Below are 104,206 nucleotides of genomic sequence, written 5' to 3'. Positions count from 1 at the left end.
TTTGGGTTGATTTTATTGAAAATACATATTCATTCTATTGAAATGCACTTTTATGAAAAATAACGGATCAAATTCCAAAAATATCCACAAATTAGAACAGGGAAAAATGGCGCCCAAAGACCTCTGGACTATCGAGCTATACTTGCATCCCAGTAAAAGGATGCTTTTAACTTATAGCGATGGTTTCAATTGCCCAAATTTGCCCTATGCTGAGAAAGCTTCAATTGAAGCTTCAATACCAGAATTAGTACAGGCATTGGACAATTCAATAGACGTTTCGTTTGAGTGCTTTGTATTCTACACGTAAATTAGTGAGGATTACAATAACGTAAAGCATATTTATTTGCGAAAAATACGACTTGTAATTTCAAGAGTGTTTGTTTCTCAAAAGCAGTCCAGGGACACTATCAATGGCCACTGGCTTTTCGATGAATATGACTTATTCTGGTAGTTTGAACCGTTCCTTTGTCATGATATTGTTTTGTGTAGCATCCATAAACCCATATCTCCAGAACGAGAATTCCGAATGAAACAATTCTAAAGTGATAAGAATGGCTGGACATTCATTTTATTCATTTCAGCTAGAAAACTAATTAGACACTATTTAATTTATTCTATTAATTCAATTACTTTTTAATATCGCTGATTTTTTTTTCATTTCAATCATTTTTTTGTTTAATTTTTTTTGCTGAAATGATAAAATATATAGAAAGAAAATCCATTTTTTTATCCATTTTATCTTTTTCTTCATTTTGTTTATTTTATTTATTCTATGCATTTTATTGATTTTATTATCGATCTACATACTGTATTATTTATGAGCAACCACGTTTTTAAATAGCTATATCTTTGGGGTTAGACAAGATTTCCTCACGAAAAAATTAAACTAATAATTGTGACTATCACCGTTTAAGCGCTAGCAGTTATAATAAATATCCGTAGAACTTAAGTTATTTCAATTGTTCTGATTGGATTTCACTGGAGCAGTGCTGCCAGAGAAAAATTATATTTTGATATATCTTCGTTGTCTCCAAATATTGCTGGGAACCGATAAATTTTATCAATGTAGACCGCTTTCGGCTATCTTTTCCACCCAATCGAACTGTTGAAAACTTTGCAGGAGATGTTGAGCAGCTTCTCACACTTCTAGATAAGCATCTATCTTGATCAAAACAGGTGATTGATCAAAACGTGTTTCTTTACTCTAACATTTTTAAGAATAACGGTTTTGGAACCTAGAAAAATATTAGGTTTGAATGGGTTAATTTTCTCCATATTATCCATATAATTTATCTTATTAATTCAATTTCTTTTTTTGGATTTATTCATATTATTTATTTCATTTCTTTAATCGTTTTATTAAATTGTAAATTTTTCCAAGTTCATATATTTTATACAGTTTCTTCATTTTATTAATTCGGTTTAGTCAGTTCTTTGTATTATTGGATGGCAGTTTGTTAGCTTGAAACTATTTAATTTACTCTTTTAATTTCATAACTTTTTTTTAATATTGGCTAATTTTCATTTGAGCTAATTTAATTTATTTTATTAATTTGATTTATAAAAATCATTCTATCCATTTTTTCCTTTTTTTATTTTTTTGCTTTAAAATTATCATAAATTTATTTGTTTTATTTTTCTTTAATTTATTCAGTTTATTCAAAGTGTTATTCGTCATGGACTCGAAACTGTGCTTATCCCACATCTAGTTGCTTGCCAACTTTACGTGTATTCCGCAAACTAATCAATAATACAACAGTGATATGTGTAAGAAATGTCTCATAACACTGATAGGTGGATTAAATCGGTTTTTTCTTTCATCTCATTCCATTTCACACATGATTAAAAATCATTGAAACATTTTTGAAGTCGTAAATTGAAAATCCAAACTTCAAAAATAAGGTTCCATTTTTGGCACGGTTCCGGTTTTGGCAACTGAAAAAAATGAAATTGTTGCCAAAAACGGAATCCTACTCTATTCACAAAATTTGACAAAATTTTTGAATGAAAATATTGAACAAATTCTTCATCGACTCCTACACTGAAAAGAAATCGATTTTACAAATTTAAAGTCGATTTACAAAAGAACCCCATCTTTGATTTGGATGAAATTTTGTTCCAAGATAGGTAATTATGTTCCCTGCTTACCGTCAAAAATTCAAGCTGAAACATTTTTTTAATGACATAAATTCATTTTAATGGAATGCTTTATTAATAAAAATATACTTAGTTGCTAAATTAGACAATATCTTCTCACAAACCGAGTTTTATGGGATTCTGAGATGATTATGACTTTCATTGGTTTGGTTTTCAATAAAAATACACTGAAAAAAAATCAGTTTGAACAAGGAAAAGTGTTTTTCAAATAACTTTTTTTCTTTGAAAGTGCCTAACTTGAATTTTTGGTAGGTAGGGAACATAATTCCCTATCTTGGAACAAAATTTCATCCAAATCAAAGTTGTGTTTTTGTAAATAGACTTTAAGGTTGCACAGAGAATGGGCAAAAATCGAAAACGAAAAAAGCAGTTTTTTTCAACACCGTTTGTTAGATCTTCATAAAAATCAATTAGCTTATGTAGTATGTTGTTACAGTACTGCTGATTAATTTTTACGAAGATCTAACACACGGTGTGGAAAAAAACTGCTTTTTCGCTTTCGAGTTTCGCCCCTTCTCTGTTCAACCTTAAATTTTTAAATTCGATCTTTTTCAGTGTTAGGAGTCGATGAAGAATTTTTTCCATATTTTTATTAAAAAATTTGGCTAATTATGTGAAAATCACTCCTACAACATTTTTTTGTAGGATTAGTCATTTTTAGACTATTGCCATTTGAAATAAAATTTGTAAAAAAAGTTTGAACGTTTACAAAAGACAGTTTAGATATTTTTTTGAAAAACAAAGTATGCAAAGTGGCTTTTTGTGACAATGCTCATGTACAGAAAGTTCCATTAAGATTTGAGAGGGTGCTACCAACATTTGTTCCAGTTGGCGTAAAATTCGTCAATAAGTAATTTGACAAATTCAAATATTTTTTATGGGAGTACTACGAATGGCCGAAGCAGGAACGAAATCACTAAAGGTCAAAGCACAAGATCAAATCGCATCAATAACACCACATGGTGTTACTGATGAGCTGGTGCATATCATAACATGAATTCATTGCTGAAAACTGCTTTAATTACTTTTTGATTTAATTAGATTAAATGCAAAAGAACAGATCATGTTAAAAAGAAGGAAAATACCCTAAAAGATAGTACAATAATGATTATGACAGAATTTCTAAAAATCTGTTCAACGTTGATTGACCACTTTTCGTTAAAATATGCATTATCCACATTGCATATTTTCTGATCAGGTCTTTTCGGGTTTCGGGCATTTTGTGAACGATGCTAGGCCATTAGTCAAAGCGTCATCCGGCCGAAGAACATAAGGCCGAATAGTCATTAGGACGAGGCACACTAGGTCGAATGCACCAATCAGGGTGAGAAATAAAGTCTATGGAACTGAAAACAATAATTTAACGAATGATCAGTTTTCAATGAAGGACAATTTGATAGGAATCTTTGAATTTTATTGGAACTTTTGAAAGTAATGTTTAGCATATTTAGTGAGCCTTTCGTGACAAAGGGCGCAGTAAATGACGAGATCTACAAATCTGAGTGCCTCGAGAAGCGCCTTTTGCCGTTCTTGCAGCAGCACGACGAAGCTCCGCTATTTTGGCCAGACTGCCAATCATGCCACTATTCTAAAAGTGTCCTGGAGTGGTATGAGGCCAATTCTGTCCATTTTGTTCCAAAGGACATGAATCCGCCGAACTGTCCGGAGCTGCGCCCGGTGGAGCAGTACTGAGCAATGATGAAGCGGGAACTTCGAAAGAGCAAGAAGATAGTCAAAGACGAGAAGGACGTGTTAAGGAAATGGAAAAAAAATGAGAAACTGGTACCGGATGACACTGTAAAGACTTTGATGGAGGGCATCAAGCGAAAATGCGTTCAATTTTACACTCAAGGCTCCATCGATTAACTTTTCTTTTGATTTTTGAAGTAAATATATGTATAAAACTACCCTAATATTTTGGTTTGATTTTAAACATTATAAGAAAATTGGCATGACATTTTCGGTGTCGCAATAATTTCGTGTTCACCCTTTAGTTCCAAGAGAAATTCGTTTTGTCGACAATCTCGAAATATCGACAAAACGAATTCACGAAAAGATATAAATAAATTTATATAAATATATGTGTTTGCTTTAAGTTATTTATTATGTGAGTGTTTAATGAAGCATCTTGATTATAGAATTGCCGCTATTCGTTTATATACGACTTTGTGCTATCAAGCCCCTCGACCTATACGTGTTTAAATTTCCGCAATTTAAATCGAAATCATTTCAGACTTTAATATATGTCCTGTTGCTTTATAATGTATTAATAATCATGAGTTTTTGTTTTAAATATTAAAAATGAAAAAATACGACCCTGTTCATGTCCCCATCTAAAATTGGAAATGAGGGTTATAGGACTATAGGACTGACCCTTCATATAATTTTTCTAAGAATAGGGGAGTCAATTAGAGTTATTTTTATGAGGAGTAATACAGTTTGGCATTAAGATTATTGAAGTAATCAATTATGTTAAACGACGAGGAACAATTTTACAACCATCTTTAAACTAGGAATACCGTTCTAAATGAATAGGGTGTGATTGAATTTCAAGGGGGCAAATTAGAAATATTTTTTTTTGAGTACTAGTGCAATCGGACATTTTTTAACGAGATTATTGAATTTAACAATCAACACTAAATAAACATAGGAGAAGCAAATATGCTTCGAGAAGACATTCATGGAGTGGGGAGGGCGGGGTGTATCAATTGCTACATTTGGGTATCAGAGATAGAGGAAAGAGGCCGGACAATGATTATAGGGAGAAAAATTATTAATTTTCAGTTTAAGGCGAACGGCTTCGATTACAGAGTCGGGCGGCCTTCATCAGAGACTATCATGACACCGAGTGTTCCTCCTCGAACCGGCATGGATTTCTCCAGACGACTTCGTTGTACGGCTCATCTGCGGATCGGCAACACACCGAGTTGCGCTTGTGATATTGTTTGTTAGCTCTTTCGACAGATATGTGTCGGGTCACCTTAAAGTAGCATCGCATCATCGGTTGTGTACAGTTCAGAGGGTAGAGGAACCTTCTGAAATTTTATTGTTGTATGATAAGAGCGCAAGTGGGAACTCCTCTATCGAGAAAGGTGTTTCGTTCGTAGTATCGTAATGATACGCAGCGCGGTAGATCTTCTGTGCCGGGCGGAATCCGCACAAAACTTCTTGGTGAAATCGAATATCCTACGGTTTGAAGATTCCTCGCTCTCGTTAGTAATGTTTCGATTTCGCATACATCAGGCGGTGCCCCAAAGAGTGCCTATCGATGTTTCTCTCGTTAGTCCGTCAACGAAGCGGCGCCAAAAGCTAGGTTTCTTGGCATTCAGAAAACTTTTAATTCACGTTTCTCACGTCGCGTACTGTCGATAGCTAGTGGGTAACCCGTCGTCCAGGAAGGTCTTAGACGCGGCGACGTTTACCGCGTACATGTCTGCACACTCTTTGTCCTACCATGGGATGGCAGACCATCCACGAGAGTCTGGTACACGTTTAGTCTGAGCTTGATTGCTGTGCCGAGAATCATGCCAGCCAAGAACCCGTACTCTTCCTCTGGAGGAAGTGTTGCCGGATATGACGGACCCAATCAATATTTCGTGTGAGGTCATACAAAACATTGATTATACTCGGTGACCCTGAACCGTTAGCTACAGTAATTACGATTGGCTGAAGGTCGCTGCCGTGTAGATCAGGGATAATCTTCCACATGCCATCTAACCACAGTGATGTCGAGCAGAGGGACAAGTCTAAAGCGCTCCGGTAGGCTGGGTGGTGGGGGAAGCAGGGATCCGTACTTTTTCACCGGTGCACAGTGATCTAGAGTGCAAATTTAGCAGGAGTTTTCAGATTTTACTAAAACTAAACAAATTAGCCTCATTTAGTCTTTGGAGAAGTTTTCGTAGTTTGTGAGGCCCTTATCTTTGTTTAAAACTAACTTTTAAATCATTCTAGCTACAGCCAAACGACCTTCAGCAAAGTTGTAGAACGACAAATTTTGGAAGTTTGCTAAAAACATGTAAGCTCTATCTGTCATATTTTTCATTTTACAGCAATTCCAAAATCGAAGGTTTGGGTGTTTCTTAGAAAAACTGTTTTATTTAAATAACTTTTACGGTATTGATTTAAAACTGAAGCAATGTTCAGACAACTATAAGATCGTTTTATGGCGAACAATTTGTTTCATTGCACCACATATCCAACTATTTTCGCTAAAAAGTTATGAGTACTTTTTCACCAAAAATCGGTTTTTTTGGAATAAGAATATCACTCATTGGGGCAAACAAAAGATAATTCGTTTTCAACTATAAAGGTCATGATTAGAGTTATAATTGAACGAAAAATGGCGAATGCGATATTTTTTTAAATTTTATAAAATTCATTTAAAAATCTATTTTTGACATATTAAGTGTTTATATCTTTTAATTAATAGAAGCTAGAATTTTGATGTGTTAGAAGAAAATATTCGCCTTCAAAAACTCTGAAAAACATCCGAAGGAAAGTTAAGTTGAAAAAAAAGAAAACTGGAAAAGTTATATTAAAAATTTTGTTTTTCATGAATTGACTCGTAATATGATTACACCCAGGTTTTTTACGCGGTTTTTTGCGCGGTTTTTTACGCGGATTTTCCAATTAACGCGGTTTTTGCAAAAATATTCTAAGTACTTTTGAATGAAAAAGACTTAGACCTTTTTCTGAAAAAATTTTCCAAGTCCTTTTAAATGCGATGAACTTAGAAGAACTTTGGCAGTTTTTATTTTAAGTCCTTTTGAATTCAAAAGAAGATTGTCGGAAAGATGGAAGAGACGGGTCTGGAAGGTTCCTTATGGCCCGCACCCCAACAATATGGGTATTTTCGGAATGGTCTTGAAGAGTAGGTGCCAGAAATTTATTTTTGATGCCATTTTGAAATCATAGATGGTGACTTCCGGTTTAGTGAAATTCGCTATAACCCATTCAATATGGGTGTTTTCGGAATGGACTTGAATAGTAGGTACTAGAAATTGATTTTTGACGCCATTTTGAAATAAAAAATGGCGACTTCTGGTTTAGCGAAATTCGCTATAACCCAATTAATATGAGTATATTCGGAATGGTATTGACAAGTAGGTGCTAGAAATTGATGTTTGACGCCATTTTGAAATCCAAGATGGCGACATCCGGTTTAGCGGAAATTCCCTACAACCCATGCAATATGGCTATTGTCGGAATGGTCTTGAAGAGTAGGTACCAGAAATTCATGTTTGGCGCCATTTTTAAATCCAAGGTGGCGACTTCCGGTTTAGCGAAATTCGCTATAACCCAATCAATATGGGTATTTTCGGAATGGTCTTGACGAGTAGTAGACAAAGATCGATGTTTGACGCCATTTTGAATTCCAAGATGGCGACTTCCGGGTTAGCCACATTCACTATAACTCAGTCAATATGAATGATCTTAACGAGTAGGTTCCAAAAATTGATTTTTGACGCCATTTTTAAATCCAAGATGGCGATTTCCGATTACGCCAAATTCGCTATAACCCAATCAATATTGGTATTTTTGAAAGTTGAAGTTGTAGTACAAATAGTTTTAATTAAACAGTTGAATTTACTTAAATTTAAGCAATATGTTTAATTTGAATAAATTCAAACCCCCAACTCACACCACATACGTCTCTTTCTTCTTTCTCTCTTCCATTCTCACCGCATTTTCCTGGATCAACACATAAAAATATTTTGCATTTTGCTGGTTTATGATTAGATCTTATATTTGAGGGTGATTTAGATGATTGCCCAAATTTTTCATGCGAGAATTTCGGTAAACCGGAAGTCACCATCTAGAATTTTAAAATGACGGAAAACATCGACGTTTGTCTGCTACTCGTCAAAACCATTCCGAAAATACTCATGTTGATTGAGTTGTAGAGAATTTCGCGAAACCGGAAGCCGCTATTTGGGATTTGAAAATGACGCCAAAAATCAATTTCCATGGAAAACTTTGCGGGGACGGTGCAGATTATTTTCACCTACACTTCAAGATCATTCCGAAAATATCCATATTGATTGGGTTACAGCAAATTTCGCTAAACCGGAAGTCGCCATTTTGGATTGCAAAATGGCGTCAAAATTCAATTTCTGGCACCTACTCTTCAAAACCATTCCAAAAATATTCATATTGATTGAGTTATAGCGATTTCGCAAAACTGGAAGTCGCCATCTTTGATTTCATAATGGCGTCAAAGATCAATTTCTGGCACCTACTTCTCAAGACCATTCCGAAAATACCCATATTGATTGAGGGGCGATATGCGCAAAAAATTTGAAAATTTATCGTGAGATGGCTGAATAATATACGTTTAAAATTGGACCACTTTTCGTTACATACCATTTTTGTAGAATTTGCAACGTGCACCCCTATATCGAAAACAAAGACGTAGTCCTACGTCAAAAAAAATTATGGTGTTTCTTAAAAAATGGTTTTCCTTAAATAACTTTTGTAGTTTTGTTTTTCCACTAAGATCACTTTAGAAAGACTTTCAGATATTTTGAAGAGGAACAACTTGTATCAATATACCGAACATATAGCTTCTTTCGTTAGAAAGTTATATGCACTTTTTACTAAAAATAAACTATTTTGGAGTAAATAAAAATATAAAAAAGCTCTGACATAAAAATATCTTATATTCCATTTTTTTGTGATCTATACTACAAAGCATGCTATTTCATACGACAGTAACGGTATTTATTTATTTATTTAAGTGCCCTAATCGAAGATAATGCTTTTTGAAAAAGTTATATTTTTTATGTAAAAGTCTCCATAACTTTGAAACGAAAACAGATTAATGGTTGGTGTTTTAAAGCAAATTTTGCGCCCCAAAATAATCTTCAAGTTGTCCAAAGAGTGCTTTAGTGAAAAATAAAAAATACAAAACTTATAGAAATAAAACCGTTTTTATAAGGACCACCCTGGAGTTTACATTTAGATTTCTCGTGTAATGAAAAGTATTAACGCTCGAGCTTAAATGTCTTCAGTAAATTTGTCTAAAATGTGATACTCTACAACTTCATCGATGTCAGCCAAGGTCTATTTCGAACAGTTAAAAAGTTCAATTTTGAATCTTTTAAAACTAGAACCAGTTTACCTTCTCTTTAAACATAAAGAAAGGACTTACAAAGTACAACAACTTTGTCAATTATATAGTAAAGCTAAGTCATTTAGTTTTAGTAAAATGTTAAAATCCCTGCCAAATCCACGCTTTGGACCATTGTGTGGTGTTCGAAATGGGCATACTGAAGTTGTCACAAAGTTCGTGGAGTGCGGTAGATCGATTGTCATCAGGAAGGCAAGCCCATGCTATGCTGTGGATGTTAAAATCACCAAAAACTAGCTTCGGTGCGGGAGGACTTCTGCAATATCGTAAAGCCTCGGAAAGATCCCAAAGAGAATCTCTTATTGTTTCTTACAACCTAAACAAAATTTTCTCCAGAAATGTTTCTTCTTTTTTCTTGCACATTAGAAGTTGTGCTCTCCCCGGGGGTCATCAGAGTCGCATTGGTCACTAAACGAGTTGGTATAGATATTCGCAAAGGCAGGTGTCGTAGCTATTTTTAGCATTTCTGCAAAACGGGCCTGAAGGGAACGCTTAAGTTTCTCGTCGCGCTGTTTGTACGCGGGAGATCATGATCCCCACAGTAAGGAGTCTTTCCATCCATCCCTTCCACAGGAGTCATCCACATGATTTCCACTTCGTTTCCCACAACGAGCCTTATTGCTGTAATGGGAATTGTTTGCAACTGGTACAGTGCATAGATAGGTAGGTAGAGCAGACCCGGGGAAGGCCACTCGATAAAAGTCTGAGTTGGCATATGTCCACTTACCGTAAGATGCGACTGATGTTGAATGCAATCATTTGCAGTCCATTATCTTCACTGGCTGATGCATGGTGTTTTAAAAATAGCCAACCAAGTGTTTCAGCGGACCCGCACCATTCAAACTCGAATCGTAGACGACCCCATCTATTTCAACCTGGTCAACTGGTACATATACTCTATATACTGTTTCAAACTATTACCCATCACCCGAAGCTTATCACGATGTATTTTCAATATTTCTTTAACGGGCGAATATCGTTCTGTGAGAACCCGAGAAATCCGCAATAAATTCAAACACTTTTTGGCTTTGAAACAGAAGAAGACCACATAAGGCCCGGTAGAGGAACATGGATATAATTTGAGCCTGCTCGTCGAATTTATTGAGATAACAATACATTAGTATAGTTTTGGCGCATTATTCATTGCAACCAACGCTTCGGAATAAAGTGCTTTTAACAGAGTCGACCAACGTACGGCGCCATTGAGCAAGCAACTTTCTGGTTTGGAGCTACCATAGCAAAATTTTAGTGATCATTTCTATTTTCAGCTGGGAACTATCGACTCAACTTTAAGGAGGAAAAAAAATTCAGTTTTCATGGCGCAATAAAAATAACTTAATAACTTAAAATTTCTTCGTGATAATTATTTGAAATCTGAACCGCGGTAACGAAAGGATAAAATTAAAAAGCTGAGCTGCAGTTTTCATTCCGAATGTAATCTTAATGATGTAAGCTGTTCTTTCCAAAACCAGAATGTGATGTGAAGCTCATCCAGGAATTTTAATAATCCTGTCAAAAATGTGCTCTGCCCTATGTCTTTGACATGTGATCCCGGAACGACGGTACGCTTAGTCAGATCGCGCAAACAACGCTGTAAACACCCGAGCTGTGGCTTCTTCCTTCAAATAAAAATGTCTCAATTCATGTGAATATTCTACTAATGATGATCATGCTAACAACGAGGTGGTTCCCAGCACCAACATCTTCTCTGCGAGCTACATACTAAATTACATCACCGACCGCAGTGTAGATGGTGAACTCCGGCACTCGTATTTTTTGCTGACACCCGTTTACAAACACGGCCACACTGAGTGGCAAACAATTTTCCTATTCTTTGTTCGCAGCCCGCGCGAATCTTGTGAAGGTTTCTTTGACCCGAAACCGCCCTTTGCCCCCTACCCGTTAAGGTTTATCCCGCAGCTTTTCTCGGCACCACCGCGGCGCCGCCCGTCGTCGGCCGACATCGTCGTTCCTTCACTCGAATGCCATAAAAATTAATAAAAAAGACAGCCCTGCTTTTGTTCCTTTACGATTCTGTCCCACCCGGCGCGTCTCGTTTTGCCAACCTGTGAGGTTCAGGGGTCGCGGAAAGTTTGCTCGCATTTTCCTTTGAGCTTTTTTTTCTTCTGTTTGTTCGTTACCGCATATTATCTTCGGAAGCGGTCCTTCCCCGCTGAGGAAGGAAATGAAGATGCGACACGTTTTGGGGGCTTGTAAAAGTGGGAATGATAAAAAGTCTGAATTGTTTTATAGCTTGTTTTATGTCGTGTAGTTTTCAAACTCTCTTATCCCGAACCGACATGTGGGCTGATTGGAATGCAATTCGCATAATGCGATGTAATTGCTCTAGACATTTTGCCACGGAACGAATTTGCAATTAGGTGGAGCGGCGAAAGTTGTTTGAAGTATTTTTTATTTAAATTTCCGTGGCCCCGCTTCCAGTTTGTCTTGTTTGTCACCACAGAAGCTACCTGTAACCTGCAGCGCAATTCGAAGAACTCAACGGATTTATTTTTCACCCAGGAAACCATTCCGACGAAAGGCATGTACTGGGAACTGACTGAAGGGTACCACTTCAATTAGCCTGTCGTTGTGAAACAAAAACACCGAAGACGAAAGAATAATTCAACCGAACGCCGTTGGAGGGGTTACAGCCTAATAAGAGGAAAAATACAACTCCCTTCTCGATGGTTCCACAGAATTAAAGAGGCGAGGCATTCGCCAGAATCGAGCTGTTGTTTTTTCTGCAATCCATCTGAACTCATGCCATTTGAGAGCAGTAGTGGCGTGAAGGTAGATCGCAATAAAAACCGGAACGAGAGTCAAGAAAAAATCAAAAGAAAAAGGAAAATTCCAGGCCGGAAAATTAACTCCACACCTCAATTCCCGTGGGGATCGGGGGAAAAAAGCTAGGAGCGCTTACCACGGCTGGCTTCATTTTGCAGGAAAACAATGAACATTCAGAGCACGGGAATCTTTTGAATAGGGGAAGCGTTGCCAGAATGTTGATTATTTTCGTAGATTAGAAAAGTAGTTATGGAGCCTGAGTCCTGAAAGTTTAATTTTGCAATAATGTTAGAATCTAATGTAAGTTTAGTTTTTTTTGCTTTGGATTCTTTTAATCAGTAACTAGAACAAACTTGGGGCCAGTTAGATAAGTCCAAACTAACTCCCAATTGGTGCCAGTTAGAAACTAAATCCAAAAAATTGTCTTGTGTGAAGGTTTACACAACTTCGGAGTTATGTCTCAAGGTAACAAGCGCAAAAGTTCTGATCCGCTGATTAGGAAGTGGAATCCCGAAATATTGGTTTGTGGTTTGAGAACCAAATGGAATTTTTTTCGGATTGACCCATATTTTGTGCAAGAGCGCACAATGCCTAACTTAATGGTTTCGGTTTTTAACCTTTCGGATTCTCTTCGTCATTAGGTTCAATTCAATATTTTGATCCTTTTGGATGGATCTTGCGCCAAAAGACAAGATTTTGGATGCCGCTTCCTTATCAGCAAATCAGAACTTCCGTGATTGCTATCCGAGCTATCATTAGGTAGTTGCATTCACACAAGACGTGAAACTTTTTGGATGGCGTGTCTATCTGGCGCCAATTTAGTGTTAGGTATGAGTTATAATCTAACTGGCCCTTATTTTAGTTCTAGTTACTGATGAAGGGAATCAGATATACTTACAACTAAACTTTCTACTAAACTAAATGCGCATCATTTGATTCAATCCAATAAACAAATCCCTTTGTAGAATGCAGGAATGTGAGACTGGTAAAACTTAGCTTAGCTTAGATCAGCCCATGAGTTTCCCGTGATCAAAGCCTGTTGAAATTGCATATTGAACCCATTGTATGATACTTGGGAGTAGTTCATCATACTCAACGTGCAACCTAGAGAGACTAAGATTATAGTATGATCAATAACGTAGATGGTCACGCTCATGCAGGTCAATTTTGGGATGGGAAGGAATGTTAGTTCAACACTTGTGATTATTATGACCGAGGAATTCTCTGCACCATCCACAAGTGTCACAAGACAGGATTGGTGTTAGTAGGTAGGGAGATGAATCAGGATATATCTTGGTAGATATTGCGATTTAGCGAAGTACTCACGCACTTTGTTTTTTCATTTTTGATCAAAGTTTTCATGTGTGCGATCTCCAGTAGAAATATGAATTCATTCAAATAGGCATTTTAAAAATAATTCTTCCGTGGGGCGTAATGAAAGGGTGATCTTAGCAATATGTACGAAGTCGCTCGCGATCAATTTCCGAGAATTCAAAACGAACAATTTGAACTCCGAACAGCCGTCCATCGGAAGTAATGCTTCTTATTAACACTTCAATAATCATTTTCAAAGTTTGCAGTACACAGAAAGCGTTCAAATGTATAAAAGATATCCCAAATGAATGTGAAAAAAATCACTGAATGTTAATGACAAGTTGGCATCTCCACTCTCCCTATCAGACACGTTCCCGTAATTGGGTTAAATAATAATTGCAAACGACATGTTTATTATGCGTAACAAATATAATTAACACTACGACAGGGGATCCCTCGGACGTAGAGTACTGCACCGGATGATTTTGACGAAAGGACCAGGCGTGCGATTTTACGAAGTTTTAGCTTCCGATGGCCCTACATTTTCTGACAAAGTGAAGTTCTGGAATGTTGAGTTTTTTATCACTGTTTAGGAAAGCAAAAGTATCATTAAACTAGTGTCAGGCCTTAATGAGACCTCAAGAAGTCACTTTTTGAGGTATTCGTAAATGTAGATTTGTCGGTAGACGGTTCCAGATTTAAAAAAAAACCTAGTTTAACACATCTACAGATCGCTTGAAACATAAAAAACTTTATGTGCAATTCGACAGCTCCATCTTAGGTCAATTCAATAAATTTCCTACATGAAAGTTTGATTTTTTTAACGGTCTTTAAATCAAAGCTTTGGAAGTTAAACCTTGGCGTGGAAGAGCCGGTATTAATATATACTGTTACTTAGTGTATACTTAGTGTAGAATTAGATTTCGTCCTTTACGGCTATTATACAACCGCCAGAAGAAACTGAAAGCGTTGGTACACAATCGAGAGTATCAAGATCGAATCAGAAAAGGTGACTATATGTTAGTAATCCACTAAATACAGAATGGATAAAGGTTATGATGTAAAACCTTACGGTTCGTCCAGGTTAAGTCTTCGGTACGGAGCAATACCTCGACCTAGGAACTCCTAGCATGTTGTTAGTCGCCTCTTACGACATGGGAGCAGTTCCCAGAGGTTCTATTCTTGGCAGAAATAGTGCAAAAAGATTTCAGCCCACCGGACACCACACGGCTTGAATTTGAGACTGGTAAAACTGCCAATAAAGTAGGAATGAAAAAAATTAAGTATTGTAATTGTTTTCTTTCAACTTCTGCCCAAGTTAGAGCTACAAGCGAGCAATGTAAGTGATAACTAATCTAGTATGTATTGTTTTAAGAACAAAGACACTAATGCCTTTATTCTTGGGGCGAGTAATCGTGATCAGAATTCTAAAAATGCAAAAAAAGTTTAGGCTTATGGATGTTGCTTATATTCAGTTTTATCGCCTACGCCTTTCTGTACTCATGTAATTCAACATGTTAGTCCAAGCAAAACACTTCGTTTTTATGAACCACGTGATTGTAATTGAAAGCGCTAGAACTAAGATTCTCGTGTATATAAGATGACAAAATTATTTTCGATTTTAATTATTTATAATAATTGATTCAACATACGTAAACATTGCCTCATATACAATAGACCTCTCCACATTTTGACAAAGTTTGAAAATGTACATAGGTCACCTCTAATTCTTGTTCTAGGAGTAAAATTGGAAACTTTAGCCAAAAATGGCTTAATTCGGACATGATTAGGAGGTGTCTCCAATAAAAAATCATGTTTTTGCTATGTTGGTTAAAAAGACCTACATGCCAACAAATCATCAAAAGTTGTTCTTCAGACATATCCTAACATGTTTTAACAGGTCAACATACTTTTAATAGTAATAGAAGAATCGATTACTGGAATTTTATATAGAAAAGCATGTCAAAACCAAGGCAAAATACTTTGAGTTTTCTAATGAGATCCCTAATAGCTGATTTGCGAGCAAATTTGACAAGTAATAGAAGGGTGTCGATTTCTGGAAAATACAACTGGAAAATCAGCGAATTTCAGGGAATTGTATTTGACCTGAATTAACCTGGAAGTTTGAGGGAATTCGCATTCAAAACAAAGAAATTTAGACCCGATTTTATTTAAATACGACTGAAAAATATTTTCTCAACTATTCCGTTGAACGTCCATGCTCCCTTCAACACGTATTATACTAGGAGGGATTACAATAGTCGATCTAGCTAACAATTACAACATCTCTCAATAACTGGCTTCCCATTCGTTTTCAAGCTCTCGATCGAGACACAAGTGATTTTTTTCTAGTCCGTGCTGTGTATAGCGGCAAAGAATAGTACTAATCCGCGTTCAAGGTTATCTTGCCAGTTCGGTTCGGTTCTCAGTCTTTTATTCGCGTGTGAGGATTAAACAATAGCCAGCTGTATAAGCTGGATCGGTTCGTCGTTGGACACCAGTTTAAAGCTTTTTGTTTTTGTCTTTCGAAACACATTTATTGCTTTCTTCCGTCTGCGCGGGCACTGACCCCGTGCGTTGACATTTTCTATGGTTCCCTCTCCGGATGGTCAAATGGAAGTTGAATCGGATTCAACTCCTAAGGCTCCCTCCCCGGCCCAAATGCTACCCAGAACTCTCAACAGGTCCATTTGTGGTCTTTTTTCGGCCCAAGACTAAATAGCTGAATCTTCTTCAGATTTCTGAAAATTTGACAGAACGGTTCATGGCTGTAACCGAAATTTCAAAGGTCCGCTTGGACAAGATAAGGGTGTTGCTAGCCAACTCAAAGCAGGCAAACGATATTGCTTGCTGTGAGCACTTTACGCGGGATTATGATGTGTATATTCCAGCTGTAAAGGTATAGTTTGAAGGCATCGTCACCGATGAGAGTTTGACGTGCGAGGATCTGCTGCAGTACGGGTTAGGTCGTTTTAGAGACCGCTTACTTCAGCCAGTGAAAATACTAGAGTGCATGTGTTTGCACTCAGTAGTTGTTGCGGGGGATGGTTCAAAAACGTACCCCCAATGAAACTCTTATCGGGTGACCTTCGCTGCTATCGCTTTGCCGAACTACATGTTTATACCGCGGGTCATTAATTGCACAAGGTGCAAACGATTGGGTCACACAGCCACCCATTGTAGCAATTAGGCCCGCTGTGGAAAATGCGGGGAGAATCCTCTAGATGATTCGTGCAGTAAGAAAGCCGAAAAGTGTCCTTACTGTGCAGAGAGTCTGCATGATATCTCGGCATGTCCCGCGTACAAATTACGCGGGGATAAACTGAAACGTTCCCTTGCGAGACGATCCAAACGTTCTTTTGCAGAAATGTTAAAGAAAGTCACGCCACCATCCTCAACGAACCGCTATGCTCTCTTGCCTCCTGACGAGGGCGAGGCTGATGACCCACAAGAGGGAACATCTACTAGGGTGCCTAGAAGATATAGGTTCCTCTTCTAAAGTTCCTTGTAAAGGCCAGAAGGTATCTCCTGACGGGGCTCCGAAAGTGACATCTATTGGAAGCAGTGTTTCAAATAAACCACATATTTCACACCAAGGAGCCTGTTTCCAAAGGAGCGGTGGAAACCAATCATTGTTATGCACGTTTCTGGGAGTGAGTAAAAAAATCTAAGCAATCCAAATGGGTTTTGACTCTTAGGTTTTCACTCCTGATTTTGGCTCCTCCTGTCCACTCCGGTTTGTGATTCTTGTTCTGTCGCCGCTTATAGACCTAATTTAACAACAAGTCTTTTTAGTATATTTTTTGCCATTTATTAGAATACAACGTCGATTAAATGACCACCCCCATTTTATTCACAAAAAGCAGTTCTTTTGCGGGCATTTTGCATGACATTGGACAGCATGTCGGGCTTAGTCGCAGCAATTTCAGCTCATATATTACCTTTGAGTTCGCCGAGATACTTAGGTTTGCTGGAATACACTTTACTTTTCAAGTAATTCCACAGAAAAAAAAAGTCTTGCACCGTTAAATCCGGAGTACGAGGAGGCCATTCCAAATCACCAATTGAGACAAGGCGTCCTGGAAATTTGCTCTGCAAGAACTTGATTGCGGTGTGGCAAGATGCCCCGTCTTGTTGAAAATAGAAGTATTTCAGAACTTTTCTCTGCATTTGCGGACAGACAAAGTGCGCCAAAATCCAACGGTGGCGTGCGTTGTTGATGGTCTTTGAAAAAATAAGGACCGATGATTGTTTTGGAGCACACTCCGGCCCAAACAGTTACTTTCTGGTCGTGCAGTGGTGTTTGATGTATAACGTGTGGGTTCTGTGTCCTCCAGATTCGACAATTTTGTTTATTTATTTCGCCGGAAAGGGTGAAGTGAGCCTGCCATATTTTTTGCGATAAGCACGCATAGTTTTCACTATTGAACGATGGTTTTCAAATTAAAGCGCTACGATTTCAGTGCATTCCTTCGGTAGCTAAAATGGCACTAAATGATGTTTCAGAATTGTGTTTATCTGTCAAAATCGGCTGGAAAATGGCGGAGTTGTTCAATGTTGAGATAGGATATATCCAGATGGCGCACCCTGTATATATTGAAGCAAGTCATTTGTTTTCAATTTTATTTTCTTGAACAAATATATCATTATAACAATAATCACGGACATACATATCTCCAATCCGGTGTAAAAATGTTTCTGCTGAAGTGATGAAATCCAATAGTTCAAATGCATAGCGGAAGGTTACAAAACAGGTGTACTATTTATTACTGCAATGGACTAAGCCTAGCCTAGTACGCTAACAATTGAATGCTGACCTTCAAGGTCTATCGAAAAGAAGCTTTCGCCATGAGCTGTACCAATGATCTGTTTTGCTTTTGTGATTGATGAAATTGAAATTGAAAATTTAAATTGAGCTCAGGATTTTAAACTGTATGCTGCAATTATAATCTAGTAACCTGTTTTCACTCCTTGGCGGTTTTCACTCCTCAGGAGCCAAAAAAACCATGAGTGATAAAATCATGGATTTTAATGATTTGTCAAACTATGGTTTTTTCAATGTATGCTGATTGGAGTGATTTTTGAAACACTGATTGGAAGTTTTGAAACCAAACCGAAGCAAGTAGCTGTTGGTCTCGGAGGATTAAACTCAGAGAAGAAGTTCCCAGCACTTCCGGGAACATCGAAAATCCCAAGTGTTCCTTTGTTTCAGTTCGAGAATAATCACAGCACTAGAATTATCAAACTCTCGGACATAGTGGACTGGATAATAAAAACTTTCAATATTACTGATCCTATTAAAAGTCTTATGTTCTCACACATCGGAGGAGTTCACGGATTTTATCACTGTTCTACAGTGGAATTGCAGAAGTAGCATCCCGAAAGTCGATTCTTTCAAAATTTTAATAAATAGTTTGAGTTGCGATGCATTTGCATTTTGTTACACTTGGTTAACTTTCGATATAGATCTCAACTTCTACGCCAGGATCGAGACACCCCCTATGGAGGAGTGCTTTTGGGGATCAAAAAGTACTATTTCTTCTGCAGAATTAACCTTCCCTCGATAACAGGTATAGACGCTGTCGCTTGTCAAGTAACAACCAAAGGCAAAGGCCTTTGCATAGCTTCTATATTCCCACCAATACTGCGATTGGGTACCGCCGATTACATGACGTCATAGAATCCCTGCCTGTAACGCGACTTGTTTCAGGAGACTTTAACTCTCACAGTACAGCATGGGGTGCCGCTATGATGATAACCGGTCTTCCTCAATTCACGATCTTTGCGTTAACTTCAATTTGACAATTTTGAACACGGGTGAAGACAGATACACTTGCAGATCTGTTTGACTACTTGCGGCGTGGATTCCAGGTTTTGGGTTGCTTTCCAACCAAGTCTGCTGACACTATGGGTGCTCAGCAGCAGCAGCAGCAGCAAATTCAAGCGAAGCAAAGGCTTCCACTAGTGAAGACCAGTTACAGTACAACCCATATGTCTAGAGGACGCTGTGTAACTTGCTCATCAAATCATCCGCTTTACAGGGCGGTGTATTTCAGCGCGTGGAGGTTACGGATAGGGACGGCCTTTTGAAAACTCAATCCAAATACTCTTGCCGGAGCTGCAAGGGTCGGCATCATACTCTTGTGTGTTTCATGTCAGTAAGGGATACGGATAAGGACACGAAGGTTGAGGGCAGTTGCTAGTGGCAACAAGCCTTCTGTTCCCACTGAATCATCAAATACTTCATTCCAAGTGGCTAACGTGGCAGCCTACTGAAGTTTTGGTTGCTGGTGCAGCTCACCAATATTCATCGCAGGTTCTTCTAGCTACAGCAGTCGTCGGGATCGAGGACTACGATGAGCGATTAAGTCAGCGCATGAATGGAATTCGAAATCGAGTAGATATTTCTGTCGTCGGACTTGGACAAGCAGCTACCAAGGTCAAACACAGGATACAAGCGGTTTTACGGTCTCGAGTGTCACAATACTCACGAGAGTTAAACTTCCTAATCCTTCCAAAGGTAACGATCAACCTTCCAACCACCCCTATCAAGTGGGCAATTCCGGACAATATCCAGTTGGCTGATCCTGCGTTTTTCGAATCTAAGGGTGTGGATCTTGTACTCGAGATCGAAGCATTTTTCGACGGAAAGTAATCCGGTGGCCGTTTTAAAAGTGCGTTTGGTGTAGTTCCATTAGAAGGATTTGGCATGATCGAATTGGTTGTTGCATGCTGGATGCATGCCTCTTTCCCCTTCAACTTGAAGCTTCGCCCGCTCGATGTTGGATTTGATGATTGCCTGCGTGCTCGCTATCGAAGATCCTGCCGGGTAGAGGACTAGAACCCAGCATAGTCCTTAAGGTATCGCCGAAACCTTGGTTAAGGGGGGGGGGGGGGGTCGTAACTTCATTGGAGTAATGTCGCTTATATTATACGCTGAATTCACTTCTCCGGAGTATTGGGCGTATGGATAGTTGATACCTTAACATTTATCACGATATCGAACACATTGTCTGGGCGCGCACCGAGTACAGTTCCGCCAGATCTCGGCTAATAGATACGCTTCGGGCTCGAGTACGACCACCCAGCGTCCCGATTCGAGATGTTATGGTAAGCCGAGATCTCCCCCATATATATTCATCATCTGTCTCTTCCTAAAACCAATCAATATCACGATTTAGCCCCATCTCTTTTGCTTTTTTTCGTTCTCGGAAGTCTCTTGTACTACTCGATCGGCTTCATTCTCACCACTGTGCTTGCATATGCCAGATTGAATCCTACGCGACCTGGATTTCTGGCTAATCTTGGAGGGTTCCTTGCGGGTCCGGCAAGAACCACCCAACATCCCACTGTGTGATTTTTTGGCAGTCCAAAGCTGTCGTAACTGTCGACGACTGTGTCACAAACTGCAAGCTTGATGTTTCTCTTTTATGTGCCCTCGTTGCCCACTCTTTGTCTCCTGTATCCGATATTGCTACGCTGTAATATTCCTTACATTAAATTACAATGTATTTATATTATATTGTATTCGACCATCCTCACATATACCCCCCCCCCCCCGCTTACATTGAACTGAATTCCTAGTTTAAGGTGGTCTAAAATTGTCTCTTATTTGAAGTTAGTCTAAAAATTGCCCCTCACCTTTTAAATATAGTTTTAAAAATCTCATTGTAATCCCCTAGTTTTAAGAAATTTAAAATGTAAAATGCAAAAAATTAACATTTTCAAGCTGTGATGGAACCGTGCCGTTCCAAATAAATTCCAAATGAACAAACAAAATACAGTCCATCAGTAAAAATGTATTAGATCACGCAATGTAGTTGCCTTCGCAAAGTATCACAGGACCCATCAATTTTCTACAAAAAGAGATGGATTGAAACAAAGGTATGTTCAGAATACGACCCTAACTAAGTTAGCGCCTGATTTATTAATCTGGCTAGCTTAGTTCTGTCACTCAGTTAGTGTCGGATTCTGATGAGACGACGTCAGAACGCTAATAACATGACTAATACTACGTTCATACTACGAGTTAAAACGTGTTTTAACGCTATCTTGATGATACTTTTCTTGTTGCTAACATGTTTTAACTCTGTAATGTGAACATAGTATAATTCAGTTATAGGTTTTGTTCTGTTCACGCGCAAATGTGGTTTTAAACAATTTTCCCCTTAGTGGAGGAAAAATAGATTATGCCTAAATTTTTCTCCTCTAACGAGAAATGAAGCATGTTTTAAAAATTTTATACTAATTCAGTTACATATTTTTATCCATTCCAAAAATGGAAAAAGCAGTTATTCTAGAAATATCATTTTCAGCTTTTTCTTTTGGTGTAAGATTAAATGATCAATAACTTATATACTTTTGAGACTCACCCTCATTCGAACGCTTCCGCACAGTGGCACGTCGCGGGACAGAAGCCCAAAAATCAAATGCCTTGGATTCCTTTGAAAATGTTGGTTTTATTTTTCTCTAAGTTCAAGTAAATTAACCGCAAAATCTTACGATATTCCGATGGAAACTCAATTTTTAACGTGTTATTGAATCAAGTGATGTTTATGTTTATGTTTGTTTTAGTTTTAAGGGATTTGCGTCAGGACGTACAACAAGAATCTTTCGCACCACAGAACAACATCATAAAAAAGGAGACTCAGGGGGCTCCGCCCGGACTAATCATAGTCCCGTGTCTTTTTCGCATGTGGCCGAAGATTGCTCTACTTCCGAACTGAACACATACCGTATTACCGAAGCGGCTATGGCAGAAGGCCCACCTCAATTGGGACCCATCAACGCAGAACCACTATATCTCAACAACGCAGCTATGTCAGAAGGCCAATCGCAGCACGCCACAGTATGTCCGACATTTGATAATCACTCTTCAAGATCATCAAGCATTGCCAATTTATCTATCAATGATCAAAAACACCGACGCAGAATAGCGCTCCAATGGAATATGAATGGACTAAGAGGTCAATGGAACGAACTGCATCTACTCATCACATTAAATCCTCCTACCTGCATATCGATACAAGAAACGCATATCGGAGACAGTCATGACATCAACCAATGGGCCGGAACTAACTACACAAAGCTGCAAAAATCAGGAGGAAATATATACCGAACCATAGCGCTAGCCATTCGAAAAGATACTCCTTTTACGACTGTAAAAATTTACAGCCGGTTACTACATATAGTTGCTCGATTAGAAGGACCATCACCGATCACAGTAGCTTGCGTATATATCCCATCAGGAAGAATACCCGAGCTTGGAGGACTTCTCAAAAATTTTATCAGCAAATTGGAACGACCATTCCTGATAATGGGTGATGTCAATTCCTACCACACCACCTGGGGATCAGCCAAAAACAATTGCCGAAGAAACGCAATCCTAGAAGCCGTCGTAGATTCATACGCCATAATCATAAACGACGGATTCACTACCTTTATACGAGGACAGCACAGAAGCTCCATTGACTTAACGATAATCTCAGCCGAAACCGCCGGCAAGTTCTAATGGAGGACAGGAAGCGATTCGAACGGGAGCGACCATTTCTCTATCACCATCACAACAAATGATGAACCGCCTATGACAACCAGAAGGCAGAGATGGGAATTTGACGAAGCCGATTGGAAGAAGTACGCTGATTACATCGAACAGAATATTGATCCAGAAACACCCTTATCACTCGCGCAGCTATGTGACATAATGATCTCAGCGGCAATGGTAAGCATACCAACAACCTCAAGCAAACCGGGCAAAAAAGCCGTCCACTGGCGGAGTACTACGTTTAGCGACGCCGTTCAAAAGAGGAGAAAAGCCCTCAGAAAGTTAAGAAAAACTCCATCCAATCATCCCCTCAGTGAGGAACGAGCGCAAAAGTTCCAAGATGCGCGAAATGAATGTCAGCAAGTGATCGAGAGGCGAAAAGAACCAGCTGGGATAAGTTTCTGGATGGCATTGACAGCAAAATATCCGTACCAGACATGTGGCGAAGAATTGACGCACTTGCTGGCAAAGGCGACACCACGGATACACACTGCAACATAATGACGGATCAAGCACAGACGATCCTGTTGAAGCTGCAAATATCCTCGGCGAATATTTCGCTGAACTATCGGCTACGAGCGAACTGAAAAGTTTAAGCGGATCAAAGCAGCGTAGGAAACTCGGTTCATAAAATTCAACGACGAACCTGATAACCAGTTATCTGACTCAGGGCTGGAAACGTGACTTTTTTTTATGAACGTCATAAGCTTACAAACTTTCACGCTGCTGCCCGAGCAGGAAAGTCATAGACGAATTTCATGGTTGGTGTACGTATGAATGTCGTTCAATGAATGTAATCTCTTTGGTGTGCGTGAATGCCGCCACACAGCAGTTTTGTTTCCCGCCACCAAGGCCGGAAGAAGTCATTTCGAATTTCATTTTAATGCGAAAGTTCGGGAAAAAACCAATACGACAGCACCGATGCTAGTTTGACTTCGGCTGCTGTGCATGTAAACGGACGAGAGAAAAACAAAAACGTTCGTGCTGCTGAGCGTGCCTGTTACATGTTCGTGAATGTTCGGTTATTCAGCTTACTGCCGTAGTAGGGTTTCGCTCGCTAGCAGTTGCGAATGCATGTGAATGGCCCGTGTGTTTAACTTTCATCATCCGTTGCGTTGGAACTGTTGCGAATAAATTTCATAGCAGCGGTTCAAAATGAATGTAGTGAACGACATTCATGGCTTATATTTGCAAGATTGGAATGTGCGGCAGTTCGTTTCTCGCTTGCTATAGGAAAGGACTGCAAGCAATATGTTAGCGGTCACATAGTATCGTTGAAGGCAAAGTTGTTGGCCATTGAAAATCTATAGTTTTGTACATTTACAATGCGCAGGGGGTCCGCCGATGCGTGAAAATGGAAATGTTTTCAGCTTTTGGTAATGAGTTTTATATTGAAGGAGAAGTTGTTGGCCATTCAAAATAAATAGTTTTGGACATTTACAATACACAGGGGGTCCGCCGATGCGCCAAAATTAATTTTTTTCAACCATTTGGTAACGAGTTTTATATTGAAGGAGAAGTTGTTGGCCATTCAAAATAAATAGTTTTGTACATTTACAATACACAGGGGGTCCGCCGATGCGCCAAAATTGATTTTTTTCAACCATTTGGTAATGAGTAATGGTAATGGTTACAATGCGCAGGGGGGTCCGCCGATGCGTCAAAATGGAAATGTTTTCAACTTTTTAGTAATGAGTTTTATATTGAAGGGGAAATTGTTGGCCGTTGAAAATCAATAGTTTTGTACATTTACAATGCGCAGGGGGTCCGCCGATGCGTGAAAATGGAAATGTTTTCAGCTTTTTGGTAATGAGTTATATTGAAGGAGAAGTTGTTGGCCATTCAAAATCAATAGTTTTGGACATTTACAATACACAGGGGGTCCGCCGATGCGCCAAATGATTTTTTTCAACCTTTTGGTATTAAGTTTTATATTGAAGGTGAAGTTGTTGGCTATTGAAAATCAATAGTTTTGTACATTTACAATGCGCAAAGGGGGTCCGCCGATGCGTCAAAATGGAAATATTTTCAACTTTCTAGTAATGAGTTTTATATTGAAGGGGAAATTGTTGGCCGTTGAAAATAAATAGTTTTCTATATTTACAATGCGCATGGGGGCTCGCCGATGTGTCAAAATGGAGATATTTTAAACTTTTTAGTAATGAGTTTTATATTGAAGGGGAAATTGTTGGCCATTCAAAATCAATAGTTAAGTAATAATAGTCAAATTATGTGCAACAACAAGCTCTGCCGACTACACTGTTTACTGACTTGCGAATTGCAATTACGCGAAGAAAACGGATGAAAAGGTTATTTGCAGAAGGTTTGGCAGAAATATGTTTTCCCTTCATCGTAAAATATATTATGCTTATTGTACGATCTGTGATGTATTTTTTCGAACAATTTCCGCAATATGACTTTTATCGCTTAGTTTTAATTACAGTAATGTAATTGGTTCAACAAAATATGACATGTTTCAATTGCAATACGTTTTCAAAGTAGTAGCTACCCTAATAAAAAAATTATACACGAACTTTAACCCATATAATCCAACGATTCCACATATTGTTTGGATTATACCCTGAACAGGTCGTTAGGCTCTTGGATCATAAGATGTTTATTAGGGTACTTTCTCCAGTTTTTTTTCATTTCGGTATAACGGTTGACGAGTTTCCACCATTTGGTGATTTATAATGGTTATACAGTGAAGACCCGTTTTTTATCAGCCCATTGGTGAATGTTAGGCTGATAAAACGGAGACATTGACAAAATCGGGAAATATAATTTTCTTTTTTTTTTAACGCCCTATTGTCATGTCACGTGTCATTGAATCGTGTGAACGTTGTGACATCGACATATTACAAATTTACATATATTTAGTTTTAAATTTTAGCGAACTGTGTGTTCACGAAGGACTACCCTCCAATGATAATTCTCTTGCATAGACCGTTTACAATATTAAATTATAGTCTCGTCAAACAGCAAGTGGCATAAACCCCAATATGATAACGGATAAGATATTTACATATGTAACGCGAGTGTTTTGATTTTACATCCGACAGGATTGGGATGGCGTAAATACTACATCATTATAAAAAAACAAATCATTAATTGGAACAAATTGATTTGAATATAACATGCATTTTCAAGTTTTTCAGAGTTTGCCACCAATAATCTTATTATACACATGCCTACACCTTATGACGATTACCTTGAAACAACTTTGTGTTTGTCAAATTGGTCACTCTTCGCATTTTTCTTTTGATACGCAATTCTCACTTCGACATAATCTTTCATGAGGGCCTAAATCAGTGATGCCGTAAGTCCAGATTTATGTAGAAAGGTACAGATTTCTGAAGCATTTTTGGCACAGATTCTGTACGGTACCCGAATAAATATCTAATAATCCAATAGCCTAACGACCTGTTCAGGGTATCATCCATACAATATGTGGAATCGTTGGACTATATATGTTAAAGTTTGTGTATAATTTTTTTTTATTAGGGTGCAGATTACAGATTTTTGTAAAAAAGTACAGATTGGTACAGATTTTTTACATGACAGCAAGGTAAAATAATTTAACCCTGCGATGCATTCCAGTAAACAGTTGAGTTAGGCAGCAGTGATGGCAAGAATCTGAAGTGGAGCTGGTACTGATTGAGCTTGAACTGAAGCTGACATTATAATGCAATATGCGAGAAACATGCTTCCAGCAAATCAAAGGGATGATGTCTAATAAAAGCTGAGCGAATCTTCTCGGAAAGCATACGTTTACTCTGACGTACTCCATTTGAATTCTTGCAAGTCGGTTTCTCGCATCTTATTGATATTTCCAACCCCATCTCAGCTTCTCGCCGCCACTCTGTTGGCCACCTTTGGTTGGCAAACAAAGTGGCAGTGAGAATTTGAGCTGGAGCTGATATTGACATTACCCAGTCAAACTCATCCGAAATTTTAACTGGTTTCCCACACTGCTTTTACAGTGAACGGCAAGTTACGGCGCCGCCTTTTAGTTTACTGGGTTCTTGCAGAATTCCAGGTCAAACAAAACAACCGAGTCAGAATGTCTGGTTTGATTTCCCCGAATGGAAAATATGTAGGAGAAAAATGATTCTTTTAACAACCTCGTTATTGTTTGGGTACAGAATCCGGTCCTTTTTTCGATAGAAGAGTGCAGATAGAAAAGATTTTTCAACTCCCGGTACAGATTTAATTGTGGCAATACTGGCCTAAATCGCAAATGTAAACAAACTGAGTTTTCGCTACTATGATACTGTGCGACTAAAATACTACAAGGTAGCGGTAAAATGATAGAAAACATTTCCTTTTAAGATTTCCACTATGAAAATATGCCAAAATGTAATGGTGGATTATGAAAAAAGAATATTTTTGTTCGTTTAATTGTTTCTTATGTATTGGCACAATTTTATTAATGAAACGATTTATTTTTCCTGATCAAAGGACAAAAATAATGAAAATTTTGTCTTGCAATACCATCATTCTGTAACTTGATTATGCTACTACCGCATAAAAAAGTTTCCATTATGTCACATTGGCGGTTGCCCGTGTGCATTATAAATGTCCAAAACTATTGATTTTTAACGGCCAACAATTTCTATTAATTTTCAATTTTCCCTTCAATATAAAACTCATTACTGAAAACTTGAAAACATTTCCATTTTGACGGATCGGCGGACCCCCCTGCGCATTGGAAATGTACAAAACTATTGATTTTCAACGGCCAACAATTTCTCCTTCAATATAAAACTCATTACCAAAAAGCTGAAAACATTTCCATTTTCACGCATCGGCGGACCCCCCTGCGCATTGTAAATGTACAAAACTATTGATTTTCAACGGCCAACGAATTCCCCTTCAATATGGAACTCATTACTAAAAAGTTTAAAACATTTCCATTTTCACGCACCAGCGGACCCCCCTGCGCATTGTAAATGTACAAAACTATTGATTTTCAACGGCCAACAATTTCTCCTTCAATATAAAACTCATTACTAAAAAGTTTAAAACATCTCCATTTTCACGCATCGGCGAACCCCCATGCGCATTGTAAATGTCAAAACTATTGATTTTCAACGGTCAACAATTTTCCCTTCAATATAAAACTCATTACTGAAAACTTGAAAACATTTTCATTTTAACGCATCGGCGGACCCCCATGCGCATTGGAAATGTCCAAAACTATTGATTTTGAATGGCCAACAACTTCTCCTTCAATATCAATCTCATTACTGAAAAGTTGAAAATATTTCCATTTTGATGCATCGGCGGACCCCCCTGCGCATTGTAATTGTACAAAACTATTGAATTTTCAACGGCCAACAACTTCTCCTTCAATATAAAACTCATTACCAAATGGTTGAAAAAATTAATTTTGACGCATCGGCGGACCCCCGGTGTATTGTAAATGTCCAAAACTATTGATTTTGAATGGCCAACAACTTCTCCTTCAATATACAGTAATGTTTCGATTATATCACGGTCGGTCTGTATTTTAGCGTGATATATTTGAAGCGTGATATATTCAAAACAAACCAAAAAATTACATTCAAGCATTAACCAATGTATTTCTGTAAACAAAAAGTAATAAAAAGGTCAAGTTAGTCAAAAGAATAAATCATAGTAGGGTAATGAGCCTATTTTTGCTATGCTTCCATAATCACACTACCCATTTGAAGCCGTTGCACAGTGGCGTAACTGTATCCAAATCCATGGCCAAAATTATTTCACATGTTTTTAGGCTTTTCTATACGATAACAAGTGAAGAAAAATAGTTTTTCGTGGTTCTAGATAATTTATGACCAAAATATATGAAACCTAATATGATAATATGAAACCTCCTTGCAGTGTGATGCAGTGCCGAAAATAAACGAATTACACAAGCCATACTATTTTTTAAAGTAAACGTGTTTTTAGAGTATTCTATCAGTTTGAGGAAACCTCGCATTGAGATTTAGTCTGTTTCAACTTTTGTTTCAAGTTCATATGTTTATTTTACTTTTCTGTTTTTCTTATTGTAGAAAAAAATATTCAGGTTTTTGTAATTTCGGTATCCAAGTGATTATCGTATTCAATCTGGATTATTCAGTATTCACGTTAGCAACTGCAATCCGAAGAAAAGGAACTGGAAATGAGAAGATTGCATAATTTGTTTGATGCTTTGTTTACTTTTCCAAACCAAGTTGTGTACGCTACGTTTTATATACCAAGGTCAGTAGAAGTTATATTTCACACTCTTCTATTTCGCTATCGTGGTCACAATAGCTTAAGTTGGTTAATGGACGAACAATCTTAATTTTCAATTTATTGAATTCACATCGCAATCTAACAAAAAATAAAATGAGGGACTCAATTAAATTATTCTTGTCATATAAGCTCTTTTAAATAGTCACAATATAGAGTTTTTAAAATTTTATTCTCTTATATTTGAGCAAAAAACACGACATTTTCAAACAGCTATAAAAAACCGAATAGGATTAATTGAGAATGTTTTCTTAGTGGAACAGTGAGAGGACACTCCAAATAATCTTCTCCTTTTAACGGATTTACCCGACATTGCCCGACAAGGTACATTTGTTAGTAAAGAATATGTTGAAAATTGGAAAAAGTGAGCAAAAATGGATCCCAATCGGTTGTAGTTGCTGGAGTTTGCTATGAAAAGTACGATTTCGTATTAAATATTGACTTTGGGTAATTAAATTTTGAGCAATCTGAAAAATTGTGGGATAATGGCTTTCAAGCTAATAAAATGTGTAAAAAAGTCACTGATTTCAAATTATTGCATACAAAAATTATCAAAAGAAAACGCTTTTATTTGTAAGCAAAACGTTAGAGTATGTTTCGAAGAACAATTTAAGCTGAAAACATAAACAAATAAACAAAAACAATATTTTTTTCTATTTTGGTCAGGATTTGATGCCTCTGTGCGTTGGTTAGAGTAGCGTCTGCCATCTTTGTTCAACGCATTGGGTAAAACGGTATGGCATCAGTGGATAATTTTTCCCCACACAGCTTCATCTTACGTTTCTTAAAATAGTTGAACCACCCAAAACTAAACTTGAAGGAATCTGCCACATTAAGGTTTTGGACAAATATCTTGACTATTAAAATCAGTGTATTCGAGGAGACTACGATTCAGTTCTCGTTGTTTCAACATCCATAAAAATAGTCCCATCACTAATTGTTGACAACCTTTTCAAAAGAAAAGTATTCACATCGATTCAAGAGAAAATGCATATCTAGGCATACCTACCATATCTTGCGTATTTTGTTTATCTCAATATTTTGTTAGATTTTCTTGCGGATAGCTAACAATTTAAAAAAGAAGTCGATTTGTTTACCTTTTACACTTAACGGTCCCTCCAGACGGTCCCTTAAGCACACGGAAAATAAGTTACGAAGAATTTAAAACTAAAATTAAAATCGGTCGAAAGATATTTCGGCAATCCTAGTCATTGCAACAACGTCTTGGTAAAACATCATTTCGAGATTATTCACGTTTAAAGTTTCGCGCCACGCCCTCTCTTCATTTAAAGGGACAAGATGAACAGCGCTATAACTTTGCTTCTACTACTTATACCTCTATAAAAATTTCAGATACTTTCTCTAGAATCTATACTTTAAGATAAAAGAATAAAAAAAGTTCGACTTTTTGACCGACCTTATCATATATAAACCCTTAACGAAATAGTCCGAATCCTAATAATAGGCTCATTACCCTATATGTAAATAAGCAAATCAATTGTAAAAAAATCCTAAAAGTGCCAGTGATATAAACGCATACCCGAATAGAAATGTACAGTAACAAAACCATGATTTTCACTGTGACAGTACAGTAATTTTACAATAATTTACAGTAATTTTTAGTGTCATGCTACAATACAAAAACAATAAACTTTAACGTTTTCACAGTAAATTTCAATGTAAAATAGACTTTTACAGTAAAAAAGGGGGGTGGTTATGTATCTTAACATTAAAAAAATTGATTTTTCTCCATGCATTATTTTCTCGAAAACAGTAATATTTAATGTGAATTTACTGTATCAGTTTTTTGCTGAACAGTAAAATTTATTGTTACATGAAATTTTATCGTAAATCTAATGCGAGAACTCTGCATCGAACAATGTTGAAACAGTAATAACTATAGTATTTATTGTTTTATGATTGTAGGATAAATGCTATTGTAAAATTCTATCCGGGTAGTGATATAATTGAAACATTACTGTAACTCATTACCAAAAAGCTGAAAACATTTCCATTTTCACGCATCGGCGGACCCCCTGCGCATTGTAAATGTACAAAACTATTGATTTTCAACGGCCAACAACTTCTCCTTCAATACAAAACTCATTACCAAAAAGTTTAAAAAAATTTTGGCGCGTCGGCGGACCCCCTGTGTATTGTAAATGTCCAAAACTATTTATTTTGAATGGCCAACAACTTCTCCTTCAATATAAAACTCATTACCAAATGGTTGAAAAAAATTAATTTTGGCGCATCGGCGGACCCTCTGTGTATTGTAAATGTCCAAAACTATTGATTGTGAATGTCCAACAACTTCTCCTTCAATACAAAACTCATTACCAAAAAGCTGAAAACATTTCCATTTTCACGCATCGGCGGACCCCCATACGCATAGTAAATGTACAAAACTATTGATTTTCAACGGCCAACAACTTCTCCTTCAATATAAAACTCATTACCAAATGGTTGAAAAAAATTAATTTTGGCGCATCGGCGGACCCCCTGTGTATTGTAAATGTCCAAAACTATTTATTTTGAATGGCCAACAACTTCTCCTTCAATATAAAACTCATTACCAAAAAGCTGAAAACATTTCCATTTTCACGCATCGGCGGACCCCCTGCGCATTGTAAATGTACAAAACTATTGATTTTCAACGGCCAACAACTTCTCCTTCAATATAAAACTCATTACCAAATGGTTGAAAAAAATTAATTTTGGCGCAGCGGCGGACCCTCTGTGTATTGTAAATGTCCAAAACTATTGATTGTGAATGGCCAACAACTTCTCCTTCAATACAAAACTCATTACCAAAAAGCTGAAAACATTTCCATTTTCACGCATCGGCGGACCCCCATGCGCATTGTAAATGTACAAAACTATTGATTTTCAACGGCCAACAACTTCTCCTTCAATATAAAACTCATTACCAAATGGTTGAAAAAAAAATAATTTTGGCGCATCGGCGGACCCCCTGTGTATTGTAAATGTCCAAAACTATTTATTTTGAATGGCCAACAACTTCTCCTTCAATATAAAACTCATTACCAAAAAGCTGAAAACATTTCCATTTTCACGCATCGGCGGACCCCCTGCGCATTGTAAATGTACAAAACTATTGATTTTCAACGGCCAACAACTTCTCCTTCAATATAAAACTCGTTACCAAATGGTTGAAAAAAATTAATTTTGGCGCATCGGCGGACCCCCTGTGTATTGTAAATGTCCAAAACTATTTATTTTGAATGGCCAACAACTTCTCCTTCAATATAAAACTCATTACCAAAAGCTGAAAACATTTCCATTTTCACGCATCGGCGGACCCCCTGCGCATTGTAAATGTACAAAACTATAGATTTTCAATGGCCAACAACTTTGCCTTCAACGATACTATGTGACCGCTAACATATTGCTTGCAGTCCTTTCCTATAGCAAGCGAGAAACGAACTGCCGCACATTCCAATCTTGCAAATATAAGCCATGAATGTCGTTCACTACATTCATTTTGAACCGCTGCTATGAAATTTATTCGCAACAGTTCCAACGCAACGGATGATGAAAGTTAAACACACGGGCCATTCACATGCATTCGCAACTGCTAGCGAGCGAAACCCTACTACGGCAGTAAGCTGAATAACCGAACATTCACGAACATGTAACAGGCACGCTCAGCAGCACGAACGTTTTTGCTTTTCTCTCGTCCGTTTACATGCACAGCAGCCGAAGTCAAACTAGCATCGGTGCTGTCGTATTGGTTTTTTCCCGAACTTTCGCATAAAAATGTCATTTGAAATGACTTCTTCCAGCCTTGATCTGACTACAACAGGAACTTTTCAATGTAAGAGCTGTTATATGCCGTTGCCAAATCCAATGGAAAATCACCAGGGCCCGATAATATCGGATATCCAATGATCAGGAATCTACCAATATCCGGCAAAGTAACATTACTAAAGGCTATCAACAAGGTGTGGACAGATGGTATATATCAAGTGGAAATACAGTATCGTCGTCCCAATTCACAAACCCGGGAAAAACAGAGACTTATCACCAAAATATAGACCCATCAGTTTAACCAACTACGTAGGCAAAGTAGTTGAGAAAATGGTCAATCGAAGACTAACTACAATTCTTGATGAAAGAGAACTACTTGACCAGCGGCCATTCGTTTTCAGAAAAGGCAGAGGAACCGGGTCTTATCTAATTGCTCTTGGGGATATCATTGACCGCGCCTTTGAAGCAGGAGAACATACAGACCTGGCAATGATGGATATCAAAGGCATTCAACCGAGTTTGGCGGCACAACATCTTAAAGCAGCTAAATCTCTGGGGGCTAACTGGAAGATTGTGCAAGTTCGTGCAAGGTTTTATCAACGAAAGATGGTTTCAAGTGGCAGTCGGAGGTTCCCTCTCCTCAATGCAGAGGGAAGAAAACGGAGTGCCACAAGGATCAGTCACCTTATACCTCATCGGCATCAACGACGTTTTTCGACAACTTCCCAAGGGCATCTACATACTCATCTACGCGGACGATATCGTGCTGTTGGCCTCGAGGCAGAACGCTCGTAGAACGAAAACGAAACTCCAAACAGCTATGAGAAAGGTAACGGAATGGGCTGATAAGGTCGGATTCAGCATGGCCGCAGAAAAGAGCGTGACAACACACATATGCAAACACCTGCATCACCCATGGCGGCAAAAAATTACGGTAGACGGAACGACGGTTCCATTCTGGAAGACTGCGAAAATAATAGGTGTGACATTCGAACGAAAACTCTCTTTCAAACCCCACTTTGCAAAGGTAAAAGCGGAGACGCAATCCAGGGGCCGCCTTATCAAAACTATCAGCAGCAGATATAATAACGGGAACAGACAGTTACTTCTACAAGTCGGAAACAGCGTGATCACCAGCAAATCGCTATACGGAACTGAAATCACGGCAAGAGGATTCAACGACATGGTGGCAACTCTAGGATCAACATACAACAAAATGGTTAGAAATTGTTTGCACTCCAGCACTAAGCAGTTGTATCGAAGCAGGAGTCCTACATTTCGATGCAATGGTAGCTTCAGCGACGATTCGTAAAACGGTTAACTTTCTTGAAAAAACGGACGGCAACTACGATCCAACATCCGCTGTCACCGAACAAATCTACAAAGCTTTTTCCTCAATCGCCTGCCCTCCTATCGCTAGACTCCATGCTGTCTGGGATCGTCGATGGAATCACAAAGGACCCATAATCGATTGGGACATTAAAGAAGACTAAAAGCTGGAGATCCACCGCAGAAAGCGACTGCTGTATTTAACGAAATCCTAAACCAGAATGTAATAACTACGAAGTTATCTACACAGATGGGTCCAAATGCGATACGACAGTAGGAATCGGTGTCACGGGTAACAACCAGGGAATCTTTTACAAATTACCAGGCATTTGTTCCATTTTTTCAGCCGAGGCGGTAGCCATGCACACGGCTCTGGCTCGACACACTACAAACACAAATAAGCCAATAGTGCTTTTTACCGACTCTGCTCTGTTAGCTGCTTTGGAGAAAGGCTCCCTGAAACATCCCTGGATTCAGGCGATAGAAAACATTTGCGATAAAAGAACAACACTCTGTTGGATCCCAGGGCACTGCGGAATCAATGGCAACCACGAAGCAGACAGGCTCGCAGCACTCGAAAGAAGAAGTACACCACTTACAAACGAAGTCCCGGGAACGGACATTAAGCAAGACATCGAAAGGCGGATTCGAACTGAAGTAGAATCAAAATGGAGAATCGAACGAAATTTATTCCTTCGAAAAATCAAAGGAAATCTCAGTAGATGGGATGATCGCGCCTCGAGAACAGAACAGCAAATTTTCTCCCGACTCAGGACCGGTCACACGATGCTAACTCATAAGGGTTTATTTCAGGGAGGTAACCGTACAGATTTTCGAACCTGCAACGTCTCACTCACTGTGGAACACCTCCTCACCAGATGCTCCGAATACGAAGAACTGCGGGAATGGTATCAAATCGGGGACTCTATTCGAGACGCGTTGAGCAACGATCCTGTGAGGGAAGAAAAGCTAATATGCTTTCTCAAAGATGCACAACTTTACAACCAAATTTAAATTAATGTTAACGATGCACGAATACGAAATGTAAAAAAGTCAGGAGTGATTAATGAACTCAAAGTTTAAAATCACTCCAAAATAAACAAAACAATCAATCAATCAATCAATGTTTATGTTTATTACCTTCACCAACAGGCCCCTTGGCCCCAATGGTGGTTGCTTAAACTAATTACATTTTAAAATTGCCAATATTTTCACTTGTATCGCATTCCGCGTCCGGTTGAAGTCAAAGGCCGTCGCCACACTGTTAAAAATTCGCTGGAGTCCGGTAACAGCGCTCTGGCAACCATAGTTGGTTCTCCTGAACGGAACTCGCAAAAGAGAGTTATTACGTAGAGCTCGAACGGGCTTGAAGATCCAGACGTCCGAGGATTGTAGGGCAATCCACTCTGGCAGAGAGTAAGTCCGAGACGAAATGGGCTCGAGAGTAGTCCCTCCGAATGCGTGTGGAATGATACCGGAGATTTACATTCAGTTTAGTTCCAAAAAAATAAAGCCTTTAAGCTTCAAATGCTAATTGGTAATTTATTTATTGAGGGCTTTAACCGGGTGGTCTTTCGCCCGTAAGCATCAAAAGGCTCTATTGAAGAACTACGCAACCGATTGGAGACTTTATATTACTATATTTAACGGTTATGTGTCAAAAAACACCTTTAACAGGCCAACGTGGGTACCCGGGTACCCACACATTGAAATGCTCATAACTATGGCTTCCTTTATCCGCTTTGGACACTTTTAGATTTTTTTGGATTCAGGAACTCGTCCACTTTTTGATTTGTAAAATTGAACCGGATGAATGGATCTGGTGCTTGGTAATCCGAATTTTCCGGAGTAATGTTCCAGTACTAGGGTATGATTAGTAAATTTTAATTATGTCCTAGCAATATGAGTATCAAAACTCTTCAAATTGTCTCGGAAGTATGTTATTTATTGTTACGGGACCCTATGGCAATTAAAAAATGGAATTGGAGTGGAATGGCCACCCACGGCCCCACGGGAACATGCTCCGGAATGTCCATTCCGGGGTCAAATCACCAAATGGTTCCAAAACCACGAGATACAGCCTACTGATGCAATTCCAAGAATTTTGATACCCACATTGCTAGTATTCCATTGAAGTTCACAAATAGTATCCCAGTACTGGAACCTGCTTCCGGAAATCCGGATTCCTGAGAACCGAATGATGTAAACCGATTCATTTTTACCAAGTCCAAAAGCGGATGAGTTCCTGAATCCAAAACACCCAAAAGCATCAAAATCGGTTGGAAATTACCTTAGTTATTGGCATTTCAGTTTTGTGGGTACCCGGGTACCCACGTCGGCCTGTTACGTTGTAAAAAAATTCAGGAGCCCCTCCTAACTCCTCCCCTTACTACATCAACAATATTATTAACCCAAAAGCTTGACTTAGTGAAGTTCTAAGGTGTCACAAAGTTTCAATTTCCAGCTATGGATAAAACATAGGAATTTCATTAATTGAAACTTAAAAAGGTACCCGTGTACCGCGTCGGACACATAACGGTTAAAAATACCCTCATGAAGACGCTTTCAAAAAAAAATGCTTACGGAAAAATTATAAATACATATACATACAAACAAATTTTTAAAAATTAGTTCCAACTATATACAGAGCGAGGCCCCACTGTGCGATCTCACAACTTGGCATCACTGTTCAGTAGTTACTCCAACTATCAAACAACTGCCGAATTTCCTTTTCAAAGTCACAATGGACACAGCGAGCAAGCTTTACTTTGAAACCGCTTGAGGCGTCGTGCCATGGCACCTTTTAATTGGATCCGATTTTGAGTTGTTTGTGGAAGCTTTCATTACGACCAACTCGCCCTCCTTCCTTCTCTCGACCTCTTTCTTTCTTTTTCATTTTCTGTGCCTCGAAAACAGAGTGCCCGTAGTAGACCGGGTAAAGTTCCGAACAAAGGAAAATTTATCAAGAGCTCACCTTTCAGGTGTAGGACGGCTGTACTGTTGACCAGGTTATCCATCAGGGGCAGAAAGTTGTTGTAGGTGATTGTTTCCAGCTGATTGGAGTTGAGATTAAGCGACAGGACTGCCGGCACTCCAGTGAAGATGCCCCTCTCCAGCCGAGTCAGACGATTGTTCTCGAGATTTAGTCGCCGCAGGTTGTTCAAACCATCGAACGCGCGTGCCGACAGTTTCTAGGAAGGCGGAGAGAAAATCGATTTAGGTTGACTTGGCACTTATCTATCTCCGAGCGATTTAGCAGTTAATTTACTTACCTCAATGTGATTACTGTCCAGATCCAGCTCATGCAGGCTCCACAGCTCGGCAAAAACCGTATCGCCAATGTAACTGATACTGTTGGCTGTCAGTTTAAGGAAACGCAGATTTCCAAGGCCTTTGAAAATCTCGCGCGTTAGGACAGAAAGTTGATTCGATTCCAGCTTCAGCTCGTCTAAACTAGTCAGATCGACAAACACGTCATCGTGCAGCATTGTTAGATTATTGAAATCCAAATTTAGTCTTTTCAGCTGTGGCAAACGCACCAGCGCTTCTTTGTCCAGTTCAATTATCTCGTTTCGTTCCAGACTAATCTCTTCCAGATAGGGATGATTGGCGAACGCGAAAGGATGAACAATTCGAATCTGATTCTTGTGCAACGTGATGTTTCTAAGGTCGGTTAGATTTCCGAACGCGTAATTCAGCAGATCCGGAATCATTCCGTACTCAATAGTCAGCTGTTTGAGATACTTTAGCGTCACTATCACATCCGACGGGATGTAGGTAAGATTTCCGATTTTCTGCACGGTGATCTTCAACTGCTCCAGCGTCGTTTGCGTCTGGAACGCCAACCAGTTGGGATCCTTCCGGGGTAGATCCTTACCGAAGATCCAACAGTTGGCTTTCTGGGCCTTAACGTGCGGATCATCCGGACTGCAGTGACAGACCAGCTTCATCTCACGATCGCCCGAGCAAAGGTTCATCAGGGGCATCCCGACGTTGCTGCCCGGGATGAGGTTCGGTTGGGCGGATTTTGTTTTTTTCGATTCTTTCTCCCGGAATCGGCTCTCAGTCGGACTGGTGACGATGCACAGCAATAGCAGCACCAGGGCCACATTTTGGTAGGCTGCCGCTGATGTCATTAGTGTGGAGTACATTTTGGTTTAGTTGGTAGGGCAGGTGTTGTCTAAAAAAGAGCGCAGAGAAGAAGAAAGAGAAAAAAATGATTAGTTACTGTCGTTGCATATTCGTTGCACATTTTGATGTTATCTAAGTGTTTGTGACATTTTTACATTTCTTGCAAAATAAATGGATACGATTCGCTCATATATTGAAAACTGTTCCGAGACTCGGAGGGCCGCTTCTCATTAACTCAACTCGACCAATTGGGACAATGCCTGTGTGTATGTATGTATGGGCACTAATGCCATGTAATTATTTCCAGGGCCGGTGGAACACCTTTTCCCCGAGTGGGTAGTAAGATTCGAAGAGATTTCTCCTCGCACTGACGAAAGTTCAGATATGGCGTGTGTAAGTGAAAATGAAAATTCCCTGATAATATCTGGTGGCTATTTGGAAAAACCCTTGTTAACAGGGCTGTTTGTCCGACGGCTCAGCGAAAATGTGTCTGTTGAATACTACACGCAAAGCCCAACGGGCATGTTTCTATTACTTTTGGGTAAGATTCTATTGCCTTTTTGGTAACAGACCACGCAATTGCGCATTGCGGTATTAAACTCATATTACCGCAAAGGTGGTAAACGGTGGAATGACGATGTAGGATAATTCGGTTGATTTCTATAATAGTATTAGTATTGAGTCAAACTAGCCGGAGTTCTGGCTAGTTTCTACCCAAATTCAGGCCGGAATCTGCACCAATTTTGGCAGAAATAGGCCGAATTACGGATTTTTTATAAGGTAACTTGGATAGTGAAAGAAAAATTTTAGGCAGTTTTCGGATCCGACACAGCACCCGATCTAGACCAGTTCCCAAATTTGGACCTCCCGGATCTGGACTAGTTCCCGATCCAGACCAGTTTCCGGATCCGGAGTTCCCGAATCTGGACCAATACCCGGTAATGGACCAGTCCCTGGATCTAGCCCATCCCCTTTTCCCCTTACCAGGTCAGGACTTGAATCGGGCTCAGATTTGGTACTTAGATCCTGACAAGAGTCTGGATCCGGACTCTCGGATCGGCTACGTGGATCCAAACTATATGTCTTGCTTTCCGTACATGACGGGAAGGACTGTAAATGTTTTGTGCAGTCGCTACTTTGCTGATGTTCGTGACAGAAAAAATTTAATTAAACTACGACCGAAATACCCCACCACTATTCCGAGTCGGCTTTTTTCTGACTGTGCTTTGAAGCTAGCTGAGTGTGAGCCAATGGGTATCTCCGGCGACCAACATCCTTTCAGACTTAGTGGAGGTCGATTTGAATATTTCTCCGATGGTAAAAATAATTTCGATAAAAATTATATCTAATATAACTGGCCTTCGAAAGGTCTACTTCCGGACCAAAGATAAGCCATTTAACGTCATCGATAAATCGCGTGATCTAACTAAACAACACTCGACCGTGTACGAAAAAGTATTTTGTCTGCGTACCCGCCCGGGAAGTAGAGATTGATGGTGTAGTCTCCGAGAAGGGTCTTGTTGCGAAATAGGGGTGGCTCCTTCCAGATCCAGATCCCTGTGCTTCAGTCAGTGTAAATTCTGGTATGCAAGCAATTATGTTAAGTAATAATCAAGGAGTATTAGAAAACTTATATTCCATCAGCCTCATTTCGAGCCTTTCGCCGAATTTGTTCTTCCATTTTTTTTTTCTTTTGAACGGGGCTCGTCTACTTGTTCGCCTTTTTGTAACCCGGGGTATGAACTGATGAACCCATTGTGGAAAATGCGGAGAAGATCAAGACATTGGCTCCTGGTCTCAGAAATTCCAAATGGGACATCCACAACTTCAAGTGTCTCTATATTTCAGTCATATAATTTTTCTAGGTTTACTTCCGACGTAGATCTTCCTCATTATTTGCCATGGCCGAAAACAATATTCAGGAGCGTTTTGGGGATCAAAACGTGCTATTGTTTCAATCGGATTAGCCTTGGCTCGGTACCAGGTATTGAAGTTGTCGTTTGTTAAATCCGAATCATAACCAAAGATTTATTGATACTCTTTCCATATACATCGCACCTCAACAGGTTCTTGAAGATTTTAACTCCGACGGTATGTCATGGGGTTGTCTTCATGCTGATAACCGATCTATCTTACTGCATGATATTCGCGACAATTTCAGTATGACCATCTTGAATACAGTGGAAATGACACGAATGGCTACCAGCGCGGCCAAGTGCGTTAGATTTATCCGATAGAAAGATGAACGACCACTTTGTTTTCAGTAATGAGAGATGGCGTTTGGTCACGGATTTCTTACAATAATATTTTATTGCGTCTATTACCAACGTTTCGAAGGTCTATGCCTTCATCTTCTGGGCAAAAAACACGAAGAATATTATCTTAGTCAAGTTGGTTTGAACATTTAGACGGAAAAAACAACGCACTGATCTACAACAAACGGTCCCCGCACACATCACTAGCAGACTGAGCAATCTGCTAGTGATGTGTGCGGGGACCGTCTGTTGTAGATCAGTGCGTTGTTTTTTCCGTCTAAATGTTCAAACCAACTTGACTAAGATAATATTCTTCGTGTTTTTTGCCCAGAAGATGAAGGCATAGACCTTCGAAACGTTGGTAATAGACGCAATAAAATATTATTGTAAGAAATCCGTAACCAAACGCCATCTCTCATTACCGTTAGATTTATCGTTGTACTCTACCTCATTAGTGTGCCCATTGATTGAAAGAGCCACGCGTCCACTATATCCGAAACAATCGAATCAAAATGTGGTAGTGTGCAACTGGCTTGTTTTTCTACACTGAGATTAAAGGTCAGACAAATCGAATACCTGGCGTAAACAATCGTAAACGGTTTCCCACTCCGTTGTGGGCAGAGAGTGTTCAGAATTGTATGCGAAAAGGTCCTATGAGGACTTTTTGAACATCAGATCGCCCAAATTTTTCCGAATATACGCACCGTTAGAAACGCAAATAAAAAACTTGATGCAAACTGAAAAACGCAGTTATTGGCACCGGTTCGTCAAAGGATTATCGAGAGAAACAACGTTTCGTCTAGCAGCTGGGCCCTACGTCGTGTACTCGATTCGACCTTTGATCGGAATACACGAAAATAAGAATTCTTTTTCGGCGACAACAGAATTCCGCGTAAATTCACATTCAAATGATAGACTTTTCGCGATGAAATTATAAAAATGTATATAAACGTAATAATTGTTCTTCAAACACACAAATTTATCTAACAGAAAAGATACTGGCGCTAAGCATTTTCTCCACAAAACTTAAGGCTTTTATTTACTTACGACCATGCCTACATCGTTACAGTTCCAAGTAGGCGCTTCGATCGATGGAGCATGGAAAGCACTCCTAATTTTTCCGGTGAGAATATGGGCGATCCTAGATTCTTTATATTGAAATCGTTCCGAATTGCCTGATACAAATATTTGTTCGAGTTCATTCGCATTGATCTATTCCGGGTAATAAGAAAAGTGACACTTAAATTAGAATGGTATTGAGAAGGCGCACACTTAGGCATTAGAAGGTAATATTCGTGAAACATAGCGCAGCTTTAACGAATTTTTCAGTTAGATTTAGAGTTAGAGTACGCTCGAAAATTGGCAAATTTTGTGGGATAATGGAAGTTTAGGAATCCCTAAGGCATCAACCAACCTTGGTTAAAAAGGATGGATGAACGTCGTGACTTTCTTCGGGTGGCATCTCGGATCCTGTCCAATCATAATACGTTGAATGCGCAGCTCCGGCGTATTGGGGTCATAAAGAGCGTTCTCTGCGCTTGCGGTGACGGCTGTCGCGACATTAAACATGTTGTCTGGTCGTGCGCCTAGTGTTCTACACACCAAAAAAAACTAAATTTTACTGTTGAGGTATTTCGAAACTTTCCACAATCTAACAAACCGTAATTGACGAAATATAACCGTGTTCTGTTTAATTTTACATGAAACATGTACTTTCTAAGCGCAGTGCCATAAAATTACACATTTTAAACAAACGCCATATGTGAAGTAAAATTACGTGATTCGCAAAATTTAACGACATGTTAAATTAAAATCAAATGTAAAACTATTTCATTTTTGATGCTCGTATAGTCATGGTCAAGTAACGTAAATTTACATGATTTTTTTCTAGTTGTGTAGTGCCAGATCTGCGTTAAACGAATCCCTTCGGCCTGGTTCTAGTCCGAGATATGCTGGCTATCCTCCAAATTTTTTTTATATCTACTCCTTTGGTTGACTTACTAACAGGTACCTGCAAATGTGATCCCAAGAGTTCCGAGCGGATCCAAGGAGGCCAGTTGGCGATCCGGTTCATGATGTCCTGATAGTGATCTTCCGTTTTCCACAAAGCTACAAGTTTAATTTCTTTTTTTCCTTATCATTTTTCTCTGATTGTTCTCTGATACGGTCTCTGCTACTGATGTTGGAATCAACAATCTTTTGCCCTCCCTCAACAAAGTCTACTGATTGTCTAGTGATTTTTTCTCCTTGCATCAATTTTTAATCAAATGATTATTCATGTTAAAAACTTACGAATTGTTTGTATTGTCCTTAAAAATATTTCAAACTACATCCCATAGTCTGAATAAAAATTGTATATTAATATTTTTTGTCGATCAATCTGAACTCATTGTTTTAAAATGTAAATGTTTCAAAATGTGTTTCCATGAGTATAAATATAATTCATAATTCAAAATTTCAAACAAATCCATATTATTCTCAAGAAGTTTAAATTGTAGAGCAAAGAAATTTGTATCTGACTAAAAATATGCAATTGTTTTACATCGAGGATTTCCAACGCAAGAATTTTGTGCAAAAAAAAACACATGCGTGGTTAATTTCAGTTTTTGATTTGTTCCAAATTTTCGAGTGGGAATTTTCGAGTGGGTAGTACTACCCGTACTACTCACGCATTCCGCCGGCCCTGATTATCTCAGCTATTGCGGAACCGATCTTAACTAATCTAGTTTCAAATAAAAGACCCGACGTTGTTCACATTTCGTCGCTGTTGTGCTATCTTATGACAAACGCCATTTTGGGGTAAACTGAGTTAGATATGCCACATTACTCGTCTAACGAATCTCTACAAGATGGCGTTTCCAGAATTTTGAAATTTTGCTTGGTTACTGAAATATAGCGAGAAAAGTGATAAGAAATTGTGAGTTTTTTGCTTCAAATCATAATATCTTAGGATTGGCTCAAGTTATAATAAAGTTTTAGTTGCTTTTATGTGTAAAAATGTCATCAGAACACAATGGCATAATAATTTTCAAAAGAAAAATGCATGTATTGGGAGAAAAACGCAGTTTTATCTTTAAACTGGAAATATTGCCTATTTGGAAACACTGTAACTAAAAATAACTATTTTTTCTAGATTCCCTGACTTATTTCCTTAAAAATGCATCTAACCGATTGTTTATAGGACAAATGAAGCCAAAGATATGAATAAAAGTTTATAATTGGTGATTTTTTTCTACGGAAAATTTTTCATGCACGATTATGACACGTCATACAATTTTTTTCTTCAATACACACTAGGGTGTCCCAAAATGACATCATGTTAAAAAAGTCATCGGGCTCACTTCTTAAATGAAAGGTTAGGGTATTAGGATCACTTTCTTCTTCGGAGTGAGTTTGCTAAAACGCTTCCTACTGGTGGCGACTTTTGATTTTTTGAAAAATGGGCCGATTTTGGATAAAATTTTAAATTTATGCCTGTTGAAGTGGTCCTGAACTGTCTTAGATTTTTTTCAGCATTTTTTTATTTTTCTGGAGATCTAAACGGAGAAGTTTGGTTAGTTAGTTTGTACAAATTTGGAATTATAAGAGCGGCAGGGCCATTAAAACTTAGTAAAAAGTGAAATTTTTGGTGTTTTTCAGAATTTTTTTCTTCAAAACTGGGTATCTACAAAATTTTAAAAGTACAGAAAACACTTTATATAGTTGAGCCAAATTCAGGGACGTAATTTTGCTGAAGAAAGTGTATAGCTATGGCTAATGGGGTATGAGTTATTTAAGTTTTTGGTAGATAACCTTTGACATTTTTAGCAATTTATCAAAAATAATTCTGTTCCAAAAAGTAAATCAGTTCAAATGTGCTTTGACCACACATTGTTTTTCGAAAAATAGAAGGAAAATTATGAATAATGACGTTTTCTGTACGTCTTTAGTATGTCAGGACGAGGTTTAATGAGCAACTGATGACTTTTTTGTAACTTAAATTATAAAAATAATAACTTTGCTAATGACTCCAAGTCTCTAATTGTTTTTTGAAGAGTTAATTCTCCATAATTATTTCTAGGAGGCATCTTCAACAAAACGATTGTGTCAGAAGATGCGCTGTATTCTGTTGTAAAACTTTTTCGAGGATATTTGCCCCAAATTTGACTATTTCGGAATTATGTGATCTAAACAGTAAATATCAGTTTTTCAGCACTCACCTCACTCTTCTGCATTTTTCTCCACTTCAAAGCTCCTAACATGAAAATAAGACTTTATATACAAAATGTAAGTACGTTAATCAATTCAGCCTTCAAATATACGCCATAACTTGCCATTAACTCGACATATTTGTTTAATTTTAGTGATTTTCAAACCCGCTAGGTGGTCATTAATATAGAAAATATTAAAAAAAATCGTCAATTGCTCATAAAAACCGATTCTGATGTACTAGAGACAAGCGAAAAACGCCATTTTTCATCATTTTCCTTCTATTTTCCGAAAAATAATATTCGGACTTAGCCCACTTAAGTTGTTTTATTTTGTAGAACAGTGTTATTTTTATGAATATCATAAAATGTCAAAAGGTTGTTTAACAAAAACGTAAACAACTTATACCCCATTGGCCGTAGCTATACACTTTCTTCAGCAAAATTACGCCCCTGAATTCGGCTCAACTATATAAAGTGTTTTCTGTACTTTTAAAATTTTGTAGATACCCAGTTTTGAAGAAAAAATACTGAAAAACACCAAAAATTTCACTTTTTACTAAGTTTTAATGGCCCTGCCGCTCTTATAATTCCAAATTTGTACAAACTAACTAACCAAACTTCTCCGTTTAGATCTCCAGAAAAATAAAAAAATGCTGAAAAAAATCTAAGACAGTTCAGGACCACTTCAACAGGCATAAATTTAAAATTTTATCCAAAATCGGCCCATTTTTCAAAAAATCAAAAGTCGCCACCAGTAGGAAGCGTTTTAGCAAACTCACTCCGAAGAAGAAAGTGGTCCTAATACCCTAACCTTTCATTTAAGAAGTGAGCCCGATGACTTTTTTAACATGATGTTATTTTGGGACACCCTAATACACACCTATGACACGTGTGAGTACGACTTTTGTTTACATTTTTAGTGAAAACTCGCAACATAGTCAACCGATTTTCGTAATATTTGAGAGATTAGTACAGAATAGGTACAAGCATCAATTGTCTTCTCTGAATTGTTTCTATTATTTATAAGTTTCATGATATTCAATCTTAAACTTTAAAAATCGTTTTTCTCGAAATGTGCAAAATGGCGCTTGTCATAAGATAGCACAACAGCGACGATTTGAGATATGCGTGATTTTGTCAAAATACAACATGTTTTAAGCATCCAACTTTTGAACGAAGCAATTATTCACGTTTGGTGCATTCGAAAAGATATCTTATGAAAACCTTTCTAATAAGCTTTCAAAATCCATTCATGAACGGCAGAGATATTAGGTTTATTCCAGTACAGGGAATTTACTCCGCATCAAACAGGAGCAAAAAGTACTTGCTCCTTTTTACTCCGCTTTGTTACCAGAAGAAGAAAAAAAGGGAAGAAGAGAGTACAGGATCGATTATATTCGGAGTACTTCCAGTTTCTCCTGGCACTGCAACAAACCTATTAACCATTCTATATTTTCATTCCTGACCAATTTTTAATAACTAAAAATAAGATCGTTACATAAAGAGCATTGCTTTTAGGGGCAAAACTAAACCGATTTGGAATACAAATCTACATGATCCAAGGATTTGGAATCCAAAAACATTCTGTGGATTTACTCAATAAATGATGGAAATTTAGCAAAAATCCATACGTAATTTCACTTCAAAGACATAATGATGTGTAAGTTCACTTCAAAGTGATTTTTTCATAGTTGCTGTATTTACCCCTTGGATTAAGCATTGCGTTCAACCGTGAGGTAGATTTTGGATGGTGTATTATTACAAAGATCATAATGTAATCTACCTTGTAGTGAAATGATTGATTTCTCATATAACTCATATACATTAGAGTGGGACATGGTTATATAAAAAATGAAATTTCGCTCCGAGTAACTTTTTGGGTCACATTTAGATACCAGAACAACTGCAAATTTTTAGCTCGATCGGTGAAACGATATTTTTGCGCCCACGGATTAAAGTTTACATTTCGTATGGGGAAATCGTCTTTATCAAAATAATTCTTCCAAGAGTCGCCCGTTACTTCCTAAAAATAAATAGATGTCTGATTTCAATAACAAATTTGTCAAGGAAACAATGTCCTGGAGATTGTGAAACGGTCTGATGCTTATGGAAAAAGTTATTAAGCAAAAACTGATTGATGCCCGGAAGATTTATGAAAATTTCACTTTTCATAGCATCACTGCTTCTGACAGTCGAGTTATATACAAATTTTTTAACTTTTTCTTATTATGTACAAAAGAAGCCTTAATTTATCTCGAAAATCTCTTGCGAAGTTGCCAAACAGTATAGGTAAATGATTTAGACACATTATAAGAAGATTTAAACAAAATTGCGTATAATTGGTCAAGCAGTGGTGCTAGAAAAAATGAATATTTTATCAATTGTCAGAGCATCAATCGGTTTCTGCTTAATAACTTTTTTCTCAAACGTCAGATCTTTTCGTGGTTTTCGAGACTTTGTTTCTTTGTTTAATTTCCTATAAAAGCCACATAACGATTTATTTTAGGAAGTAATGGGTGACTGCTGGAGGAATTATTTTTTGAAAGTAAATTTTCCCATGCAAAATCCCATGTAAACTTTTAACAGTGGGCGCAAAAATATAGTTTCTGGGATCGAGCTATGAATTTGCACAGTAGTTCTAGGATCCAAATGGTACCTAAAAAGTTGCTCGGAGCTGGAATCTAATTTTTGTCCCACCTTAATATACATATTATACTCGTGGAGTACCGCGAGCAACTTTATTTTCGAATCCCAAAATTCTGGTGACAATTTGATTTCTTTTGCAAGATTTAGGTTAAACTGGTCATTGCGAAAAAAAACTACCAGTTGCATTATTTACAAGGCTGTAAAGAATCAAAATGTGGTATAATATATAAAAATAATGTTACGGCACTAAGCATCACTTACCATTTTTCAAACGCTCCCCCCATTTTTCTTTCTCTCCATAGTTATGGCAATTGTCACGGCTCACATATATCTTGCTATTCCTCTATTTATTTCTAAGTTGTGTCATAAGATTTTCTATTAATTTGAAATAATTTTTAATGTCAAATTAAAGTGTGCTATGTAATTTCAGGTGACAAAACTATTTCTGTCTGCTGTTCCCTTAAAACAGTTTTATTTTTGCATTATAGTATAGAACAGAGTCACACACGGAATCAAATTTAATATTACATTCTGCTTGGCAAAGAAATTTTTTAAGAAAATTTTAACTAATTTATTTTCAAACTCTGCTTTTTCCTGAAGATGAAGGGACATCCCTTCGAAACGTTGCACTATGGGAAGACATGTTACCAAAAAAATCGAAAACTACATCATCTCCAATTTAACTCAATTCTATACTGAGATTTCATATATTTTATAATTAAGGAGATCCCTAGGAATCTCTGAAAAATATTGGAATTTACTGGGTAATATAGATGCTTCAAGATGAAAATTTTGGAAACCGAAATTCCTTGTCCGTATTTTTAAACTTATTGTATCTCTATTGCATTTTGAATGAAACAGTTCAACTATGTCATTTACAGATTAATATCACCTGTTTGGTGATGATGTTATTGCAAATGCATATTCTTTTCATTGGTAAGAACGTTTATGAAAAATAAACAATGTCCAAAAATATCCATAAATTAGATCCAGAGAAAAAAGTTTTCCGTGGACCTCCGAACTCTCGATGGAGGATGCAAGTATTATGGTTGTTCTAACTTATAGCGAAGGTTTCAGTTGCCCATATTTGCTCTTTACAATGGCCGTCAAATTCAGTAGCCTTTTATACCATTGGTTTATAAAAAACTAATAATCTCTAACTCCGGAACGAGTATTCTGAACAAAACAATTCGCAAACTATAAGTATTTCTGGAAAAAGACTGCATTGTAATCGACTGAATCCACAGTTTTTGTGCTATCGACAATAATATAATCGCAGGCACAGCCTAGACACGTCACACTCCCTTCTGTTTATTTAGAAGCAAATGAATACTTTGAAATATTTACCTGTCTCATTGAAAAGTAGCTTTCTCTGTCGCTCTCTTTTTAAGGAGTAGGGTAATTTCAAAAGAGATGCCGCGTCAGGAGAGATGTCGCACTCTCTATATCTCGTATACGGGGTCACTTTTATACGGTAATATGATATTGTGAGTTTGTCTTTCGAAGAATTATAACTCTAGAGATGTAAAATAATCCTTTTTAATTACTCACGAAAATTTTATTAATGATTTTGTGCGTTCAGTTGCTGGAAATTTTTCAGCACCGCATTAAAATTTCGTTTTTTTTAAATCGTTCAATTTTTTTTGTAAATCATGGATGGAAGAGGATGCATAGCTAAAATGTATTTTCTTCACCCCGGAATGTCATTAAATGATCATTCGCGTCAGGTATAGCTTCTTAATAAGATATATCCACAAACTAACGGACCTAACACAGTGACATATAGGATTATGAGTCTATTTATCTACATATTTAAATGGGCGACAAGTATCTAAGTATTAGTTACTTCGATTTATTCTTTAAAGTTTCAGGCACTAATTTTCCTGAACGCATTGATTTGTAGTGATGTCAATATTACGATAAAAGCGAAAATTTGAACGAATTGAAGCTTTTTCAAAATGAATCTTTCAAGAACAAACCTAAGTTGTATAAATTCATTAGGAGAAACAGCCAAACAGTACTTTTAAGGAACTTCTACTAACACATAGATATGTATATCGTACAAGCATATAGATAAATAGTGCCCTGAATTAAGTTACTCCAATTTAACCGTTACACAAGGTTGAGAAAGAAAAATATTTTTAAAATATTGAACAAAAAAATTATTCTGGAAATGGTAGTACCCCACTTAAGAAAAGTTAAGGTTTATAGGTGCAATCAAACTTCATGAAACTCAGCTGAAGACACTGAATCACAAAAATATCGATGAGAGCCAAAAATTACTTTTGTTCACCATTTTTCAATTTGTGACCAGGGTGCGGCGTCTCACCCGCACATGAGGCGTTTCTCCCGCAATGACCTTTTTTTGTAAAATGTTCATGGAAATTTGGTGATTTTTTTGCATTACAAAAACCATTTCACAGTATTTTAGAAACTTGTCGCAATTGGTAAAAATGATTTCATCAATTATTGAATGCTTTACTTTGATGCAGGATCGATTTTTAAAAATGTGCGGCATCTCTCCCCAAATTACCCTATGTGATCTTATTTTGGTTGACTATTTCCAATTACACGTTAAAATGTCGAACTTGAAAATTCTATTCTGAACAAAATTCTTTTTCTGCGAAAACCGTGACCAAAAAGGCATCTTCTAAATCCAAAACAAATTAAACGTTCCAATTTTCTGATAACTAATCGGCCGGTGTTAAGTCAGACCGGACTAAGTCGCACAATCTGAGTAAGTGAAATATTGATAGCGCTGAATAAAGATTTTCTACAACTACATTCGATTTTTGCCAGATTTGGAATACGTGGGATAGGTTGAGTGGAAATGAATCACATGGAATCAATAAATTGATTGAACGTAGATAATAAACCTTCGTTGCGCTTTCCATCGATTCGCGTGAATTTGTTTTTAAGAAAGTTTTCGTCTCCTTAGCCTGTTGTGGAGATGACAATACAAGGAAAAAAAGTTTTCGCTTTGCGTAACAAAAGCACAGATGTCTATCATACACGCATGAGACCGCAAACACTTGAATATACCTACACATTCGTCTCAAGCAATAAACCCCAGCGAATGGTGTACAGTTGTACTGTGCTCGAATCAAACAGCTGTGTTAGTACATGGACACGAACGGAAGATACGCACCAGGCTAAATGAGTCAACGATATGGGTGGAGCGAAAGAGACAACTAGTATCACGACGCTATGTTTACCGTATTTGCACATGGAGCTCGATTGTACAAGCCATTTTGCGCACGTGTTTTATGCGAATTAGGTTGTGCACGCTGACGAAGTCGACATAAATAATGACTTTTACTGTGAGCCGTGTTTACCAACACTGTGAAGAAATGTTTGTAAACACGGGTCACAGTAAAAGTCATTTTTATGTCGACTTCGTCAGTGTGGACAGTAGAGTGACAAGAAAAAAATGACTCCCATCGGCCCACCCCTGACCAGGGATGCCACATTGTAATCTGTGTTTCGGTCAAAAAAATCTTTTTACCAGCTGTGATGCCTAAAACAGAAAGAAATCTGTGAAAATTTATGATAAATTTCCAGAAAATCTGTGAAAAATCGCAATATTTTCAAAAATCTGTGGAAATCTGTGAAATTTTCTTAAAAATTCCAAAAATCTGTTATCTGTGATAAAAAATTGTGCAAAAATCTGTGACATTACAGATAAATCTGTGAATATGGTAAGCCTGCCCCTGACTCGATTTCTAGTCCCACCAGGAGTATTTGCTCCAAATTTGAACGAAATCGGACAAGTCTAGCTACCGGACCAACGCTCCTGATGTTTGTATGGGATTTTTCGACAATTTACATGGAAAAAACAACTATCTCGCATTTTCACCGCCAGGCGGCACTGTATTCATCGTATCATCGTTGTAAGTGAAAATAATAAAGATAATTTAATTGTCTATAACTTTGTCGAAGACTGTTAGTCAATCCGGCTTTGTTAAAAGAAGTTATAAAACTTTTAACGAAGTGATTTCTGAGTCAGTTTTGCATGGGGCCTAACAGTGCAAGATTGTGAATCAGTACTCGATTCCCGCGAACTAAATATTTTTGTAAAATAACGGTTAGATTTTGCTCAATTGTATATTCAGAAGGATTATAGTAAATAATACGAGTGAAGTTTCGGCTAGAACATTTTAGTTCGACATGTTACCGCATGGAAGGCGCCAACAGTAACTTTTCATAGAAGAGAGATAGAAATTAGGTGTCTTTTACAAAGTTGTAGGATGGGCATTTTGCAGTAAGTCTTCCGAACATGTCGATGTTCTGTCTCTCTTCTACGAAAAGTTAGTGTTGGCGCCCTTTATGCGGTCACAGATTGAACTAAAATTGTCTAACCAAAATATGACTCGTATTATATACTATAATTCTTCTGAACATACCATTGAGCTGAGCCTAACCGTTATTTCAGAAAAATGTTTAGTTCGTAGGAATCGAGTACTGATACAAAACCATGCGCTGCTAGGCCCCATGCAAAACTAACTCAGACATCACTTCGTTAAAAGTTTAATAACTTCTTTCAACAAAGCCGGATTGACTAGGAGTCTTCGAAAAAGTTATAGATAATTAAATTATCTTTCTTATTTTCACTTACAGTGATAATACGATGCATACAGTGCCACCTAGCGGTGAAAATGCGAAATAGTAGGTTTTCTCCATGATTTTGTCGAAAAATCCCATACAAACTTTAGGAGCGTTGGTCCGGTCGCCGATTTGCGTCGAATTTTGAGTTTTCAAAAATTTATTTTTTTTCTGGGCAGTCCAGTGCACAGCCTATTTAGTGCTTTCGAGATTGTACATGAAATGTGTGCTTGAAACGAGCACGACACAAGGTGTTTGACCGGACAAGATCAGTCGCCTGTTGAACTGCACTGCATAGCGTGCCTCCACAGCCAGTGTAACGGACTTATCGGTCTGCTACACTGGCTGTGAAAACACGGTGCTCTGTTCTGCCTAACGTTCAACAGGCGATTGAACTTGTTTGACCAAATCTGTTCATTAAATAGTTGATTATGACGTCATCCATAGAAGCGTTGCGCGTTAGGTACATAAATCTGTCGTGCCAGACTAGAGAAGCACAGCCTCCTGTGTGTAAATGCGAGGTATTTTGACTATATTATACATAATTTAAATTTTTAATGGCATGATATCAAAAATCTTTGGGTTTATCTATTGGAATCTGTTCTTAGAAATAATTCTGATAAATTTTGAAAATTTATCGTGAGATTGCTGAATTATAAGCGTTTGACCACTTTTCGTTACATACAAATTTTGTTGAATTTGCAAAGTGCACCCCCATACCGAAAACAAAGACGTAGTCTTACGTCAACAGTAAAGTTTGTTTTATCCATGTTTTGATTAAAACTCAAACAGAAGTGTTTATAGAAGGTGAGAAAATTCATGTTTTCAATAAAACCATATTTTAGTTGTAAACAAGCATTCTTCAAGTATAAAGTTTAACAAAACTTCGATGCTTCGACATTCGAGTTTTTTTTTGAATTGGAGTCCTTTATGGTTGGAATTTTATCAGGTAGACCATAACGCAAACAAAAAGCAGTTGACCGTTAAATTGGCTTTCAAATAGATGCTTGTTCTAGCAACGAGCATCTGCTTACCTACCAGTGGTACCAGGCTACCACTACCAAGAAATCAAAGCATTTATCAGTGGACTTATCCAACGAATCACATTCGTTAGTTAGATCGAGATATCGGTCCAACCATCGAATTGTATACTATGAAAACGAAAAATAATAACAGAAATTCACACGGCCTAAACCTGTAATTCCAACAGTCGATCAAACCGCCCAAACGGCCCAACTTCCAAGAAGTGCCAATCGTTCAAATATTGACATTTCGCAGAGAACGAAAAATATCCCACCCTCTTCAAGAGCACATAATTTCCCTGTTACTGTGTATCTGTTATTTCTCAACTGCCAAACAATGATAGAATGGCTGTCTGCCAATAAATCATCCCGACAAACGTGTGCAACATTTTCAGCATTCACTTTGCGTTCCCGTTTCGGTATATTAACAGAACGCGAGATGAGTGCTACTGCCGAAGGACTTTTCACATGGCCGCCGAGGAAAATAATTCATCATCGGCAAGATCTGACCGCGTACCACACCGTCCACCACCGCCCACTAACGTGATAACAGAACAGGGCCGTGCTCTAGTCGCTGCCTGTTGTCTAGGTTTCCACCGATCCCATGTGAACAATGACAATGGTTCGTTTTTCTTCGATTCAGCGCACGGTACAATAGCATAGCGCCATCTGGTCGGCAGATCGTGGTTAGCGCTTTTTCTCTCGAGTATCCAGCTTTGTTCGAAACTCTTTGCTTCTGCTGCCCTAGTGGTTAGGTACAACCATTTTCGAGCAAGAAAAGTTATGGAATATTTTAGTTCGGACCGGAAATGAATGTTTGATTCAAAACGATACGATTACAAACACATTTATCATAAAACAAGGTACGCTGTCTAAAACTAACCGCAATCTGAATTGTAGAATGGGTGAAGTTTCTTCCAATATTAGTCTTCAAACCAGTGACCATTTGAAGTCAAATGATAGCAACTAAAACTTTACAGCTCTGCTAGGGAGCTAGATACTCTTCGTCCTGTTTTTTTGCGCCAACCGTTCTCTTTATTTAGGAGCTTTTATTAATATGTAAGCAATCAGATGGTAAGACCAAATATATTCATCAAATAGCTATGATTTATGTGGAATTTCAATTGGTAGCTTTAGTTATCGCACTGATCTGTATAAGCTATTAATGCACACACAACGTACCTACAGAAACGTACCTATAGGCCAATAAAGATCGTCGAGAGGGTATCAGTTTTCTGATTTGCTTTGTTTCCGACTCGGAGAATTCTGGGAAGTTCTCACTCCACATGGCATCACTCATATACTGCTAATCATCGAATGTAGGCCATGGTAGTGAGATGTGCGGTTTCGACGGGGTCGACGATTGCCGTGGAATCCTGACCTGACGCAGTGAAGAGGAAGTAGGATTTCCGGTTGAGCCGGTCCTCATTGTTCAGCCTGATGGACTCTCGCAAAAGCTGAACCAAACCTAAGCTTTGTGGCAAACTCGAGGGGAGGCTCTTATTACGTGCGGTATTTGGCGGGGTTTGTACATAAAGACCTTTGGTATAGACGCTGCTCAAGCAATTTATTAAAGTCTGGGAGATATCCTTCCCAATGAATCATGCTGCTGGGTCAATAGCACAGCTGGTTGGTAGATTTTCTGCTGATTTGAACGCCATTATTAAGCTGTTTCAGATTAGCAGCAATGTGAATACGGGCATTGATTTGGCCAATTAATTTAATGCACGGTGCATCACGGAAGCTTGCTTACGATGAATGAAACACTAGCAAAGTTTGTGCTTTAATCTTCTTGAGTGGTTACGAAACGTTGTTAGAGTGATTCAATGCATTCCTTATTGTTTCATTTGGAAATGTAAAATAATCCTTCTTATTCAACTACAAAAATATTACTAATGATTATATGCGTCCAGTAGCATCGCGGAGTACAGAAGGGGGGGGGGGTTCATTTAGAGTTTTTGTCTTGTAATGCATCTTAGGATTTTTAGCAGAGAGATTATTGGAGTAATTAATTATTAACTAAGCGGAACATTTTACAACCAAATTAAAACTAGAAATAATAGGGTTTATTAGGACTATAAAATTTACTACAACTAGAAAAGACAGGGGGAGTAAATTAGTTTTGGAAAGATAGTCAGGAGGGGGGACGGGGGTTGGTGAATTCCTACATCTGAGTATCAGAGACAGACGGTGTAGAAAGATATTACTTTCGGTTTCTGGCATCGGGAAATCAACGGTAAGGGTTATAGATTCGGACGGGCATTCTACCTTGAGCCGGTAGTCCAGACGATTTCATATTACGGCTCAGATGCGGATCGGCAACACACCGCGTTATGCGTATGATGTTTGTGCTGTAGGTCCCGTGTTTCTTAAGAAATTCGACAGATATGTTTCGTATCGCCGTGAAATCACATCAAACCATCGTTGGTGTTTGGTACAGGCTATACCGGTATGAAAATAATTGGGATAGTTACATCTGCATACCGACGGTTTTTAGGTAGCTGTATACGAGGGACATATAAAGAAGATAGCGGCTTGCCAGTAGCATCTCGAACCGGGACATTGGGTGATCTTCCTCGGACCCGATGGTTGAGAATCCAATAGTTGAGATCTGGCAGAACAGTACTCGGCGCATGCCCAGACAATATGTTCGATATCGTGATAACCGTCGCCACAAACGCAGATACCGCTAATTGTGTGCTCAATACGTCGGAGATGAGCGTCTAGTGTGTTGTGATTGGACATGAGCCGAGACATTACACGAATGAAATCCCGACCCACATCCATTCCTCTGAACTAAGGTTTTGTTGATACCTTTGGGATGATAGAATGTAGCCATCGTCCTCGGTGGGTGATTGACACTTTATCATTCCAAGGATGTTCTGAATAGCAACAAGTTCTGCGACGTGAACTGAAGCAGGATCAGGTTTGAATGATGCGGTGAGGTTTTGATTGAATATACTGAAGCTAGTGAAGCGGTCTAGGCTTACATCCTGTTTCAGTCGAGTCGAAGATGCTTGGGATCACTTGCGGACGTATGTGATCCAGGATTCCACGAATCTCGTCCTTCGTGGATGTGTCAAAGAATACAGTTGAATCGGAAGCATGAGGGAGATTGACACGTTTGGGATATTATGAAGAAGGATTGATATTTTGATTCTAAGAATAGATTCCAATAGATTTTTGATATCATGGCATAAAAATTTTTAATAATGTATAACATAGTTAAAATATCACACATTGGCACACAGAAGGTAGCACTTCCCAAGTCTGGCACTAAAGATGTATGTACCCAGCGCTCAATGCTTCTATGAACGACGTCATCATCGACAATTTAAAAAATGAGTTTGGGCGGACAAGCCCAGTCGCCTGCTGAATGGCAGGCGGAGCAGATTATTGATATTGAATCAGTAAAATCGATGTTGTCAAACATCGAAGCAAAAAGAAAAAAAAATCGCTTTTTCAAGCTGAAAAACTGATCACAGTTCATAGCAGTTAAAGAAAGAAAAAACTTTTATCTTTCGTTTACTACCAACATCTGTGATTGGCGAGTAATGGTTTGTCCGGAATTTCCTTTCAAAGAAACTTTTGACAGTTGGCTTTTAAGCCGTAATCATATGTTTGTCGAGAAATGAGATTTTTTTCAGTCACGTGCGAAATGATTATTCCCTCTAACAAAATCATCTAAGCAAAATGTTTTTAGGCCGTAATCATATGTTTGGCGAGATTTGATCAAACTTTCCCCGGTGATCAAAGATACCCCGTTTTACGGCAGGTATTTCTAATTTGTTAGCGGTTTCATACGTTGCCTGCATGATAGTAATCTGTGCTTTCGTTGCGCAAACACGAACACTTTCTTAGCAACAGATTTACGCGAATCGATGGATAGCACAACGAAAGATTATTATTTATGTTCGATCAATTCATTGATTTCACGTGATTCATTCCAACTCAGCCTACCATACTTTGATTTTGCTAATTGGTACGTACTAAAAAGCTTATTTATTATTAAATCTGCGTCATTATAAAAATTGTTTTCGATTCTTGCAGCTTCGATATATGATTAAGACCACCGCATTCGCTTCATTTGTATGCAAACTTTAAGAGAGTTACATTCGTGGCAAAATAGAACTAGAAAGCTCTGTCTATACACTACCAGTCAAAAGTTGTTAATGTTAATGTAATATTCAAAAAGCTATGGTTTTCTTCATTTATTGTTGTTAATTATTATTATCTAGACATATAAAATTAGTAGTTTTTTTTTCACTTTTCAATAATGAGATGATCTTCGAATTAGGTAAAAATATTTTGCATTTTGCTGGTTTATGATTAGATCTTATATTTGATTTAGATGATTGCCCAAATTTTTCATGCGAGAATTTCGGTAAACCGGAAATTGCCATCTAGAATTTTAAAATGACGGCAAACATCGACGTTTGTCTGCCAATCGTCAAAACCATTCCGAAAATACTCATGTTGATTGAGTTGTAGAGAATCTCGTGAAACCGGAAGCCGCCATTTGGGATTTGAAAATGGCGCCCAAAATCAATTTTCATACAAAACCTTGCGGGGAAGGTGCAGATTTATTTATTTCTGACACCTACTCGTCAAGACCATTCCGAAAATACCCATATTGATTGGGTTACAGCGAATTTCCCTAACCCGAAAGTCGCCATCTTGGATTGCAAAATGGCGTCAAAAATCAATTGCTGGCACCTACTCTTCAAGTCCATTCCGAAAATATCCATACTAATTGAGTTATAGCGAATTTCGCTAAACCGGAAGTCGCCATCTTTGATTTCAAAATGGCGTCAAAGATCAATTGCTGGCACCTACTCTTCAAGACCATTCCGAAAATATCCATATTGATTGGGTTATATCGAATTTCGCTAAACCGGAAGTCGCCATCTTTGATTTCAAAATTACGTCAAAAATCAATTTCTGGCACTTACACTTCAAGACCATTCCGAAAATACCCATATTGATTGGGTTATAGCGAATTTCACTAAACCGGAAGTCACCATCTTTGATTTCAATATGGCGTCAAAAATCAATTTCTGGCACCTACTCTTCAAGACCATTCCGAAAATACCCATATTGTTGGGGTGCGGGTCATAAGGAATCTTCCAGACCCGTCTCTTCCATCTTTCCGAAATTCTTCTAAGTCTTTTGCATTCAAAAGGACTTAGAATATTTTTGCAAAAACCGCGATAATTGGAAAATCCGCGCAAAAAAAACCTCGTAAAAACCGCGCAAAAAAACCGCGTAAAAAACCTGGGTGTATAGTCTAAAATTTGATTTTTCTTCAGTTGTCCGGTTAAAGGTAAAAATACCTCGCACACTCAAAAAGTTTGAATAATTTTTCTAAGCTGATATTGTGCTATGTAGATTTAAAACAGTTCGGTCGCAGTTTTCTGTCTTCATAGTTGATTTATTATTATCTAAATGTACTTGAGCGAAAAATATTTTACATTAAGTAGTGTGATTCTACCCAATAGGGTCATCGCTGTCAGACCCCATTAAGGAAAATTGGGAAATTCTAGCTAAATAATCAGAAATGATTATGAAGCTATATCTAGGGATTAAAGATGAACATTTTAAGATATTTGTTTTTCCGGTTTATTGAAAAAAAGGAAAAAAAATATGTCACGATTTTGTCAATGTCCCCGTTTTATCAGCCTAAATTCACCAAGGGGCTGATAAAATGGGTTTTTACTGTATTATCATTTCATTGCAATACATCTTATGTTTGAATGTGGATCTACATTAAACGATGCTGTCGCTGAAAAAGGATTTTTGGTTCCCTGCATTCTGATTACAGGTTGATTAGAATCCACAACGTGCGGTTTAGCCACCAGACGAAACATTGCATCTTTCGTGAATCCGTCCACGAACCGGAGCCAATAACAGCGATTTTGCCTTTCTAATATAGAAACGTTATTCAATCACTCTAAACATCGTAAACCGTGTGTCATATAACATTCGACAGAGTTCATCGAATTTGGCAAATGTATGTGTGTGCGTATGGGTGTGTTATGTATGTATGTATGTATCTATGTGACCAACAAATGCACATCGGTTACTCGGAGATGGCCGAACCGATTTTCTCAAACTTAGTCTTAAAAATGAAAGAAACAACATTCCTATAGGACGCTATTGAATTTCATTCAATTCCGGCTTCCAGTTCCGGAGTTACGGGTTAAAGAGTGCGGCACTCTGAACATCGTCAACCTAATCCTTATTTTTTGACTAATATTATAGGTTTTCTGTATTTCAACAGGGACGTAGCTAGGGGTATGCGGGAGGGGTTAGAAGCGCCCCTCTTCCCACATCACACAACCTTTTCCTAAACTCCCTTCTCCCATTAAACCAGCGCCCTTCCGAATACAGCGTTTCTTAAAAGAATGTTTCAGTATGAAAGATATTTCAGTCTTGTTTCAACAATGCGTAGCTGTATGGCACAATTGTTTGCAACGACGGCAGTTCATGCCCGTGGCACAAAAAGATGTACGCAATTGCTTACAAACCAGATTTTTCACTGACTGAAACAAAGGTTTCTTGAAAAAGCCAACCACTTGCTTCGCAATCAAAAGTGTCTAAGACAACAGCATCAATCTCTACTTCCTGGGTCGGTATGTAGATAAGAAACCTCTTCGTATACGGCCGAGTGTTGCTCAGTGAGATCACGCGATATATCGATGTTGTTAAATGGTAGACTATCCATGGGCCGGTTATATTAGATGGATATAATTTGTTTCGAAAGGAGACCTATTGGCATTATTTTTGCTATCTGAGTAATATTCAAATCGACCTCCATTGAACCGGAGGGGATGCCGGTCGTAGAAGATGCCTTCCCATTAGCTGACACTATCATGCGGGCTAGATTATCCGCGAAATGAAAGGAAATTTAAATAAAATGGAGTGATTGGTACTTAGTCGTGGAAAGTTTGTAGTATCAGTTACAAACACATTTTCGCTGAGTCGTCGGTCATACAGTTCTTTAACAAAAGGTGTTTCCCAATTGCCAGCAGCTATTATCCGGGAATTTTCATTTTCGCTTACACATGCGATGTCTGAACTTTCGTCACTACCGTGTTGAAATCACTCCGAATCTTATTACCCACTCAGGAAAGAAATGTTACGCCGGCCCTGGCATACAAAGGCCGTAGCTGACAAAGGTATTGCAAAAGTTCCTTAGGAATCGGTTATATTTCAAAAATTTGCAAATAGGTTAAGGGGTTTCACCACTGTAGAGCACGAAAAAATAGGCAAATTTCGAGAATTTTTCTTGGCGTAATAGAGAGGTGAATCGAGATCTTGTTAAATGACATTTATAACATAAGTATTGAATCACCGAAAATAATTTTTTTCAGCAATTTCATCACAAGATGGCGGCTGTGTGGTATTTTCCCTCATGCAATTTTTTTTGGAAGGGGTCCACGTCCGTTATTTTTGAAAAAGAGCCAAAAACTTTAGTTTTTTGATTCCTTATGTCAATAGAAAGTGACGTACGGAGGATTTTACGTAGGATACTGTAAAAATTTCTAAACGATCAAATATCATTTGTTCGAGTTACATTTCCGGCTAGCTCAAAAAAGTGGTTTTGAGAAAATCACGGTTAAAGTTTTCAGTACACACGTAAGAGTCAGAGGAGTTGCGGCATCAGGGATGCATGAAGCACACACGAGCTGAGCGGCCGCTTTGAACGAGCCGAAAGCAATAAGCACTGACATCGCTCGTGCTAGGTATCCTTCGTGCTCGAGGATTAGCACGATGAGCTAGCACGAGTTAACTCAATGAACTAGCACGGTAAGCTTGCCCGATGAGTTAGAATAGTGCAGTAGAGTGAACTATGGAACGAAAGAATAGGACAAAGCAAGAAATATACGTTGGTAAATGTGCGACACGTTTCTGCAAAAAAACGCATGCAAGAATTGTTACTCACACTAACGTATTGTATTTATTCTACTTTGCTATAGCTCGGTGCAGCGTGTTAGCTATCGCCTGCTAGCGAGAGCTCTCGCTCATCGGTGCTCGTGCTGCTTGCTAACTCAATAAACTTAGCTCTGACACATTATGAATCAGTGTACAGGAATAGCACATAGTGCAACACCGTTCTTGTGCATGCCTGTGCGGCAGAATTGAAAATTTGAACATTTATGTATTGTTTTCGTCTTCCATGTTTTGGGATATCATTTTTAGCACATTTTTGGACTAGTAAATAGAAAATCGGTTTTTTTAAATTCTACGGTGGTGTAGACCCTTAATTTAAGAAGTAAATCTATTTCGCAAACGAGAACAACGACGGCACGATGTGTTCTTTTCCATGCTTCGAAAGCGAGTAATATTGAAATAGTTGTGCTCACCCATATTTGTGAATTCTAGTAAATATGGTGTCGTTATAATTAAACCATTCAATAAGTTTTATGTTAATTGCAAAATAATTATAAATAGTCCAAAAATTAGCCAAAAATGTAACCCTTTCTGTTTTGTATCTTTTTTGCTGCGCAATCTAAAAAAAATTTCCTTTAATATTACTGAATCATTGTGATCTGTATAAACAAATGGTCACCATTTTAGTTTCCAATTATATGGAAATAATTGCCCTCAAAATCCTCGATTTTTAACATTCATTGTGGGTTATTAAATCATTTAAATATACATATACATATTTTGCATTGTCCAAAAATCAATGAAGGCTGACCTAAAGATTCTTGTGGTCGAATATCTGGTAGTAGGTTGATTTGTTCAGAAAGCATCCTAATCAAGGCTCAAGGAATTTGCAAAATTGTCCAAAACCAAAAGAGCAAATTCAGAGTTCTTACATTTGCTTTGTAGAAAATTTAACATTTTTAAGACTAAATAGTCTTTCTATTTACATTGGAAATTAATTGGAGAAGGCAATCAACATCACCAATCTACCTTTTAACTGCGGTATTTTCAATGCGTAAATCAACTAATATAAAACCTGTTTTAATCCACCTAGCGGTTAAATTGTGCCTTTCTCAATCATGAACACGAGATTTTTTTAGTTGCTTATATTTATTAAAAGCAAATGTATACATTACAATTTTATTATACATGACTTGACAACTATATACAAGAAAAGAAATCATTATTCGAGTTCTAAAATTTTGCAAAAGAAAAACCAGCCACGGTACTATTGAATTGAAAAAAAGGAGCGAAATCGATTAAGTCCCAAAAAGTCGATTTTGGTAAAAAAAAATTTCGTGATAACATAAAATCTCGACGTTTCATGAATTTTAAAGATCAAAAATACGAATTCGATTTCTGAAATTTCATGGGGTCCCCCCCTTGAAAAAAATTTTTGAGTTCCGGCTTATATTTTTATTTATTTATTAACAGATTAAGGCCGAAGTGGCCTGTGCCGTATACAAAAGATTCCTCCATTCCACTCGGTCCATGGCCGCGCGTCGCCAGCCACGCAGTCTGCGAAGGGTCCGCAAATCGTCTTCCACCTGGTCGATCCATCGTGCTCGCTGCGCGCCACGTCTTCTTGTACCGGTCGGATTGCAATTGAGAACCGTTTTCACCGGGCTATTGTCCGACATTCTGGCTACGTGCCCGGCCCACCGTAGTCGTCCGATTTTCGCGGTATGACAGATGGGCGGCTCCCCCAACAGCTGATGCAACTCATGGTTCATTCGCCGTCTCCATGTGCCGTCTTCCATCTGCACTCCACCGTAGATGGTACGCAGCACTTTCCGTTCGAAGACACCAAGTGCGCGTTGGTCCTCCACGAGCATGGTCCAGGTCTCGTGCCCGTAGAGTACTGCCGGTCTAATCAGCGTCTTGTAGATGGTCAACTTCGTACGACGGCGAACTCTGTTCGACCGAAGTGTCTTGCAGAGGCCAAAGTAAGCACGATTTCCTGCCACGATGCGTCTACGAATCTCTCTGCTGGTATCATTGTCGGCGGTCACCAGTGAGCCCAAGTACACGAACTCTTCAACCACCTCGATTTCGTCGCCACCGATGCAAACTCGAAGCGGGCGGTTCTCATTCTCTTTTCGTGAACCTCTTCCTATCGTGTACTTTGTCTTCGACGTGTTGATGGCAAGTCCGACGCGCTTGGCTTCTCTTTTCAGTCTGATGTAGGCTTCCTCCATCTTCTCAAAGTTTCGTGCAATAATATCAACGTCATCGGCGAAGCCAAGTAGCTGAACGGACTTTGTGAAAATCGTACCACTCGTGTCGATCCCTGCTCTTCTTATTACACCTTCCAGCGCGATGTTGAATAACAGACACGAGAGACCATCACCTTGCCGTAACCCTCTGCGTGATTCGAAGGGACTCGAGAGCGTCCCTGAGACACGTACTACGCACATCACCCGATCCATCGTCGCCTTCACTAATCGCGTCAGTTTGTCCGGGAATCCGTACTCGTGCATAATCTGCCATAGCTGATCTCGATCGATAGTGTCGTATGCGGCTTTGAAGTCGATGAACAAATGATGTGTGGGCACATTGTACTCGCGGCATTTCTGCAGTACTTGACGAAGAGCGAACACCTGGTCCGTGGTAGATCGTTCGCTCATGAAACCCTGCCCCACGAACTCTCTTGCAATTGGTGATAGTCGACGGCATAGTATTTGGGAGAGTATCTTGTAGGCGGCGTTCAGTAGGGTGATTGCTCGGTAATTACCAATCGAGCTTGTCGCCCTTTTTGTAGATAGGACACACGACACCTTCCATCCACTCCTCCGGTAAAATCTCCTCCTCCCAAATCTTGGTAATCACCCAGTGCAGCGCTTTAGCCAGTGGCTCGCCACCGTGTTTTAGCAGCTCGCTTGGTATTTGGTCAACCCCAGCGGCTTTATTATTTTTGAGCCGGCTGATCTCCTCCTGGATTTCTTGGAGATCCGGAGCCGGTAGTGTAATGTCTTCCGCGCGTGCTCCCAGGAGCGTTACCGTGCCATCCTCGTCGTCTGCTGCATCGCCGTTCAGGTGTTCTTCGCAGTGCTGCCGCCACCTCTGGATCACCTTACACTGGTCCGTGAGAAGATTCCCGTTTGTATCTCTGCACATGTCGGCCTGTGGTACGTGACCCCTGCGCGAGCGGTTCAACTTCTCGTAGAATTTCCGTGTGTCTTTAGTGCGGTACAGCTGCTCCATCGCTTCGCGATCTCGGTCTTCCTGCTGGCGCTTTTTGGTCCGGAGAACCGAGTTCTGCCTGTTCCGTGCCTGTTTATATCGCGCCTCGTTCGCCCTCGTGCGGTGTTGCAGCATTCTCGCCCATGCTGCATTCTTCTCTTCGACTAACTGCTCGCATTCGCCGTCGTACCAGTCGCTTCTTCGGTCCGGGCCCACCGTACCTAGTGCAGTGGCTGCGGTGCTACATATGGCGGATCGGATATCTCTCCAGCCATCTTCAAGGGCAACTGCGCCTAGCTGCTCTTCCGTTGGTAGTGCCACTTCCAGCTGCTGCGCGTATTCTTGCGCCACTCTGCCATCTTGTAGCCGCTCGATGTTTAGCCGCGGCGTTCGGCTTCGACGAGAGCTATGCACTGTCGAAAGTTTTGAGCGTAAGCATACTGCAACCAGGTGGTGGTCTGAATCTATATTCGCACTGCGATAAGTGCGGACGTTTGTGATATCCGAGAAGAATCTACCGTCGATTAGAACGTGGTCGATTTGATTTTTTGTTACTTGGTCCGGTGATCTCCAGGTGACTTTGTGGATATCTTTGCGAGGGAAGTTCACACATCGTTGGCCGTTGTCATTTGATACGGGATGCAGGCTGTTAGGCCCGATCACCGGTCTGTACATTGCCTCCCTTCCTACCTGTGCGTTCATGTCGCCGATGACAATTTTCACGTCTCGCAGAGGGCAACCGTCGTATGTCTGCTCCAGCTGCATGTAGAACGCTTCTTTCTCGTCGTCGGGTCTCCCTTCGTGTGGGCAGTGCACGTTGATGATGCTGTAGTTGAAGAAACGGCCTTTGATCCTCAACTTGCACATCCTTGCGTTGATCGGCTGCCACCTGATCACACGTTGGCGCATCTTGCCCAGCACTATGAAGCCGTTTCCCAGCTCGTTGGTTGTACCACAGCTCTGGTAGAAGGTAGCCGCTCGATGCCCGCGTTTCCACACCTTCTGTCCCGTCCAGCAAAGTTTCTGCAGCGCCACGATATCGAAGTTGCGGGGGTGTAGCTCGTCGTAGATTATCCTGTCACATCCTGCGAAGCCGAGCGATCTGCAGTTCCATGTTCCGAGTTACCAGTCGTGATCCTTTATTCGTCGCCTGGGTCGTTGCCGATTGTTCTGGGTCGTATTCTCTTCTGTATTGTTCGTTATGTGGGTTTTTTAAGGGGCGGCTTATAGGGCCTACGCCAACCACCTGTCTCGCCGGTGGGCCGTCGTGCCAGGACTGCTTAAGGTCCCACCTGGACACCAGGACAGGTTTACACCTTCCGAAGAAGGGTAACCCCCCCTTCCCTGCTAGCATACGACCAAAGTTCCCACCGGGGTTGGTTACCCGATCTTCACTAAGGTTACTCGTATCCCAGTCGACGCCACGAGGAGACCATGGCTAGGAGTTACTGGGCAGGAAGCTAAGGACCGCAAGTGGGGTCTATTTTATGCCTTCAGGTACAAGAGGCTTACGCACTGCCCAGTTATTGTCGACCTTCCGGCTTATATGGGAATTTCATATGTGACCGGACGGTTTAGTTTATATTTCCGGACACATATAAGCGATCCGTACGAAATTTCATAGAAATTTCATCTATCATTTGGAACTAAATTTGTGAAAATCAGCCCGACCATTTCCGGGAAACTGATGTGAGTTCGTTAATTTTGAAAAATGGCGGTTTTTCCCGGGCACTTCCGGAACCGTCTGTGGTGGTCAATGTAGTCAACGAAAGTTTGGTTGGCCGTCGGTGACCTAGAACTACAAATTTTAATTGTTCGAGAGACATTTTAGCGAAATTTTTACCTTTTTTGCTTTCATCGGAGTATCGGTTTGAATCACAATTTGCTATGTCACCGCACGCCACAACCTGTAACTCCGGAACCGGAAGTCGGATCGGGATGAAATTTAATAGCCATTTACGGGGGCGCAATTTCATTTGAGACTAAGTTTGGTTGAATCGGTCTAGCCATCTCCGAGAAACCGATGTGATTGTTATTCTGAATTTATATAGTTCCGCCGGGGCTTCCGGAACCGATGATGGTGGCCAATGTGGCCAAAGAGACTTTGAATGGATGTTAGTGACCTAATACTACAAATCGAAGCAGTTGTGGTCATATTTTGGAATTTTTTTCTCCTTTATACATTCATTGCAGAATTTATTAAAATCGACATTTTCTGCGTGTTCGTACTCATCACTCAGTAATTCCGGAACCGGAATTCGGATCTATTAGAAATTCAATAGCAGCCTATGTGATCGTTGCACCTTTCATTTGAGACTAAGTTTGTCAAAATCGATTCAGCCATCTCTGAGAAAAATGGGTGACATTTTTGGTCATATACACACAGACGCATATACACACACATACATACATACACACATATACACGCACACACAGAAATTTGCCGAACTCGACGAACTGAATCGAATGGTATATGTCACTCGGCCCTCCGAGCCTCCTTTAAGAAGTCGGTTTTCAGAGCAATTGCAATACCTTTCTATTGAGCAAGGCAAAAATATCAATTTCATGAAAAAAGATCTGCGGAAGATTATTTAAAAGGAATGGTTGTCGTTTTTTGTAATCTCATGTAGAAATGGTACACACAAGTCTTGAATGTTCTGTTTCAAAATTTTAAATGTCATGAAATTTAACTAGAGTTATATTCGTAGAATGCCACTGAACTGTTAATAGTAACAGAACGTCGGATCGAACCAAAACTGAATTGAGCTGTTTAACTACATCCACCATTCGCCTGCCAGATCTGAAGTTTGTTTGAATTATTAAATATTCGTTGTTGCAACTCTCGTAGTAAATAAATAAGAGAAATCATATTTATACTGAATATTTCTATAAAATAATACAGCCTTTCACAAGTCTGAAAACACATTTCTTGTTTTAGTTTTGGAATTGTTTTTACTGAACAAATTTAAAAACATAGTTCAGTTCTCAGTGACTATCTCAAGTCATCAGAATTAATTCATTTACGTAGTAAATTTTTGGTCCCTCCTGAAATAAAAACTTGGCTACAGGCCAGGAGAAGACTAGAAATGGGTTCTGTCCAATAAATAACAGACTCACAGCACATGGACAATCACTTACACTTAGTCTCATGTTTATTAAGTCTTGGTGAGTCAAAAGTCATATTTATGACAATGATAAAATAAGTATGTAACAGGAATAGAGGGTATCAAAATACATGACAATCGTACTGAGGAATTTGAATTCAACATACTAGCTCAAACCTAAATCTTTTAATGCCTCCCGATAGGAACCAGAAAGCATTTACGATAGGCATCAAACGGGATTGATGCTTATGGATGTTCGTCGGACAAATGGTTCCCGTACTTCAGAAATGATACCAAATAAAATCCATCCAGAAGCCGACAGTGCCTGTAAATTGGTCGGACGGAAAGGCTTTGTCATTCACCAGTTTCAGACTCCGACTATCATGGCTCTTTTTCCTGATGAGCAATAGCTGGGTACATATGTATTCATTTCAATGTGATAATCTATCAGCCTAGCTACGATAAGAGGCAAAATGAAAACTCTAAGTGGAGCAAGTCGTAATAGAATTACGAAACCACTCCATTTGTAGTAGCTGCTGGCTGGTAAACTTTTTCAAGCTCAACCACTAACCGGGAGGATCGGATGCGCCGCGTTTGTTCAATTTTGTACCAAAAAGGGGAAAAGGCTTAAGTCTTTGAGAATATCTATATTTCTCGTTGAAATACAAACAAACGAGTTTTTTTTCATTATTCGATGCATTCGCTAATACCAAGGGACACATGTTCTAAAAAACAGCTTTACTGAGTGACTCGATATCTGGGATTTAGAGTTGTTTTATGTTCGCCAGCTGGAAGCGACAAAACCCAACTGTAAGATAGCGGGTTTATAATTGAATTTGAAACCTAACTCGACTGGGCGTCGGTCGCTGTTGCAGTGCCGCACTGCCACGGTATCAAAAGAAAATACACGAGCCTCGGGAATAACTGAGCGGATACAGAGAAAAATGTACTGCTGCTGGGACCCAGGTTCAATAGACACAGAGACGGTAGCTGGAAGTTATGGAGTGGTGTGCGGAAATAGTCTGTTATTTATAGAATATTTTTATTGCATTTCACGCCGATAAAGTTTCCACTTTCATTCGTTCAACCGACGCCAGCTGGAAACCGGAACCGACGATGTTAGGCACCTATCTACGAGTTGTTCCGGAACCATTCACTTTTCTGTAACTGTGAGCAAACTCAACATTGCTGGGTCGTAAAATGTGGTTCAATTTGTCCGAAGTGTTCGGTTGTAAAAAGTTCAATTATAGATCAAAGTTGGTGTAATACATCATTGATTTTATAGCGGGTCAAATGTTGCTTATTGTTACTCAACATTTTTTATGACGCAATAAAGCACCCACCCAATAACTGCATCATAAATAATCTCGATAACGCGATTTTGATACTTCTAATGTAGGTGCGGTATCTAAAGTATTATAATTCAGGTCAGTTATTTTTTAGCTCAAGGTTCTAAGCTAATGTGTATTCCCATGCACGCATGAATCATCCCACATCTGCATCGTTACATTTCCAAGTTCCACACATAGAAGAAAAGTTTTCTCCCAAATGGCTTCGAACAGCCCACACCAGACGGCAATCTTGGGCATTAGGAAAAGCTATCGGGTCATAAATGCTGGTCAGTTTCTGCACTCGCTGCTATGGCAAAGAATACACCAATCCGGCCACGGCTAATCGAATCTTGCAAGCAGCGGCAACCGCTCAAGTGAAAGCCCGAAATTTATGGATGCTTTAAAAGCGCACCACTCGGTTCGATGCACATACTATATATGTAGACTCTTTTCGCTGGCTGGTTGTCTTCACTGTAGCGAAGCAGGACACTCGCTGACCTAGCAGGCTGGCATACCACCAGTGCGACTGGTGAGCTTATGAATGGGACGTTATTTGTTCGTTGGTCCGCATCCAAAACGGGGTGGAACAGGCTGCCACCGGTCCCTAGGGCAGCGGAAAAATGTTGAAGCTGCCAACACGGTAGGACCGTAGATGTTCAATTGCTTTCGTTATTCGGGTTTAAGATGTATTTTATTTTTTACAACTCTTTGCGTACGTATGTATAGAATAGTCGACGATTTAACTCCCATAAAAGAAAAATTTAAAATCGATTGCACCAATTCTAAATTAAATAAATCAAATAAATTCACATTGGCTACAAATGTTCATATACTAGTAACATGCTAAATCTAAGGGGCGTAACTTATCAGAGAACTTGCATGAATCATTATGCCGGAGTTTGTGTTGAACGACTAATATTTATTTTCATGATTCAATAATCAGGTTTTATCATAATCTCTACAAGTCTTCAAAGTTGTGTTTTTTTAGAAGGCAAACTCAATATCAGTCCAATAAGAATAACCGATAGACACCTCAACTCTTTGATTGTGATATTCACCAAGTGATTCGTAAAGTCTCTCTATTTAAATGCTTTCGGCGTCAGAAGAACGACGTATTCTTGTAGTTAATTCACCGGTTCCCCTCTTGTTTAAAATACCACAGCTATTCTTTTAACACAGTCTACCTTTTCATCTCGCTCAGATCTTCGTTATAGCTAATAGTAAACCAAGCCACCTTATGCATTACACAAACAATACGATGTCATTATTCACGGCTGTGCAGTGAAATGAGTGAGCTACAGAAAGTAAAAGTGTTCCTACTGTAAGAAAATACAACTGAAAATTGCGATTGGCTTCAAACATGCTCGTATTAGACCTTTAGTGCACGAGCCGGAACAGTTACTTAAGATGAAAAAGAAGCTTAACCTAACATAAATTACCTTCCTGCGAATTATACAACCTATCATATTTTATTTGACATTCGAAGTAAAATTAAAAGAAAGACTGCGACTCGTTGTGCTTTCATTGCATCTCTTTCTTTTACTCATCAGTTTTCCGTGGCTAATACGAAGCCTCACGGAATATCTAAAATGGCTCGACATTTTAGCGATTTGGCTCCCGACTTTCCTCTTGCTTTTCGTCATTCTCTTCATCTATTACTTTGTTTAGATCGTCTGTATACTTGAGCCATTTAGCTTGAAATGTCCAGCGTTAAATTATCGCAAACCGTGAGCCATTTATCTCCTGATTTCCTGAGCCGGTTAGCTCCGGTTTCCGTGAGCTATTCAGCTCCCAGCTTAATTACGATCTACTCCGATGGTTCCTGGCGGGGAGCTCACCTTCCTTCGACTGAGAGCTCCCTTGCGGAAGAATTTCTCCAGAAACCATTGGCCGTTTCTTTGAGCCATTTAGATCCCAGCTTTATCGGAATTTCTCTTGGTATAGATATCCGTGACGTGAGCCAAATAACTTCCAGTTTTTTCAGGATATACTCGAATAGCCTCTTGCAGCGAATCTATTCTACTCAGAATGAGAATGCTTCAGAGGTGGAATTCCCGATACCGATTATCGTTTCGTGAGCCATTCCCCGCTTCGTGTGTACTTATTCGAACTGTCAGCTCCGGTCATTAATTCGTTGAGCTCCTATTTCCCTCGCAGTTTCACTAGTATCTGCCCAACTACTCTAGTAACGGTATTCCACGTCCTTTTTCTGTTTCACAGATCTCTTATACAGCAGTGAGTGGAGCCGGCAACTTGATTCGGGTTTCTTCTTGCTACGGCTTTTCCTCCACACCATCGCACTCCAGACATTATCGTGAATGTGTGTATGACCGAACCGATGCCTCCAGCTGTCGCTGCTAGTTTACTGATTTCTTTCCCGGTCGTAATTTTGCTGTGCACATCGTTTGTACTAGTCTCTAGCGGGTGCCGCTCTATTGCTGTACTCGCTTCGATGGAGACAGTAGACTGACAGCCATTCGACCGCATCTCTCTGCGCCGCTTATGGCCGATAACTCTACTCACACGGGAACTGCTACTACTTCAGCAAATTCGTCCGTGCAGCACAATGTCAGTTGTTATCCTGGATACCTCCCCTTCCGTGTGTAAACCGGTATAATGGCGAGGTTGGTCCGACGATTTCGAGTTGAGTGTGAATTATAGAACGATGATGCTCCGACGATGCTAAACGACTACTTAGACTCACGCTACTCATTTAGTCCCCAGCGATGGAGATTGACTACACCGACGGAAAGTCCCCTGGCTGTGGAAGTTTTCCCGAAACTGGTTCTTCTGCTACTCTTCAAACTTCTACGTGGGACAACCGGTAGGGTCTCTCGATGACGGAATTTCCCCCGAATTCAATTTGTTGTTTCACGGCGGGTTTTCCCCATCTGAAGCTCGCAGAGTATCCCCATTGACAGCGTCCCAAGTATGTATGTTCGTTCCTTTTCTCTTCGACTATGTTGTCGATTGTCAGGACGACCATACTTTTTCGAACTTCTTCGAACCTAGAACCTTCCAAGACCACGTGTTTCGGTGTCTCGTGCACATTCACGCACTAGAGCAAAGGGGCGACGAAGTATGGCTAAACCGATTCAAGTGCTTCTGGAAACAGCTATGTCCGGACAAAAACTGTTGCGGATGGAAGTTCCCCTCTTCATGTCTCCTATGCACCCAGGCCAACGCATTTGTGATGAGCCGGTGTGGCATCCTTCTTTAATCAGCATTATCCCACTTTTGCTATCACTTAGTCAATCAGATTACTCTGACCAGTTTTCATGCATATTCCTAAGCTGGTAGCATTCCACGTCCTCAGCCAGAGTGATACAGATGGGAATCATTTCGGCGATTACGTATACCACCTTTGGCGTTTCTATCGTTCTGTACGCGCTCGCGACCCGTACCGTCATTAGGCGATTCCAGTTGAACAGAAAACAGAATCATAGTTTGGGCACCGGTATTCGTGGGACGCCGCCAATAGGGATAGCATCTACCAGGCTGTGGGTCTGGCCATCCGGGTCGATGTGCCATCCCGATCGATGCCTTAGGATACCGAACTAATAACCGTCGTTAAGAGAACCGAATATCTAATCCAGTATATTACCGGTGGTACTCGGAATGCGGGATGCAAAGTTCAATGGCTCATTGACCAAGTTAGACCCCATTCATCGTCATGCGAAATGTATACGGACACTACACGATGTGAGGCTTACGTACATGCAACAGGAGAGGAAACGACATTGCTGAAGTAGTCGAAAACAAGGACGCGGTTGTTCCCAACGACGGCAGTGGGAGGACTGTTCTCGCCGACCCGTGCAACAGTGACCACTTCCCTATTCAGGTTAAGTACGCCCAGATGCTACCCGCAACAACCCGCCGAAGGCGATGGCTCTTCGATCGGGTAGATTAGACCAGCTACGAGTCGTGCACCCCTGAAGAACTCACCAGCATATTCAACCGGCTCACCACTACCTGCACCCGCTGGATAAATATGTGTTGCACTGGTGGTGCCCGCCTATTCATCCAGGGGTCGCGATTGCCATAAAGTCATAAAGCTGCGGGCACTGGAGAACATTTTTATGAACGATCCGCAACGAAATCATCGAGCTGATGAATTCAGAAAAGGCTTTGGGCGGCATTGGAATCGGTGCACGGCAAATCTGCCGGATTGGATGACGTTGTCTATCCTCTACTATTACATTCCCCACCGGTAGCCAAGCGTAGAAGGAATACCTTGCGTCCCGGAGAACTACAACAGCTGCCCAACTGGGGGTTCACCGGAAACACCCACGTGGGAATCGGGAACGCCCAAACCGACGTCTTTCCGGAGGACAACGGGGTCCTCCAGGGATCGGTGCTCTCCGTCACCCTATTCCTTGTGACCATCAACTCTTTATTCATCAGCATGCTGGCGGGGATATACATTTTCGTCTATGCCGATAACATCGTGCTGGTCGCGATTGGAAGGACCATAGAACGAACCCGTCGTAAATTTAAGACCAGATGGACAACGACGTCACCCGTTAAAAGCATGATTACGTACTGCTGCAGCATACCATATTGCAACAGGAAGGCCGATCCTGCTGGACGCAGTGGTTTTTCTCTACCGTAAGGAACCGAAGATCCTGGGAATAACCGCGGATCGTCGCATTACTTTCAGGTTTCATTTTCGACTGATCAAAATAGATTGCCGGAGATGGTTGCGACTAATTAAAACAATAAGCTCCCGGTGCACCAATCGTCGTACTGCACTGAACATTAGCCAGGCACTAGTTTGCAGAAGGAGCGGTACAGCTTACGTCCTGCCATATGGAAGCTTTTATCAATATTTTAAGCCCCCTGTACCACGGAAAAATTCGTGCTGCTACTGACCAGCTTCCCTGAACGCCTGCTGAAGCGACCTGTGTTGAGGTCGGGTTTCTCTCCCTTCTATTGGTAATACACAGACGTGTATTTGCCACTGATCGCCTCCTTACAATGAGTTCACAACCGATTACCCATCCTGGACATAAGTTTGTCTACGGAACTGATAGCTGGTTCCGCCTCAGTGTTCTCCGTCGAGGGGTCGGTTATTGCACTTGCTATTGGTCATCAACCGGAAGATACACCCGTTGTTGTGCTTTCGGACTTTGCCAGTCATTTCCGCTCTCGAGTCGAAGATATCCAGCTACTCCTTTATTCAGGCTATCGAGACCGAATATGGCCCACCCTCAACAATTAACTAGGATCTCGATTACTGTAGCATCGACGCTAATGAAAGAGCTGATCGCCTGACGACTGGAGGAAATAACGCCCACCGACGTCTCACCCGACTCGTCCCGGTCGCTGATATTCTGGACCAGCTGAAGGCGAGGATGACCGAAGCTTTCGTGCGTCATTGGCGTGACAGTACCGGCCACCTTCTGCACGTCAAGGGTTCGCTCGTCCGCTGGACAGATCGATAGAAAAGAACAACGAGTAATGTCGCAGCTCAAAGTTGGGCACACGAAGGTCTCCCACCCCAAACAGTATCGTGTGTCTCTCCACCAACTTGTGCTACATGTGGAACTCTAGTTACAGTGGAACATATGCTGGTGAACAGTCCGGAGTTTGGCGACCTCCGGCCGTACTATAACTTACCGCTTTCCATCAGAGGGATCTTCGCCAACGACTCCGCCCGAGAAGAAGTGCTTCTATACTTTTTCGAGGACGCTAAACTCCTCCAGTGGTCGGAAACGCTAATAACGTGAACATAATTTATTGGAGTCCAAGCCATCGAATGTATTCACAGATAAGAAGGAAAAGTGCAAACCAAAATGCACGAGCAAGTACTTTTTTCAAAGTCCAAACTATGCATTATAAGAAGATTTGATCCGTGGCACTCTTGTATCCTCTGAATAGGGCAAGCCGACTTTTCAATGTTTTTGTCTTTTCCCACATACTTTGATTTTTTCGTGAAATTTAAAGATATAACATTCTTTTGTAAGTATTAAATTCATTATGACAAGTGTATTTGAGTATGTATCAGTTTGTAATCCCCAATGATATCGAAAACTCCACATTTCTACTGACACGTTTATAGAAAATTTGAAAAAAAATTGTTTGCTTATTTTTGTATGGAAAAAGCCAAAAAAAAAAAAAAAGTAAGTCATTATTTTATGAGAAGATGCGCACTCATGTGTTATGTAGACGCTGAGCTGAGATTTGTCGGTCACGTCACGAGACCTTTACGAAAATCAAATTGTCATTATCTTCAAAAATCTTTCCGGTTATAACAGTAGTTCGGTAATAACGAATGGGAGACTCATCATTAGAACGACGAAGTACAAGTAAACACAAGTCAGGACAGTAGAGTTGTGGTTATCCGTCTACCACTCTCGAATCCACTCGGGACACGCAGGGGTATACGGGGAACGTGCCATTTAAGCCAATATATTCGGATTGTATGGGAAATCTAGCACCTGTTCGTAAAGTTATCTGAAATACTCTTTATACATGATTCCATATAGCGTGTTGTTTGAAGCTCGGCAATTATGCGCTGGAAGCCATCTCTACCGCACAGTATTGGTATCACGGTGTGTCTAAAACCATTATTAACTAAAAAAATGACCATAAATTTAGCATACGGCATTCGAAAGATACAGTATCCAAGCATCTTCTCAGTGAATTTCAAAATGATCCATCGAGAGATTCGAGAGAAATGGCGATTTGAAGTTTTATGACACGTTTCATAAGGCTACCAGCAAACACCCACGGGTTTGATCCTATCTTTATAAACAAAAAAATATTTGTCTTCTTATTTGGTGCCTGGCATTCGAAAGATATAGTAGTCAAGTATATCCGCTGAAAGTTTGAAAATATTTCATTGACGGAATTGAAAGTTATAACGATTTGAATGCGGTATGCGGTCATAGATGGGTTTTCTACCAGATTTCAAGCATGGAGGCATGTTTGTCCTTTGACTGTTTAGATCGTTTATACGTGTCGCTGTTTCAAAGAAAACCCTTACCATTTAATTATACAAATATAAAGCCCAAAAGGTGTTATTTATATGCTGCGCTGAAAAAATATGAAAATAGGGTTGTTTACCTAACGTTAACTATAATGTGTAAATTAAAAAAATTGAATAAAAGTTGGAATGTTTACTTAAAAAGGCCATCTCAGTAGTTTCACAGAGAACAGACATCCATGATCGAACAAAAATAACGTGTGTAAACACTTGAATTAATATACGATAAACACTAGCGCCGCCACATCAACCAATCCCAACTATCCGTCAAATCCATTCCGGAACCGGTTCGAAATCCTGAATGGATCCAGTATGGAACAAGATTCAAGAAAGAAAACAACCGATTCCGTCTCTATCGGTTGATGCCTTGAGCTAGAATTCATGCTGGAAGTCCGAACCGGTTCTGGACTAGTTTGACTGGGTAGAGGAATAACCGCTGTCGATTCTGTCGAACTCAGCCACAAAAAACATGACGCCAGTAGCGCACCTGGTTTGGATATCCCAACTACCTTCGAAACCGTTAGAGATTTTACACAAGTTGAATGCTGAAGATGGACGTCTGTTCTCTGTGGTAGTTTGTTGACTGACTCTAATTGTTTTTTCATTAATTAATTGGTAGACGTTTTAACAACAATTTTCCTTCAGAAGAATATAAAATAAAGTTGTCTACCTCAAATGATAGACAATATAATTGAACTATATATATGGTCAAGGTTCCGAAAATGGCAACCACAGACGAAATTATTTTTTATCAAATTTTGCGTCAAACTGTTTGTTTTTTTATGTGAATAACCTCTAATATTAAAAAAATATGAATGGTGATCCCAGAAAAAAAAATTATGTCTGTCATTTATGAAAGTTTGTTGATGCTACTTGCATGACCTGAAAATGACTAAAGACCGTAAAGAGATAAAAAGGTAAACAAAATCCATATTTTGAACTTTTTGCTTGCAACCACATTTTTCTATCGTAGTCTAATTTAAATTTGATGATATTGCTTGAAATTTTTTGATGAAAATGGATTATTGCTTATTTTCAGTTGTGAAGTAATGGAAACCAAATAACTTGTATCGTGACAGATCAAAAATTCAAAAAAGTGTTGTGGACCACACCAACAGCATGCATACAATGTCTAACCTGCATTTTTTCTTACTACTTTGAGTCTACTTTTTGAAACTGTATTGTGAAAACTTTAAAGTTTTATTAATTTTTAAGAAAACACAGTTTATCTTATGTAACGTGACAGATTTTTTCTGCTGTAAAGCAATTCTATCAAGTTTGATTTAATTGCGTCAATATTGGTGACCATCTTTGTTTCTGATGAAACCTTTTACGTTTCATGTATTTGGGAGACTAAGTGTTTTTCAATATTAAATAAACAATTTTTATTCAAGAGTAATATTTAAAAAAGGCGTATGCGATCTTGAATGCACTACTTTCAATATATATTGTTGGAAAATCGCCATTTGTGCAACAAAACTATATGATAGCGAGTTCCAGGGAATTAATTGTTCTGTGTGAATATTTTTTGGCGGAATTTTTCAAAAAAAAAGCAAAAAAAATGTTAAAAATACAAATACATTGTTAAAAAAAAAAACAAAAAAATTAATATACGATTACAGAAAAACAATGTTTTTACATTTCTTATAAAAGAAATGTATAGAATTCGCTCAAACTTTCAAGATTTTTTCCGAGGCCCGGAGGGCCGAGTCTTATATACCAATCGACTCAGCTCGACGATTTGGGACAATGTCTGTGTGTGTGTGTGTGTCTGTGTGTGTGTGTGTATGTAACGGACAAATTCTCATTCGTGTTTCTCAGCAATGGCTGAACCGATCTTATCCAAACCAATTTTAAATGAAAGAACTAAAAAACAGTATGAACGCTATTAATTTGTTTTTGATTCTGATGTTTAGTTTTTAAGATATGAATGTTTGAATGCGTAAAAATGGCGTTTTTTGCAGTTTTTTTAAATTATCTGCCGGAATTGACAATATAGATTACCAATTTATATGTTTTTAGATAGCTTCAACGAATACCTTTCAAACAAGCTATAGATTGTTGAAATCGGACTATTATCAAAAGAGATATTAAACATTAAATGCGGACGAAAGATTTTTATCATTTCCCATTGCCAGAAATATGACCAAAAACATGTAATCTATTATTAACGCCAAAACGAATTATTTTAGGTCAATTGTATCTTCGGAGAATTTAATTGAGGTAATATGCCCTTTCTTTTGGTATTGTGCTTTTGCTGATTAATCCCCCTATGAGTGAGATATTTTCACAAATTTTCTTGAAAGTGATTATATTGAAATGATGTCTTCAGCAAATTTGTAGCTCTTACTTTTGCGAATAACTTTACTGAAGACTTTAAATATCTATTTTGAATACTTTAAAAGTTATGGCTTGTTGTTTGTTGATTACTCTTCGTCGCCTATTTATTGTTCAATATAGTAATAATCCATTGAAATAAGCCAAACATTATTTCGATAAATCGAATTTTGTATTTCATTTTTCTATCTACAACCGCTAGAAATAATCACCGAACACTTCCAAGTTGTCTGGCAGGAACTTGATAACTTATCAGTGCAAAAATGTTCATTTATGCGAACCTTCTGACTGCAATTTTTCTAACTTATGACCATCGGATCGATCTGAAACCTTTCGGAAAATGAAAAGCGAAATAAATAACTCCAAGCAACGGCGTAGCCAAGAGAAGGTTTTGGGGTTTAACGCCGTACAGCCCCCCCGCCACCACACCAAAAAAAAATTGGATTGGAGTTGAAAATTTATTGATGCAAACTGATTTAATTCAATATTACATTATCTGATCCGTAGATTGATAACCTGTTGTTGTAAACATCATGAGGACTTTTGATAAATTGTCGGAATGGGGTCCTGATATGTAACTGATCTATTGGTCTTGATTTCACAGTTGTCTAATAGCATCAATATCAAATTCCTGCCTGAAAACATTCCAATAGAAAATTCCAGAGTTCTGTAATCAATCATAATCCTCAGATTTATTTTCAAATTTTCAGCTTTTTTCCTACACAATATTACGAAAGCTTATTAAACAATTTTTCCTAATAAGTTTGTGAAAATTATAAACTATTTGAAATTTTTTAATAGTTTTATTTTTTATTCAACCGTGATTTTTTAATAAAGAGTGACCATCGCTTCACAACGTAGTCTATTTTTCATGGCTTGCGGTAAGCACGAACTCTCGAATTGCTGAACTGAAAATTATGGAATAGAAATTAATATTTAGTATTCTTTACAGACCCGCTGGTGCCCTAAGACGATTTCGCTAGATTTTTAGAGCACTGTGCACTAGGCTGCCCAGAAAAATGATGAATTTTTGAAAACTCAATCGGCCCACCCCTGAGTCGGTTCCTAGTCCCACCAGGAGTACTTGTACCAAATTTGAAGCAAATCGGACAAGTCTAACTACCGGACCAACGTGCCTGAAGTTTATATTGGATTTTTCAACAATTTACATGAAGAAAACTCACTAGATCGTATTTTCGCCGCTAGGGGGCACTGTATACATCGTATTATCACTGTAAGTGAAAATAAGAAAGATATTTTAATTATCTACAACTTAGTTGAAGACTGCTAGTAAATCCGGCTGTGTTAAAAGAAGTTATTAAACTTTTAACGATGTGATGTCTGAGTCAGTTTTGCATGGGGCCTAGCAGTGCATGGTTGTGTATCAGTACTCGAGTCCCGCGAACTATATATTTATGTGAAATAATGGTTAGATTTAGCGGAATAGTATGTTTACAAGAATTATAGTAAATAATACGAGTTATGTTTTGGTTAGAAAATTTTAGTTCCACCTGTGACCGCATAGAGGGCGCCACTACTAACTTTTCATAGAAGGGAGATAGAGTAGATGTAGAAGATAGAAGAGAGATAGATGTTCAGAAGAAATACTGAAAAATGCCTGTTCTATAACTTTGTAGAAGACACCAAATTTCTATCTCTCTCCGTTGAAAAGTTAGTGTTGGCGCCCTCTATGCGGTAACAGGTGGAACTAATATTTTCTAATCAAAGCATGACTCGTGTTATTTACTATAATTCTTCTGAACATACCATTGAGCTAAACCTAACGATTATTTCACAAAAATGTTTAGTTCGTGTGAATCGAGTACTGATACACAACCATGCACTATCAGGCCCCATGCAAAACTGACTAATACATCACTTCGTTAAAAGTTTAATAACTTCTTTTAACAAAGTCGGATTTACTTGCAGTCTTCGACTAAGTTGTAGACAATTCAATTATCCTTCTTATTTTCACTTACAGTGATAATACGATGCATACAGTGCCACCTAGCGGCGAAAATGCGTGCTGGTGGGTTTTCTCCATGTAAATTATTGAAAATTCCCATACAAACTTCAGGTCCGTTGGTCCGGTAGTTAGACTTGTCCGATTTTCTTCAAATTTGGTGCAAGTACTCCTGGTGGGACTAGGAATCGACGCAGAGTGGGCCGATAGGGGTCATTTTTTTCCTGTCACCCTACTGTGCACCCAGTGCATTAACGCAAGTGACGGAAGGTTATCGAAAAGTTTCGTGAAAATGAAAATTCCAGTAATGATGATAATTTTCCCAAACGGTTCCTTTTCGTGAGGTTTTTATTTGTTTTTTGGCATTAGGATTAGCGATAATAATTCAAATCAAGGATACTACTGGGAAGTCACCTTTAGAAAAAGTCGATGTCGAAGTAAAATTTGAAACTATGCACGCATGCACTTCAGAGATAGCGTGATATCAGGAGCTGCGATTTCATTTCAACGCTTTTTTTGTGAAAAGGGCGATACTTACAAATGTAAACATAGGGCTTTTTTCTTACATGCGAATGAGGGCTTTGAAACGCACAAATTAACCTAAAAATTTTGATTCTACGATATTGCTTTCTTAAACTACAGCAAAAAGTACAACAGGCGAAACTGTATTTTTGTTTGTTTATTTAAAGTTTCGCCCTCCACGCTCCATGCAAACAAACAGGGCGATACTTTTTTTGCTAGCAGTTTAGAGGCGAAACTGTTATTTTCGTATTTTTTAGGATTATCAAACTGATACCAGCTGTAAATAGTAACAATGATCTCTATTGAAAAAACCCGGACGAAATCGGTGGTGTAAAACGGTAGTTATTGTAAAAAAACGTAAGGGCGATACTTCAATGCTGATAGATGGGACCGAAAAAGTAAACAATCGCCAAAGGGGCGATACTATCATTTTGTCAATTTCAATAGCAAAAACAAATTTTAATTTAATAATTTCAAATACTTTATGAAGTTTTGGGTTTCGATCACTGAATCATGCAATCTAGGATGCAAAAAAATACAATAGTTCTTAAATAGGAAATAAAACCAAGTCTGGAAATATACACTGTTGATTTTCTTTGAATGGTATCACTGCTAGTATCGCCCTTTTCAAGAAAAAGCGTTGATTTATTAGTTCTCAGTCGCGTTGGAAATTTGAGTAAAATATAAACTTCAGATCGATTAAAAAAAATCGTTTTTTTTGTTTCAGTACAATATATAACCCCTTTAGGAAAAATCAGTTTTCCCACCACAATATAGATATTTTATTAACAGAGCATTAACAATAATTCGTTGGTATGTCTATTTTATGGGCCATTTTTTCGCTTTCCCATTGATTTGGTTTGAGATTTCTAGCACTGATGTTGTCCTATGCTGATTTGAGCGATTCTCTGAGTCCTGCCACTATTCCATTTAGTATGTGTTATCAAAAACATCGCGAAGCATCAAGTTCTAAATGCTCTCAAACGATATAATATCCGAAGAGTGATAAGAGTTATAAGAAATGTCTCATCACACTGTTAGGTGGATTAAACACGTTTTTTTGTTAACGATAGCTTGTAAACCGATGAAACTATAATTGCACTATTAGGAAGTTATTAGTAAGAAAACATTTGTAACTTCAAGTATTCTTCTAAATTTCTTAGTATTTGACTGTCATAAATATAATTTTCTTAAACAATATTAATACTAAATATAGTTTCGAAGCAAAATGCTCGTAAGAATTTTTTTTCGAAATGTTTTGATTTTTTTTCAACAAAATATCTAGTAGTGAAAATATGCCCTTTTAATAAATTACTCACAAATACCAAACGCAAAAAACATAACACGTTTAAAATTTAATTGCTAATAAAAAAACTTTAAAATATAATTGCATCGTAGAGAAAATAACAATAAAAAGTTTTAACATATTTCAATAATTCTTTTAATTTTGAATTTTTCTTTATTTTTTTTTCTTTAAATAATTTAGTTATAGAATGTATTTCAAAATGGGTTTTCAATTCAAAATGCTCATGTAAAATTATCTTTCAAAATGCAGATGTTTTCAAGTTATTTTGGATTTTCTTTCGACTTAATATGTTAGTTCGTGAAATTACGACCTTTTTTCACGTTTGTTCATCAAAACCAATATGTTTTTCAAAATAAACATGAAATTTCCCATTAATACTCAGTTCCTAGATTAAGGATGATTTGTGTACGATTGTCTTGATATCCTTGTTTCAATGAAAATGCAGAACTGTAACGTGACCGATTCTGGTTGTAACGTGACAGAACATTGAGAATACTCCATAAAATCGAAAACAAAGTTTTTCTTCAGGAATATTTCAAACTCTTTCTTGCTTTCTAAGCTTATCAAATCGTAAATCAAAACTTTCCGGAAGAGAAAGACGGAAAATTGTTAGAATCGCTTCGAACTCTACGAAATCGTTAAGGAATATTAAGCAAGAACTGAATTTGGACATTAGTCGGGAGACTATTCGTCAGGTTCTGGTTAAAAGTCCCTACATAAAAAGAGCAAAGAAGGCAAAAGCTCCAAATCTTACTTCTTCCCACATTGAGAGGCGCTTGAACTTTGAAAAAGCTAATATGAATCGACAGTGGACTATGGTAAGTATTCCGTAGGAGTTATTATCTTGAACTATTTTGAACATGATTATGGTATGTTAATAACAGGAAGCTGTAAAACTGTTTTGTTCACTTCCAGGTGATCTTCAGTGATGAGAAAAAATTCAACCTAGATGGACCTGATGGTTTCAATAGATATTGGCGTGATCTGCGAAAAGATGAGCAGTATTTCACGACGCGGAACTTTGGGGGAGGTTCATGTATGGTGTGGGCAGGATTCTGTGCATCTGGAAAGCTCAACCTTGCATTCACTTCATTTAAAATGAATAGCAAGGACTACATCTAGGTGCTAGAAACGTGTCTGCTACCATTTATGCAACGATTTCGACGTAAAAAGTTTACGTTTCAGCAGGATAATGCAGCAATTCATACCAGCAAGGAAACCAAGGGGTGGATCAGGGGCCGTAAAATCGATTTACTCGATTGGCCAGCTTGCTCCTCAGATTTGAATCCTGTGGAAAACCTGTGGGGAATTATGGTTCGCAGGATTTATGCTGACGGGAAGCAGTATGCTACTGTAGATGAGCTAAAATCAGCGATTTTGGAAGCTTGGGAAAATATTGAAAAAAATATTCTTCAAAACTTGGTAAACAGTATGTCTAATCGTATGTTTCAGGTCATTAACAGGAATGGTAAAGTGACCGATTATTGAAGTGTTGAAATCATTATAAATAAAACGTATTTCACGATGATAAAAACAAAATCAATGGTGGTCTTAAGTTAAATAGACAGCGTAAATAAATAAAGTTGAGTCCAGAAGAGTAATATATTCTTTACAGAAAAGGTAATTACCACAGAATGATGCACAAATGTAGGGCTCACTAAACTATATATAGTTTCTTTGAATGTCTGTAAATTTCGTTTGATGTGTCATTAAACACTGGTGGTCTTAAGCTATCTGGACAGAGTGTACTACAAATTGTGGATGTATGAAATGTTGAAACTAACACAGTCATGATTCGCTGGTTGGATAATTTTTAACGCTTTTTAGTTGGACCTCAGCTAGTTGGTCCATTGTCAAACTAAAAAGCATCTGAATGTTAAATTCTCTTGTTAAATTCATTTAGACAATAAAACTGACAATAGTTAAGGATGAGAACAGATGCATTTGTATTGATAACATCTCCTTTGACCAGTTTTTGACATCTGCCAACCCAACCAGCAAATCGAATGCATAAAATTTTCAACAAAAACCGTACCATAACATAAATTGCTCTGAATCAGCAAATACCTTCATATTTTTATATGTATATATTGAATTTATGATTTTGTTTTCTATGCTTTTTAGTTTGCGTTCGCTGCATTGAACCAATGTATAGAAATCGATATGTCATCGTTTTTAATAAAAAAAAAATTGACTAAATAATGATAATACATATGGGAAAATGTACTTTTGCAAATAAAATATTTTAAATAATCCATAAAGAATTGTAAAACGATCCATAAAAAAGTTGTCAATGTTCCATAAAACAAAACTGAAAATCCATAAAACAGTGTGAATGATCCATAAAAAAGGGTGATTTGATCCATAGACTATGTAAAATTGAACCATAAAATGGTCGCAAAAGAGCACTAAAATAGTAATAAAAGAGCAATTAAAATCAACCAATGCCCCATAAAAATATTGGAAATGTTCCATAAAATGATACATTTTGCGCCATAAATTAACTGACATTGATCCATAGAATATTAACAATGTACATTAAAACACGTCTATATGTTCAATAATATCGACAAAAATGTTTCACGGTATTACAAATTGGAGCAATAAAATGTCAGAAAAAGTTCCATAAATTTGATGAAAATTTTTGCTAAATAATTTTACTTGGTCCATAAAAGATGTATAAATGAACATTTGAAATGATTCATATATCGAACGTTAAATTATGGTTCATGGATATTTACAAAACGATCCATAAGAAAAGAAAATGTAAAACGATCCATTAATATGTGCTTATGAACTAGAAAAAAAATTAATGAATTCATGCGAAATTTTATTGTAAATTGAAAAAATAAATTGTACTTAATAATTCTCATAACAGTGACAGTGTTTTAACAAGTGAGCTTATACTGGGAGCTAGTGTGATGCGGCTTGGCCGCATATCCGAGGCCAAGGATCCGAAGCGGCGCAAAGCCGCTGAGGATCCGTTGGACGAGGCATTGATTATCCCGTAGTTGGAAATGCAAGCAAACCTGTGGTCCTCTCGTTTGCCCGGTTTACTTAAACATAGGGGCTATAGCTAGTTAAAAGCCGACTGAGCGGTAGCGAAGTCGGACAGTGCACTAGAAAGCGATGTGGCGTAGCCACATTAGTCAGTGTTCGTGTATAATGTGTCCGCTTTCGCTTCAGATAGTTATTCAGATAGTATTTGCGACTCATACCAGCCTGTATCAGTGGTCTAATAACTTTCAGCGCTCTAATATCATAAATACCCTGACGTTTAAAGAGTTGCCATAATGATTTCAGGTTAGCTAAGGTCAGTTAGCTGACTAGTGGGATACGGAAGCTGAAGTTTAACTATAATGTATGCATTGTTTGTTGTACTTTGACATTACAACCAAATGTAATAAACTTTATTATTAGTTCGAATAGCAAAAATTTCGAATGAATTCATTACATTTAATTTTTCTGATGCATAAGCACATATTAATGGATCATTTTACATTTTCTTTTCCTATGGATCGTTTTGTAAATATCCATGAACCATAATTTAACGTTCGATATATGAATCATTTCTAATACATCTTCTATGGACCAAGAAAAATTATTTAGCAAACATTTTTTATCAAATTTATGGAACTTTTTCTGACATTTTATTGCTCCAATTTGTAATACCGTGGAACATTTTTGTCGATATTATTGAACATATAGACGTGTTTTAATGTACATTGTTAATATTCTATGGATCAATGTCAGTTAATTTATGGCGCAAAATGTATCATTTTATGGAACATTTCCAATATTTTTATGGGGCATTGGTTGATTTTAATTGCTCTTTTATTACTATTTTAGTGCTCTTTTGCGACCATTTTATGGTTCAATTTTACATAATCTATGGATCAAATCACACTTTTTTATGGATCATTCACACTGTTTTATGGAACATGGACAACTTTTTTATGGATCGTTTTTCAATTTTTTATGGATCATTTTTGTTGTTTTAGCGGCACAAACTTAGGGCTGCCTAATACATATAGTTGAGATCGTTTATATTGTCTATTATTTGAGGTAGTGAACTCTATTTTATATTCTTCTACCGGAAAATTGTTGATAGAACGTCTGCCAGTTACGTAATGAAAAAACAATTAGAGTCAGTTAACAAACCACTGATATATGGCCTTTTTAAGTAAACATTCCAAATTTTAATCAATTTTTTTAATTTACACGTTATAGTTAACGTTAGGTAGAACCCTATTTTCATATTTTTTCATCGCAGCATATAAGTAACACCTTTTGGGCATTATATTTGTGCAATTAAATGGTAAGGTTTTTCTTTGAAACAGCGACACGTATATAGTCAAAGGACAAATATGGCTTCATGCTTGAAATCTGGTAGAAAACCCATCATTGACCGCATACCGCATTCAAATCGTTATAACTTTCGATTCCGTCAATGAAATATTTTCAAACTTTCAGCGGATATACTTGATTACTATATCTTTCGAATGCCAAGTACCCAATAAGTAGACAAATATTTTTTTGTTTATAAAGATAGGATCAAACCCGTGGGTGTTTGCTGGTAGCCTTATGAAACGTATCATAAAACTTGAAATCGCCATTTCTCTCGAATCTCTCGATGGATCATTTTAAAATTCACTGAGAAGATACTTGGATACTGTATCTTTCGAATGCCGTATGCCAAATTTATGGTCATTTTTTCAGTTAATAATGGTTTTAGACACACCGTGGGTATGTGATGGGAACGTATTTCTCCTCTGGTTGTGGGGCTCAGAGCTGCAAATTTTTGCCAGGTTGTTTTGAAATTGAAGGAAGAACAAATCTCAAATCATGCCCTACTATGTTCAATTCGCAGTTTTTCGTTTTCATGATTCATTCAAACAGCCGGGCTGTTCCATCATTTTCCATTCATTTTCGATTTCATTGACCCTGTGAATATCTCTGTACTGGGATATTGACTAGATTTTTCAAGCAAAACTATTCTGAACATACTTCTTACTGTTCATGTAAGCTTTAAAACACAAGATATGTCAACATTTAACCTAAGCTGGCCTCTACAGAGCAGATGACAACTTTGGTTGGTGAATGAAAAAGCATCAATTTGAAATGAAAACGTATGGTTTGGTTATGAAAAACCCACCAACTTGAAAGTGAATGATTAAGGGAGGCTTTGAATTTGAATCATGGTTGGGTTTGATTGAGCTGAAAGTTGGCATTTGAAAATGAAAATTTGCACCACTGATGGGGCTACTTCTGAGATAGTAGGTCTTCAAATTTAATGGTTTCGAAATTGTGTGATTTTGGCCATAAGGAGCTCTTTTCCAACATTCATTTCACTTTTTTAACTTTGAGAGAGTGATATTGAATATACCGTTCAATTATGTCTTTTAGTTTAGTAGTCAAATGATTTTTTTTATTTTTCGTTATTTTCAGTCCCACTGGGTTGATGATACAAAAATACTGAGATGCTCATAGGAACCGATCCTATCGTATGAGAGACAAACGGAGAACGCATTTTTCATCATTTATTTTCTTTTTCCGACGGGCCGTATCGGGTCTCGACACACATGAGTCTATTTATTTTGTCGAACAATGTTAGTGGTCTGCCTTTTGCCATCGTTCGAAGGATCTTTCTGAACTAGAAGAATTTGTCTTCGATAATATTAAAAATTGAATAGTATACTTACGGTTGTCCCTTTTTATCAGTCATATGTAGAAGTGGTAACTTTAAGGATTACTAGCTACGGGCTTGGTTGCATAACCTCGTAAACATAGAAACATTTGAAATTATAATGTCCATCTTAACTCGATGTATAAATCAAATATAATGATAACCTCTTTTTATGGTCTGAAGTTAGTATTAAGATCCCTAGCTAAGTATGTTTGAAAGTGTAAACTGGAAAACCTGTGAACAGTAAAGAACTCAATCATGTAATCGGTAAGGTTAAAAGTAACAACCACTTGGATGTCTTTTGGTTTCAGAATCGCCGTCAATACAAAATAACCATGTTCGGTCTGTTATTTTATAATTCGGATAAAGGGTCCACCAGCACAATATTTTTTGAAAAAATGTTAATTACCTTAGACACCTGCTTATCATTTATTCTTTGGAAAAGCTACCAGTGTTTAAAAATAAAAGAAATCGTATTCATCTTGAGCTACTGTCTAGTTTCACAGTCTACAGCACAGACTGCTTCTTCTTCGAACCTATCGACATCATCACAAACGCGGCGCCGTTCGTATTTAGGCAATCAAATAAGAATAACACAAGATTATTTATCATCTTCGCTTACTTTCTGTGTGTAAACGTTGAAACTTGTACAGCTCCTAATCCCTCGGAACGATTGATTGGAACCAATTCAACGACGTTTGTTCGGAGTACTCTTGCTGATATTTATTACCGACAATCCCTGCTGGTACGCTGGTGGCGCTGTCAACGTTTGATGTCGCTTGTTGAGACTCTCGCATAAACCAAGCCAACCGTACTTCATCAGAAATAAAATAAGCAATAAATGAACTGTAATATTTCCTTGAAATATCAATTGACCATTTTTCCAGAGCCCGCTTCCTTTCGGGTAGAATTATTCGTTTCGCCGATTTTCATCGTTCACCCCCCCCCCCCCCTTTCGTTTCCCCGTGATAATTCAAACCGCTTCAAGCTGCAAGTCTGTACATTCGGCGCTGCTGGCTGCAATTCGTGCTCAACTCGAATGGCAGAAGTTGATCCGTTCCCAAAATCCGTTTCGCTTCATCGCCGTCGCCGCTGCTGATTCAGGACCGTTTTGCGCAAAGTCTTCACACTAGCACTCGTTATCGTTCCGGTTCCCCGGGAATGGGTGGTAAGCGTGGCAGTGGACGTGACTTCGAGGCGCGGTGAAGCGATTCCGAAGGCGCCTTGTTGTCTCGAAACAGGAAATTACTCGATAATAAAGCTGTTCTCGCACTGCCAGGCAAGCCAGGAGGGTCCGGCATGAGGACCCGTTCTGCTGGCTGGTTGCCTGTCTGCCTGATTTGGTCCCTCGATTCTACTTTTTCCACTGTTTTTTTTTTGGTTGTAGCATTTCTCCTTGCACATTCCGAGATCACTGGGTTTTCAGCGAAGAAGCTGACTTTCTAGCATTATCTTTTCCACTTCCTCACATCAGCTTCGTTTTCCTCTTCCATCCACTATCAAACGCTCAAAATAAGGCGATTAACGTCGGTTTGGCTCAATTGTTGTGGAACCGAGACTGGGGAACTTTGGTATTTTTGCTTCGGCTGTTGATATTTTTGTTGTGCTGATGGAAAGTTCAGCAAAAATGCAAGCACAAATGAGATTACTCGCTGGCTAGGGGAGGAAATAACTGCAATACAATGCGAAATAGCGATTATTTCGATCATTTTCGGATGATCTATGAAAATTGAACGGGTATTTGGAGTAAACTCTTTCAGGCTGGGTTGTAAATAGAACCGAATTATTGTGAGAGCCGTCTGCAGGTCATTCGAGATTCTTGGGGGCAATTTATATTTAACGACTGTGGCGAAATGCTTATCAAGACGATGAATCTAATAAAATTCCTCTGAGACGAATTAGAAAAGTTTACGTATATTTTTTATTATCTTTCTTCAATTGATACGCCAGAATTACACCACAGAACTTCTTAAAGGGCTGACACGAAATTATGGCGACACCGAAAATGTCATGCCAAGTTTCTTATAATGTTTAAAATCAAACCAAAATTTTAGGGTAGTTTTATACATATATTTACTTCAAAAATCAAAAGATCGATGGAGCCTTGAGTGTAAAATTAATCGCATTTTCGCTTGATGCCCTCCATCAAAGTCTTTACAGTGTCATCCGGTACCAGTTTCTCAGTTTTTTTTCCATTTTCTTAACATGTCCTTCTCGTCTTTGACTGTCTTCTTGCTCTTCCGAAGTTCCCGCTTCATCATTGCCCAGTACTTCTCCACAGGGCGCAGCTCCGGACAGTTTGGCGGATTCATGTCCTTTGGAACAAAATGGACAGAATTGGCCTCATAGCACTCCAGGACACTTTTAGAATAGTGGCATGATGCCAAATCTGGCCAAAATAGCGGAGCTTCGTCGTGCTGCTGCAAGAACGGCAAAAGGCGCTTCTCGAGGCACTCAGATTTGTAGATCTCGCCATTTACTGTGCCCTTTGTTACGAAAGGCTCACTCCTCAGTCCGCAAGAGCAGATGGCCTGCCAAATGAGATATTTGGAGGCGAACTTCGACATTTTCTTCTTCTTAAATTTGTCGTCCACATAGAACTTGCTCTTGCCGGTGAAAACCTTCAACCCCGGAATTTGCTTAAAATCGGCTTTTATATACGTTTCGCCGTCCATCACACAGCAGCCATATTTTGTCAGCATCTTCTCGTAGAGCTTCCGTGCCCGAGTCTTAGCTGTCGATTGTTGCCGCTCATCGCGGTTTGGAAAGTTCTGTACCTTGTATGTATGTAGTCCAACTCTCTTCTTTGCATTCTGAACGTAGCTCTGCGACATGCCGATCTTTTTAGCCAAACCACGGCTTGAGACGTTGGGATTTGCTTTAATCATCCGCCTTTCCCTCCGTCTTTTTGTTCTCCGGTCCCGGTTTTCTTCCAGCTCCTTTGCCGTGGTCCAACGTCAACCGCTCCTGGAACCGCTTCAACAATCTGGAGACGGTTGAATGGTGAATGTTCAACATTTTTCCCATCTGCCGGTGCGACAGATCAGGAAATTCCAGGTGTTTGGAAAGAATTTGTTCTATCGATTCGCGTTGGTTCACCTCAATTTTCGTTGAATCGAAAAACACGACTTCGAGTTTGACAGCATGTAAACAATACACATCAATGAGAAAGTGTGCAAAATTTGGTTGATTTTTACCGAATGGTAAAAAAGTTATGCCCTGTTGAATGTGTCGCAATAATTTCGTGTTCGCCCTTTACAACCGGAGCTCGTTCATTGCAGTTATTTGGATCTGAAATCATTGTCGCAGATCACGTTAAATACGCTGGGTTAATTCTTGACTCAAAATTCAATTGAACAGCTCACTCCGATTTCAGGATCAAGAAAGCTTGCTTGCCTTTCGGTCAATGTAGATGGGCTTTCAGCAAATCAGTGGGACTCAAACCCAAGTACATTCAGTTGATCTACTGGTTTACGGTTGCCTTGTTTGGTGGCAGAAGGGAGAAGTTATGATAATCCAACCAAGGTTAAACCATCTTCAGAGGTCTTGATGGGGATGACTGAGCTCTGCTGGTGCGTTCTCGACAGCACCTACTACTGCTCTAGAGGCACTCTTGAACATAAAACCACTTTATGTGGTTCTGAAAAAAGAAGCACTTTTTTGTGCATACCGTCTTAAGCTTACTAGCCTGTGATTGTGGCCCTAAATGGTTACTTGGGATGAGTATACACTTGCTCCCAGTGACCTTACACTCACATGTAGTTTTCCATTAAAATTTTTTTTTGAGAATTCCTCCTCGCGAGGCAAGAACTTGAAGAATACGTAGTTTGTTATACTGACGGTTCTTTGTTGAAGGGCCAATCCGGTGCTGGTGTTGTCATGAAATGAGATTAAACCAATCTCATTCGCTTGGTAGATACTGTATCATATTCCAAGCATAAATCTTTGCGATTCTGTGCGGCAGACAATCGGCACTTCAGCAGGGAATTTGCGGTAAAAGAATCTATTTTTGCTCTGACAGTCAGGCTGCCCTGAAAGCACTTTACTCGGCAGAGTTGAGATCGAAATTCGTAATCGCATGTCGAGCTCAAATTAAAGAACTCAGCATTTCAAATGCTATTTACCTTCTATGGATACCCTGTCATTCCGGTATTACTGGAAATGAATGGGCGGACGAAATGGTTAGAGCGGGCACTGCAACTGATGGTGAACTTGCATTCAAAGAAAAACTTTTCATCCTGATGTGAGTTCGAAAATGTCTAAAAATTTGCTGTATTTTTCCAAACACGATTGCAGTATTCTAGTCATGGCACTGACAGGACATTGCAAACTCAATTGTCACACTGCTACTATTCAGCATGTTGAGTTTTATTCGTGTGATCTTTGTGAATCCTACTACGCAACTTCACATCATAAGATATGTAACTGCCTTGCAGTAATGCAATTGCGTATTCGGACTTTGGGTTCTCCATACATAGACGAACCTATGTACAGAGATCTGACATTCAGTGTGGTAGACAGTTATAGTTTGCTGGGAAGTCCTAAGAACCAAAACGATTGCAGCTAAAGCTAACCTAACTAAAGTGCAGAAGCTAGCCTGTCTCTCTATCACAGGCGCTATGAAATTAACACCCACTACAGTTATGGAAGACATGCTTCATCTACCTTCATTACACAAACATGTTATGAGGGAAGCGTGGCTTGGCTCTCTGAGAGTGCTAAAGGGTAAACCACTATTTGATGGGGATTTAAATGGTCACCTGAGTATAATAAAGGAATTCAAACTAAACACTGTCTTGACTACAGTTCAAGATAAAATGGAGGCTAAACCGAACTGCGATATCTCATATGAGGTCCACATAGTCGATCGTTAGATATGGGATGTAGGGGGTCCCATACTGCCTCAAGGTACAATATCATTCTATACGGATGGTTCTAAAATGGGTGAGTTGACTGGCTCGGGAGTCTACGGATCAAGAAGTAAAGAAGCGATATCAATGGGAAAGTGGCCTACAGTTTTCCAGGCTGAGGTATATGCAATATACATCTACTCGGAGGTCTGTAGGAAACGAAACTACAGACATGCAATCTTCTTCTCGGACATCCAAACAGCACTGTTGGCATTAAGGTCGTCGAAATGTGAGTCCAAGCTAGTTTGGGAGTGCATCACATCTTTACAACAAATTGCAACTCGGAATAAAGTAATGATATTCTGGGTACCTGGCCGCCAAAGAATCGAGGGTAACGAAGTGACCGATGAATTAGCGAGGCGTGGTTCATCAAACATGTTTGTTGGACCACAACCATTTCTAGGCATATCAAACTTTCGGTTTGGGCAAGGGACCAACTATTAAACGTCCGGCGTAACGTAGAAGGCGTTCGACAAGCTAAGAAATTCATACATCCAGATACAACGAGAGCCAAAAAACAAATGGATCTAAAACGAAAAGATTTACTCATAATCACAAGTTTATTTACGGGACATTGTCCTGCTAAGTATCATCTGAAAAAAATTGGCAAAAGTCAAGATGACAATTGTCGATTCTATAACCACGAGCCCGAAAGCTCGGAACATATTCTCTGCCATTGTGCAGTACTATTTCTTCGAAGGGAGCGATACTTCGGAAGGCATCTTATGACGCCTCGCGAGGTATGGCATAGCTGTCCTAAACGGATCCTTAGCTACATTAATATTGTACTACCCGGTTGGGATGACACATGTAGACAAACAAACAACTCGCTTCCAACTATATTGGATTCGGGTAATTTGTACCATGTAGAGCAAACAGGGGCAGCCACTAAAGATAATCTGAATAGTGGTCGCAGTGGCAAAGTTTCCCCTAACAAAAATGACTATTGCAGAGAAATTACAGCAGTAATTTTGCAGTATTGACGACTAATCTAGGGTTGTGGTACCGGTTATACCGGTGCGGAAAATCCTAGGAATATCGACCCATTTCTAGTACCGAAAAACCGGTACTGAACAAAAGTAAAAACCGGTAGTTTCGGTGCCACACATTAAAAGCTGCATTGTTTTTTAAACTTTTTTTGCATATTCGTATTTGGAGCAAGTCAAAAGATGTTAAATTAAATCTTTCCACAAATAGACACGACTTACCGTGAAGCACGGTAACGAATTTTGTTATAATTTGACAGTTGATTTAAAATTAATTAAAACATCAATTCATTTCTATTTATTTTAATTCCAGTATGGTTGAAAAATATTTGACATATTAAACCATATGAATAAAAGTATAGTATAATTTGCTTTTTGTGGTTTCAATTATGTACAATTTAACTGAATTATTGAAAATATTTGCAACCATCTTGTGTTAATGTCTCGTGTGCGCGACTTGCCATTTCACGTGGAAAAAACCTTTTTTCGCGACGGGGAATCATTTGTTTCCCAGCCAACAGCATCTTCGGGGTCATTCATTTCTCTCTCATCGTTGTACACATCTATGTTGTCATCGTTTATACTCTCTTGATGCTCGCAATCAGATTTTATTCCTTGCTTCTTACACGTACTGGTCATAAGTGTGAACCTTCCGTCATTGTTATTAATTTACTGGTGCTGGCTGTTGATTTTGAGGCACTGAACTCAGTATGATATTCAGTATTGTATTATCTGATGACGGAACTAGAACGTTTTTAATTGTCTATGCAAAAATCAGTGTGTTTAATAGTTCAACCATGCGTTTTACTTTGCAGTTTTAGTAAGCAAGAAATAAGTTACTTCAACTGCATCCTTATTGCTAAAACTTCGTTGGGAGAACTAGGAAAGTAAGACCAACGTATTTGGTCGGAGCTCCACTTCTTGCTCCTGCAACTTACAAGATTCGATAGATCACTCGACAAGAACAGACTTAAAGGTTTCCTTTGTTCTTAATACAATCTACACAAGTTTAAAATAACCGTTTTTGTCGTTCGCTTTGCGCTGACAGAGGCTGAAAGTATGCTGAGTATCCATTGAGTGACCATTGTCGTTGGTGATTATAAACACACTGAAAGAACTACTTAATTTTCAAAGCATTGACAGCAGCTAACCATTTTGGATTTGATAGGCATATTAAACGCTTTGAATTGCGTGATTTGTAGTTTGCTGGTGGAAGAGAGGTATTGATGCATTATACTGTAATGGAGTAAAGTGTGCTGTACTTCAGTACCGTGGAACCACAGTTTTCGACAAAATTTGTCGTTACTGAGGACCTTAGACCAATCCTTGAAAGGTCTGATGAAAAAAGGGATTTAAACTGAACTATGGCCTCCAAACAGTCACGGCAAAACTTTATAAACCTAAATCAGTTTAAGTCGTATATGACTGACAATATCTCTTCGGGGCTGTTGGCGTTCTGTTATTTCAATTTCTCCTCGTGGGTGTTGATATATTATTTATTTACTTAGGAGTGAACGAATACTTCCGTTTTGTCTACGTTCTTTGTGTCATAATTTCCTTATCCCTAACCTTACCACATCTCCAATCCTGCCCATCAGAAAAATAATGAAAAGCACATCACTGTAAGGCATAAATCTTCGTTCAACGTGGGGAACGTGCCATTCGAGCTAGTCGCTACTGCTTCCTGATTGCTGGTGATACGAGGTTTTTGACTAGTTAATATACCACGAAACACTAGAAAATACAGCAATATCAAGCGAGTTCTGGATTTAGTCTTCGGGTTTGTAATATTTGTGAATATTTTCTGAGAAATAGACACATTGTACCAATCAACTTTACAGACGGTTGATTTGTCATTTTTAGTTTTAAAGTGGCTTTTAGGCAACTAATCAAAATTATTAGTTGCATAAATATTACACTTTTCCTGGGTAAAATAATGTTTTTGCCGTACCGGCTTTACTAAGTTGAAGCCTATATTATTTTATTTATATCCTATCAAATTTTTTTCGCACAAAATACTGCACATTTGCACATGATTTGAACTCTCTTATTTGTACTGTGCAGATTCAAGTCAATGAGTATGAGTGACCATCACTGGCCAATGCATGACAATCTTCTCTCGAATTTAAATACTTGCTATCGTTTTTTGATTGATGTTTTTCGGTGATTATATTAAAAACTTTTCCTACTGTTTAGTAGGAACATCAATCAAAAAACGATAGCATTTACGAACGGTGACCGAAAACAGAAAACAATTTAAATATTTGTAATAGGTTCAAATTTGTCCCTTATAATACCTCGCTATATTGTTTGCCACATTCTGCTCTAATATAATCTACGACGCGACAGTAAATATTTTGTACAGCAAACGACTCGCTAATGCGGAAGTCAACCTGCACGATCTGTACACGGATTATGCGATTTAAAATTTAAGTAATATTATTCGACAATTTAATCATCACAAACCACCTTCGTTCGGTGTATGACCCGCTGGCATCTCGTTTCGGTGATCCCGGACCAACAAGACAAGAATTCAAATTATCTAATTTACCCCGGAGTTACAGGTACAAAAATGCCGAGACAATATCTGACGCATCATGTCACAGCTCTGGCCGACCAGCGAACTATGACTTGCCTCACTTGTACCGAATACAATAGCCCGAGGGGTACACAGGATAATCCGATAATAAATCTACTAATCTGGTCTGCTTGCCTTTTCGCTTTAGTAGTCCGAACCGTACCGATCCGGCAGGACTAAATATTTGATGATACAACTTTTATGTTTTTATTTCGTGCCATCTGCTCGGTCCACGTGTCTGGACGGTTATGGTATGCAGCGAAAGGCAGGCACCCCCGTCGGTGCACTCCCTATAGACAACGAATCGTTGTGATCGTGGAAGGGGAGGACTCGCACCGGTAGAATTAAATAATTGCTTGAAACAGGTCGGACACACTAGAACCGTCCGAGCTCACCTTGTATTCCTATAGCACTGTCTTTTAGATTGCGAACAAGATGACTTTGCTGATGCCGTGTCCCATAAGCTCGGTGACCGTAACGAGAAAATGAATAATTTCCAGCTGTCCACTTTGTCAGGATCAAATAGGACTAGCAAGATTGATTGCGGTTGAACACAATGAATGCTGGCTGGAAGACTTTTGCGGCGGATAGGTTAATGAAGTCGGTCTCCGATTCGAGCCCGGAACAATCTTACAAGAGGTTGATTAAAATGGAATAATAGATTTGGTTGGAATTACTTTTCGGTGCCGTCTTATGGTTACCTGACGCCTTTGCTCACCTGGAATGGAGAAGAAAGAGAGAAAATCGATGTCAGTTGAAATTTAGTTTATGTTTGTGTGTTGTAAATAAGGTTTCTGGTTGTAAAGATTGTACAAAGTACATCAGGAAAAGTAAAATCTGTTTACAACTTTGTAAAGGAGCGAGTCAAAAATAAATACAGTAGCATTGAAAAAAATATGTTCTATCAAGTTATCGAAACAATAGGCATACTATTGTACGTAAACAATAAAAATCCTGATGCATCCGGTCGGGATGCATCGAAAAGGTAACCCAAGTCGACTGCGTAACAGATGAGTGTCATAGCAACTACATTATGTCACCTTCTGTGACAGCTTTTATCTGTAAAAATTTCAATGAAGAGTGTACAATGGGGTGGGTAAGACAAAACAACGCCGTCTGAGCCAATCCAGCCCATGATTGATCACGCCCGAGATTACAAGGAGAGAGACGTCAAATAATTGCTTTTCTCATCACTGTTCTATCCAATCGTATGGGCTCCACATTCCTAATCTAGAATTCCACCCCGCCGAAAGGCCATTATTGTAATTGGAACCGCGATGCGGAAGCAGCCGCGTTCTATAACAAGGTAAACATTTTCTAACCACGCACAAGCAACTCGTTTTTGTTATTTTCCAAATGGATCATAATATCTATGTGTGGCAACCGTTTGCTATGTCATCTGTGCCGACGAGAGGAGGGATCGCGAAGCATTTTCCGGGAAAAAGAAAAAAAGCAACGCGTCACAAAAGAAAACCCCGACTGCCGCCGAACCGGATAATTTTCTATTTTCGCAGCGGAAGGCGGCAGCTGCAAAGGAATGAAATGAAAATATTTTCTCCTGTATGCACTCAGGAATGTACACTTCCGTTTGTAATGCCTACAATGCGTAGTAGTAGTTTGCATTGAATGTGGGAAAAAGTTAAATTTAAAAAAAGTTAAAGCTGTTCTAGAGCACCACTTTTCAATAATTTTGTTAGGCAGTTTGTTTGTTAGGTATCTTTGAACTGCAAGGATACACCAATAACCTATCAGAGTGTAGACGGTAACTACAAACTACTAACTACTGGATTGGATGCTGGCCCTGCAATCCATCGTAATCAAGCTAGTTGTTCACTGCCTAAGGTTTAGGAATTCTTTAATGCAAGCAGCTATTCAGTTCTGATAGCTGAAACACAAAGCTCCGGTACCGGTCTCAAATGAATGAGGTATTTTCTTAGTTTCACCCACATTCTGCAGACTAGAAACAGCTTCATTAAATTAATTTATTGTTATGGAGATGTCGGAAGACCCAGGTAATAACGTCAATAGAACATCACATGCTTCATATTTGTTTAGGGCTCTTACTTGTTTAATGAATGAAACTATCTGACTGCTGTTTATGGGAATAGCAGATACATGATAGGACCGAATTCCGTTTCAATATTTATGTTTGTGACGGTGAAGATTGAGTCATAATCATGAATTCATCTAAACATAGTTTACTCAGAATACGACGAGCTTCTTTGGTTACCTGTTGCTTGCATTTGGTTACCTAGTTGTTTACTTATCATCACGAAAACTCAATTTCGCATGATAGGACGTAGCTCCGGACAGTTCGGTGAATTTGGGACCGTCCGGGTCAAAATAGATATTATTGGCTTCTAAATATGCAAAACATCACTGACGCAGTGAAAAGATGCCGAACCAGAAAGAGTACATTATGACTGCACAGAAGTGGCTAAAATCGTTTCTGTAAACAATCTTTTTGGTAGATAGTCTGGGATACCTTCCTGTTGATTCGAAGTTTTTGCTGGTTCATCCACTGTTGCAGATTACCTGTCCAACCAAATATTACTTGGGAAACATGGATTGCTTCATCATTCAGAACTACTTTGTTACTTCATTTCGTTTGATATCAGTATGGAAAAATGCCATGAAGCTGTTTGGTGTCTTCTGCGTCCCATGTTTTGTCATCCATTACCACGTAGAAAGATATGGTCAAAAATCTACGATTTTTTTGAAACAAGTATTTAGCCCTCAAATTCTGCCTATCACTATGGTACGGAACCGTCATTACCTCGAATGACTTCATTTCTAAAAAAGCTAAAGCTAAAAAGCTTGAAGAATTGACTTTTATATCATTCAAAGTCGGAATCGGACCGCACCTGAAAGATGCTGCCCTCTCGGCGTCAACATGGCAAAGAGGAATTATTTTCCGGCAGTTTGACTTTCGTCCCTCAAATTTCCGTACCCCGGTTCGTATCCAACCTAAAATCGGCCAATAATAGTGAAATTACTCCTGACCATCTCTCTCATTCTGCCCGCATTCTGCCTCCGGATCAGCTGGTTAGAAATACATGCATACGCCATCCGTTTACTCTGCTCCATCAGAACGTGAGAGGTCTCCGAACAAAGATTAAATCCTTATATGGGGCACTAACCATCTGTGAGTACGATATTATTGCGTTTACCGAGACTTGGTTGAATGATAAATTTTTGAATGCTGAACTAACTTCTAACTATACGCTTCATCGATGCGATCGTAACCCTCGCACCAGCACACACCAGCGCGGCGGCGGTGTTATGGTAGGTGTAAAAAATCATTTAAACAGCAGCACAATTTCCCTCATCGATGATGATAGCTTGGAACAAATAGTTGTCCAAGTCAAATTAAATACCGGCTGTCTTTATATATGTACCGTTTATATTCCTCCTAACTCTGAAACCGGCTTATACGAAAAGCACGCTTCATGCATACAGCAAATAAGCGATCGAGCGGCTGAGTGTGATACTATTGTCGTGGTTGGAGATTATAACGTTCCTCATCTGAACTGGTTATATGACAATGATATAGGTGCTTTTCTACCCAGCAATGCAACCTCTGAACGAGAAGTGTCTCTTGTTGAATTTGTTGTTTCTTCCGGATTGAAACAAATCAATTATCTCGAAAATGACAACAATAGATTACTTGATCTTGCTTTTGTTAATGAGCCGAGCATGTTTGAGCTAACCGAGCCCCCTTTGCCGTTGATGAGAGTTGATTCGCATCACAGACCGTTTATAATGATATTAGATTTGGATACGGAATGTGTCGATACTGCAGTCGATTGCGATTTTGACTTCAATCGGTGTGATTTTTCAGCGTTGAATTCTGAGGTAGCGAATATTCAATGGGACGAAATTCTTACTGCTGGTTCGGTTGATGATGCTGTCACTGTGTTTTATGACACACTTTACGAAATAATGCGACGAATTATTCCAATTAGAACGCGTATTAGGAGAAGGGAGAATCAGCCATGGTTTGATGCGGAATTGAAGAATTTTAAAAACCGGGTGAGGAAAGCGAGGAAAAGATACCTGAAGTCCAGGAGCACACTGCACAAAGCCGAACTCCGTGATTTGGAGGGTCAATACAACAATTTGCATGCACAATGCTATCGCAACTATATTCAACGCATCGAAAGCAATATTCAACGTGATCCTAAATCCTTCTGGTCGTTCGTCAACCGTCGTAGGAGCTCGAAAGGAATACCCCTTAATGTTCGCTATAAAGGAAGTTCGGCTGCTACGTCATTGGATGCCGCAAACATGTTCTCGACTTTCTTCCAAAGCGTGTTAAGTAATAACTCACCACCTTTGTTGGAATCGTACCTGAGCACTTTGCCGCTGCACAACCTGAATTTATCTCGTATTATTTTCTCTCGTGAGGATGTTCTCGTCAAGTTGCAGTCTTTAGATGCGTCCAAGGGAGCGGGACCCGATCATTTACCACCATCGTTCATCCAAAACTGTGCGGACTCTCTCGCATTTCCAGTGTCCGTTATTTTCAATCGATCGTTGACTGACGCTGTTTTTCCTAGTTACTGGAAATCTGCTGCTATCACACCTGTGCACAAGAGTGGTAGCGTTCATGATGTGGAGAACTATCGGGCGATATCGATTCTCAGCTGCCTCCCGAAGGTATTTGAACGATTGATATACGACATTGTTTATCAGTCTGTGCGTCATATCATCGTTGAGGAACAACATGGCTTCGTCAGTAAACGATCTACAACCACAAACCTTATGGCGTATGTATCCAGCATCATCGACAAACTTGACAAGCGACAACAAGTTGATTCCATTTATGTTGACTTGTCAAAGGCCTTCGACCGTGTTCCGCATCGCCTTGCTGTCGAGAAGCTTAAACGCATTGGATTCCCGGACTGGTTAACAGATTGGATTGCTTCTTATCTCGCAGGACGAAGCGCTTTTGTTCGATTAGGTGATACACTTTCTACACCTTTTGATATCTGTTCTGGTGTGCCACAAGGCAGTCATCTTGGACCATTGCTCTTCATTTTGTTTATAAATGATCTTGGCACGGTTTTGAAATCTCCGAAATCTATGTTTGCCGATGATTTGAAATTCTACCGACTTATAAAATCTTTGGAGGATTGTAAATTACTTCAGCTAGACATTGACGCTTTGTTAAATTGGTGCACCATCAATGGAATGGAGGTGAATATAGAAAAATGCAGCGTGATTACATTCACTCGGATCCTATCGCCGAACATGTTTAATTATAAAATGTCGTCAGCCAACTTGCACCGCAACTTCGTCGTCAAAGATTTGGGAGTTTATTTGGACAACAAGTTAACTTTCTCCGAGCATGTAGCGTCTACTATCGCCAAAGCGTTCTGCATGTTAGGATTTTTAAGGCGAAACACTCAGTCGTTCCAGAATGTGTACAGTTTGAAAACGCTTTATTGTTCGCTTGTACGCAGCATCTTGGAGTATGCCGTTCCTGTTTGGGCTCCTTATCACGGAGTCCACATTAACAGCATTGAGAGGGTGCAGAAATGTTTCATCAGGTATGCTCTTCGCCTTTTACCTTGGACCGACCCAGTTCGTTTGCCGCCGTATGTGCAACGTTGCGCATTAATCCACCTGCCTACGCTTGCTGACAGGAGAATCAAACATCAACGAATGCTTATTTTTGACATCCTGGACGGGAACATTGAAAGCAGCCAACTCTTGGGTCAACTTAATTTCAATGCACCTAGAAGACAAACACGCCAAGTGGACTTTTTCCGTTTACCGTTGTGCCGTACGCAATTCGGACGAAACAACCCGTTAAATGTATGTTGTCGTGTGTTTAATCAAGTTTCATGTTTTTTCGATTTTAATGTTGCAAGATGTACTTTTAGTATTAGGATTAGTTGATAAGCCAGTCTGTGCGATTAATAGTCGAAGACCTGTATATAAATAAATTTCTTGATAATGCATTTGATGAATAATGCAGCTGAATCTTGAATCCGAAGTATCTCAAAAACGGGCACGGTTTGGATCAAGGTGCTTAGAGTTCTAAGGTGATTCGTCTTCGGCAGTAACTAGGTGAGGAATAGGGTAAGCATGCAGCAGACTGCGGGGAAGAAAAATGACAGCGAACAACATTGTTTACCCACTGAAATCAAAGCAAGCATATGGAGAGAACTAGTAAACAATGTTGTTAGCTGTCGTTTCTAAAACCAACATGGCTGATCGGCGTTTTTGAGGATCTTATCACCTGAGAATTAAAACTCCCTGGTTTAGATTATAAGAAGGATTGATTTTCTGTACCATGCAGTCAAAGTCCAAAGACATAAATTTGGATTGAGAAACTTTACGAACCTCAACCATTTCCAATCACCAACGGTTTTAAAAAATCTCCATTTTTAGACTAGTCGTATGGTTCAAATGCATGCAACCCAAACACTGAAAATATAAATTCGTAAATATAATGAAATTGATCGTGCAATGCACGAATTCATTCGTCGTTTACTGCAACGAAGTATTTTTGTGCATTGTAAATAGTAGGAACTGAAGAATGACCGCTTGGTGAACGAAAGTTTTCGTAAATTTTACATTTTAGTCTACATTACACGAATGTTATCGTAGATAACGAAATTATTTTTCGTGAATGAATCGAAAAGATTCGTTTATTTTAATAAACTTTTGTGTATATTATGAATGATTTCATTGGTCGCACGAAATCATTTCGTTCATCTTAGAAAAGTTTTCGTATTTTCTAGCATATTATTTTGACATTGCTCCGGTAGAATATGGCACGAACTCGGTTTCTTTGTGAATTATCCCGGAAAGAGAAAAACGCAAACTTATTCATACAAAACCAACGAACAGCGAGGACGCAATTGAATCCGTCCGAATCCGTACTGTTCTGCATTCTGGATCTGGAAGCGAAAGAGGGTGAGAAAATCTTTCTGAAACTGGCGGATACGGATAGGGTTACTAAATACTCAAACCAAGACCGTCGTGATTAGAGCTTCCATCCCGAGAATTTATTTCCCGGGAATCCCGGGATTTTTGGATTTCCCGGGATACCCGATTCCCGGGAAATTGTCTTTTCTCATTCCCGGGATTCGGGAATCCCGGGAAAAAAGATTTTTAATTTATTTCAAAAGGCTTAGGTTCTGCGAAAGAAATTCTGTAGGAAATATCTTTATCGGCAAACATTTGGAGTGAGCAGTGAATGAAGATTGTGCTTTTCCAACTGATTTGCAGATCTTTGGACTATATATCTTTAGACTCGCTGATATGTTTTCATGATTTTTAGGTATATAGTCCAAGCCTTACTCAAAATACTACTAAAAATGTTGATATTTGATGCAAAAATGGATTAATTTGCCGGCCGTTGTACCGAAGCATTTCCTTACAGTAGCGTTAGTGATGCGCACGATATCTCTGCAACCGATGAGCCGATTGATCAGTTTTTTAACAGTTCTTTTAATAGTTTATTTTAATAGTTAGATCTTGCATGAAAGATCTTGAATGAATGCAATCAAATTAGTAATTGAAATGGTGGTAATTTCTAAAAAATCGATGAGTGTTTGTTTCAAAAGTTGGGATGGTTTGTAGTGATATCATGCTTAACGCAAACGCAATTTAAAATAAAGAATGCTTCTAGAACGTCTGCAGAAAGATTTGGTCGGTTCATCGAATGCATATTTCGTCTAATTTGTTATACCGTAACTGTAACATCTGTAAATTTTTGAATGCATGAAAAGAAAGACAAAGCTGCAGCTGTCCAATATCATGCGCATCCAACATATTTGAATGTCACTTTCAAGGATGCAGGCAGGATTTTTGAAGGGATAAGATCAAGCAATCCAGATACTCGCCCGTAACAGGAAATCGATGGTAGGCTTTATCCATCGCTGCACAGTTCGTCCATTATCTACTTGATTTTGATTCACACCTAATTCGGAATGATGCTGATCCTACTGCGACAGGAATGGATACCATATATCACATTTTCTCATTTGATCGTAAATAACTGTACAATACCCTGAAGCAGCTTAATCTTTTCATTCAAGATTACCAAAGAAGGTGCTTTGCATTAAATTGATCCATCGTATCAGAACAACTAATTCCAATTTTGGACAGTAACTCCAGCAGATTCGTTTAGTATATCGTCCCAATCGTATCCGTGATTACTAAAATTTAGGTTATACATATAGCAAAGAAAAATCAAAAGAAGTTGATGTTGCGTAAACTTATTGAC

General features: G+C 38.8%; 1 protein-coding gene across 1 annotated transcript; it reads right to left on the bottom strand.

The window, feature by feature from the left end:
• Positions 1-20,081: 20,081 nt before the first annotated feature.
• Positions 20,082-96,472, bottom strand: LOC131680791 (connectin-like). The gene is made up of 4 exons (XM_058961502.1): positions 96,360-96,472; positions 37,565-38,472; positions 37,267-37,483; positions 20,082-20,209 (listed from the first exon to the last, which is right to left on the bottom strand). Exons 2-4 carry the CDS (start codon positions 38,441-38,443, stop codon positions 20,082-20,084), a joined length of 1,224 nt encoding a protein of 407 aa, XP_058817485.1. The 5' UTR covers positions 38,444-38,472; positions 96,360-96,472.
• Positions 96,473-104,206: the final 7,734 nt, after the last annotated feature.

Source organism: Topomyia yanbarensis, chromosome 2, assembly GCF_030247195.1.
Source record: "Topomyia yanbarensis strain Yona2022 chromosome 2, ASM3024719v1, whole genome shotgun sequence".
NCBI classification, from domain to species: Eukaryota; Metazoa; Arthropoda; class Insecta; order Diptera; family Culicidae; genus Topomyia; species Topomyia yanbarensis.
Note: the sequence above shows the minus strand (reverse complement) of the source record. Positions and strands in the feature narration are given on the sequence as shown.

What these genes read in the sequence shown, in the direction of transcription:
- LOC131680791 (XM_058961502.1), bottom strand. Translation starts at nt 38,443, where the DNA reads ATGTACTCCACACTAATGACATCAGCGGCAGCCTACCAAAATGTGGCC. An exon ending in TGGACAGTAATCACATTGAG is followed by an intron (nt 37,484 to 37,564) that starts GTAAGTAAATTA and finishes CCGCCTTCCTAG; the next exon opens with AAACTGTCGGCACGCGCGTT. An exon ending in AGCCGTCCTACACCTGAAAG is followed by an intron (nt 20,210 to 37,266) that starts GTGAGCTCTTGA and finishes TCTACCCGGCAG; the next exon opens with GATCTTCGATAGCGAGCACG.